The 131,388-nt window shown below is 49.3% G+C and overlaps 2 protein-coding genes and 2 pseudogenes across 4 annotated transcripts; 2 read left to right on the plus strand and 2 right to left on the minus strand.

Annotated features, from left to right (window-relative positions):
• On the plus strand, positions 27,159 to 40,224 carry C10H15orf59 (chromosome 10 C15orf59 homolog). Of its 2 annotated transcripts, none has more exons than XM_018054657.1 (3): positions 27,159 to 27,925; positions 28,356 to 29,063; positions 39,406 to 40,224. In XM_018054657.1, the coding sequence occupies exons 2-3, from the start codon at positions 28,908 to 28,910 to the stop codon at positions 40,126 to 40,128; spliced, it is 879 nt and encodes a 292-aa protein (XP_017910146.1). In that variant the 5' UTR covers positions 27,159 to 27,925; positions 28,356 to 28,907; the 3' UTR covers positions 40,129 to 40,224. The 2 variants fall into 2 exon arrangements, with proteins under 2 accessions (XP_017910146.1, XP_017910145.1); XM_018054656.1 differs by having other exon boundaries at positions 27,797 to 27,906.
• On the minus strand, positions 64,914 to 99,909 carry CD276 (CD276 molecule). 2 transcript variants are annotated; one of them, XM_018054658.1, is made up of 10 exons: positions 99,609 to 99,909; positions 78,343 to 78,469; positions 76,160 to 76,501; positions 75,672 to 75,986; positions 74,734 to 75,072; positions 74,264 to 74,560; positions 70,359 to 70,493; positions 69,623 to 69,664; positions 68,220 to 68,255; positions 64,914 to 66,322 (listed from the first exon to the last, which is right to left on the minus strand). In XM_018054658.1, exons 2-10 carry the CDS (start codon positions 78,413 to 78,415, stop codon positions 66,300 to 66,302), a joined length of 1,602 nt encoding a protein of 533 aa, XP_017910147.1. In that variant the 5' UTR covers positions 78,416 to 78,469; positions 99,609 to 99,909; the 3' UTR covers positions 64,914 to 66,299. The 2 variants fall into 2 exon arrangements, with proteins under 2 accessions (XP_017910147.1, XP_017910148.1); XM_018054659.1 differs by lacking the exon at positions 99,609 to 99,909 and adding an exon at positions 87,297 to 87,748.
• LOC102176329 lies at positions 109,584 to 119,671 on the plus strand (annotated as a pseudogene).
• LOC102176610 lies at positions 115,593 to 116,039 on the minus strand (annotated as a pseudogene).

Raw genomic sequence — 131,388 nt, forward strand, 5'->3', positions numbered from 1 at the left:
CAAAGATGTGATGCTACCTGTGTATGTTGGCCTCCCTCAGCAGACCAGGTGTCTTTTTACCCTTATATGCCAAGAACATATAGTAGGGGTTCCAGCCATCCAGGGAGCCATGGTTCTTTTGCTCATTCCTCTGTTCAGGGTTTACTGAACAGAGCTCTTTTTATCATCTTGATGCCACATGGAGCAGCTCTGCTGTGCCAAGCTGTCACAGGGCCTAGAACATCCTTGCATAGGGGATCCCTGGGAACAGTCCCCAGAGGGCCAGATTCAGGGATGGGTACTTCCAGCAATAAGCCCAGCTGCTTACAGCTTCACAGAGCAGGGAGGGGATGGAAGCCTGGAGCCAAGAGAGCCAAGTCTGTTCTCATTCTGAGTATTCTGCCCCATCCCCACTCAGCCCTGCAGTTCAGTGGGGAAGGAGAGTGGAGGGCAAAGTGTCAAGGGTGATATGTTGCAGGGCCCCACCTTGCCTAGGTTCTGGAGCTGGAGGAGTGGTCATGGGGTATTTTGCAAGGCCTGCAATTATAATCGCTCCTCTAGGATTCAGATTTAGAAGTTAGGGATCAGGGAGGAGGCAGAGGCAGGGGTTTGCGGTTATAACCATCTGGCCCTGAAAGCTTACTGGACAGGGAAGGCCTTAAAACTCACCTCTCACTCCTCTGGACCAAAAACCTTCTGCACCCCTCCCCCATCTCCTGGTTGCCTCTCTCTCTTCCTATATGTATTACCTGAGTACCTGAGCACCATCAGGCACTCAGCACTTCCAAACCAGAGCTGCTGGGCCCATGGATGTGGAGGTCCTGGGGGCTCTGCTTCCCCTGGCTCCCTGGGGTGGGGGGTGGGGTTGGTCCAAGGCCTTGGACAGCCCCTCCAGCCTCAAGTGCCAGTCTTTCAGGGCCTTCCTGCCCTCATTCAAGTCTCTCTGGCATTTTAGAAGATTTCAGGTCCCACATCCAATGGGGAGGCACTGGCCCCCACCCTGGTCCTCTTAGGCCCTAACGGAGGGAGTGGTAGACAACAGGATGCCCAAGTGCAATGTCAGGAACCCTAATGTGTTCCAGGCCTAGGCGGGCATGCTGCTCAGTTACTATACACAGGGAGTAAGTAACTCAGTCAATATGCCCCAAAATCCTGCCCAGTAGGAATTGTTGTTATCTTCTTAAGGAGAAGGACATTTCTTAAAACTAATATGAGAAGAAATAGAAAATAGAAATGCTTCTGAAATTGTTAAAAACAATGAATTTGTCTTCAAAAACTCTTCTTACAGAGAAAACCCTAAGCCCAGATGATTTTCCTGGTGAATTCTAGCTAATATTAAAAAAAAAAAAAAAAAACCTTATTATACAAAATCTTCTGAATAATAGGAGAAGAGGGAATTCTTTCCAAGTTCATTGTACAAGGCTAGCCTAACCTTGATACCTCAATTCCCACATCTGTAAATTATGTCTATCTCAGAGGTAGAGAGTGGGCTTAGGATTAAAGGAGCTGTATGTACAGCCCTTGGCATGGTCTGGGACACCCAGGACATGTTCAGTGTATGACAGTTGTTTCTACATGGACAAACCAGGATCCAAATCAAGGCCTGGGTCTTCTCTGAGACCCAGTACTGACCCTGTACTGAGACCAGTACAGCATTTCCCTTTGACAAAGAAAGAGAGAAGAGAGTTGGGGAACCACCATGAAGAGAGCCCGTCAGGTGACAGCCACTTAGCAAACTTGATCTCATTCAACTCACAAAAACTCTTCCAGGTAGGTGTATCAATCCCATTTTACAGACAGGAAAGCTGAGGCTCAGAGACTCTAGGACAGACTGTGTAAAGTCTAAGCCAGGTCTGTCTGAAGACAAAGCTCATAATTTTCTGAGCTTTGCTAACCAACCAACTCACAGCTGTGGAGCTCTCTGAACTTGGACTAAGCTCACTCTGAACTTCAGGGTCCCTTCTATAAATGGGGGGTGGGGCAGCTCTCCGATTTGTTGAAAGACAGATGAAGCACAGGGAATCCCCTGTGCTGCCATGTCTGTTTGAAAAGTTCCCATGAACTAGCCCATCTGGGCTATCAGGCTCATGCCTACTAACCACAGCCTCCCCGGCAGGTGACCCCCTGCCCCAGTCCTCACCCCACACCGCTCCTGGCATGAGGAGATGGGTCACCAGAGCAGGAGCATTCCTCCCGTGTACCATGTTTTCACTGCACAAGCAGTACACAGAGACACTGTATATAAGACACTGTCTACTTCTAATAAGAAGCTGAACCAATTCAGAAATATATTGGATGATGAAGGAACAAGCCCCCGTGCCCCATCTCCCCTCCCCTACCCAGAGATGAACATGGTTCAAGCAGCAGCAGAGGTCTCCTCCCAGGCCTACTTCTGTGCATTTCCTCTCATATACGTGTATACACATCGGCACATGTCATTCTGAGGCTGTTTTGCACACAGCTCCAATCATCCTGTGTGTATGGTTCTGCAACTTGCTGTTTTCTCTCCCCAATCCCACGTGCTATTTATATCTTCTCTGCTTCCCAAAGGATTTGAGGAGGTTCACCGGAGTTCCTGAGGGCGGTGTGCAGAGCAGCGAGAGAGCGGGGCCCTGGAGTGCCACTGACCTGAATTGATACCCCAGCTCTGCCACCCACACCTGGGGCACCTTGGGCCAGTCCCAAAATCTTCTGGGCCGCAGTATCCTTCTCTGTGAAATGGGGAGAATGATAGTATTTACCTCCCAGGGTCAGTGTGACTTTGCTCCGGGACAACAAATTAAGCATCTTGGCTCCCCAGCCTCCCTGGGGCTTAAAGAAAAGGACCTACGGGGTCTGGAAGCCAGAAGTGGACCGGACAGTCCTTAGAACTTAGGTTCTAGACCTCTAGTCCTCCTGTTTCCCCACAGGGAAAAGACAGATATGTGGGGTGAGCAACAGAGGGGGAAGGTTGGGACTGACTTTGCTGCCCTGCAGCTGCGGGTCCCTGGGGTCCTTCAGTCACGCTGGATGTTCTGAGGGAAAGGACGGGGCTCCTGCTCCCTTGGAGCCCACAGGAGTGGCCGCTGTGACATCAGCCTAGCCCTGCTTGCCCTAAGCAAGAGGAGACACAAGCTGTGCTTATTCAGTAACTGTCCATGTCCTTTTTAAAAAAGTATTTGTTTACTTACCTATTTTCGGCTGTGTTGGGTCTCAGTTGCGTCACGTAGGAGCCTCCGTTGCAGGTCATGGCCTTTTCTCTAGTTGCAAGTCTCGGGGCTCCAGGACACCTGGGTTCTACAGTTGCAACGTGCTGGCTTAGCTGCCCCATGGCATGTAGGGTCTCAGTTCCCTGACCAGGGATCGAACCCAAGTCCCGTGCATTGGACGGTGGATTCTTAACCATTGGACCACCAGGGAGGTCCCTATCGATGTCCATTGAATGATTCCATGACCCTTTCTTTTGCTTCTGAGATCTGGTGGCAACTTTGTTCTCCCTTTTTGGAAAACGGGGAAAGAGAGGACAGGGAAAATCAGAGCTGTTGGGTCTATGGACATTATCTAGCCCAGCATCTTCATCTGACACCAGGAAACAGACCCTGAAAGGAAGAAAGTTAACTGGCCTATGGACTGTTCTGGTATCTAGTTAGTACAATCAACGTTCACTAGATTGGAGCCAGGTGCTTTCTTTAATTCTCGTCCAGCACAATCAGGTAGGTGTTGCGGTTTCCCATTTTAGGGGCCAGAGAGCTTAGGTCGCTTTCTCAAAGGGAGGCTACTAATAGGAGTTACAGTCAGAGCTCCATGTGTGAGTCTCGGCAACCCACTGGCCAGGGGTGCCCATCTGCACAGAATGTCCTCTCTGCTTCCTGCCAGCACCTCCGCTGCCCGGCCTAATCCTCCTGGCATCACCGCAAGCTGCAGCTCCCAAAGGAAGTCTCTCCTGGCCCCAGGGGTGAGCGGGGGTAGCTCTGCCCATCCTCCTGTGTCCCGCCTCTCCAACCTGACACTCAGGACCCCTCAGCTCAATGACCTGATGCTGAATCTGTCTTCTCCCCCAAGACCGTGGGCCCGCAAGGAGGGTCTGGTTCTGATTCATCTCAGCACAAGGCCTGGCACAGAGTGAGCAAATGTGGATCTTTGTGGAAGGAAAGGAGGAAGGGGGAGGGGCAGAATTACAAAGCCCACATTCTTTCCTCTGACCCACAACTTCTTTTGAGAGGGTCAAGGTCATGAGACAAGTCCCCCAGGTTTTACACCAAATTTTACCTCTTTCCCTGCTGTCAGCATCATTGCCCCTTCCCTGCTCTTCCATAGGCTGGTGCTCCCCACTGCCAAGGACAGCAGCTCCTCCCTGCCGCCCTTGCCATGCTACCCACAGCTCTCAGGAACCATCCTGCCACCCCACTCCCATGAGGGCCCAGGTCTCAGTAAGGGGTCTTCCCACCAGGCCACTCACCTTAAACAGACAACAAAGCCTTGACCACAGACCAGCAGGGGAAGGGCCTGGATGCTTGGCCTTGCCTTGACTCTGAAAGCAACTGAGAAAGTAGCACCTTCTCTGTCAATGGTATCCTCCTGCTCAGTGGGAGCCCTTGTGGTCCATGCTTTTCCTCCAAGGTGGGTGGGGGGCTGGGGAGACTCCCAGTGTTTATCAGCCAGAGTGCTAGAGTGGGGAGGACTGCGTTTCCATGGATACAAGCCATGGGAGCTGCTGGGAGATGGGGCCATGGTGTACACAGACACAGATCCACACGGACCTGCAAGAAAAATAGCAACAGATTTGCTGAGTCATTGGCCCCACATATTTATAGTCTCTGGCAAAGGCAGACCTGCCTATCAGAGGCTAATAATACTGCTGTAGCATGCTAACTGCAAAGACGGAGTCTTCAAGCCTCCATTCAGACACCCGAAACTGCTCCTTGAATAAAGCGTGGGGCCCTCACAATGAGAGCCGGCACGCATGTGAGGGTGTGTTTTCAGGAGTGTGTGTGTGTGCAGGTATGTGGAACCAGGCGCTAGCAGATTAAGAAAGTGCAAATGTCATGACAACTGGTCTGAAACTACCCCACGGCAGTGTCTGTTAAAAAGCACTCTGCAATCCCCTAAGGGAGTCTAGGACTCAGCCCAAGTGGAGGGGTGGACGGGAAGAGGAGAGGAGGCTATCGACTATCTCCCTGGGATGCGGGTGGGGGACAGGACGCTGCCATGCAGACCTGAGTCCTCCATCCCACAGCCCGTAGGGATAGCCCTGCTCCTCCCGCTCTGGGCAGTCGGTCAGTTAGAAGAAAGGGAGAACAAGCCTTCTGGGAGGTCAGCCCCAGGGGGCCACTTGACACACTTGAGATCACACAGGGGCTCAAATATGGGAAGCAGAGTCAGGGATGATGGGTGCCCAGGAGCCTGTGCGCCATCTTGAATAAACACCCAAGGGTTCCAAACTCAACTCAGGAGGAAAGTCTTTGCACCATCACCTCTGGGAACCAGGAAATCAACCCACCTAGCTTTGATTCAGACAAATCAAGCCCTCGCCTCCTACAGCTTCCATCTGGACCTGATGGTTCTGCCCCTGAAGCCTTACTGTGGTGTGAGTTATGTTCCCGTCCACCACCTCTGCCGCTCTGGCAGCTCCATAGAGACTGGGCCACACGTTCTCAGTGCCTGGCAGAGAAGGGCCTTGCTAAAGATTGTGGATGAGAAACCGAATCCCTCCCGTTCTTTGAAGGCGGTTCTCAGATCCCGAGAGTCTTCTGAACTCGAAGCCAAGTAGGCCCCTGGCAAGGGTTCAGGACTCCTCTCTGGCTCTGTTCCTCTGGATTACTACTCCTTACACTGCATGCCCACCACGGAACAAAGAGGGCAGAGGAGGGGGCCCCAAGGGGTCACAGCTACAGACCCCATAAACTCACTCCTGCCCTCAGGACAAAGGGGTCAGGATTGTGGAGCCCAGCATTGGTTTGGCTCCAGCTGGGACATAGCCCCCAGCCTCTGCCCCCTGTTTCAGCCTAGGAGGATGGATGCCATCCATACTCAGGGGTCTGACAGCACGGGGTGTGAGGGGCCTCTGGGGACCCACAGAGGAAAAACAGAGCAAGGCTGTGCAGGGAGGAAGGGTAACTGGGTTCGGTAGGGGCCCTGATTCCTCCTACTTTAATCCCCCAAACAACTCATTCATTCATGACGGCGTCTGCAGTTTTCTGAGGGAGGGAGGGAGGAAGGGGGAAAGAGAAGGGCCATCCTTTCAGTTCTCAAGTCTCTTCAAGAGAAGGTTGACTCAAGAGCTATTATTAATAGTAAATTAAATAGTGTGGTTATTCTGAATAATCAAGAGCTCTCCTGTTCCAAGTTGCCACTGTCCTCTATCCAGGGAAATACCTGCTGTGGCCCGAGATGTGGTGTCCAGTGATGGGCATCTGTAAGTCAATGCTGAGGCTCTGACTGAACCCAGTCACAGGCAGCCAAGTCGGCCAGGAATGCCTCCACCAGCCCAGCTTCAGCTGTAGGGGAAGACATTCCAGGTACTCTCAATGAGTCCACCTTGGAGCCCAAAGTCTCCTCGCCCATGACAGACCTGCTGGCAGAAAGTTAGCCTTCCTGCTTGCTAGCCGTGACCTTGGGCAAGTCACGAACTGTCAGCTCCCTCACCTATGAAATGGGGATAATAATAGTACTACCTCATGTTGGTTGGAAAAATTAAAAAGTTAATAATAATATTGGTATCATATATATAAAGTTAATAGACATAAAGGGCTCATCATTCTACTGGGCACTCAGTAAGCACAATGTAAATAAATTTGTTGATTTTTTTATATAATTAAGAGCCTGCCAGGATGTTCATGTGGGCTTCCCTGGTGGCTTGGATGGTAAAGAATCCACCTGCAATGCGGGAGACGTGGGTTCAAGCCCTGGGTTGGGAAGATCCCCTGGAGGAGGGCATGGCCACCCACTCCAGTATGCTTGATGGAGAGTCCCACAGACAGAGGAACCTGGCGGGCTACAGTCCATGGGGTCGCACAAAGTCAAACATGAACAGGATGTTCACAGCACCGAGGCTGAGAACCAAGACTGCAGGCATCAAGGTCTCTGTGCCTGAAATCATTACTCCTTGCAGCAAGTGTGGGCGCTCAGCCGTGTCCGATTCCTTGCAACCCCATGGACTTTAGTCCACCAGGCTCCTCTTTCACGGGATTTCCCAGGCAATAATACTGGACTCTGGTTGTCTAGATCTTCCCGACCAGACATCGAATCTGCATCTTCTGCACTGGCAAGGTGAATTCTTTGCCAGTGAGCCACCTGGGAAACCCAATATTCCTTGCAGAGAGCTCCTCAACAGACACAAGTTCAGGCTGAGAGGGGCTTCAGCAACCTAACATCTTACGCCTCTCTGGGACCTAGTTTCTCTATCCACCAGTGAGTGAGGTCTCAGCTTATGAGGTCACAGCTACACCCCAGCCTGCTCTGACCTGTAATGTATTGAGTTGGCCAAAAACATTTATTCAGGAATTCCTGGAACATCTTACAAAAACCTGAACAGACTTTTTGACCAACTGAATATAACATCAGCCAACATTAATGGAGCAAGTACCGTGTGTCAGACACTGCATCAGTGCTTTCCAGTCAGTCGCTTTCATTTCATTAATCTACACTATAGCCCTGGAGGTGGGCACTCTGTGCCTCAGATGAAGAAACTGAGGCCCAGAGAGATTAAGCAACATGCCCAAGATCACACAGCTAGCAAAGGGTGGAGTTGGAATTGGAACCCAGTCAGCCACCACCGGACCTGACATCCTTTAAGCCATGTCACCTGACTTTTCATCAGATTCTTGTCCAGGACTCTGTTGTATAACTCAGGATTGCTGGGGAGAGGGTTTGGAGGAAGTTGGGTACAAGAGAGGAGTCAGGTCTGGGCTGCCCCTACCCCACCAGGGGCTTAGTAGCCAAGCAGTTCTCCATTTGATATCAGTTTGTTCCAAGGGATAAAAGCTCCAGCTGGCCACCTGGTGACTGAGGGAAGGAGGAGAGTTGAAAATGAATCCTCCAGAGCAGCGGGCCTCAACCTTTTTGGCACCAGGGACTGATTTCTTGGAAGACAATTTTTCGTGGACCAAGGTGAGGGATGGTTTCCGGATGATCCCAGAGCATTACATTTAGTGTGCATTTCCTTTCTATTATTATTACATCAGCTCCACCTCAGATCATCCGGCATTAGATACTGGAGGCTGGGGACCCCTGCTCTGCAGAATGGACAGAGGAGACCCCAGGAGGACGAGCCTGAGGCCCAGTGGAGAGATAGAGGCAGCACTTTTGCAGATTATGTGCCAGCATCTAGGCTGCGAGGAGACCCAGGGGGGCACAGCCCATCAAAGGCCCTCCTGCCCGTCTATCCCCAGTCATCTGGTTCCTCCTGGGCCCACTTGGCTTCCCCCGCCTGCATCTCCAACAGCAGCAGTTTTGGGTGGGGGTACTCTCCCCTGGGGCCCTGATGCTCCGCTAAGTTGTTGTTTATGAGGAGGAAACAAGGCTGACTGCATTTTCTAAAGAGGCTCCAGGGAGCTGTTGCCACCTGTGAGGCTGGCAACCAGGGCCTCTCATTGTTCACTGCTCTCGGAGCCGGGATAGCCCTGGGACTCACAGGTGGGTTGGGGGGCTCAAGTGGTGTGCATTCCTGAGTGTGAACATATTGAGTGTGTTCCCAGGTGTGCTCACTCTAGGGCTGATGGAGTAACATGTAGTGGGGCTCGGGTCTGGGAAGTGGGACCCTGGGTGGAGCAGGCGGGTCTTTGGATTCCTGGAGCTGCTGGAGGTAGTGGTGCACAGAGAAAATACCTTCCACCTGAAAGAAAGTGAAGTCGCTCAGTCGTGTCCGACTCTTCGTGACCCCGCGGACTGTAGCCTAGTAGGCTCCTCCCTCCATGGGATTCAGGCAAGAGTACTGAAGTGGGTTGCCATTTCCTTCTCCAGGGGATCTTCCGGACCCAGGGATCGAACCGGGGTCTCCCACATTCCAGGCAGATGCTTTAACCTCTGAGCCACCAGGGAAGCCCAACCTGGTGAGCCCCAAAGAGCCAGTGAGCTGAGGACTGTGGCACTGGGGGCGGGGCTCCTAACCCAGCCCTCTAGGGCAGGGCGGCTCCCTGGAGGAACTGGAAGGAAGATGGGAAGGGCACTTCAGGCAAGGGAACAACATGTGAGAAGGCCCAGAGGCCCAGAAGGGCACATGGGTTTGCCATCTGCCAGGATTTCCATGTGATTAGCGGGGAGAAGGTGGGGTTATGGAGGGGTGGTGGGAGAGGGACAGAGGCTAATTGGAAAAGGCCTGAGCAATGTACCTAGAGACCTTGGTTTTCAGCTGAAGGCAGTGAGGAGCCGCTGAAAGGGGTCATCTGGTCTGACTGATGACCGGTGTGGGGGACCAAAGCCTGAGCAGGCTCACAGCCATGGGATTCAGGGCACGCATGCTCAGTCGCTTTAGTCGTGTCCGACTCTTTGTGACCCCGTGGACTGTCGCCCGCCGGGCTCCTCTGTCTGGAGTGGGTTGCCATGCCCTCCTCCAAGGGAGCTTCCTGAGCCAGGGGTTGAACTGGCATCTGCATCTCTGGCACTGTAGGAGGATTCACAGCACAGATCTGCTATTCAACCCAGATTTCTTTCAGGCAGTGGGTCTCCTCCCCATTCTACAAGTGACTAAGTTAGAAATACAAGGGGGCAAAGATGATCATATATCAGAAAATCAGTCCACATAATTAATCATGTCAGTTGCCAGAAGGGGATAAGTTATGCGACAATGTTAATAGACACCGAAAATGCATTTGATAAAACTGAGCATCCGTTCTGATGAAAAGCCTTATAATAAAAATAAAAGAACATCTCCCTGACATAATAAAAAATATTCATCTGCAACCAACAGTCAACATGATTCTTAGCAATAAAATACCAGCAAGAGGTATTCATATTTAAGTCAGAGGGGGACAAGAATGCCTGTTATTACCACAATTAGTTTATATTGTTCTGGAAGTTCTAGCCAACGGAATAGTACTTTAAAAATAAAAAGCATAAGGTTTAGGAAGGAGGGGAAATTGCTATCATTATTTGTTCATGATATGATTGTTTATCCAGAAAACTCAAGAGAATAAACTGAAAAACTAATAAGAGACTATGAGAGAGGTCAGTAAGATGGCCAGAATCAAAATAAATACAGCTAGCAAAATCCAGTTAGAAAATGTAAAAGAAAAGTCCTCAACACAGGTTCTTTTGTAACTTCCCATGTCCTAAGAAAATGGAGTGAGGAAGCAGCCCAAGGGTACTCAAAGGGCCCTGGTGGGGTGGAAGGGAAGGGGGCACACAGGGTGGAGCTGGAGAGGCCGGGGAAGGAGGAGGAGGGAAAGCAACAGTTAGGCTTGAGCTGAGAGCTGCCCAGTCCTTGGGCCTGGTTTTCAGCAGCCCTTGGACAATGAGACCTGGCAGTTCCCAGTGGCTCAGTGAACCTGGACTCTCTTGGGGGCAGGACCTGCCCACTGGTGGCTCCAGGCTGCACTGGATATGGAGTAGGAAGGTGCAGCTCCTGATGGAGAATTTTCAGCCACTACAGGGTACAGACTCCCAGCAAGTGAGATTCTAGCTAAAAGAGTATTTCTGAACATTTGATGGGCTGATTGCAAATTGCTCCTCTGAATTCATTAAAGCATAGTTCTCAGGAAAACCTCTCTGTGGCAAACAGAGAGACCCAGCCAATGTCCAAGCTCCACTCCAATGTCGGGGGTTCGCTCCCAGCTCTCTGCATCCAGCCTCCCAGCCTCGTGGCACTGCCTGGCCTGGGGTGGCATGATTCACCTGGAGGCAGCCACCAACCAGGACTGTTGGTGCGAGGGGACTGGCTACTTTGCTCCCAGGAGCCATCTTCAAAAGGTAAAACTTGTTGATTTCTCCTCCTTTTCCATGGTATGAGTATGTCATGATATGCATATGTGGCTTCTCTCAGATGCTGAATAATCTCTGAATAATGAGTTTTGCATCACTCGCCATGAGGGTAACTCCTCAGCCAGTGGCATGACAGTTGGCAGCATTTCAGGGTAACAAACTCTTGTTCCTACCGCTTACTTTTCTGCCCTCACCCCCTTTCTCTTCTGTCCTCACTCGTAGGCTCTACCTGCACTAAAAAAGAATCACTGCTCCCCCCTCCCAGCACTACTGCCCTTGCCCAGAGATGGAACAGTTACATCCCCAGTGAGATATTATTACTACGTAAAAAGAGGTTTGGTGCAAAGCAGTGGTGCTTCCCTGGGAGGATTTTAGGCACTGGGACAATGTACAGTGGTCTTTAAGCCACCAAGGATGTGAGGATCAAATTATTCAGTGCCTGAAAGCAGGAAATTAATGAGGGGCAGTGTGGTGCTTCAGATCCCTTCAGGAAGCTGTGGTGGCCCCGTGGTGTGGGGGAGGGAAGGGCAGGAGTGAGGAAATAAACACTTTTCGAGCACTCACTACAGGCTTTACCCATGAAAGTGAACGTGAAAGTGTTAATTGTTCAGTCATGTCCGACTCTTTGCGACCCCAAGGACTGTAGCCTGTCCCTAGAATTCTCTAGGCAAGAATACTTGAGTGGGTAGCCATTCCCTTCTCCAGGGTGTCTCCCCAACCCAGGGATCAAACCTGGGTCTCCTGCATTGCAGGTAGACTCTCTGCCATCTGAGCCACAAGGGAACTCCACATGCCTTACCCACGTATCCCATGAAATCTGCAACCATAGGGCACAGGTGTTATTTACACCTGGATTGAAACCCTGGTCACATGGATTCCACAGCCCATGTTCTCAGGCGCTGGTCCCTGGCTGATCCTTAGAACACCAAGCTTTACAAGGCAGATAAGGCCCTGATTCCTCACCAGACGATAATCTCCTTCTCCTTGCAAACTCACCCCTCGGTTCTATTGCCCACCTACCTCCGTCTCCTCACCTGCCTTGGTGCCTAGGGTTAGGAGTTTCCTATCCTTAGGATCAGAACATCTCCCTGTGGGTGCTCTGTGACCGTTTAGGTCTCCCTGTGAGGGGCCACACTCAGCACCATGCCCTTCAGTGAAGGGAGCTTTTCAGGCAGGACAAGGGTTGCGACACAGAAAGGAAAGAGGAGCACAGATTTCTTTTTCAGGGTCCAAAGAGAGCCTGAAAAAGAATCTTCATGCCCCTTTATTTTCTTGGACTCCAAAATAAATGTGGACAGTGATTGCAGCCATGAAATTAAAAGATGCTTGCTCCTTAGAAGAAAAGCAATGACAAACGTAGACAGCATATCAAAATGCAGAGACATTACTTTGCCTACAAAGGTTCATCTAGTCAAAGATATGGTTTTTCCAGTAGTCATGTATAGATGTGAGAGCTGGACAATAAAAAAGGCTGAGGACCGAAGAACTGATGCTTTTGAATTGCGGTGCTGGAAAACACTCTTCAAAGTCCCTTGGACAGCAAGGAGATCAAACCAGTCAATCCTGAAGGAAATCAACTCTAAATATTCATTGGAAGGACTGATGCTAAAGCTGAAGCTCCAATACTTTGGCCAAGAGCCAACACATTGGAAAAGACCCTGATGCTGGAAAAGATTGAAGGCAGGAGGAGAAGGGGATGACAGAGGATGAGATGGTTGGATGGCATCACTGACTTAATAGACATGAGTTTGAGCAAGCCCTGGGAGATGGTAGGGAAGCCTGGTATGGATAGGGAAACCTGGCGTGCTGCAATCCATGGGGCTGCAAAGAGTTGGACGTGATGGAGCTACTGAAGAACCGCGTGTCCCAAACCCCTTCCTTCCCACTTCTATAAACTCATGCGTTATATCCAGGCCCCTCCCGTCCAAGTCCCGGAGATGACTTGGGGGTGGGTTCGTTTGTCCTAATTCACCAAGTCCCCCTGGTTCCTTGGTCTTGTCACCATGGAAATCTTGTGAGGTCACCAGCATCATTAAATAGGGAGAAAAAACCTCCCTTTCCCACAGTGAGTGCCCACTGGGTTCCGGTGGCTTTTGTGCAGTAGTGAGGAAGATGACGGAGGGTAGGAGGGGAGACCTAGCCCCATCCTCAGGGATGGATTAACCCCTGAGGCCCAGGGTGCTGGCTGCTCAGACATAAGTCTTCTGCCTCCCTGAAGTTTCTCACTTTTTCTCTTACCAGGGAAGAGAGAATCCAACAGACTTGAGCACGTGCCCAGCGGGCTTCATGCTACACCAGGAGAAGTGAGAAAGGGCTCTTCGCAGGCAGTGCTACTGAGTAAATGCTCGTCTAGCAGGCTTGAGGAACTGCTGCTGGGGAATAGAGGGAGCCAGAGTTCTGGACCACTGTTCTGGGCCCTTCTCTCTATCAAGGCGAGAGCGGGATTGCCGGCTGGGGCTGACACAGGACCAGAGAGGGTCGGGGTCCATGGGTTCTGAGGTTGGATCACGCGTCACACACCCTTCACACCATCTTCCTCCACGCTGCCAGTAGCCCTCAGATGACTGCTTGCTCTGGGGAGAGCCTACTCTGCCAGCTGCTTGCCTTCGAGGCCAGGAGTGGGGCTGACCCCTCAGCTCCTCACACTCTCCTCTGCAGGCACACTCTGTCCTGCCTGCTCCTCAGCTCCTGCCCATCTTCCTCTCAGGATTCAAAAACATCTCTCTGGGCTGCTGTCCTGGAGTCCACAGTCCTCCGGCCACTCTCAAGACCCTTGGTAGCACCCACGGCCGCTGATTTGCTCTCTGGCCCTGCAGAGGGCCTCCCTGCCATTCTAGGCACTAGATTCATGTTGCTGCCTTTATTCACATTTTTCCTCATCCTAAAGCTAATCTGTCTCTCTCTTCGTACCCATTTAATCCTATGTTACATTCCTCATCATCAGTTACACCATTTTCATCTTCATATTTCCATAGCGCCCAGTACTATCATCAAAAACTTGTCCTATACCCCACCATCACGGCCCTCGCCACCACCAGCACCACTGGGCTCACTTCACCACCAACACCCACTCTCAGCACCACCAGACCACCACCACTGCCCCTTCTGTCATCCAAGCTGCCTCTCAGTGCCATCATCACACCTCATCACCCCACCACTGCCCCACCGTCATCGCCAGCATCACCATCTCCTTCATCAATGCTGTCCTCGCCAGCATTGCCACCATCGCCGTTCTCAGCATCATCCTAAATCATCACCACCACCAACTGTTTCCACTGCCCCCGCCATCCCACTGTCGACACCACCACCCCCGTCTCCATCATCACCATGGTGCTCACCATCATCACCGCTATCTGTCACCACCCTGACCTGGCCACGTGACCACTCATCGTTGCCATCACTACCACTGCACTCATCACCGTCACCCCCATTTGAAGGGAAACGATGTCAGTCTTCAAAAAAACATCAGTCAATCAATGTCAAATCCTTCAGTGGAGGCCTTGGAAGAATCCATATAGGGAGGGGCAGCTGGATCCCATAACCCCATTCTTGCTCCCTGGGAGAGTCTTTATCCTTTGAGGAACCTCTCACCCGTTGCCATTGTTGCCACCAAAGTGTTCACAGGGGCCCTTTCTGTAATACTTCAGGGCATAACTGAAACAAACTATTTCATTTATAGTAAGTAGGACAATAATACAAGCTGCTGATGAAGAGTATAAATTGGCACAAACTTTCTGAAAAGTAGTTTAACAATATGAAAAAGCCTTTGGAAAGTGCATTTTCAGAAATTTTACTTCTAAGAATCTATCCTAAGAAAATAAGTAGATAAATGTGCATGGATGATGTGTGGGTGTTATAATAGCAAAAATTGGAAACAGCCTAAATGCAAAGCAGAAGAAGAGATGGTTTAAAGAAACCATATAGACTAATATGCAGCCACTAAAACAGAAAATGTAGATATATCTGTCGACATAAAAGTATGCTGACTCTGTATCGTTAATGAACACAAGCAGGTTTCACACCAGCATTTGTAGAATAACCCTCATTCCTAAAAATATAAATGTGTTCATGAAACAAGGTGAAAATATTTTATCTTAAAAGCTGGCACCAAAATTATTCTTAGACAGGAAACTGTTTGGAAAAAATATTTGGGGCAACTGTTCTGACCAGTGATGACGGCAACCTGCTCAGTGTGAGACAAGGAGAGGAATTCCTTTTGCTCCTGAGGAAGGTGACAGAGAGGTGCCTTGATTCGGGAGGAAGAGAGAGAAGCAGGGAAGCCAGCCTGAAGGAGAAAAGCCAAGCTGGTGGGCTCATGCCAGGAAACTCCCTATGATGCAGGGGAGTGGAGGAAGGCTTTAAGAGCTAGACCCTGCCCGTTGCCTTTGGTCTGGAGTATGGGCCATTTCTTTTTCTCCCCAACACTGAGTATTTAGTCAAGTCTTCTAAATGCTCAGAGTTTCTGAATAGAATTGGAGAAGGGGCCGAGTCTGCAAAAGGTGGATCAGGTCTGACCTGCCCCAAAGTGATTATAGTGATGATAGTGGTGGCCGTGTAGCACTCTGCTAGTGTGTGTATGCAGCTTTTGTGTGGGTAATTTACTTTCCCAAATTATGAGTGGTATATGTAGTTTTTAGTTTTATTTGCATTTTCTGCTTTTCTACAGTTAAAAAGAAAAGGGAGTTTCAGAAACCACCCATTGGGAATACACCACAGAGTCAGATGAAACTAGCAAACCCAGGTTAAAAAGCACAGCCTATGCCTGCCCACCAGAGACCCCAAGTTTCCTTCACACTGTGAGCACGGTCTTGAGAACCCCCACTTGGGAGCACCCATCTAGATGTCTCAGCACCTTGAGTCTTGGTCCCAAGATTCTCTCCCTGGGGAGACACAGGGAAGCCCCACTCCAGTGCTTTAGACCTGTGTTCTCATTCTGGTCTCTGCTTAGAGGACCTTCATTTCCTACAGGGTTAACAATAGGAATGATCTCTGCTTTGGGGGGATGTCCTGACATTCACAAGGACTTAGACTTATGAACTTTCACAAGATAGTACTTTAAGATAGTGTTAGTCGCTCAGTTGTGACCAGCTCTTTGTGATCCCATGAACAGTACCCCCGTCAGGCTCCTCTGTCCATGGAGTTCTCCAGGAAAAAATACTGGAGTGGGTTGCCATTCCCTTCTCCAGGGGATCTTCCTGACCCAGGGATCAAACCCAGGTTTCCTGCATTGTAAGCAGATTCTTTATTATCTGAGCCACCAGGGAACCCCAGTATCTTAATATCTTAAGATAACACCACAGCAGTTCTAACAACCATACAAAAGACACACACACACATTAGTAGGGTGGTACACAACCACCACCACCATCATCATCACCTTCACCACCACCACCATGATAATCTCCAGCCTCCTTTCTGTCCAAACAGTGTACATTCATCCACTTCCACCTACACTGAGGGTTAGCGTGAGGTGGACCTGTGAGCACACAAAGAAGAAAGTGGGGAGAGGCTGTTTTGTCCTCATGTCCTGACACATCCCTGATCCTCACAAAACCCTGTGCAGTTTATTCACTTGGTATTCAATGGAATAATGTAGCTGGTAATGAATTTGTTTTGCATTCAGTTGGATAACACTGTTAGTTATGAATTTATAATTTGCACAGGGCTAAGGCATTTTTTTTTCCTTTGAGGCGTCAGAGAAGCTGTTGCTTACAAACTTGTAATTTGCCACTGCAGATCCATCTGTAAATGACACTATTGCAAACTGAAAATCTCCCGGGCACAAGGAATACAGCCTTAGAATTAAATTGTGTGCTTGACAAGAAGCTGCTGTCCTGTCCCGCCCCAGCCTGGTTGGCCCCGCCCTTCCTCCAGGTTCAGCCTCAGCTTTTCCCCCATAGCCCTCACACCCCAGCAGCCTGGCACCAAGCCCCTGCTCCTCTCCTTGCACGTCCAGAACGGGGTCAGCGGCCGAGCCAAGGTTGCCTGGCTCTCTGGGAGAAATCGCAGAGTGGCTCAGCCAGCACGGTCGTCACCTGGGTCTGTGGGATGAACATGGAACCCCACGGTCCACTTCTAACAGTCTGGGTCTTTGTTTCCTGTTGTTGTTGGGATCCCAATTCCCTTAGAGATGTTTTCCTGGATTTATCAGCCAGAGTGTGGATACACAGTCTGAGTCTGCTCAGGAAAGCAACCTCTTAACCAGGCTTGAGTCCAGACCAGGGAGGGGAGGTGGGTGGGTGAAGAATTGACCCAAGGCCCCAAGGGGAGAATTGTGTGGGGCTATCTGGGATAGCTCAGTCCACAGACTCTCTGGGGCCAAACCTCTGCCTCAACTATTTCCAGGCTCTTGTATTTTATACTTTTGTCTTATTTATTTTTGTGCTTTCCTCAATTATTGGCTCATTGATTCTTTTTTTTTTTAGTAAAATTTCTTTTAAACTTTTATTCTTCAATTTAGGATGAAAATAAAAAAGAGGCTCAATCCATAGCTGAGCTAAAGAATGAAACTGGTTCTTGGCAGAAAGGCAGAGCTAGAAAAGAATCTGGGGAATTCATCAACAGAGAGTCAAACCAACAAGGGTACACAGTACTCCAGCCCAGCCAAATGTCAGATGCTAAGCAAGAAGGCAGGGGTATAGGAACACGTAAGATAGCATGGCCTCTGCTTCAGAGGCTTAGCAGGGAGAGGGGCCATTGCCCAAACAGCTAGGATAATGTGTCATCTACTGCTCTGATAAAAGGAATGTGTGTGTGTGTGTGTGTGTGTGTGTGTGTGTGTGTGTGTGTGTGTTGGGTCCCCTGGCAGAGGCACCAAAACTAGTTTAAAAGGGTTTAAGATGAGACTACTGATAAGCTGTTTGGCCTTAAGCAAGTTGCTTAGCCACCCTGAACTTCCTCAGTTGTCAGTATTTGCTGAGCACTTATATTATAGTCAATAACAGAGATTTACATTCTAGTAGGGAATGCAGGTATGACATAATTAAAAAAAAACAGGGGGCATGGGCTAGTTTGAAGGAAGGTTCTGGGAAGGGCCTTAAGGGTGAGCAGGAGTAAGCTGGGTGAAGAAAGGCTAATACCTCTGGGGCACAGGGGACATGAACAGCACGTGTGCAAGTCCAGAGGCACTAAAAGGAGGTCTGCATAACTGAAGGGCAGAGGAGAGGTGAGGAGAGAGGGCAGCTGAGAAGTGTAAGTCAGACCACCCAGGGGCTTGCCAATGTGGGGAGAATTTGGACTTTGGGACAATGTGAAATATGTGAGGGATTTCAAGCAGGAGAGTGATATGCCAGACTCAAAGTTTCAAAAAATCCTTCCAGCTGCTGTGCAGCGAATACTTTAGAGAGGACCAGATAGCGGCACATGGTGGAAGGTGGATTTCATTGTCTGATGGAAAGATGACGGTGCTTCAGACAAGGAGGGTAGCAGCAGAGAACATCCAGATAGAAAACACCCAAGAGGCAGAATGGGCAAAGGTGGGCTCAACGTGGAGAGGGAGGAGAAGGTATGAAGGAATATTCCCAGAGTTTCTATAAGAGAAGCTGAGACAGTGGACACATGGGGAAGAACTGTTTAGGAAATATCCTGAGCTTGGTTTTGAATTTGATGACCAACTAATGGCCCAGGAGTCAGGAGGCTCTGCAAGTCTGGAACTTAGAATCGGGCTGGAGATGCTTATTCAGAATGGGAGCCTTACGGGCGGTAACAGCAACCACAAAGGGGCATACAACAGAGCAGGAAGAGAGAGGGGTGAGAATGAAAAGGACACAGAACTGAGCACGGAGCAACTCCAGCATTCGAAGACGGGCAGGGTGGAAAGCAGTCAAAGCAAGCTGAGGGACAGTGGTGAAAATGAAGCCAGCAGAGACCCAGGAAGACAGTGTCCCTGCAGCCCAGGGAACAGGGTGGCTGACAGAAGAGGTTGTGACTGAACCAAGTGCAGTGGGAGGGCAAGTGAGATCAGGATTGTGGACTGAGCATCTTGGAGGTCACTGGCCACCTCAGCATTTAAAGTTTTGTTAGGGGAACAGTGGAGGTGGACCCCTGACTGCAAAGGGAGGGAGAATGAGTAAGCGCTGCAGGAGGAGAGGCGGGAATGGGAACGGCTCTTGGGGCCACTCTGCTTACAGAAAGCAGAAAGACGGACAGCACATGGAGAAGGAAGCGGGATCTTGCTTTTGAGATTTTCGAGTTTAGAGAGCAGGTTCAAATACTAATGTAAAGGAAGCGGGAGAGAGAGGAAGAGAGAGGGAGAGGGAGGGGAGGAGGGAGGGAGGCAGGGAAAGAGAGTGATCTGACCAGAGGGTGGACAGTAAAGAACCCCCACCTGATGTGAAGAGCCAACTCATTGGAACAGAGCCTGATGCTGTGAAAGACTGAGGGCAGGAAAGGAAGGGAGTGACAGAGGATGAGATGGTGGGATGGCATCATTGACTCAGTGGACATGACCTTGAGCAAACTCCTGGAGATAGTGAAGGGCAGGGAAGCCTGGATTGCAGTCCATGGGGTCGCAAAGAGTCAGACACGATTAAGTGACTGAATGACAGCAGCAACAAGAGATCCCAGGAGGCAGGAGGGCTGCTAATGCCACCGTTCCCCCATGCTGTTGGCAGACTGATTGAGGATTCTTCGTGTGAAAGTACTCTGCAAAATATCATCTTCCTGGAATACTCCAACATCCCATTTTTAGAAGAGGAAGCAGAGGCACAGGGAGGATATGTGATTGGTCTAAGTCAACATCGGGGTTTGACTTACAGGCCTTTCTTGAGGAAAGCAATACTGAGTGTTAGAGGTTCATCGGAGGGGAGTGAAGGCTCAGGTTGTGTGTTGGGGCGACTCCTGAACTATGTGCCGTACCCCTTCTCTCCAGCTTTTCCCATCTCAGGTCACCTTAAAATATTAATATTTTGTTTAATAAAAATATAAAACAACTAAGTACTTTTGAGATTTAAATTTTAAAAAACATACCTTGAGAACTGACTATAGAAGACTCAGCTGGGCTTTGAGAGCATGAAGGTGTCTGCTCCCCAGCAGCTCGTGGTCTGATGGGAGAGAGTCAGGCTCACGGTGACAACGTGATGTGGCAGGTGCTGAACTTGCACTTGAGTGGGGACTCTATGGTGGAGAAGAGGAGGGACCTCACACACTAAAGAATATTTCAGGAGGGTCTGGCAGTTGGCCTGGAGGAGAAGGGTGAGAAGGGGAGCATTCCAGGCAAAGAGGACAGGAAGTAGAAAAAGGTAGTAAGGCAGGAGCTGCAAGTTGCTCAGCCTGGCAAAGACATCAGGAGCAAGAGGTGAGAGACAGGAGCTTGGAGAGACAGACGAGGGCAAGAATGCAAAACTGAGGGGACTGGACTTGCCTTGCAGGGATGGGGGATCCACGGAGGGTCATGAGCAGGTAGATCTGAAAGCCGACACCATCAACAGTGAACTCTGAGGGTAAGTCTAAGGGTTGGCAGATCCATTAGTTGACCGTGGGTGCCAGAAAGGGCCTGGTCATCAGGAGAGAGACAAAGAAACCTGTCTACATGAGGTCAAGAGGGTAGAACCCACAGGACTCAGTGGGAGAGTCAGAGTCCAAGGTGATCTCAACTCTGGCTTGCATAGAGGGTTGTGTCATTCTCTGAGATGGGGAAGATAAAAGGGGACACATTTGGGTGGAGAAACAATAGGTTCTGATGTAAGCACATTGAGTTTGACGTGCATGCAGGACTCCCTCACGGAGATGTCCAGTAGGCAGGTGGCAACATGGTCTGAAGGTTTTGAAAGGTCTTGTCTGGAAATAGCAAACTGAAAGGCAAGAACTGTTGAGGATTTGAAAGAGCTCCCTTGGGGAAGGTGAATGGAGTGAGAAAAGAGCCCGAGGAGCCCACAGATCACCCACACTTAAGGGACCAGAGGGAGGAGACACTGAGCCGCATGAGAAGCAAGCCTCAAAGAGGCAGGAAGAGAATCACGAGAAATGAGATGTGATGCCACAGAGGAGAGGGTGCCTGGAAGTAGGATGAGCCTCAGCAGGGCTGAGTACCACAAAGCCATCGCCTTAGCAAGCAGAGGAAAAGTGTTCACTAATCTTAGCAAGATCAGAGTCTTGCTTTGTGAGGGTAATTTCAGCCATGCAGTGCCGATTCAACCAGGTTACAAGGTTTGAGGGTGGTGAGGAGTGAGGAACAGGAAGTAGCCAGTGTAGAAAACTCTTTTGAGAACCTTGCCTGAGCTGAGGAGCTTACAGTGGGCAGGACCAAGACAGAAATCCCCAGACATTGCTTCCCCAACGTGAGCCCCACCACCGTCCAGTCACAGAAGGACATAGGACACCTAGTTGAAATGGCCTTTCCTGGGAGACTCAGATACAGACTCTCCTTGACTTGGGGACATTCTACATGAAAAGTCTGTCTGTAGAGTTAGCCACTCACCCCATCTTTATGTTCAAAAAATTTCCCGAAGCCATAAGTATTCATAATAATAGCTTGGGACTTCCCTGGTGTTCAGGTGGTTAAGACTTCGCCTTCCAACGCAGGGGGTGCAGGTTTGATCCCTGGTAGGGGAACTAAATCCCACAGGCCTCATGCCCAAAGAAACCAAAATATAAAATATATATATATATATTGCAACAAATTCAATAAAGACTTGTAAAAAATAGTCTACATCATTGAACACTATTAAGCCCTGTGCTGAATATGTTACACGGACTGCTTTATTTAGTCCTCAGGATGACTCTCAGAAAGGGATTTCCAGAGCAGGGAAACTGAGGCTTGGAAGATTTAGTGAGTCACACGGATGGTGGAAAAGCTAGCTGATGGGCCAGATCCTTCCAACTCCACTGCCTAAGTGCTGGCTACTCCATTCCTCTCTCTCACCGCCTGAACACACTCACTCTGGCCCTGTCACAGCCTCCCTGGTGCCAGGACTCACTCCTTCTGAGAATCCAGTTTGCAGATTGAAGCCTCATTCCCTCCTGATCTGCATGCCAATCTCATGCATTCGTGCTCCGTTGCTCAGTCAAATCCGACTCATTGCAACCCCATGGGCTATAGCCCGCCAGGCTCCTCTGTCCATGGGATTTCCCAGGCAAGAATACTGGAGTGGATTGCCATTTCCTACTCCAGGGGATCTTCCTGCACAATCCACCACAATGGATTTCAGGCTAACGAAAACAGCTACTCGTTTTCTAGGTCCTGTCTCCCCTGCCCTCACTTTGGGCACTAAGTTTGTTGCTTTCTGTTCCTTTTCTCATTCCATCCTCAAGGCAATCCTGTGCAATCACTATCATTTTGTCTACTTCACAGATAAGGAACTTCAAGTCCAGGGAGGGCAATAACTTGCTTAAGATCACATAGCTGGTGAATGGCAAAGCTGGGACACAAATCCAAGCCTGCCTGATTCTGTGTTGTTCCAAACACCCTCCCTCCCTTCCATAGCCTCAGGGCAGCAACTCCCAACTCTCTAGCTTCAGGAACTTTGGACATCCCATCTCAACTGGGAATCCAGTCATTTAGTCAATCATCTATCCGTTTAGTATTCCCTGAGTTTGTCAAGTTCCTATTGGTTTCATGAGACTAGAACGCAACAAAATGAGCTGGAACAATAAAGGAGCATATTGGCTCTTTTAGACGGAGACAGGTCTGAAAGGACTGCAAGAACCAAGGCCGTGAGAACCCAAGTTGGGACCCTCAGCAATGCTACCAGCATGCTCTCTAAACTCCGCTTCCCTCCGTTGCATTGCTTGGACCCTACATTTAGTGGGAAAGATGACTTGTTCACAGCCTTGGGACTATAGCATCCAACCTTGCGCCTCAGGAGAAAGAAAGCTTCCTCCTCCTGGTATCTACATATCAATCCCAGGGAAAGAGTCTGATTGGCCCTGTTTGGGAATGTGCCCACTCCTTGAACCAATTACTGGTTCTGGAAAATAGAGTTCTATGATTGGTGGAGTCTGGATCACACACCTACCTGCTGGCAATGGGGTGGGGATGGGTGGGAATAGTGGGCACTTTAACAGACATCTCACCAGGACTATGTGGCAACAGGGAGGAATTTCCCAAAAGAAAGGGATACCTGAAGTGGGATGATGGAAAACAGGCCAAAGTAAAAGTCACTAGCTGTCTATTCCACTTCATTCCACTGGTTCATGTGAAAGACAAGGGCAGACAGTGTCTGGGAGTTCACAGCCTCACAAGGAAATAGGCTTATGGACACAAAGCCATTAATAAGAGCTGAGAGCAGCTACAATCTATGGAGTGCCTACTAGGTCCCAGGCATTGGGCCAAGTGCTTCCATGTGCTCACAATGACCCTGAAAAGTAGGTACTATTATCATCTCTATTTTTCTGAGTCAAAGAGACAGCAGAAAATGACCCTTCCCCTGCCCCCTACTTTTGGCAAGAGAGCCAAAACGGGGGAAAAAAAAATAAAAATGTTTATGGGCTCCTTATCCCTGTTCAGAGAGGTTAAGTGACTCTCCAAAGGTCACACAGCTAGCACATTAAGTGAATACCCTGGGAAACATTTGGTGAAGGGCCAAAAGAGTACTTCTGCTTCTCCCTATTGACTGAAGGACTAGGGAAGGCTGTCTGGAGGTAGGGGTGGGGGTAGATCTAAGCAGAGATCTGAAGGATGGGATATCTGGGCAGATGGCCAGGGAGGCTGAGGGGAAGAGAGGATGGATCAGTCTCCAAATACTAGGGAAGGTGAGCCTGAGCATCACCTCTCCCTGTGGCAGTCCTTTGAAGATTTACACCCAGAGCCCCCTGCTCCTGAGACTCCTCCAGCCTTCCCTGACCAGCCTAACTCTTCTTCACAGAGAACTGGAACTCTTCTTCTCCCCATTCCCCACACATACATTCTGCATCCTGGTTGCCCTCCTGTGGACATACCCAGTGAATCCGGGTCCTAGACATAGTTTAACCCACACGGAGGACAAGAAATGTCACCTTCCTTCTCCCAAACACCACACTTCTACTAATGCGCGTGTGTGTGCTCAGTCGCTTCAGCCATGTCCGACTCTTTGCGACCCAATGGACTGTGGCCCACCAGACTCCTCTGTCCATGGGATTCTCCAGCCTAGAATACCAGAGTAGGTGGCCATGCCCTCCTCCAGGCTACAGTGTGACCCAACATCAATTAGCTATTACGTAGTTGCATCCTATCCCTTCAAACTGAGTTCACTGTCTCCTTGCACACCCAAGTTCAAGTACACCTGCCCCAGCCGTGATGTGGGCAGATGGTTCCATGGACCCCAGATAAGAAACTCACTTTATTTCCTCAGGCTCAGCCCATTTTTTACTCTGGCTATCCCTTTGCATCATAGCTGTCATGAAAGTGACTGGTGGGGCTGTACAATTCCACTTACATGAGGTATCTAAAGTAGTCAAACTCAAAGAGACAAACAACAGAATAGTAGTAGGTGCCAGGGGCTGGGAGGAGGGGGATGGAGAGTTAGTTACTGGGTACAGAATTTTGGTTTTGGTTTTGTGAGATGAAGAGAGCTCTGGAGATGGATGGTGGTGATGACTGGATAACAGTGTGAATGCACTTCATGCCGCTGAACTGTACACTTAGATTAAGATGGTACATTTTATGGTATGTGTATTTTACCACAATTTTTAAACAAAGTGATTTGTGAGCCCTCTGGACCCACCTTCCCAGGAGAACATTTCCCCTACCCCAGGGAGCTGGATTCACACTTCCACAGCTTCTGGAGGACCCAGTGCCTCCAAGGGACCCCTCTGAACACACCTCTGAGAGAACCAGGAGAACAAGGGAAACCATTAGTGCTCACAATACATCACTGTCCCTGGAATTCAAGGCCCCTGTGGGCCAGCCTCAAACCACCACCCAGCTCTACCTCCTTTGACCCCTCATCTGCCTCTACTCCCTTATCATCTGAACTTTTGACAATGTCACCTATATTTACTAACTCCTATTTCTCACCGCCCACTCAGCCCTCAATGCCTGACAATCTGCTTCCTCCCACCTCCCCACCATAAAAAAAAAAACAAAAACAAAAACCAACAACAAACAGGATTTCTCTGGTGGTTCAGTGGACTCTGCACTAGCAATGCAGGGGGCCTGGGTTCGATCCCTGGTCAGGGAACTAGATCCCACATGCCGCAACCAAGAGTTTGCACGCTGCAACTAAAGATCCCGCATGCCACAACGAAGGTCAAAGATCCTGTGCGCTGCCGCTAAGACCTGGGGCAGTCAAAAACAAACAAACAAACAAACAAACAAACAAACCCCCTCAAGCCCAGGCATGGACCAGATACTCAACTGTCTTCAGGGTGTCTCCACCCGTCCCAAATCAGACTCCTCATCTTCACCCCAGATCTGTTCTTCTAACTCAGTGGGTGGCACAACTATCTACCTAGTCTCTCAAGCTATAAGCAGAGGCATCCTTGACCACCACTCCCTCTCCAAGTTGAACCATCTTCCAAGTCCTCCCACACTCTCCTGAATGATTTCTTGAAGCATTGCCTCCTCTCCATCCCTACTGCGGTGTAGAGCCCCTCCTCTCTCAGCCTCCTAACTGCTGGTCTCCTGTCAGGGGCCTCGCTCTCAGATCCACCGTCCACAAAGCCCTGGAGGGATCTCCTGAGAGGTGAGCAGGACCAGGTTCCTCACTAAGACCACAGCTTCCCACTTTGTTGCTGTTCAGTCTCCCAGTCACATCTGACTCTTTGCGACCCCATGGACTGCAGCACGCCAGGCCTACCTGTCCCTCACCATCTCCTGAAGTTTGCCCAAGTTCATGTCCACTGCACTGGTGATGCCATCCAGCCATCTCATCCTCTGACATCCTCTACTCCTTCTGCTCTCAATCCTTCCCAGCATCAGGGACTTTTCCAATGAGTCTTCACTCTACCTCAGCATAAAATCCAAGCTTCAAACTATGGCCTCTGACTGAGTTTCTCGGGATCTGGTCTTCCTCTAATCCACTTTCCACAGAGCTGTCAAAATCTCTAAAAGGCCACAGTTGGTTCAAACTCCGCCTCCCCTCACTTCTGCTTTTGAGCCTCTGCTCTTACCCTCCTTCCTGCCTGGAAGGCTCACCCCCACCTCCTCCACACTGACAGTCACCTGGGTAACTCCTACTTCTCCTTTGAGATTCAGCTCAGAGGTTGCCTCAGGGACAGCCTGCCAGCCGCTGGGCTGGGTTGCTCCCACCCCCCCTTATCATCGCTTCTAGAACTTGCCTTTGCTCTGCATTTACCACCTGTGAGTTTACTCGGGAATGCCCCCACAAGCTGTGAGCTTTCTGAAATGCCGCTTTTCCTTCCTGTGACCCCAGAGTCTAGCGTGGGGTCTGGTACAGAGAAGGTGCTGAATAAATGTTGAGTGAATGGATAAGGAACTGAACAAAATGACCTGTGTCTAATGTATCTCTTTCATCCATCTGCGGAATCTCCAACTCCAGCCCCATGCAGCCCAGACACAGCCTGGAGGCATACAGTAGGTGCTCAGCAAATGTCGTCGGTATTGCATTTTCTTAATTAATCTGATTTAAGGCCATGTCTGGGAGTAGTTTGAGGTATGACAGGGAGAAGGAGGAAGGTCTGATGCGGGAAATTTGGCCGAAAGGGAAGCCCGGAGCGCACCGCAGTGGGGGCAGGGGTAATGGGGGCTTACGGAAAGGTAGGAACTGAGTAAGCCCCTAGCCCGCTGCCCCTCCGCACCCCGAGGTCAACAGGAGTGCGCTCGGGGGAGTCCGCCTCCAGCCCCGTCTGCCCTGGACGCTTCCTCTTCCCCCGGGTGGCGAAACCCCCCGGCTCGCGCGCTCGGTGCTCGGCGCTGGGAGGCGTGTGTGTCGCTTTAAAAGCTCCCTCCCGGCGCGCCGGGCCGGCCCCTTCCCTTACAGCGCCGAGGCGAGCGGAGCCGAGCCAGCCGGGCGGCCTTTGAGGGAGCCAGCGCCCGCCCGGGCGGCCAGTCCGGCGAGGGGCGGCGGGGCGGGCCGGGGGCGGCCGGGGCGAGGGCGGCGCGGCCCTCGGGGAGCGGGCCCAGGCCCGCGGAGCCCGGCGGGGCAGGGCGGGGCGAGGCGGCCGAGGGAGGCCCAGCCAGACCCGGCGCCCGGTGCCCCACCGGCAAACCCGGCGCCCGGGGGCTGGCCAGGCGGCGAGCCGAGAGCCAGCGGGCGGGAGGCGGCGGAGCGCAGGCTGCAAGCCCCGTGCGCCCCGGCCCGCCAGGCTCGCCGCGCGCCCCCTCCTCTCGGCTCCCCTCGCCTCGCTCCCTGCTCTCGCTCTTCTCGCCTCCTCCCCTCCGCCCGCCGCCCCTCCCGCCCGCGCCCGGGCCGCCAGACCCAGCCCGGCCGGGTTCCCTGCCCCGCGCGCTCTCGGCCCGGCCCGGAGGAGACCGGGTCCCCACGGCCGACACCGCCCCTCCCCCCGGGACCCGGCGATTCCGGACCGTTCCGACCGCGGACTGAGCCGCGAGAGCGTTGTCGCCCCGGGAGGCCCGCGGGGCTGGGCTGAGCGGACCCTCGCGGCCGCTCCGGACGCCGCAGGTGCCGGAGCGCGGTCGTTCTGGGTCCGGACTGAGCGTGTCCCGGGCGCCCACGGGTGCCAGCTCACTCTCGGCAGGGCAGAGACCACGGAGGAGCCCGGAGCCGGCCGATCTGGACTGGACGGAGCGGATCCCGGACGGTGCCGAGCCCGGGGAATACCGGGCGTGGGCTGAGGGGATCCCGGCGCCCTCCGATCCCTCCGACTTTGGCTCGCGCGCTGGGACCGGCCCGGCGTCGCCTCGGTGGCCCTGTGCCCGAGTCACCTGTGGCCTCGGAGCCCCGGACCCGCTGGAACCTTGCTCATTCCCCCCGACCGGAGCCCGGCGGGGGTTGACGGAGATTTTTCCTGCCCCCTTCCTTGGAGCGTGGAGGCCCCGCCCCCTCCCACCGCCCTGATGTCTCCGGTGGCGGCTCTGAGGACCTCCTTGAGGCCAGGGGCCGAGGGGTCCAGAGAGAGAAGCCCGCCCTAGGGAGCCTTGGGGGCCCCCAACCTCGTCTTGGGACTTGGCCCCCGACGCTGCTGGGAAGGAAGGTCAGTGCCCCTACCCTTGGTGAGTCCGAGAACGGAGTGGGGGTTCTGACGGAAGGCGGGGCTGGGGAAGGGAAGGTCCGGCTGGGAACAAGAGCACCCTCGGGGCGCTAGGAGCGAGCGGGGAAGCCTGGAGGAGCCCTCCAGTGAAGCAGCGGGACCAGGCCTGGGTGGGGGTGGCGGGAGCCAGGGCAGGGTGCCCCATGGCAGGCTGAGGACTTATGCTTTTAAAGCAGGGGCTCCCTCTTTCCCCTCTAGAGGAGGGGCTGTGCTCTAGAGCGTCTGCCTCCACCATGCCTCCCCACAAAGGAAAAAACAAGCAAGCAAACAAAAAAACTCCAATCCCCAGCGAGGAAGGGTGCAGGCTGGGGTGAGGAGGGAGGCAGCGGCATTGCATTGCCGGCTGGTGCTGCAGCCTGGGAAGGCTGACGCCAGGCTCGCTCTCTCTGCAGGGGGCTGCCCTCCTCCAATCCGGCTCCCTTCCCAGAGCCACCCACATCTGGAGCCCCCTTCACATCTGGAAGGCCCTGGCCACCATCCCTCTGCAGGTGTCTGTTGCATCTTGACACCTCGGCCTTTGCAATTGCCTAGGAGTTGTGAGGGGATTACTGCTGCCTTCTGTCCATCCCAAGGGCACCTCTCACCCTTAGTCCCTGCAGAGTCATCCCCCTGCCTCTGTGTCCAGCTCAGCATACCCACAGGCACTTCAAGTTCTGGAAACCACTCCTGAGACCCACGGCCCCTCCCCCTGCCCTCCTGTGTCCTCACCTTGACCCCCCTCTGCCAGACTGTCTCCCTCTGGGTGTCCCATTCTCCACCCAGAGGTGGAGGAGCGGGGTGGTGGCAGGGGGCTGGGGCTGGGTGAGGGCCGCCCAGGGCCAGGGTGGGCTGGGGGGCCGTTAAGATGTGGAGCTCTGCCTGGCTGAGGGGGGCTCCGTGGAGGCAGACGCAGCGTGTGCTTGGCTGGGGGGAGCATGGGCAGGCCTGCGGCCACGTGGTGAAGGATGAACATTCGGGGCACCCCGGACCTCGGGCAGCCCAGTGACGACCCCAGCAGTGGTGGCGAGCGGGAGCGGATTCGACAGCGCATGAAGATGGTCATCGGGCAGCTGGAGGACATCCTGCGAGAGCTTAAGGAGGTGGCCAAGGAACTAAGGGAGGTGAGTGAGGGGCTGGGCAGCCCCTAGGCCAGGTATCCTGGGCCTGGCACCAAAACATACTCACGTGTGTGTGTGTGTGCGTGCACACACATGCACGAGCAAAGCTGTATGCACCTGTGTCCCTCTGCTTGGCACTTCCTTTTTGTTCTCCTTTCCCCACATCTGCTTTGCTAAAGATGTCACTGTACCCCAGGGCTGGAGGGGCCTCCTTGATCCAGGGACTGCTTAGGCAGCATGTGTGTGTGGGCCCATGGCTCAAAGCTGCCATGGTGGCCAATAAAAGACGGAATCCCGCCACAGCCTCTTAGTAGAAGACAGTCTTCTGGGACCCAAGCTGACCTTTGACCCCACCATCTGCCTCCCAGACACTGACTGGCTTATAGAGGGCACTGGGAGAGCGTGGGTGGCTTTACTGAGACAGTTCCTACCACTCAAGTCACAGCTCTGAGCATTCCCTGGAGATCACACAGATACTTAAAACCCTGAACCTGGAAAAATGAAAGCCGGCTTTGCCTTCTGTGCCCCGAAATGGGTCTAGGGGCTGCTAGTGGATATCATCGTTCTTGTATATGTTGGCAGGGGCAGGGAGCTCCTCTGAAGGACGCATTCCTGTCCCATGGTTTCGAATGTTTTTTGGTTTTTTTTTTTTTCCGCCAAGGCTGAAAAGTCACCAAGAGATCCTGGTATGTATATCCCTCTCTGCCTCTCTAAGCGGAGCTGGTTTAATTACAACTTCCCACATCGCCAGGGTAATGAGATTCACATGTCCTCAGCCCTGCCCCCTGGGCTGTGTTCGAGCCTGAAATGCATGACCAGCGTTCTGAGCCGCTGGCCTGAATTTGCCCACTGGGTGCCATTACATCAGCCAGGTGGGCTTTAGGCAAATTTCAACTCCTTGTAACCAGGGTCCCTGCAGAGATGGCAGGGAGAGTGACTGAACTGGAGTTATGGGCTTGAGCTCTCCCCAGCCAGCTGTGTGGGGAAGATGGGGGTTCTCAGAGGGTTTGGAAGAGGAGATGATGGTGGCGGACCCACTCCCAACTGGCAAAGTGGCATTCCAGCCTGGCCTGAGAACCTAGGAGCAGAGGGTGTTTGAAGGGAGTCATGTTCAGAGCAGAGGGGATTGTAGAGATGCTGGAACAGAAGCAGAGGTTGGGCAGGGCAGCCCCTCTACCCAGGGTGAGCCTAATGGAGCATCCTTTCTCAAGAGGTAGGAATGGCTATTGCTGCAGACAGAGAGAAGTGGTGGTGCTTCTTCCCACAGACTGGGCTGGCCGCAGCCTAAGCCAAACATCTTTGAGGAATGTCTGGAGATCAAAGAGCAGGTGTCCCTGAGCAACCCCTGCTCTCCCAACCTCAGTGGTCCAGAGGACTGCAGTTCCCACTTTGACTCGTCCCCCCACCAGCTTTCAGAAGCTCTGTGGTCCCATCAGGGTCATGGGAACTATCCAAAGCCTCAGTCCTCGGCAGGAGGAGCATGGGACCTATGCCCCAGCAAGCCTGCTGAGAAAGAGCCAGGATTGACTCAAAGCCGGGAGGCAGCTTTGACATGCATAGAGCCTCTTCCCAACTGAGCATCTTCCAGGCACCTACCTTCATCTTCCCCTGCTATGTAGCCATCCACAGTTTGAAGGCATCTCACAGGTCATCCAGACTAGCCCTGTTTGTTTGCTGTTGAAGAAACTGAAGCCAGAGAGGGACAGGGGCTTGTGTAAGGTCACATAGCCTACCAGTGGCAGAACTAAGCCTAGAACTCAAGTTTCTGATGCCTATGCTGGGGCTTCAGCAGGTGGACTAATGATTGTCTTTGCATTTTGACAGGGGCCTTCTAGAGGGGGCACCTTATGCTCATGCTGTGATGCTGTGAGGTGTACCCTTTAGGGATGAGGCAGGAAGCTTAGAAGTGCGACAGTTCATTTGCGGATCTTTTAGGTGTTCCTTACCAGCTCACACACTCACCTGCTCCCATGTCTCAAACAGTAGAGTGCCAGATTCCCAGGCTTTGCAGCCCAGAGGCCTGAGCTAGGATGGGGAGAGATGAGTCCCCACCCCCCATACACTCTGTAGGCCATGTGCCTCCACCCAAGACTTTGGCAGGTTGCTATGGCAACCAGAGTCTACCCCGAATGCCATTGCCTGCCCGCTGCCAATGGCACCCAGCTGGGAGAGGGGCCAAGCCTCAGAGCTCCCCCATCCCCCAGGCAGGGTCTGGACATGGGGTGATGGGCAGAGGAAGTAGAAGGCAGGCAAGGCTCTGAGAGGCCCAGACAGAGGAAGAGATGCCATAACCGACTTCCTATAAGGTGGGATTTGTCAGGAATGGGGTTACTGGGTTCGGGCGGGTTTGGAGTAAAGTGTTGCAGTCCCCCTGCTCCCTGGAACCCATGATCTGTCAGCCCCTCCTTGGTAGCTTGGTGTGGCATTTTCCCTTGGGGGTGTGGGTGGGGCCAAGGTCAAAACAGTGGCAGACACTGGCTTCCTCACCTTATCACACCCTACTCCCCAGGCAGTACCAGCTCAGAGCTCACCAATGGGGTTCTCATGTCAGAGGGGGAAAGTACTTAGATGTGAAGACAAGATTCACAAGCAAGACTGCTGGGAGTGGCAGGAGATGCGGGACTAAGGAGCAAGGCCAGCAGACAGAACGGGCTCAGTTGTATCCCCCTCTGTCATCCTCTCTCTGCTGCTCTCTTCCCCAGCCCCGGACACCACCCTTCATGGCAGACTCTCCTCTCCATTTTGACCATACAGCCTGAAGTTCAGCAAAAGACGAGGGACACTAAAGCCCTCCCTCCCCAGGCCCCTGAGCCTCAGTTTGCTCATCTCTGAGATGGGGATGGTGATCATCTGCACCTCAGTGTTATCTTAGCACTTCATCGGGGTTTGGCATGGGGTAAGGGGGCCAACGTGCTTCCCAGATGGCGCTAGTGGTAAAGAACCCACCTGCCAATGCAAGTAGACATTGAGACATGGGTTCAATCCCTGAGTCGGGAAGATCCCCTGGAGGAAGGCATGGCAACCCACTCCAGTATTCTTGCCTGGAGAATCCCAAGAACAGAGGAGCCTGGTGGGCTCGGGTCCCGAGGGTCACAAAGAGTCAGACATGATTGAAGTGACTTAGCACGCACATATGAAAGGGGGCCAACACCTACTCATTTCCCTAAAGGGTTTGGAGTTTCCCATACTATACCTCCCCTACCCTGCCAGACCCCTTCTGCAGCTCTCCCATTGGCCTCCCAGGTGACGAGGAACAAGTTCTGTCCCATGAATGGGAAGAGTAGTTTAATGGACTGGGTGAGGTGAAAGCTAAAATTGTGCTGCAGAGAGATGTGATGGTCAATCATTAATTAGCCCTCAGCTCCCCTAGGTTCCCCAAAACTCCAGCATGCCAGGCCAGTCCCAGCAGGTTCTCTAAGCTCCTCAAAATTCAATGGATCTTACTTAAGAGATAGGGCACAGCCTCAGGGCCAAGATCATGAGCTCTGCAGCCACGTGTCTCTGGTTCAGATCCAACTCTGCCCCCTACCCAGCTGTGTAAGCTTGGGAGAGTTACTTTACCTTGCTGTGCTTCCATTTTCCATGTAAATAAGGAGAATGAACTTTATACTCCCCATCCCACTCCTCAGACTCAGGGTTGTGAGGAGAATTAAATTGTATTATATATAAAGTACTTAGCAGAACGATGGGCACAAAACTTGCTCCGTATTTGTTAGATATTACTAATGAAATATTCAAGCACTGGCCTGCTCCCTATTCCATGTATGGCTTTTAGAATCACATCGCTTCTTAGCTGTCATCAGAGAGGTCAAAGTCAGGACCCTGACCTCCTGGCTGGCACCTTTATTACCTCCGACAGTGGGCAGTCCCACCCTTGTGCAGCAGGGAAAGGGGATAGAGAGTGATAGTGATGGGGCTTGGAAGGGGGTTTCCAATAAGATGGCTGTTGAACTCAGAACCAAAGGAAGTGAGGGTGGTATCTAGGGGATGAGCTTTCCGGGCAGTGGGAACAGCCTGTGCAAAGGTCCTGGGGAAGAAATGTGCTTGGTATTTTCAAGATTAGCAAGGAAGGCAGTGCAGCTGAAGTGGAGTGAACTAGAAGGAGAAAAGCAGAAAGAGGTCAGAGAGGGAGCAGGGAGTCAGGTTACACAGAGCCCTGCAGACCATGTTATGGAATGTGGATTGTGTTCTCAGGGAGAACCCCGCCTGCTCTCCAGGAATCTCCTGGCTGTTTTTCTGGGTGGGAGTCTGCCTCCCCACTGCTCTCCAGGTGCTGTGCTTAGTCACTCAGTTGTGTCCAACTCTGCGACCCCATGGACTGTAGCCCACCAGGCTCCTCTGTCCATGGGGCTCTCCAGGCCAGACTACTGGAGTGGGTTGCCATGCCCTCCTCCAGGGGATCTTCCCAACCCAGGGATCAAACCCAGGTCTCCAGCTTTGCAGGTGGATTCTTTACCAGCTGAGCCACCAGGGAAGCCCCTGCTCTCCGTGATCCCTTGCCAACTGGGAACCCCGAGGCCAGGGGTAAGGGCCTTGCCTTTGGCCTCCTGGGTGCTGAGCTTACCTTGAACAGGTCCCTGGCCTCCTCCTCCTCCTCAGATCCCCCCTCCCCAAGATGTCACTCGGCATATCGGGGTTCAAGGGTGGTTATTGTGTTGATCACTAGTGTCTCTCACATCATCACTGACTCTTGGGTAGGACGCAGCTTAAGGGCACAGTTGCCCGCTTTGGCCCGAACACCTCAGGAGGATGGAGGGGTGGGCACAAACCCTGCACAGCCAGCGGTGATGGAGGATCCCCCATCCAGTGTTCAAGGGGAACAAGCCCGGTGATGATTGTGCAGTCCCGTGGGCAAGGCGCTGCATATGAGGTGGCAGGGAAGCCAAGGGCTGTGCGGGCATGAGATAAATGTGGCCCAGCCAGGAGGCAGCTGGAGCAGGAGAGGCTGGGGACCACAGAGCTGTGCCAAAGTGGGTCAGTTCCATCACCCGCAGCTCAGCAAGAATTGTGTGGATTTTTTCTTATTATTTTTTTTGGTCTCACCTTCCTTTCCTCCCTTTTCCCTTCGAGCTCTCCTCCTCCGGACAGATTCATGAAGCTCCTTAGCCAGTTAGGCCAAATTGCAGGTTGAGAATCATGTATCACGGTCAACTCACTCCCCACCCCTTTTCCCCAACTCCACAACCCCCCAGGAAGACAATAAGTAACATAATCAAGAATTTAAAAAAATCAGTGATCATAAATAATGCAGAATCCCCAGTTATGTAACCAGCTGCCCAGGGAGCTGGGAGGGTGGGAAGGAGTAGCAGCTTGTCAAGAGAGTTGAAGGGACCAGAGGTGAGCAGGGAGGGGATAAACGGGTCCCAGGGCTCCCTGGGTCCTCAACCTGGGGCCTTAGGGAACACATTCATGCTTTCCTTGGAGAGGGGTCTCAACCAGGGGTGGAGGCGGGCTAGGGCAGGCAATGTTGGGATTTCTAAGACTGGAACTTTTTCTCATAAAAGAAGCCCCAAGTGGTTTTTATTAAGTCCTCTCTCTGAACTCATGCACTAGTCAAAAGCTGTGTCTGTAAAGAATGTGCCAATCCCTGTACTAAACTGGGGCTGCAGTGGTGGGCAAGACAGATCTAGTCCTGCCTTTCATGGGGCTTCCTGTCTAGTGAGGTCACAGACGTCAATCACATGTACACATAAAATGGTAGCAGCAAGAACTATTGGAAAATCAGGAGAGGTACGGGGTGCTTTGAGATCCTTTCACAGGGAACCTGTCTTCAGCTGGGGATCAGGGAAGACTTTCTTATGGAAGCAAGAGGGAATGAGTAGGAAAGAAAGGAGACATGCCAGGTGAGGCAAAGAGGCACAAGTGAGCTCTGTGGAGTGAGTCGGGCTGGTGGGCCTGGCAGGGTTGGAGGCTGCTTGCTGGAGAAAACATAACCTGTGATCAGATTTGGTGTTGGACTGTGTTTGGAAGGCTCAGGAGTTTGGGGAGCCAGGAAGAGCTGGAAGCAGGTGGGCGATGTAGTCCTGCTGGCTGACTAGGAAGGTCCTTGGATGGAAAGGGAGCTGGACTAGAAGTCGCTGTCAGTGGGGAGACTGGATGGGTGCCGTGTTCAGGGGGGTAGCTGAGGCTATGATCAGAACGTGGATTGTGGACACCCTTAGGGACAGGGTTTGGGACCCAGCAGGTTTTGTCACAGCCCTTAACCCTGCCCTTCCTATCTAGTGTTTACTCTTGCCTCACATAGAGCAGGTGATTCCTGTTCTGAACTCCCCTCCACTTCCAATCTCAGCTCAACTCCTGGTCTCTGGGTCTCTCAGTTTCTCATCAGCAAGCACAATGAGAAAGGTGGTCTCAATGGTGGCTCCAGGCCCTGTTGGCTTCAAGGGTCTGTGGTTCTGTGATTTCTATTTCTCTCTCCATTCTTTCTCTTCCCCTTTCTTCCCTTCTGTGTATATAATTATTTCCCTGCACTCCAAGACAATCCCAAATTACATGTAGGCAAAATGATTATTAAATCTCAGAGAGAAATCATAGATTTCAAGACAGCCAAAGCAGAGAGGCAGTTAGCCTGGTACCTGCCCCCATTCCTGCCTTCCACACTGGCTCCATGAAATGAGGCACCGGGGATGGGCAGCAGGGGTTGTGAACTGACCCGGGCCCTGCATACCATCTGGGTCCCCACGGCGTGTCACTCCCTTCTGACCCATGCTTATGTCATTCATCTGATGAGTGTGACGTGTCTCACCCAGTGGAGCAGACCAAGAGTTGCCTGTGAGGCTCAACTATTTGACCTGTAGTATCTCTTCTCCTATACTGTCTGTAGACAGCTTTACTTGAGGGAACATAGGTGCCACCCGTGTGCTGCAGTTTGAAAGGTCTAATAATATCCCATTATTCTGCCACAGGCACTGGAAATGTCCCTGTTACAGTGGCATTCCTTTGGTAAAGAGCTGACTCGCGTTTGCTCTTGGACCTGATGCCAGGGCCCTGGCCATATGTTAGCACCCACAGGTACACTGTGGATATTGGGGGTCTATGTTGTTCTATGTGCTCTCTGTGCATCGAGTCATTAACTCCTTACCAGAGCCTTAACAAGTAGATACTACTAGAATTCTCCTTGGATGAAGACATTTAGGCCCAGAGAAGCTGAGTAACTGAGCTAAGGTCACACAGCCTGTAAGTGGTGAGGCTGGACCCTATGTCTGGCTTCAGAGTCCAGGTTCTTAAGTGTCTGTGCGGACTCTGCAGTTTAAAGCACAGTCCTATCTATTGCATCTCTAATAGCTGGTGAATAGAGGCATGTCGTCCTATTTTACAGGGGAGGAAATGGGATATGGAGAAGGAAATCACTTGCCTCTCAAACCTCTTGGCCAAGATGAGGCAGGCTTGGGACCTGAGCCCAGCCCTCCTTCCCTTCCTTCCCTCCACTCTCCCAGAATGGAAGCAGAGAAGGGCATTCTGAAAGAGAAGGGGGAAGGGCCACAACCTGAAGACCTCCTGAGCAGGAGGCTGGCAAGGGCTTCTTGGGCAGGGAGAGGGTCTTGATCTGAGGGTTCTAGGGCTTTTGCTCTGTGGACCCTGCATCTTCCTCACAGGGGATTAGGAACCCAACTTCGGGGCCCGGCTTGGCCTCAGCCAACCCTGTGAGCTCACAGCCGAGTCATTTGATTCCAGATTCCTACCGTCATCCTCGCACCCTCAGGTAGCAGCACTCTCAGCAGCAGTGCTTGATCAGGGAATCTAATTAGAGGGTGCGGCTGTCCCAGAGGCACAGGGCCTTTCCTGAGGGTGGCAGTGCCTGGACTGCTATTTTTCACCAGCTTAAATCCCCAGTCTGCTAGGCCTATTGCATGCATGTTCAGCTGTATCCAACTCTTTGGGAGCCCATGGACTGTAGCCCACCAGGCTCCTCTGTCCATGGGATTCTCCAGGCTAGAATGCTCGAGTGAGTTGCCATTTCCTACTCCAGGGGATCTTCCTAACCCAAGGATCGAACCAGGCATCTTCTGCCACTCCTGCACTGGCAGGCGGGTTCTTTACCACTGTGCCACCTGGGAAATCCAGTCCACCAGGCCAGTAGTCCTCCAAGTCTGTTCCTGCACCAACAGCAGCAGGTGAACCATCTCGAAGCTTGTCAGATATGCAATTCTCGAGCCCCACCAGGACCTCCTGCATGGAACACTGGGAGTTGGCTGATGCATGTCTGGGTTTTTTTTGTCTGTTTTCATTAGAGTATAATTGCCTTACAAGGTTGTGTCATTTTCTGCTGCATGACAAAAATGAATCAGTTATGTGTAAATATACATCCCCTACTTCTGTGCATTTGGGTTTGAGAGCCCCTACCTTTGGGTTTGAGAGCCCCTACTTGAGGCCAGGGCTCCCACTACCCCTCAGATGGGGCTTGGTTTACACAAAGGTTTCAGGGGGATGCAAGCTTCTCTGAGGTATAGGAGTCATTCTGGGCAGCGGAGGGCATAAGAAGGGGTGACCAGACTGGAGGATGGAGTTTATACTCATTGGCTGTCCAGGCCCAGAAATCATGGCAGCACTTCAGCCGTGTGCAGTGTTGCAGGGCTGGTGGGGGTAGGAATCTCAGGTCCCTAGTGACTGGTTGATTGGGCCCGTCATCTATAAATCCAGGCCGTGATGATCTCGTGGGTGGAAAGCCTGACACGTAGTAGGTGCTCAGAGCTGGGAGATGATGTCACTTCTATCACCAGTGCCCCCAGAGAGCCCTAGGGCATTGGGAGCAGTGGCTTCTCACTGCTCCCCAGGAAGCTCTAGTGAGATGGGCAGGGCCGGGATTTTCATACCCCCTTGGTGTGACTGAAGCTGAAGTCCGGAGAGGTTATGTGAGTTACTCAAAGACACATAGAGCATTTGATGCCCAAATCAGGAACTTGGGGGTCTTTATGCCCCCATCTCTCCCATAGGCCTCTGCCAAGAGTTCCTTTCACCCCTAGTCTGGGGCTGTGGGAAGTGGGCATCCCTAGGCACTGACTCCCCCAAAGAGTGTCTCAAGTCCTCTAAGCACAGAGTCCTAGAACCTTAAAGATGGAAGGAAACTTGGAGATAGATAAGCCACCCAACTCCCTGTTCACAGATTGAGAAACTGAGACCCAGAGGGGGAAAGTGACTGAGCAGGTCTCTGGCTCCCGATGAGGCAGACACCCCACCGAGCCGGGCTCCTGGCCGGCCATCTTCACCCTGGCTTTCGTCTTGTACTTTGGAGCACTCACCAACCCCACTCTTTGCCGAACCCCTAGCATATCCCTGGACAGCAGTTGACTTCAGTAAAGGTTTGTTGAATGAGGGACTGCCTTAGTTAATGAACTGACTGACCACTCCGGCCCCAGGGAGAGAGCTCTGAGAGGGCCGGGAGCTGCCTCCGGGGCCTGATGACTCACTGCGTCTGTCTTTGTCCCTGGGTCTCTGGTCCTCCCGCTTTGCTTCTGTTGTTTTTTTGCTGGTTTGGATTCTGGCCTGCATCTCCTCTCCCCGCCTTGCTCTGTCTTCTCCCTGTGTCTCTGCCTGGGTCTCCCTTCCTCCTTCACTGTCTTCATCGCCGGTGTCTGTGCTGACCTGGCCTCGGCGAGGGGTCATCCTGAGGCAGGGCCACCTGTACAGAGCAGGGCCAGGCGGGTGCACTGACCTCTGCAGCCCGAGTGCATTTAACAAGCAGCTCTGGGCCCAGGATGGATGGTTTTCTTACTGCTTACCAAATAATGCTTGCTTTATTCCTTCCCCTACAAGCCAGGATTGATCTCCACTCATCAAGCAGTGGGGAAAGGGAGGAGAGAGGAGGCTCTAGGGCTATCTATGTAGGGGTGGGGTGGTAGAGACCCATGGGGGCCAGTTTCTGACCTGCTGCAGAGTCCGGTCCAGGATGTTTCAGAAAGCCTGGGCAGAGTCTGTTTGCGGTTCTCACATCTAATTTCCTCTCCAAGGGTGGGTGGGCTGCTCATCCCGCCACTGGATGGACTTGTTGGAGTCTCTCAGCCCTGTTTCAAATGGTCCCCAATCAAAGGAAGATCCAACTCTGAGAAATAGGGCTGCCCCCCAGAACAGCAGCTGGCTTTGGGGCAGGAGGGGTTGTGTGTAAATGGACGGGGTGCAGGGCTGGAAGGCACCTTCCCTCTGCCAGAGGCACTGAGTGGTGGAAAACAGGCAGATGGCCCGAACCAGCTGTGCTCACCCTGGTCCAGCTTTGGCCCTCAACAGGGGGAACAAACCTGTGAACTTAAGTCCACCCGTGTCCTGTAGGGTCATTAAGCCAAAGGTGGGACAGGGCACACTCGCACCTTGGTGATGCTGGCCCCTCACTCCTCTCCCCTTGCCCGGCCAGGTGGTGAGCCAGATCGATAAACTAACCTCGGACTTCGACTTTGAACTGGAGCCAGATGACTGGACCACAGCCACTGTGAGCAGCACCTCCAGCAGCGACAAGGCAGGCGTGGGCGGCCCCTTTGACCTGGGCCACCTGGACTTCATGACGGCCGACATCCTCTCGGACAGCTGGGAGTTCTGCTCCTTCCTGGACATCTCCACCCCGTCAGACTCCGTGGACGGCCCCGAGTCGACCCGGCCGGGGGCCGGCCCAGACTACCGGCTCATGAACGGTGGCCTGCCCATCCCCAACGGGCCCCGGGTGGAGACCCCGGACTCCTCCAGTGAGGAGGCCTTCAGCGCCGGCCCTGTGAAGGGCCAGCCGCCCCAGCGGACCCCGGGGACGCGGGAAAGGGTGCGGTTCAGCGACAAAGTGCTCTACCACGCTCTGTGCTGTGACGACGAGGAGGGCGACGGCGAGGAGGAGGCCGCAGAGGAGGAGGGGGGCCTGTCCCCGGAGCCTCCCCACACAGAGGCCCCTGCTGGCCCCCTCAAGCCCTCCTCAGCTCCCTACAAGCCCAGGCGCTCTCCACTGACTGGACGCCGCTCAGGCCCCACCTTGGTCCCTGAGCAGACCCGCAGGGTCACGAGGAATAGCAGTACCCAAACGGTGTCGGACAAGAGCACGCAGACGGTGCTGCCCTACACGGCCACCAGACAGAAAGCCAAGGGGAAGAACTAGGGCTGGGGAGGGGCTGGGGGGCGGTGGGCACATAGAGCTATAAATATATATATATATTTAAACAAATGCAGTCATAATAAAATTTTAAAATGCTAAGGATCCAGCCCACAGGCCCCAAGGCTTTCGCAGAGCTCATCTTAGACGCGAGATGCTGCTCACCTCTTAGTTCCCAGGAATTGTGGCCAGAACCACCCTCCCTTCCTTCTCATGGCAGGACCCCTGAAGAGGGTGTCCAAATATGTAGAAATGAGGAAGGGGAAGTCTGACCTGGGACCCCTACACCCCCACCTGCAGAGCATGGTGGTGGAGGCTGGCTACCAGTCTGGGCCTTGCCCTGAAGAGGGTTCGTGAGCAAGAGGCGAGCTCCCAAGCCACAGGCCTGAGGCCAGGGCTCGTGGTCGGTGATTCGGAAGAGACTGCAGGACCCAGGGTCTGGGGGTGGCGTCACTCCAGCTGGGCCTGGTCACTCACACACCCGTGCCTTTTATGCCTTTTACTCTAAGGTTGACTTTTGCTTCTCCTTCCCAAAGGCAAACTTACCCGGGTACATCTAGGAAAAAGACACTAGCATGATAGGGCCTCCACGCTCAGAAACCTGCAGACCCTGGAGGGCCAGGCTGGGCTGGGCAGAGGTCTGTTTCACGAACCTGGACCACTCTCAATCCTTTCAGCTCCCATGCGCAGCCTTGACCTTTAGAGATGAAAGACTCAAGGAGAGCCTCAGCCAGTCCCTGCTTGGCCCTGAGCAGAGCTGAGGTCCATGTGAGAAAGTGGGCAGCCACCGTCATGGGGCTGTGAACCAGAGCCAGAGACAGACTCCTGGCCCCCTTCCCCAGGCAGGCAGCTTGGAGTGGAATCCTGACTCCCTCCTCTGTCCCTGCTTCTCCACACCGGGATCCTGAGCCCAGCTTAGCAGGTCTTGTGCGACACCAACAGAGACAAGGTGGGAGCCTGGAGGTAACAGGGCTTTAGCTGGGGTGCAGCCTACCCAGGGACAGCATCTGAGTACCCTTGGGATAATAATCACAATCATTGCTCACATTTATGGAGCAGGCCCCCAGGCCACAACTATGCTGAGGTCATTTTGTAGCATTATTTCATTTAATCTTCACAGTAATCTGACAAGAGGAGAAGGCAATGGCACCCCACACCAGTACTCTTGCCTGGAAAATCCCATGGGCGGAGGAGCCTGGAAGGCTGCAGTCCATGGGGTCGCGAAGAGTGACTTCACTTTCACTTTTTGCTTTCGTGCTTTGGAGAAGGAAATGGCAACCCACTCCAGTGTTCTTGCCTGGAGAATCCCAGGGATGGGGGAGCCTGGTGGGCTGCCATCTATGGAGTTGCCATCTACAGGGTCGGACATGACTGAAGTGACTTAGCAGCAGCAGCAGCAGCAATCTGACAAGGTAGGAACTATCACTATCCTCATTTTTCACATGAGAAGACTGAGGTTCAGAGAGGTTAAGTAACTGGCCCAAAGTCACAGAGCCTGTGCCACCCTCCCCACCATCAGCATGTAGGTGATACCCGGCTCTGTCATCTAGCAGCAGTGTGACCTTGAGCAAATCCGTTTGCCTCTCTGAGCCTATCCACCTCATCTATAAAATAGGTCTGATAGTCCTCACCTACCTCATCGTGGGCTATGGGGCTTTGATGAGATGCGGGATGTGAAAGCACTTGGTAAATGCCAGGGTATAGGACATGCACTGTGGTCAGTGCAACCCCCACCCAGATTCCAGGGGTGTCCAGGTGGGGAGCCCTGAGTGGAGTGGGCAGAGAAGCCACTTCCATCGACTGGGAGCTATCCCCGGGTCACTGCTTCACTTTGTCCCCCACAGTACCTTGATTCACTGCCCCTTGTTCAGAGCAGGGGGTAAGGACACCACTCCTTGGGGACCTCCCTCCTGCACATTTTAATTAAGACAGATTCACAACCCACCTGTCAGGAGGGGTCTCTGCTCCTCTTGTGGGGGGCCAGAAGGGCCTGACGAGCAACCTAGCAGCACCTACTGCGCTTGTGCAGTCCCAGCAATGGGGAAGATAGAGATTGTGCAGGCCAGTGTGGAACAGGTGCTGAGGACGCTATCAGGATGAGATGGGCCAGGCCTAGGCTGCCTGCTTTGCAGTATGGGAATCTCCCTTCAGGCCCAGGGTTAAGGTCAGAGCCCTAAGGATCTAGTCTAGGTGCGGCCTCCAGAGTGGCAATCCAGCCAGAGGGGGTTGGAGCGGGGTGGGTGGTGGCTAGCTCTTCCTGGCCCAGGCCTGAGAACCTGGGGTCTAAACTCATTTATCAGACCCAGGAAATGCTCAGGCAGTTGGGGCTGATCAGTGATGGAACCCTGGTTCAGAGGATGAATGCCAATCACCCAGGGCCAGCTGGGTTCTGCCCTGACAGTGAGGAGGGGGCAATCCAGAGCAGCCCCGCCTCACCCCAGGTATGGACACACCTAGCTCTGAAGAAAGACATCCAGTGCTACCTCTAACACTTGATTTTCCTCTCCAGTGGCAAGATTAGTTTCAGACTTACAGTCTCTCGTCTTTACAAGTCAAGGAAAAGAAACCTACATGATAGTACCCATTTCTCCAAGGAAGAAACTGAGACCCAGAGCCAGGGGTCTCTGAAAGAGTCCCGGGGAAGGCATTGACCTTGCCTGGGAGCCCCTTCCCCACCCTCACTCTGGCTTTCTGTGATTGCATGTGGTCCCTGTTAACAGCCCTCAGTTAGCCAGACCTGTTCCTTGGTCCCCCACCTGGCTACTTGCCTCAAATAGGGCAGAGGTATGAGGGTGTCCAGAGAAGGTGATGGCACCGCACTCCAGTACTCTTGCCTGGAAAATCCCATGGATGGAGGAGCCTCGTGGGCTGCAGTCCACGGGGTCACGAAGAGTCGGACACGACTGAGCGACTTCACTTTCACTTTTCACTTTCATGCCTTGGAGAAGGAAATGGCAACCCACTCCAGTGTTCTTGCCTGGAAAATCCCAGGGACAGCGGAGCCTGGTGGGCTGCCGTCTATGGGGTCGCGCAGAGTTGGACACGACTGAAGCGACTTAGCAGCAGCAGCATGAGGGTGTCCTAGAAAAGGTGGGGGGATGGGTATTTGTTCTAGAAGACCCCCCAAATGACTTAACTTCCTTCATAACTATGCCACCTCCAGTCTGGACCTTGCTGCCAGTGGCGTGGGATCCCCATGACTTTCTTATGACTTGAAATGGAGAACGTGGACACTTAGGGAAAGAGCTATACCAGTCAGAGTTGTTGAGCCACAGATCTTGCTGCTTCTGAGTAGTAAGCTCCCTGTCCTTGAGCAGTCACAGTACCCCTAAGACCTCCCCCTCAACCCTCATGCTCCTCCGGGCACAGTCCCTCCCTGTTCTTCCCCACTTCCAAGCCTTTGCTGGTTTCTTTTTTATTTTATTTATTTATTTATTTTTTATTTGTCTGTGGCAACATGTGTGTGCTCAGTTGCTTCTGACTCATTGTGACCCCACGGACTTCAGCCTACCAGGCTCCTCTGTCCATGGGATTCTCCAGGCAAGAGTACTGGTTGCCATTTTGGAAGATCTCCAGGGGATCTTCCCGACCCAGAGATCAAACCAGCCATCTCCTGTGTCTCCTGCATTGTGGGCGGATTCTTTACCGCTGAACCACCGGGGAAGCCCACGTGGGATCTTTAGTTGCAGCATGTGGGATCTAGTTCCCTGACCAGGGATTGAACCCTGGCTTCCTATATTTTGAGTGGGGAGTCTTAGCCACTGGGCCACCAGGAAAGTCCCTTTGCTAGTTTCTGAGTTTCCTTACCCAGAATGTCCCATCAGATCTCCCTGTTAGCAAGAGATCTGATCCCACTGACCACCTCCTGTGTGCTTGGACTTGTGCTGACCCGTGCTGTGGAGGAGGCAGAGAGGGGCAGACCCTTGCGAAACAGCGTAGAGTCGTGATAATAGTTCACATTCATCGAGCATGCATTGTGCACTGAGTGTTGCTCTAAGTATTGTGTTTTGTTAAATCCTCACGGCAAATATGAGATAAGCATTTTTACTTATGCCTGTTTGCCAGATGAGGAAAGTGAGGCTCTGAGAAGTTAAATAATTTTCCTAAGGGCCCAGCATGGGTTACGGCACCAGGATTTGACCCCAAAGTCAGTGACTCAGCACTAAAACATCTACTGCAGTCAAAATCCTTGGTGGAGCCAGCACTCTGGTCTCTGGGAATGAGGGAGGGACCTGGGGCTCTTAGAGCCAGGTGGGTGTGAGTGAGAGCGTTGGGACAGGAAGCTTGTGAATGCCATTCAGTCTTTGGAGAACTTGGCTACTGTTAACCTGAATGTCACAGCTGTCGACACAAAGCCTGGTACCCAGTGGATTATGGGTTCAATAAATGTTTGTTGAATGAATGAATGAGCACCATTAGCAGAGAGGATTTGCTGTGCATTCATGCAATCAGCTTTTATTTCAGACTTCCTCCATGCCAGGTCTCATGTTACTGGTGCTCACACACACATACAACTCTCTGTGAGGGTCTGGTCTGATGAGGGCTGGGCAAAGTCAAAATGGAAGAGTGTGGGCTTTCAGTGCTGAGAAGCCCATAGGCAGTGGGTCCAGCCTGTGGTCCCTGGGAAAGGAGCCTGGAGCATGAGGCAGGAGACCAGCTTAGTGAAGAGATAGCTCTGTCCTTGTGGGGGCAGGGGTCCTCCATCTGATGCTACTTTCATGCGGCAGGCACATTGCAGTACCCGCATGTCTGAGAATCAGACACTGTTTTCGAGGCAAGGGATAGATGATCTGGTCTACAGAAGTGGTCTGATGAAACCAAGGGACGGAAAGTGGGGCCAAATATTCAGAGACCCAGCACAATCCCGTGCCCATCCCCTCTTCCTTGGGCCCTGTCACCTGAAGGGCAAAGAGGAAGCTGGGGGTTTAAGGCAGGCGCAGCCTTCTGCCTGTGCCCCTCCTGAGTTTCCCTTCTATGTTTCGATCTCCCCTCTCCCGCTGCCCCCCACATTGATATCCCATCCTCCAGCTGCAGCTTGCAGAGGAAAACTGACATTTACCGACCACGTAGTATATGCTGGGCATTGTGCTGCATGTCTTAACACATACTAAATGACAGATCTAGTTGTGCCTGGCACATAAGTTACTCGATAATTATTTATTAAATAAATGGATGGACCATAATCTTTATTTTAAAGGTGAGGGAGCTGATGAACAAACAAGGAATTTGTTTGAAGATGCACAGTAGGAAGTTGGTGGAGCTGGGGATTTACCATTGCTGTTATTATTAACACTATGTAAGAGCTACTATTTATGGGATACCTATTATCTGATGCATTAGTCACTTTACATAAATTACCTGCTTTATAGCAACCCTCCAAGTAACTGGGACAATTGGCATTTTACAAATGAGAAAACTGAGACCCAGAGAGGTGTAGTATTCATTCCCAAACAGCCAGCTCCTAAATGCAGTAATAGGATCTGGATCTAGACTTTCCCATGCTCCCCACACTCCCAGCTTCAGGATAACTGGAACCTCTGCAAATAGAAATGTTGTCAAAGTATGGATTTCCCTGGGCAAAACTAACCAGTGCTCACCAAGGATCAGGTCCTACTTTCTTCAACTCAGTCTTTAAGCCTCTGGGAGCAAGACTTCTAGAACATATTCTTGGTTCCCTGTGGGTCTGGGGCCTGGACTAGGGACCAACGGAAAACAGCCCCAGGTCCGAAATGTCCTCTTCTCCTTCTCATGTCTCCAGCAGAGTCAGGAAGACTAGGCTGCCCTCAGCCCAGGAAATGTCCAGCCCCTTTCTGCTATGGGCTGAACTGGCATTAGCTAGGGGCCAGAGTATCTAGGAAAGGCTTCTGGGTGGAGGAGGATTTGAAATGGAATTCATCTGCAATGGAGTAGAACTTGGTCATTTGGAAGTGGGAATGAGAGACTTCTGGGGCAGGTTCAGTTCAGTTCAGTCGCTCAGTTGTGTCCGACTCTTTGCAACCCCATGGACTGCAGCACACCAGGCTTCCCTGTCCATCACCACCTCCCGGAGCTTACTTAAACTCATGTCCATCGAGTCGGTGATGCCATCCAACCATCTCATCCTTTGTTGTCCCCTTCTCCCCCCACCTTCAATCTTTCCTACCATCAAGCTCTTTTCCAGTGAGTCAGTTCTTCGCATCACATGGCCAAAGTATTGGAGTTTCAGCTTCAGCATCAGTCCTCCCAGTGAATATTCAGGACTGATTTCCTTTAGGATTGACTGGTTGGATCTCCTTGCAGTCCAAAGGACTCTCAATAGTCTCCTCCAATACCTCGGTTCAAAAGCACCAATTCTTTGGTGCTCAGCTTTCTTTATAGTCCAATTTTTACATCCATACCTGACTACTGGAAAAACCATAGCTTTGACTAGATGGACCTTTGTTGGCAAAGTAATGTCTCTGCTTTTTAATATGCTGTCTAGGTTGGTCATAACTTTTCTTTCAAGGAGCAAGCATCTTTTAATTTCATGGCTGCAGTCACCATCTGCAGTGATTTTGGAGCCCAAAAGAGTAAATCTCTCACTGTTTCCATTGTTTCCCCATCTATCTGCATGAAGTGATGGGACTGGATACCATGATCTTAGTTTTCTGAATGTTGAGTTTTAAGCCAACTTTTCCACTCTCCTCTTTCACTTTCATCAAGAGGCTCTTTAGTTCTTCTTCACTTTCTGCCATAAGGGTGGTGTCATTTGCATATCTGAGGTTATTGATATTTCTCCCAGCAATCTTGATTCCAGCTTGTGTTTATCCAGAGCCGCATTTCTCATGATGTACTCTGCATATAAGTTAAATAAGCAGGGTGACAATATACAGCCTTGACGCACTCCTTTTCTGATTTGGAACCAGTCTGTTGTTCCATGTCCAGTTCTAACTGTTGCTAAATGACCCGGATACAGATTTCTCAGGAGGCAGGTAAGGTGGTCAGGTGAAACTGTACAAAGATGAGTGGCGTGGTCGTCAGGGGACAGCAGAGAAAGGCCTTGCTGAAGCAGAGTGTGCATGTGCACGCTGGCTCACAATAGAAAAGATGAGAACACATGCAGCAAGGGGATTGAGTCCCACGACCCCCTCAGAGCCACTGCATCCTCTTGACTGCAGGAGGGAGGCACTAGGCATCATTTCCCTGCCTAGTCTGAGACTGGGAGAAGAGAAATCAGGGAGCAAGATAATGTGTTATCTAGGAGAGACTATCATGATAGGGACCCACTGTAATGAATTGGTGAGAACATCACATGATTAGCACAATGGTAAGTAAAATAGTAAAAACACTGACTTAAAATTTAATGTTCAAAAAACTAAGATCATGGCATCTGGTCCCATCACTTCATGGCAAATAGATGGGGAAAAAGTGGAAACAGTGACAGATTTTATTTTCTTGGGCTCCAAAATTACTGTGGACGGTGACTGCAGCCATGAAATTAAAAGATGCTTGCCTCTTGGAAGGAAAGCATGACAAAGCTAGGCATAGTATTAAAAAGCATATACATCACTTTGCCAACAAAGGTCCATATAGTCAAAGCTATGGTTTTTCTAGTAGTCATGTACCAATGTGGGAGTTGGACCATAAAGAAGTCTGAGTGCCAAAGAATTGATGCTTTTGAACTGTGGTGTTAGAGAAGACTCTTGGGAGTCCCTTGGGCAGCAAGGAGATCAAACCAGTCAATCCTAAAGGAAATCAACTCTGAATATTCATTGGAAGGACTGATGCTGAAGCTGAAGCTCCGATACTTTGACCACCTGATGGAAAGAGTCGACTCATCTTCTCCTGATGCTGGGAAAGACTGAGGGCAGGAAAAGAAGAGGGTGACAGAGGATGAGAGTTGGATGGTATCACCGACTCAATGGACATGAGTTTGAGCAAACTCTGAGAGACAGTGAAGGACAGGGAAGCCTGGCGTGCTGCAGTCCGTGGGGTCTCAAAGAGTTGGACATGACTTAGTGACTGAAAAACCACAACAACGTAAAACAGATATGCTAAAGTCCCATTGTATCTCACAAGAAGATTAAACACCCCTCCTGAACACATTCTCCCTGAACCTTTCTTTCCTCTCTGGGGTGGGCGTCGGGATGCAAGAACCTCATTGGCCCCACTACAGGTGAGTTAGCCAAGATCCTGACTGTGCCCACCTGCCTGCCTTGAACACTGACTCCAGAAGTTGGCAAAGCTGCTGTCGCCACCCAGCTCTCCCACTCTGCTGTCTGCAATCATGTCAGCCAAGGAGACCAAGGTGGGTGACCTCAGGCCCATTGCTGTCCACACCTAGGCATGGTGCCTGATCAGATCTGACTCCCTGCCAGGAACGCTCAAGCTCACACACCTGCCTGCGGCTCTCAGTCCCCTGCTCAAGCTGCTCCCTCCCCAGCCCTGCAGAAGGTGCGCGCTCCCTACAGCAGACAACAGTCAGCGGTGCAGACCCAGCAGGGCGTCCTTCCCTTGCCACTGCTGCTGCCACCATCTTAAAATGACCGCAGACACCAGCTCACCTGCCCTTCACTCTACCTGACCCAGCCTCACCCCCAAGAAAGCAGGACAGGGCAAGGGTCGCTCCAAGTCACAGCCTGTAGAGGAAGTGTGGCAAGAGGCGTGGAGGCCCTGACTTTTGCATCGTTTCAACGTGGCCAGTGGTAGGGCCTTTCCAGGAGATCTCTGTAGGGTTGGAGAATTTTCCATGAGTCAAGTAGTAGACTGTGGAGGGTTTCCCAGAGGAGGTAGTGACAGTTACATCCACTTTGGAAAGGTGGGGAAGGAAAAGAATTCACTAGGGACCCCAGAGAACAGAGAGGGGGCAGAACTCTTTGCCTCCAAGGCTGACCACTCCCTTCCGGTACATTGTTAGGGGTGGCACATTTGCCCCAGAGACCCAGGGCAAGTGCAGAGAGTTAAACTCAAGAAAATCAACAAGAGAAGATAAGTCTCGGAAGTGATGAGCCCAGAGTTTGGGGTGAGGATGTTTGAGGGCAGCCTATCATCCCAGGGGTACCAAAGGGAGAGGGCAGAAGGTCCTTAGGAGAGAACAGGCACATGAGGCAAGAGGCCAGCCCGGCAAGGCCCAGGGGGCTCAGTCTAACACCGCCTTCATGGGCAGGGCACTTTGCAGTGTCCCTGGTGCCTGAGAATGAGGTGCCGCCCTCTCAGGATGGATTTCACTCCAGGCCTGCCGTAGGCAAGAGGAAAGGCCATTCAGGTAGCCCCCTAGATGTGGAGTCTAGTCTTGCCCACTCAGCATCTGGGTCTCCCTTGGGGTCCTGTGTCCCTCAAAGAAAGGCCCCATCCAGGCCCTTGCCTCTGGCTTTCCTGTGCTCAGTTCAGAGGCTGAGAGCATGTCTAGAAAGCTGCAGGTGTTTCTCTTTCCGACTTCACTCTGTCTCCAGGTCCCCAGTGAATATATGTTGAATGAACATGCCCCTTGCTCAGACTCTCAGTAGCTCTCCTTTGCCCTCAGGACATAAACTCCTCTCCAGATTCACAGCGTGGAGGCGGGGGTGGGGGTGGGGGGCATAGTTCCAAAGTCTTCCTAGGAGGGAGTGTCATTCTGGGTCTTGGAGGAACAAAGGGGCAAGCAGGGCACGTTGCCTGACTCTGCTCTTTTTCAAGGGGCCCACCTGCTTGAAGCGCTGACACATCCACTCAGTTTTGTTTTGCCTTCTTAGTTTTTTAATTTAGAGTCATCATTGCAAGACCAAGGGATGAATTCATTCTTTTTAATAAAGGAATCTTCAAATCAAATAGCCCTTCTAGCTATTCCATCAACAACCCACTGGAGTGCCAGTCACAGAGACCATTCATTTACCAGGTAATTGCTGTCATTCAAGTGTCAGATGGGACGTTGTAAGATAGCAGTTAAGTGAATTTTTGCTTAGTCAAGTGCCTTTCCCCCATCAGGTTTGTACATTCTGAAAGCGCAGTGGATATCATGAGGGATGGACTTGGCTAGCCTTGCTTTCCAGGTCTCTTTATTCCTCTCCTAACTAAAACCCTGCTGGGATGTGGCTGGGGGAGGGCCTGGAGTCAAAGCGCTCTCCTGGAGGCCAGCAGAGCACACCCAGCCCCAGGTTATTATTACGTGCTCCATCACCCCCATCTGGTTGCCAGGAAGCTCCAGGTTGTAATGAGAGTGCTCTTCATTATGGAAAGGAGAGCTTAATGTTCTAGGACAACTTCCTCTCCTCCCTGCCCTCTACCCCTCCTGGTGCTCCTCTGTTCACAGGTGCAAGGCAAGCATTGTTCAGTCATCCTTCACGAGGAAGCTGACACTCCTCTGCTTTTTAAAGATGTGAGCTCTGGGCTGCGGACTCAGTGACAGAGAACGGCTGTGATGAGTGAATCACTCTTTCACCTGATTGCCCCTGTGATCAGTGGCCTTCCTAGGATGGCTGGATGAGATAAGGGGTCAGCGGCTGGACAGGCTCAGTCTACATTAAGAATTAGAGCTCAGGGAGAAGCAAGGGAGGGGCTCTGTGTGTGACTAGTGGTGGGGAAGAGTTTGCTCCCTGACTCAGCTTCCTGATGTCTTATTTAAACCATCCTTCACATACAAAATGCAAAACAACTTGTCACTCTCCTGCCTTAAAACCTCCTATGAAAGAAAGAAAGAAAGAAAACTTCAGTGGTTCTCTAATGGCCTCTAGGATCACAAAGGACATTTAAGGGAATTCCCTGGCAGTCCAATGGTTAAGACTCCCCATTTCCACTGGAGGGGGCACTGGTTCCATCCCTGGTTGGGAAACTAAGATCTCACATGCCTCATGAACCCCCACCCCTGCCCCCACCCCCAAAAAAACCCACCAACAGCAAAAACGAAGCAGGACATTTAAGACCTTCCTAGCTTGGTGTCTGTCAGTCCCTGTCCTCCTTGCCCCTCCCTCCATGCAGCTTATGTTCAAGGCAGATGAGCTGCTCAAAGTGTCTGAAGCGCCTGCTTCCCTCTTGCCTCTGAGTTCTCACGGCAGTTTCCCATGGTGGGACTGACCTTGCTTCCCCTCGGTATTGTGTAAGGCCTAGAAGCTCCAGCTCTAGAACTGAGCAAAGCTGGGTTGGATCCCTGCTTTATCACTTGCTGACTTGGGAGGAGGGGCAAATAGCTTAGCCTTATCAGAGAACAGAGGACAGACATGGCACCCATGCAAGGGCTGGGGTGTCTTTCAAGGCGTGCCCACCAATAGATTTTCACGCATATGACCCACTTTTATTTATACATTTCTTCGCTGCATGGCGCAGCACGTGGGATCTTAGTTCCCCACCCTGGGATTAAATCTGCCCCCCACCGCACACCCCCCCCCCGCCCCCGCCCTGCATTGGAAGCCCTCAGTCTTAACCACCAGATTGCCAGGGAAGTCCTGCACGTGACTCATTTTGAAAGTGAAAGTGAAAGTCGCTCAGTCCTGTCCATACTAGAGTGGGTAGCCTTTCCCTTCTCCAGGGGATCTTCCCAACCCAGGGATTGAACCCAGATCTCCCGCGCTGCAGGTGGATTCTTTACCAGCTGAGCCACAGGGAATCATTCATTATTCCCTGTTGTGTTTGTGTCTGGTTAACACTTGGCCTTCCATTCCTACCTCTTCCTAGTGGTCTTGTTAGACTGCTGTGATTGGAAAACTGAAAAGGATGCCTCCTTGGCCCTCTTACAGCAGAGGCTGTGTGTGAGCGTGGAGGGTACAGCAATTAGAGGCACCTTGGTGGGTCTGGAGGTTCTCTGTGGCTGCTTTGGACTGTCTGGGGCCGGCAAGCCTGGTCGTGGAAATGCAGCTGCATTTCAGGGTTGAGTCTTCTGACTCGGGGTAAGAGGAGGCGGCAGCACCATCCTGGCTCCCTGGCCCGGCTACGGCAGCAAGGTCCTGAGCCCAGTGCTCCCAGCGATCCCTCCCTACACCCATGTGCTTTTTGCTGCCATAACCAAGTGCCACGGACTAAGAGACATTAAACAACACAGCTTTGTTTTCTTAACACTGAAAGTCAGAAGTCCAAAAACGCACTGGACAAAAAAGTCAAGGTCAGCAGGCCTGTGTTCCACCTGATGCTCTAGTGGAGAATCCATTTCCTTGCCTTTTCCAGTGTCTATAGGGTACCTGCATTCCTTAGGTCATGGCCCCTTCCTCCACACGCAAACCAGCTTGTACTTCTGTCATCCCATTTCTTTCCCTTTCTTTCTTTTTTTCTGACTCTGCTCTCCTGCCTCCCTCTTATATTAATATAACCTCCCTAGTGGTTATGTTGGGACCACCTGGATAATCAAGGATAATCTCCTCATCTCAAGACTTTTTTTTTTTAAGTGACGTAGAGTTGATTTATGGTCTTCCCTGATAGCTCAGTTGGCAAAGACTGCCTGCAATGCAGGAGACCCCCAGTTCGATCCTTGGGTTGGGAAGATCCCCTGGAGAAGGGGAAATAGTTGATTTATAATATCATTAGCTTCAGATGTACAGCACAGTGATTCAGGGTTTTTTTCCAGATTGTTTTTAATTATAGGGTATTACAAGATAGTGAATATAATTCCCTGTGCTGTACAATGAATCTTTGCTGCAGTTATCTATTTCATGAATAGTTGTTTGTATTTGTTAATCCCATACTCCTAATCTGTCCCTCCCTTCTTCCCTCTCCACTTTGGTAACCATAAATTTGTTTCCTATGTCTGTGAGTCTGTTTCCGTTTTGTATATAGATTCTGCTGCTGCTGCTGCTGCTGTTGCTAAGTCACTTCAGTCGTGTCCAACTCTGCAACCCCATAGACGGCAGCCCATCAGGCTCCCCCGTCCCTGGGATTCTCCAGGCAAGAACACTGGAGTGGGTTGCCATTTCCTTCTCCAATGTGTGAAAGTGAAAAGTGAAGTCGCTCAGTCGTGTCCGACTCTTAGCGACCCCATGGACTGCAGCCTTCCAGGCTCCTCTGTCCATGTGATTTTCCAGACAAGAGTACTGGAGCGGGGTGCCATTGCCTTCTCCGGTATATAGATTCTCTGTCACTTATATTATTTTTAGGTTTCACATATAAATGATGTGATATATCATTTGTCTTTCTCTGCTTTACTTCACTAAGTATGATATTCTCATCCAGGTTACTGCAAATTGCAATCTTTCATTCTTCTTATGGCTTATATTTAGGTCTTTAAACCATTTTGAGTTTATTTTGGTATATGCTGTGAGGGAGCGTATTACCTTCGTTGATTTACATGAGGCAGTCCAGCTTTCCCATCACCGCTTGTTGAAGACATTCCCTTCTCTCCATTGTATATTCTTGCCTCCTTTCATAGATTAATTGACCATAGATGCATGTGTTTATTTCTGGGCTCTCTATTCTGTTCCATTGAACCATATGTCTGACTTTGTGCCAAAACCATGCTGTTTTAATTACTGTTGCTTTGTAGTGTAGTCTGAAGTCTAGAAGGGTTATTCCTCTAACTCTGTTCTCTTTTCTTCAGGACTGCTTTGGCAATTCTGGGCCTTTTGTGATTTCCAGTATATATTTTAGGGATATTTGTTCTAGTTCTCTAAAAAATGTCATGGGTATTTTGATAGGGATTGCATTAAATTGGTAAATTGCTTTGGGCAGTATGGCCGTCTGAACAAATATTAATTCTTCAAATCCAAGAACTAGTGGATATCTTTCCATTTCTTTGAGTCATGTTCAGTTTCTTTTATCAATGTTTAATAGTTTTCAAAATATAGGTCTTTTATCTCCTTGTTTAAGTTTATTCCTAGGTATTTTTTAATGCAATTTTAAATGAAATTGTTTCCTTTCTTTCTTTTTACAGTATTTCATTATTAGTGTAAAGAAATGCAAAAGATTTCTGTATATCAACTTTATATCCTGCTGCCTTGCTGAATTCATTTATTCTAATAGTTTTGTGTGCAGACTTGTTTTCTGTATAGAGTATTATGTCATCCATAAACAGTGACAGTTTAACCTCTTCCTTCTGATTTGGATACCTTTTTTTTTTTTATGTTGTCTGATTGCTCTGGCTAGGACTTCCAGTACTATGTGGAATAGAAGTGGTGAGGGTGGGCATCCTTGTCTTGTTCCTGAATTTAATAGGAAGGCTTTCAGGTTTTCACTATTGAGTATCATGTTGGTTGTGGGTTTGTTGTAAATGGCTTTTGTTATGTTTAGATATGTTCCCTCTATACCCGCTGCAAAGTCTCCTTTACCATTATAAGGTAGTATTCAAAGGTTCTAGAAATTAGTATGGGGATACTAAGGGGAGCAGGAGGCATTATTCAGCCTACCATAATGCCTTTCTAAAGTGGTCAAAGTAGCAGGCTCCTGGCTGGTCAGTTCTATAGTATTCTGAGAAGTCATTTCTGGAGACCCAACCTTACACCTCCTCCTTCAGCTCTTCCAGTGATTTGGAAACACCCAGCAAGTACCCTGTATTCAATCCTTTTCTGCTTAAAATACAGTAGCTTCTGTTTCCTTCACCCAACCATGACTAAAATACCAATTATCCTTCAAGTCTCTGTTTATCTTTGGGAAGACTTCCCCAATTCCTCCAAAGTTCCTTCTCTCTACTCTAGACCCCACAAGTCCTCCTAAATCAAATCTCCCTAGTAGACCATGACCCCTCCATGGGATCAAATGAAAAGGAAGTCTGCAAATGAACCAAAGGCCATCAGCTGAGATCAACTTCATAAATATTAAGCCTTGGATGTGGGCTGAGGCAGGCGTGACCTGAGAAGGACTGGGATTAGCCAGGGTGGGGCCATGCTGTCTGGGCAGCTAGCAACACAAGCAGGGAAGCCTGGGATAGGAATGCTGTCTCAACCTTACAAAACTCCTGGGACTCAAAAAAAAAAAAAAAAAAAAAAAGAAGGGTACTTTCAGATACAGAGGGAAGTCGGCATGTGGATACACATGAAACAGTACATTCTTCAGGTCCAGGGCTGCTGTCCAGTCTGGGGTTTCATGGCCCTTAATCCAGAAATGCAGAAACAATGGCACATGACAGAAAGGACAGGCCCTGATCCTCAGGAAAATGTGGAGGGTCAAATCTAGAAAGCAACCAATGAGCAGAAGCTGCATTTCCTTGACAAGGCAGAAAAGGGAACAGGCCAGGTGATGCCCTGTGCCTAGGAGAGGCCCTGCCCCCGCCAGCAGTCTGGCCCAGTACCCAGAAGGGCATGCCCATGCCTGGGTATCAGTGGAGCAAGGACACAAGTGTCAGATGCATCAGTTCAGTTCAGTTCAGTTCAGTCGCTCAGTCAAAGACGACTCTTCATGCCACCTTAGATGACTTGCACCTGAAGATGGGACAATAGGGAAAGAGAGCCCGGCAAAAGGCCACCTCCACTGGCAGGCAAGAACTTAAAAGCCCAAACTAGAAAATACAGAGGTTCCATTCAGCCCGTGGCTATCGTGTGCTGTGGCATCACACAGACCCCATGCCCTCCCCAGGCCTCAGTCTTTCCTGTCTATGCAGGGGAACAGTAGACTCTACGGAAGGATTCAGGGAAATAAGGAAAACAAGAAAGCGCTGTGCAAAGTAGGGGGTTAAGGAAGACAGAGGAGTGGGAGACGCAGATCCTGCACCATGTCAGGAAAGAGGCTCCGGCTGAGGAGGAGGCCTGGGAGGCCTGGGGTGTCACTAATGAGGTCCCAGCAGACAGGGCTGGGCATGAGTGAGCTGAAGGATCCAGCCCTCCTCCATCCCGATGCTCGGCACACTTCAAATTAATAATTAAAATGCTTCCTGTCAGATTCCAGCCTGACACGTAATTAGAGCAGCTCCAGGCTTTAGGCAATGGTGATGAAAACAGTTCTTGTTAGAAAGAGACTTTTCTGGGGGTCAGCTGGATGAGGATAGAATCCTCCTCCCCGGATTTTGCCATCAGGGCCTCCCTCCATCTGCATTCCAGATAGATACAGACAGGGGTTTTCCTTGCAGCCTGGGGAGGGGCAGAGGCATGGAAAGGAGCATCCATTTCCCCTCTACCTGCTCCAGGAGGAGGCTGGACAAAGTTCCATCCTAGCTGACATGAGAGGGCAAAGCAGGGGTCTGCGCAGAAGGAGGGAAGGTGGGGATTCCTTGGACTTTCAAAGTCCAGACAGATAAATCTGGGTCCTGCTGCAGATTCTGAGTGCTGCTCCATCCTGTGCACACAAGATATTGCTATCATAGCCTTTCTTCCCAGTGCTGTTGGGTAGTTGCTGAGCTCAGCCAACTCTTAAGAGGTCGAGGCATCTCAGGCCCCTCCCCACCTATTCCCTGGCATCTACCACTTCCTTCTAGAGCAAAGACCTTCCTATCAACAAAGTGCGGTGTGGACCCCGGAGTTCTAGCTCCCAGCCCCTGGGTTTCCTCAGCCTCTCAGGAGCAAAGCTTGGAGGTGCTGTCCATGGTTCCACAGAAACTTCCAGTTTCGGGCTCTTCTCCTAGTAGTTCTTCCAGAGCCTCAATCAGTCAACCCCTTCCTCTGGAGTCCAGTCCCCAAGCTCTGTCAAACCATCCTAACTGCTCACCTGCCACCCAGGCTGGCCCCCTCAAGAGTGTGAAGGGACCACCACTGCTAAGCTCATTTAGGAGAGTCCCAAGTGCCTACCCAGGGGCTTCGCCCTGCTGGCTCTGCCCTTAGGAGTTTGGCAATCAGCACTCATGCCAAAGCTACCTATTAGAAGAAGAAAATCATTTTAAAGTAATGTTGTGTTTCTTCATTGAAGTTGCCTTCATAAATATTTCAAAGGTGTTTATTAGGAACACCACAGGAACAGAGAAGAGGCCGTGGAGACTGAGAGAAGAGATTCCTCGTGAGGTCTCAGCTGCCTCTGCTGCCACCACCAATGAAGCATCTACTCCCTCGGAGGCCTGGCCCTGTGGGGGCTGCAAAGAGGAGAAGCCCATTTTGTTGGGTTGCCCTCCCCCATCCTGGGGAGGCAGCTACTCCGAAGCCATGTACCTGGCCTCAGATTGAACCAAGCTCAGGAGGTAATATAACAGAGTCCTGTGGACCCAGCGCTGAGCTGGTGCAGGGGCCTCCTAGGTCCTCCTCTGAGTGCTGTTCCCAGCTACTGGACAATTGTTCCCCTCCTCTGACTCAGGCTTCCCTTGTGGCTCAGTTGGTAAAGAATCCACCTGCAATGTGGGAGACCTGGGTTTGATCCCCCGGTTGGGAAGATCCCCTGGAGAAGGGAAAGGCTACCCACTCCAGTATTCTGGCCTGGAGAATTGCCTAGGTCACAAAGAGTCAGACAAGACTGAGTGATTTCCACTTTCACTTTCTGACCCAGTGGTACAGGGGAAAGAGCTGGGAAGCCCCTTTGCGGGCAGGCTGATGTACCCAGATTTGTGGCTGCTGTCCTTCTTCACTCTCCTCTCCCCTCCCCACAGCCTCATTTACTCCCCTCTCCCCAAGCACATACGCATCCAGGACCACATCAGACTAGGGGCAGCAGAGCCAGAGCAGGTGCACAGGGCCAAACAACCAACCCCAGGAGCCCCTCAGCCCAGGCATCTCAGCCTTGTCTTGCCCCACTCCATTGGGCAGGGAGAGCCCAGCCCAGGATCCTGAAGAGGTGGTAAGAATGGTGTCTTCTTTCCCTTCTTCTCTCCGTGGGGGTGGGGCAGGGCTGGAGACACCACGACTGCCTCTGATACAGCTCCTCCCCTTGGGAAAGAGCCTCTTTCTCTTCCCCAAGCCAAAGCCAACAAGTCAATTAAACCCCGAGAAAGCAGATTCGATCTGCAGGCCAAGGGACTATATTGATCTGCAATGCTGGTTCCCTGGGGGCCATGGCTGCCTCCCCTCGAGCCTGGAGCTCCTCTTCTGCCATCTTCAACTGAGACAAAAGCAATCCTCCCACCGCCACCTCCATCCTCCTCCATCCCTCCACCCCCGCCACACCCTGTCTGATTGCCTATCCCCTCTATGTTGGTCTCAGGTCAAATCTCTCTTGTTTGTGCAGGCTGCGCCTGAGGCCATCTGTTTAGACCTATCCATTCACTCAGCTTAAGTGCAGGTGAGGTGCCCCTTGAAACCTCAGTCCTTTGGGCAATCTCTCTTCATCCTCAGTCAACCAGAGAAGGGGGGGACTGTTCTTGACCCCATTTTGCAGAAGTGACCTGCAAGGACACAGAGTAGCCAGCACGCCAAGGGTTAGAAGGTAGCATTCCCCACATAGAATGTGGGGGGTGGGTGAATGGAGCTCAGGGAACCTCCCATGGTAAATAAAAAGGAGAAAGACTTGCAATTACCATATCAATTGTTTCTGGGTAAATAGGGGCTTCTAAGAGATTTTTAAAATAGATTATTCCTTTAAATAGGTTAGGCACCCTTTGACAGCCTCATTTACATTATTCCTTTGCTGGGAAATCCTTTTTTTTTTTTTTTTTCTGGGCATAGTGCAGAAGTCAACTTTAGCCTCAGTGTGAATTCCAGAGACTGGATGAATGTGGTTTGGGTACTTAGTGGAGGACAGGGGCTGCTCTGCACTCCAGGCTGGGCGAGGCAAATTCAGAACTGCTCTGGGGAGAAGGAGATGAACTTCCAGAGAGCAGCAAAGGAGCCAGGGCTTTATTATGGCTGTGAAACATTTGAGGTGCAGTCAGGGATCCAGGGGATTCACAGCAGGGAGTGCGTAGGATTTACACAGGCAGAGAAAAGAGGGGGCAGATTCAGTGAGGCACGAGCTTGAGCAAAGGCTTATAAACAGGACTGAATATGGCCCATCCAACTCCCCCCACCCCATCAGTCATCCGTGGCCCCTTCTCCCTCATCACCCATCCTCCAGACAGAGCAAAATGGACTCCTCTCCCAGCACTAACGAGCCCACTCCACAAATGTCCCACGTCTGGAGTCCCTGGCGCACCTTCTCTTGCGGTGGTGGTGGTGTTGAGTCATGACTCTTTTTGACCCCATGGACTGGAGCCCACCAGGCTCCTTCTGTTCATGAGATTTCCCAGGCAAGAATACTGGAGTGGGTTGCCATTTCCTTCTCCAATGGATCTTCCTGATCCAGGAATTGAACCCAAGTCTCCTGCATTGGCAGGCGGATTCTTTTACTGCCGAACCACCAGGGAAGCCCACATTCTTTTGCAGGGCTGACCCCTATCCTCCCGGCTGCATTAGGTGGGTGGACACTCAGAAGGGCAGTCTGGATGGAGAGACCAAGGAAACCAGCACCCTGGCCATGCTTCCTGTGTCACAAGCCCTTGGTGTGGTCAACCATGGAGGCTAAGCTCCCTCTGCAACTTGGCCAGCTTCAGGTTCTCAGAACGTTTGCTGATGTGCCCGCCAGTGAGCATATAGACTTCAAGCCGTTATGAAAGCTATAGAAATAAGGAGTAGCATATTCATTCATTAGCAACAAGTTATTGTAGTTATTTCGTAAGGCGAAATGTCAGTTCAGTGGCCAGCAGAGATACATGCTGGTCCCTTCCCCAGTGCCCTGAGAGTGAGGGTCACATTCTGCAGGCACTGTTTCAGAGAAGATATTGAAACACAAGGGGGCTTCCCAGGTTGCGCAGCGGTAGAGAAATCACCTGCCAGTGCAGGAGCCTTAGGATACATGAGTTCGATCCCTGGGTTGGAAAGATCCCTGGAAGTAGGAAATGGCAACCCACTCTAGTACTCTTGCCTGGAGAATCCCATGGACAGAGGAGCCTGGCAGGTTACAGTCCGTGGGGTTGCAAAGAGTTCGGACACGACTGAAAGACTGAGCATGCACACTGAAACGCAAGAAGCAGGAAGGGAAGGAGACAGGGTGCAGACTAGCACCCCAGGAGCCTGACAGCCTGAATTATGGGACCAGACAGGTAGACTCCAGATAGCTAAGCTTTGAGACCGAGGGTGGGCTAGAGGCCAAGGACCACTCAGGGGGATGGTGGAAGGCAGTGGTAGAGGAAAGATGCTGTCCTCTGGCCACTTTGGCTGCAGCAGCTCTGCAGAACAGATAGGCCACAGAATATCCTGGGGCAGAAGCAAGTTTGAGGCAGGGAGGAAAGGAAGCAGGGAGAGCGTGAAGGCTGCTTTCTTGAGCCTGGCACACGCGCACAGCCTGCTGGGCTGCAGTGAGCAGGACAGATGGTCCTTCCCTTCGTGGTACTGGAGGGAGGGAGGGAACCAGAACCAGCCGCATGACTGTGCACATCTGGAGGCCTGGGGGCAACAAGGGAAAGAGAGGGAGAAGGGGAGGTAGTTGGAGGAAAAGGAGGGAGCCCCCTGTCTCCTGTCCTCAGGCTGAAGGGGGCTGCACGGTCATCCCTGGAGCCCCCTCTTTTCTCACTTCCCCAGAGCCTGGGTGCCAAGAGTGGGAGCTTAGGGTTCCTGCTCTCCTCTGGGCCCCACAACAGAAGGAACAGGCCCTCTTCTCCACACTAAACAACATCCCTCCGTTAACCTTCCTTGCACCTGTATTTTCTGTTCTTCCTTTAGTGAGAAAACAAACATTCTTTGGTCTGATTCAGTCTCACTGAGAACAGCTGGCTTGTCTCTTGCCCCTGGTCCCAGAAGCCTCTTCTCTGGGCTGTCTCTCTGAATCCTGTTTTGCATTAACTTGTAAGGTAGGCTCAAGCCCCTGGGATACACACATCAGCTATTTAGCAGTGATCTCATCTAGCTGCATCAAAACTTCTAGGGGTGGGGCCCGGGGAACTGCTATTATTAAAACTTCCTTAAGTGACTCTAAGGTGCAGCCAGGGTTAAGAACCAGTGGACTGCTGTGATGTGGAGCAGGAGCGTGGTGCCCAGGATTATCTATTAGGGGCTGAAACATTTTGATCTGTGGGCCTCCATCCAGAAGGGACAATGAGGAAACAGGTCCAGAGGAGGGCAGTGGGGGTGAGGAAATCATATCAGCTGAGGGAGCTTGAGGGGAGGGGGCGATTTTACTGCTCAGGTGCTGCGGAAAGGCTGGGGACATAGGTCACAGACCCTCTGCTTCTGAGGGCTGGGATGTGTGTGCCCCGTGAGGCCAGGGTTCCCTGTGCTCTAACAGGCACCACCTCATTAGTGCTGAGACAGTGTCACCGTAATTACCTGAAACTGGTAGAGCTAAATGGCAGGTCACAAACACCCTCAGAAACAAGTGCAGAAAATTGAATGTGCCCTGAGACACCTGCATATAAGTGAGATGCTGATGAATGTGGCCCCATCCATTGTGGTCATGTGTGCATGCAGGATGCACCTTTCAGCCCAAGGCCCACCCATCCATCAAGAGGCAGACACGCTCACCTCTAAGACTGGGGTCCTAGAACCATGAAGACCTCTAGCACCTGGGGAATTGAGGCGGGGCCCCCGCAAGTTAGGTGCTGAAGGGTAAGGCAGTGCAGGGTAGGTGGGGGAGGAAAAGAGGTCCGCAGGCCTCATCTGCTGCTGGGTCAAGCTCCACTGTGAGTCTGGGTGCCTGGCTGGGGTGGCAATTCCTGGCACCCTTGCTGCCCTGTCTAGAATTGTTTTGCCAGTGGCCCTAAGTGCTCTTCACTAGCACGTTCTTCCTGCCACGAGGACTAGCTGTAAAGGCAGCCCAAACAAGTGGCAACTCTACCAACACTTAATATCTACAGGCCTATGGGCCAGTGATTAGTATGAGGCTCCATACTGTAGCAACTGGAACACAAGGCTGCAGTATTTGTCTCCAAACTGTAGAACCTGCCAAAGTCTATTCTAGAACAGCAGTGCTAGGAGATACTATGTAGCCATTTAGAAAGAAGGAAGGAGGTCTCTGCAAAAAGCTAGACACAGAATAGTATATAAGGTAGGATCCATTTATATTAAGTTCAAGAACAAGCAAAAGGAATCGATGGTGAAAACAGCCAGGGCAGTCTCTCTGGGTGGGGCCATTGACTAGGCAGGGTCAGGAGGGAACTTTCTGGATCCTGAAAATGCTCTATATCTTGATCTGGGTGATATTTACATGGTGATGTAAATACTTCTTTAAAAATTCACAAAGCCATGCACTGAGGACTAGCATCTTTTTTAGACACTAGGTGTATGAGACACCTCAACATAAAAAGTAAAGAGAACTGACCTGAGAAAATGGTAAATAAAACAGGAAAAAAAGGTGTAGAACAGAACTTGTGATTTCATTTTTATAAATGAGTAAGCCTGGGGAAAAGTCTGGAAAGATAGCAAACTGTTCGTAGTACTTTGCCCTGAGTGAGGGGATTGGAGATGAAGACAACCAGTTTCTACATTTCTGCATTATTTGCACTTGTGGTGTTTGAATCCTCTGTCCCTCATACCTCCTCCACGTTCTGGCCGCTCACTTCATGGTGGCTCTGCTCTGGGTCATCTGAGTGTCCTGCACTTGGAGGCCTGGGTTTGGGGCTATTCAGGGCTATCTTTGGCTTCATGTCTCAGCTTAAGACTTGCATTGGCTCTTGCCCCGCTCAGAATGTGCAGGATCTGGGACTTCCCTAACAGTCCAGTAATTAAGACTCTGTGCTTCCGCTGCAGGGGTGCAGGTTCAAGTCCTGGTCAGGGAACTAAGATCCCACATGCCGTGTGGCCAAAAACAATTTTTTACTACTAATAAAAAATAATCTGCCAGGGTCTCTGCTCATTGGGAAGATTCCCTGGGGAAGGAAATGGCAACCCACTCCAGTGTTCCTGCCTGGGAAATTTCTTGGACAAAGGAGCAGCCTGGTGGGTGAGTCCATGCAGTGGCGAAGAGTCAGATACGACCTAGTGACTCAACAACTGTTCTTGACCCACACGTACCAGCATCCCACTAGGTAACCACCTCCTGGGATGAGCCAGGTCAAGTGCCTCTGCCTGAACAGACACCATGGAAGGCACTGTCCATGCTTCTGAGAGAGCGCTCTAAAGAGGAAGAGAGCAGGGAGAGAAAGGCAGGGTGACTTGGGCCCGCCAGCCATTCTGTTTGAACCCCGACACCCAGGCTCCTCCTCCTGAACGGTCAGAGCTACTAATGGGTCTTCACAGCCTTGGTTACAAATGGTCCTGGAGGTGAATTCCGGTCACACCTCAAGCCAGGAAAATGAACCCTGCTCTGTCCCCTCTTTAATATGGATGTGACACCTGCAGGCTACAGCTTGTCGCACTGTGAGAATTATTTCTCCATTAAAATGCAGGAGTTGGAGTTTTGCCCAGGAAGAGCAGCTAAAAATACTGCTCTCTGGGGGCACCAGCTACTGGGGGGGAGTGGGCAGTGAATGGCCACCTTCCTCACCCTGCAGCCCCTAGGGAAGTCCCACACCTGCTGGGTCCCTCCCTCAAGCATCTGATACAGGGTCGTGTTTGGGCCATCTCCCAGCCCTCTCCGAAAGAAAAAGCACCCACTTGCCCTGGGTCACTGTGCTCCATCTACAAAATCGCCGAGGGAGCCAGTGTGTGCAACCCGACTGCAGAGAGGGGAAGATAAGCCATCACATGTGCCCAGCACTTTATAGTTGGTAGTGTCTTCTTCCTACATTGTCCAGCCCTCACAACAATCCTACGAAACATGAACTACTATTGTCCCTACTGTACTGGTGTGGTTGACGCCTGGTGAGGTGAGGTCACGTGCAAGGGTGCAGGGGGAGACATGGGGCAAAAGACAGAGCCTCGGCCAAAGGTTTTTGAATCTAAAACCTACCCACAGCACCAGTGAAGGGGCCTTCTAGTAAGGTGACTGGACTCACTCCTAGGGCCATTGACTTTAGAAGAAGCACCCTTTGGAAAGAATTCCACATACCTTTCCAGAGGACACTCATCACCCCTTCTTTTTAAAAATATTTTGCTGTTTTTAAAATTTTTATTTGGCCACATGGCATGTGGGATTTTAGTTCCTTGACCAGGGTTTGAACCCATGACCCCTACATTCAAAGCACAGCATCTTAACCACTGGACCACCAGGGAAGTCCCTTCATCCCTTCTTAACAGATAAGGAAATGAAGGTTCAGAGGGATGAAGGACTTAGTCACAAGTCAGTAGCAGAGCCAGGAACAAAAGTCAAAAAGGAAGACAAGAAAAAAAATTAAAAAACAAGCGTCCTGAGCCCCAGCCCGAGCTCTTCCTGCTGCCCTCGGGCCTGCAGAGTTTGGGGACTGACTGGCGGGCCAGTTCTGAGACCCTGGCCCCCAAGGGTAAAGGAGCCCAATGCACTCTGCAGGCTCCCACATCCTTGAACCTGGTTCTCTGGAAATAGTTTGCTTGCCGTGTTCACCTCCTCTTCTTAGTCTTCGAAACTGGAAGGTGGTGAAAAATCTCAGGCCTGTTTTTCATATAAGAAAACTAAGGCCCTGGGACTTCCCTGGTGGTCTAATGGTTAAGATTCCAAATGCAGGGGGCAAAGGTTCAATCCCTAATTGAGAAATTAAGATCCTGTATGCTGCAGTGTGGACAAAAAAAAAAAAAATCTAAAAGCCCAGAGAAGTTAAATGCCCAGCTCAGGATCACAGGGCAGTGCTAAATGAGGTCTTAGACCTGGACCTCTGACTCAGGCCCAATGCCCATTCCAGTGTGTCAGCCAAAAAGAGCATGCAGAGTTCCTTTTCTGTGTTAGCGTCTTCTTGGGTCTCAGTTTCCCCATCCATGAAATGGGGGCATTAGGCCTTAAACAAGCCTAGAGTCTGAATCTTCTGAGATAAACATATTAGGTGACACTTCTAGGATTGGGTGGAGCCCCATACAGTGACCAAAGGGCCTGGCTTTCTGGACAGCCAGCATCCTTACCAAGTGGGTAACTGAAGTTAGAAAAGGGGCCATGGAAACCCAGGGACTTCAGGACGGTGAGAGTAAGGAGATCCAGGCACCCCGGGCCTCAAATGTCCAGTAGGGAATTCTTCCAGTCGAGCCCTGCTGCCACACAATTTACAGAGAAAAAGCTTTCTACAAAGGCATTTATTTTTCCCAAAATGCACCCCCGGGTAATAAAATTTCTCAGAGTCCCACATTTAAATTAGAAACCCCCACATCTTTCATTCCTGGTGAAGGGAGGGATGTCAACAGGAGGACATCAGGTCCTCAGAAGTTTACTCCACTGGAGACTGGGGACTGGCTGGAGACATGCCAGAAATTGTCTGCCCAGCTCCGAATAGCACCATGGTGGGGGAGGGGCTGTCCCTGCCCTCAGGCTTCCCCTGCGCTGCAGCTCTCAGCTCCCCGGGGTCTGTCGGGTCCAGGCTGCCTGCTGTGCACGCCTGGAAAGACACTTTGGAAACCATCAGATGCTCCAGTTGTGGCTAGAGGCTCTGTCTCTCTTTCCAGGTTTCTGGGCAAGGATTCGGGGTGGAATGGGAGTGAGGTATCCGGGGAGCTGTGGTCCAGAAGAGGGGTTCAGCAGGAAGCAAGGCAGGAGCCCCTCACGAGTCCCTCTTGCCTCACGGTTTCTCGGCTGAAGGGCGCGCTCCTTAGGGAGGGGCTTGTCTTCTCGCGCAGGGTCCCCAGTACCTAACACAGTGCTGACGCCCAGAGATGCTCAGTGAACGTTACTTGGATCAATGAAAGGAAAAGCAGAGGGACAGCAGCAGATCACAAGGGGGCGCACGCAGCCGCCCAGAGACCTGGTGTGACCAGCACGGACTTCCCGCGGGGAGGGCGGGTGGAGGGTGGGGCTCACAGGGCACAGCCCAGGGCGCCCGGAAGAGGCAGGGCCGGGGCAGGTCCTCACGTGTTCCAGCACGTGCACCTGCTTGTCTGCATGCCTGGGGGAGGGGCCCTGTATCCACTTAGTGGAGGAGGGAAGAGGCTGACGCTGGGGCCAGAGCCCGAGGCGACGCCTCTAGTCTGGAGGAAATACCAAGGCTGCAATGGCCTCGGCTGAAGAGACAGAGTTACGGACAGATGGGGGAGGAGGCTGAGAAGTGATAGCTCGTGTATCTGGACCACCGGAGACAAGCCGAGGGGAGGCTGTGTACCACATCTTTGGGGGAAAATGGCAGCCAGATGGTCCGTGTAGCATATCCGTTGGGGAAATACGGCGGCAGGGAGGTCTGTGCATTGCGTCCGTAAGGAATAAAGCAGCGAGGTGATTTAGGTGTCGTGTCACTGGAGAAATAAGGCAGCAGGATGACTTGGGAATTGTGTCCCTCAGAGAAGTAAGGCTGCAGGGTGGTCGGTGTATCGTGTCCTTTGCAGAATGAGTAGATCCGCCAGAGTGGACGCCATCTGTTGGAGGCAGGGAAGCCCCCAGCCCAGAGCTCACACTGAGGCTCCAGTGCAGCCAGAGGTGGGAGCCCCATGGCAGGGGCAGCAGCCCCCTGAGCCTCGTGGTCAGACTATTTCTGGTCCATCATCTGCATTTCATGACGGGAGGGAAGAAAGAGGGGGGAGCATTAAACGCGGGAGTGTGCCAGACCCCCAGGGATGTGGGCACACACTCGGGGGCTGGGGGGAGTATGTGTGAGGGGGCCGGCAGTCTGACTGGCAACCCCCACACAAAGCACTCACTGCCCTCAAGGCTCAGACAAACACGTACAGCAGCTGGGCATCAGACTGACTATGAGGGTGCCTGGAGGAGACTGCCCAGTCTCTCAATCCCCCTGGGTCCAGCCACCTTGCACCCTTCCCTTCCCTTGGTCTGGCACACTCTTTCCTTCCCCATGCTGCCCCCCACCCTGTCTGTCCCATTTCATCTCCACTCCATACAGTCACACCCATGGCCTCGCTCTCCGCTGTGATCTGAATGGAGAGTTTACTTCCTGACAGGGACAACAGGGCAACCTGAAAGTTACTTAAGGCTCCATAACCTTTGGCCAAAAATTAAGGTCCCCAAACTTCTGACCTTCTAAGTGGAAGCCACTCATATTTAGTGATAAGTCTGCATCGAGAAATAGCTTATTCAAAATACACAGACACACAGAGAGATATACATATGTTTACAAACAAATACACACAGAGAGGTGTAGCACCTGGTCACTTTTAATAAAGAAGAATCTCAAACTAAACTAACCTCCAACCAACTACTTCCTAATGTAACTGCTGATGTTATGGTAATCTGACCAATAACCATCACTAACAATTATTAACCACTGACTAGGTACCAGGAGCGTGCCTGTCCAGCTGAAAACCCCATTTCCTAGCCTCACTTGAGTTGCAGTCATGTGACTAGGTTCTGACAAGTGGATATAAACAGGAGTGACAGGAGCTATTTCTAATGAAGCCCTAGAAAAAAATGTCCCCTCCCTCTCCTCTTTCCCTCTTGTTCTGGAGGGGGTGTGGCAGCTGGAGCAGCCACCTGGACGCGGCAATGGAAGCTGTGAGTAGAAGAAGGCCGAAGCCAGGTAGGAGGAAGCTGGTTCCAGGGTACCAGTGGCCGTAAGACAATCTCGACTCCTGTCTGGGTTAAGCCTCTATCATATTTGCATCCTGTTACCTATCACTTCATGGGAAATAGATGGGGAAACATTGGAAACAGTGTCAGACTTTATTTTTGGGGGCTCTAAAATCACTGCAGATGGTGATTACAGCCATGAAATTAAAAGATGCTTACTCCTTGGAAGAAAAGTTAGCATATTCAAAAGCAGAGACATTACTTTGCCGACTAAGGTCCGTCTAGTCAAGGCTATGGTTTTTCCTGTGGTCATGTATGGATGTGAGAGTTGGACTGTGAAGAAGGCTGAGCGCTGAAGAATTGATGCTTTTGAACTGTGGTGTTGGAGAAGACTCTTGAGAGTCCCTTGGACTGCAAGGAGATCCAACCAGTCCATTCTAAAGGAGATCAGCCCTGGGATTTCTTTGGAAGGAATGATGCTAAAGCTGAAACTCCAGTACTTTGGCCACCTCATGTGAAGAGTTGACTCATTGGAAAAGACTGTGATGCTGGGAGGGATTGGGGGCAGGAGGAGAAGGGGATGACAGAGGATGAGATGGCTGGATGGCATCACTGACTCGATGGACGTGAGTCTGAGTGAACTCCAGTAGTTGGTGATGGACAGGGAGGCCTGACATGCTGCGATTCATGGGGTCGCAAAGAGTTGGACACGACTGAGCAACTGAACTGAACTGAACTGAAGAGCAATGGGGACCTTGATTTCTCCGCCTGCTGCCATTTCAACAGGGAGGAGTCGAGGCCGTTCTTCTGGGGGAGGGAGCCTTGGGGCAGCAGCAACCCCATCACCAATGACCAGCCCCTAGCCTCCTACATACAAGGGCACACACACACACAGATGCACAAACACCACATGTCTTTACCTTCTTTGTTTTCAGAGTGTTTCAGGGGCCTCAGGGCTGCAAAAAAGGAAGGAGTACACAGTGAAGGGGGAACTGTGGAAAGTGGTGGTAAGGAAGAAATAAAGTCTAGAAGAAGGACTGGGAGGAGGAGGCAGGAGGGAGAAGTTGAGAGGGTGAGGGAAACATCACAGTGCTGGAAAAGGGTCTCAGCTGCTCCCCCAAGTTCCTGTACTGCACTGTGACTTGTCACTCCTCCCCCAGGCCTCAGTTTTTTGTACCTCTATAATGGGAACAACTTCCCAGCCCTCCTGTGAGTGAGGGATGTGAGAGTACCCTGAGCCTGCTCTACAAATAGGGTTAAGAGAGGCGCTAAGAGAGGCTGCAGGTGTCGCCAGCTAGGCCCAGGATCTTGCAGAACTGAGACTAAGCATGTCTCTAAGCACCCCTCTTCTCCCCACTCCCTCCCTTCTGCCAACTGCACCTGCCTCTGAACAAGAAAAATGAGGCCTGATCCCAGGCTGTGTCTACACCTGCCGCACCCGGACACCAAAGGCAGAGAGTGAATTGGCACAGTTTACAACAGTCCCCAGAGGTCAATCTTCTGCCCCTCCTTCTTCAGGGTTGGGAGGTAACCCGTGTCAACTGGCACCATCACAGAGGGCTCAGCAAGAACCTGCTCCCCCAACACATGGGCCCTGGGGAGGGAAGGCAGTGAGGCCTCCAGTGGCCGTGGGGGGAACCAGGGCCTCGGCGCCTCCTCTCCAGGCTCCAGGCTTGTGTCCCCACAGTGCCAGGCCCTTCACAAAGTCACTCAAGAGAGGTTCAAAACGGCCCTCTGGTGCCATCAGGGAAGGCCAGGAGGCCAGTTTTTACAGATGGGGAAACTGAAGCCCAGAGGAACAAAATGCTGACCAAAGTCCTTCAGCCTCTTAGCAGAGTGGAACTGTGTCAGGCTGAGAATCACAGTGCTAGTAACAGGACTGAAAACCACGGAGCCCTTGCAGGCCCCCAGCACAAAACAGGCCCTTAATATACATGATCTCATTTAATTTAACTCACACCACCCATGGAAGGAGCAGCTAGGGGGAAACTGAGGCCCAGAGAGGCAAAGTGACTTGCTCAAGGCCACTCAGCTTATATGAGCTGGGGCTGGAATCCAGCCTGCCCTGCTTGCCGAGCCAGGTCCTTCAGGGTGGAGTGGCCCTGGTAGGTGGTAAAGGTTGACAGGAGAAACGAAGCAGCAGCTGGGAGACCTGCCTCCAGGTCTACTGCTGAGCAAAGACCAGACTCAACTAGGCTGGGAGGCTCAGTCACAGGACACACTTCATTCAAACCTTCAAGTAAATGGGGCCCCTCCAGATCCTTGGGTCCCCGCCCCCTGCATCCGTCCTCAGCCAACAGTGTCCCTCTGGGTTCAGACTTACCCGTCTTGGATCCTTCTCCATCCCCATCGTGGTCCTCGGCTCCTAGGAACAGAAACTTCTTCAGCCCTACCCACCTTCATCACTGACCTTCTGCTCCTGGGAGTGCAGGAGGCAGGTCGATGGAGCTGAGCAGGCCTGGCCTGTGGCAGGATGAGAGGGAGCCCAGGCAGGAGGCCACCACTCACCTGGCCAAGGACTATCCACTCACTCACCCACCCACCACTCACCAGAGTCGACTTCCCTACCGGGGCAAACCACCTACCTATCAATGTCAACCTACCACCTGCCAATCACCAAGTCACCCACACTGACCCCAGCAAACAGCAGCTGCTTCAGACACTGTCCACTCTAAGGGTGACGCATCCTCTCACGGTGACACACAAACCCACAAAGCAGTCACGCCCGCAGGGCTCGGTTTCCACGTGCTCTCACTCACAGACACACTCATGTGACTTACGCTCTCAAAGTCACACACAGACACACTCATCCCTTTGTTACACATCCACCACTCGCTCCTAGTCACACTCACATCCACCCTGCATTTCTGCACACTCACGGGCAGGCTCTCACTTGTTTAAACACACGAGGTCTGTTCAGCCTCCAGATCACACACATACACACGCGATGTAGCTGCGTTTGCACACACATTCATTCTGTCACTGGAAAGTGACACTCCTGTTGATGTCATGGGCACACCAACATCCCCGGAGACACGTGCACACGCCCTCTCACTTACCTGCGTTCTCCTCCTCGCAGCTCTGTTTGATCTTCCTCCAGCACACGAAGGCCAGGGCCACCAGCAGTGCGACAAGGCAGATGGAGAGCCCCACAGTCACCCACAGGGCCTCGGGGGGGAACGTCATGGGCTGTCCTGGGAGGGGAGGAGGGGAGAACGGGGAGAGACTGTCATGCCTGACCCCCAGTGGCCCTGAGGACAACCCCCCTGACACCAGACTGTGAACAGGGGGCTCCTACCCTCATGGGGCCCCCACACCATGAACTGAGCTTACATAAGATCCGTGCCCCTTCCCTCCACATCCACAAACCCTCCAAAGCCTGACACAGCTGGGATTGCCATGGGCAGGCCTCAGCCTGGGAGGGTTGAAGAATCTGTGGCCCACGATGCTCAAGAACCTTTTATGGCTCCCTACCAACATGAAAATAGTGCTTCAGGCCTCTTTGCAATTCCATTCTCTGTAGAGATGACTGACTGCTCCCAGCCCCTGCACCACTGCTGTCGGTTTCCTCTACCGGAAAAGTGCTCCCTCACTCTCCACCTGGCGTATGATTCCTCCTCAGGAAGCCCCCTTTCTCCCCCAGCCCCACCTGGTAATAGTCTCCATCTTACAGACCAGGAGTTGGCAAACCACAGTCCATGGGCCAAATCTGGCCTGTGGCCTGTTTTTGTACAACCCAAGAGCTAATAATAGTTTTACATTTGTAAAGGGTTACCAAAAAAAGGAAAGACAGCAGCAGCAGCAACAGAGATGGTATGTGGCCCACAAAACCTAAAATACATATACATCCAGCCTTTGACAGAAAATGTGTGCAGATTCCCGCAGAAAGATGAGGGTGGACACAGAGGGCACCTGAGTACAGGTTTACCCCTGAGAAGGAGACTTGCCAGGGGAATAGTGGTGTGAAACGCTGAGGGCCCTCCTGTTGGCTGTCTCAGGGCAGAGGGAAGGAGCTGAGCTGCCCTCGGCTGGGTAAGGACCCGCAGCTGTGCCGAGTGCACTATCCTCCAGCCCAGCCCCAGGATCCACAGCAAATCTAACAAAAGCTCCTGCGGAAGATGCCATCAGAGCAGAGAGCAGTGCCTTCAACCCTCGGGCAGTGGAGGCCTTAACACGGATATGGGGATTTGCGGCCAGGGTCACTTCCAACAGGCATAGCCGGTTACACTGCTGCTCTGGATATCAGCAGCAAAGGGACCCATCACCCTGGGGAACAGGAGCAGAAGAGAAAGACAGCAGCTGACACAAGAGGACAGGCCAGCCAGTCCATGAAGCACATGGAAGGGACCCCTGGGAATCCAAAGCGGGGGAGGCTCCTGCAGGAAAGCATGGAGCAGACCACAGAAACACCCAGCAGGTGGGGCTCCTGCCCTGTCCAGCCCTGGGCTCGTGTTGGTACCTGGAGCACAGGTCTGACTTGCCTTCATCCCACTACCCAAGGACAGAACGGGGCTCAGACCTGCATCTTCAGACTCCACATCCAGGGCTTGCTCCACAAAGCCCCCTCCACATACAGCACATGCAACTAACCTCCAGCAGGTGCAGAGGGACCAGGCTGGAGGACTCAAAGTCTGAGTCCCAGAACGTTTTCCAAGGCACAAAGCTGCCCAAAGCGAAATACAGGCCAAGGGCTCCAAAGTAGGGCAGACCTGCTCTCAGAAAAACAGGAGGCTGGGTGGTGGGGAGGAGAGGAAATTAGGCTGAGAGGCTAAAAGTTGGATTCTGGTTTATCTGCTCACTGCAGGATGCTGGAGCCAAGGTCCACAGACCCCCATGGATGAGTGCAGCGGCGCCACAAGCCCTCAAAACTGACATGCAAATGACTGCATTTATCATGTATCCAGTTTTCAGAGAGGTGGCTAACCCCAGAGTCAGAGCCACTGTGCTAGGCTGTGGCCTAGGGAAAGTTCTCTCTTCTCTCTGGCCTTCAGCTTCCTCATCTGTGAAATGAACGCACTTTAAATGCCAGCTACTACAATTTTTAATATTTTTCTCTCAGGTGGAGAAATGTCCCCACTGAGCAGCGGCAGGAAAGGAGCACGGTACCAGGAAGCACACGGAAGAAACCCCTGGGGATCCCAGGGTGGGGCTCCTGCAGAAAAGCAAGGAGCAGAGCCACAGAAACACCCAGGCGGAGGGGCTCCCACTGTGCCCACCCCTAGGCTGGTGTTGGTGCCCGCAGCACAGGTCAGGCTTGTCCTCATTCTGCCAGTCAAGGACAGAGTGGGGTTTCAGACCTGCATCTTCAGGTATACAAATATAATCGCATACTCACAAGCCCTTTCTATACAGGGTGGCGAATAGCCAATTCAGTTCAGTGTGCAAATTATCATGAAGATCACCAATTCTTCAAGGTCCCCTCAATCCCACCTGTCCCTAGAGACTTCTGAAACTGCAGCCCATTCTGATCACTCCCCGCTCCTCTGAAAACTTCACATTCTCTGTCAATCCTGCTGTAGCTAATATTTCTGATTCTCTCCTGTGGCTACATCAGACCATATGCTGATGTATCTAAAAGGTCAGGGAGACCCCATGGGACATCCAACAGCCCAGAGCAGTAACTACCCCACAGAAAGTACAGGCCTAGGGGTCTCCAGAAAGAGGGTGAAGTCATTCTTGGGAAGGGGGTGGGCAAAGGGAACAAAGCTTTGCCAGAAGAAAAACCGTGAAAGAGAAGGAGGAGGAATGAGCCTCAATTCCTAGAAGGCAAATGTGATGGACACTTGCAGAAGTGAAGGCCACTCAAGGTCCATGCAAATGGGGCGCAGGAAGACAGGAGTGAGTCAGTGAAGCCTGAGGCTTGCACAGAAACTGGTTATCAGGGGGATCAGGTCTTCTGTGGGCTGCAGGTCAGGTGGAAGTCATGGGAAAGAAATAGGAGAACCGAATGGACAGAACCTGCTGTCCTGATCCCAGAGAATGCAGGGAGGTCCCTAGGAAAGGTTAGCTGTCCCAAGGGGAGGTACAGAGGAGCCAGAATGAGATCCAAATAAGGATGAAGACTGCCTCCCCCTGGCCTGAGTGTAGGTCTGAGCCCTCTTCACACCTCCAGGCACAAGGGGTACACACTGAGGTGGGCACTAAAGGAAGGGAAGTGTGGGCTAGGAGCCCAAAACTGTTGAGATTGAGGGAATTGCCAAAGGGGCAGCATTGATCTGGTGTTTGACCACATGGGGGCAGCAGAGAGAGCCCAGCCATTCCAAAGGCTGCCTGTGCTGTATGCTGTGGTTAGCTGCAACCCCAGGGACTGTAGCCTGCCAGGCACCTCTGTTCATGGGGATTCTCCAGGAGGGAATACTGGAGTGGGTTGTCATGCCCTCCTTCAAGGGATCTTCTCAACCCAGGAATCGAACCCAGGTCTCCTGCCTTGCAGGTGGATTCTTTACCAGTTGAGGTACCAGGGAAGTCCAAAGACTGGCTGGGTCCAATTTAATTCCATCAGGAGAACTGACAATGACGGGGTGAGGGGTCTGACCACCTGGAGACAGCCCAGCTGTCTCGCAGGGGCTCACAGTCAGATGGTGCCCAGCAGCAGATGGTGACGTAGCAACACCTTCTCAGCACTTGGAGAGGTTCCCGTAGGAAAGCACTCCAGACAGAGCTATGCCTTGTGGCTGCTCCAGAATTCCCTCCTGGAACGCCTCCAGATTCCAGGCAGGTATTCAGTCCCCAGGTACCAACTAAGATACTATCTTAGGAGGGCAGATACTACAAATGATTCTTATTGCACAATATAGCAAGTCCCTTAAGGACTGCTTGGGGGAGAATTTGAGACACGTGAAATGTAAGAAAAAAAATTTTTGGTTAAGTTTCCTGACCACCAAAGCCTATCTGAATTCTGACTCAGTCTAGGTAAAAAGCCATGGTTCCTTCTATCCTTCACCTGCTGCTCGTCGGCCCCTACCTGTGATGGTGACCGAGCCGTGAGCGTCCTGCTGCAGCACGGGGTTGCGCACCAGGCAGCTGTAGGTACCATTAGCGCCCAGCACCACCCTCAGAACGCTGTGCACGTCGAACAAGCCCTGTTCGTTGGCCATCTGCGACGTGGTCACGTTGCCGGTCAAGGGCGCACCCTGCCCATCCTGCCACAACACTTCGGCCTCGGGGTAGCCCCGGTAGCTGGAGCACGTGATGGTTACCGTGTCCCCAGGCCTCAGGTCCTTGTTGGGCTCCAGGGTCATGCTGGGTTTTGAGTAGGGGGCTGGAGGGGAGCAGAGGGTAGAGAGCAGAGGTCAGGTAAGGCAAAGGCAGTGGGACACAGTGGAGGGAAAGAGCGCCCGGGGCTGTGAGGACAAGGGTCAGCACTGGGGCAGTGGGTAAGGGGAAGTAGGAGGGGCGTGCCAAGGGGAGGGCGCCCCCTTTCGCGGCTCTCACCTGCCACCTGCAGGCTGACCGCGGCGCTGCCGAAGTCCCGGATGCTCACGAAGCAGGTGAAGCTGCCCTCATCAGCCACGCGCACGCGCTGTAGCCTCAGGGACGCGTTGCCCTGAGCCAGCAGGTCTGGGAAGAGCGCTGTGCGGTTGGCATAGGCGCTGCCCTGGTCTCGGCCCTCGGTGAAGCTGTGCACCAGCTGTTTGGTGTCTGTCAGCTGCCAGATGAGGTTGAGCTGTGTCAGGCTGAAGCCGGGCTCGGTCGAGAAGGAGCAGCGCAGGGTGGCGTCGGTGCCCACGAGGGCCACCACGGGGTCTTCCGGAACCTGGACTTCCACTGCACCTGAGGGCGAGGTTGGAGCGGCACGGCAGTGAGGAGGGGTGGGGACACTCGGCTACCACCACACTGCCTCCCGTATCTCCTCCATCGACCCCCAAGTCCCATGCCATCTACCCATTTCTCCCCAGACCTAAAAACAGATTGAGTCTCAACACTTCCAGAAGTGTCCCTAATCGTCTGACAAGAATCACAGCAGCTTGGCCTTGGCCTGACAAGGTCCATCGCTCTGGGGGACCTGGCCTGGGGCAGCCTGCAGCCCTAGCAAAACTCCCCTCTCCGCCAGGACCCATTTCCCTCTCCTATCTTCCGACTCTCTTCTGAGATCTGAATGCTTCTCCACTCTTTCCACAGGTTTCCAGAGCCCTGGAGTCAGGAGGCCTAGAGAGCTGAGAGGACCTGTGATCATCACCCTCACCTCCTGCCACAGTAAGCTCTCCCTGTATGCAACCTGTTTCATTTCTCTTATTATTATTAGGCGTCTCACTGTTCTGGGAGACTGAAAGTAAGGAGCTAGATTCAGACACCATGACCGCTGGAGATTGGACCAACTCCCCGCCCCTGTCCCCCACCCCAAGGGACATTTAAGAAAACAAAAGAAAAACCTGTGGGGTTTCTATGGGGCGTGATGGTGATCGAGCCGTGAGCATCCTGCTGCAGCACGGGGTTGCGCACCAGGCAGCTGTAGGTACCATTAGCGCCCAGCACCACCCTCAGAACGCTGTGCACGTCGAACAAGCCCTGTTCGTTGGCCGTCTGCGACGTGGTCACGTTGCCGGTCAAGGGCGCACCCTGCCCATCCTGCCACAACACTTCGGCTTTGGGGTAGCCCTGGTAGCTGGAGCACGTGATGGTCACCGTGTCCCCAGGCCTCAGGTCCTTGTTGGGCTCCAGGGTCATGCTGGGTTTTGAGTAGGGGGCTGGAGGGGAGCAGAGGGTAGAGAGCAGAGGTCAGGTAAGGCAAAGGCAGTGGGACACAGTGGAGGGAAAGAGCGCCCGGGGCTGTGAGGACAAGGGTCAGCACTGGGGCAGTGGGTAAGGGGAAGTAGGAGGGGCGTGCCAAGGGGAGGGCGCCCCCTTTCGCGGCTCTCACCTGCCACCTGCAGGCTGACCGCGGCGCTGCCGAAGTCCCGGATGCTCACGAAGCAGGTGAAGCTGCCCTCATCAGCCACGCGCACGCGCTGTAGCCTCAGGGACGCGTTGCCCTGAGCCAGCAGGTCTGGAAAGAGCGCTGTGCGGTTGGCATAGGCGCTGCCCTGGTCTCGGCCCTCGGTGAAGCTGTGCACCAGCTGTTTGGTGTCTGTCAGCTGCCAGATGAGGTTGAGCTGTGCCAGGCTGAAGCCGGGCTCGGTCGAGAAGGAGCAGCGCAGGGTGGCGTCGGTGCCCACGAGGGCCACCACGGGGTCTTCCGGAACCTGGACTTCCACCGCGGCCCCTGAGGGTGGGGTTGGTGAGGTGGAACGGTGAGAAGAGGGTGAGACACTTGTGACCTTCCTAGTTCCCCTCCTCTTCCAAGTTAACTTCCGGCCCTGTCCACTCCTTTTTTAAGGGCTGAGGAGAGTTTATTACTCGTGGTTCTAGTTCAGCCAACGTGAATATAGTAAGTACATACTATGCCAAGGGTAAGAGTTAGGAATGCCACAGGGAACACCAAGGTCACAGCTCTGAAGAGCTTAAATTTTAGTGGGAGATGAGACGAACTAGCACACAAATTCTTGGTAGCATGTGATTAGGACTATGAAGGAAGAAAGAAGCCAATGGGTAGAAAGTAAAGAAGCTGTTTTAAAAAGTATCTGGCAGGTGCATCACACCTGTCTGTGCTGGCTGCATTTCCCAAGTATACTCTATTTTTATAAATGGTGAAAAGAAAATCTAAACAATAATATGCATCAAAATGTCATTAGTGGTTTTCTCTGGATGAGAAAGAATCACAAGTGCTTTTTCTTTTCCTCAACAAACATGATTAGTTTTATGCAAGAAAGAAAGATTACCCATACATTTAAATATCGGGTGAACCACATTCTCCATAAAGAGATATTAAGCTGAGATTGAAAGGGAATGAAAAAAGAGTCTGATATAGTCAGAGAAAAGCCCCCTAGGGCAGGTTGCCCTGTTCCCACCCTGACCTCTTTCCTGTGGGTTTACTCTGCAGCTTCCCACCCAGTCACCTCTGCCTCCAGTCCAGCTCTTCTTTTAGAGCCCTGGGAAGTTAGGTAGGGGTTCCTGACAGCTTTTCTTTTAGTGATATGTGCCCCCTAGCCTGGCACTGCCATTCTTGGGCAATGGTTACGTTAAGTGTGTGCTCTGGGCACCAGCAAAGCAGGCACACTCAGAAAGTGTGAAGACCAGTCTTGAAACAAAGCTAGCTGAATACAGCACTCATGTGTACCTGACCCAGCCACGAAGGGGGGCATTTGGGGGATGAAACCTGAGGAGTCACCCAAAGCAATTTCTCTAGAGAAATCAATGTACCACCGGGTAAAGTGGTGCTTCCTTCTTTTGACCACCAGATGGCACCAGACATTCGGCTTTGTCTTCCCCCTTGGAGGAGGATGTTTCCCTCTGAGCAGATTAAGATTTGAAATATGATGGTGTTGTCATTAAAGTAGGTGCCATTATTGAAAGCCAACTCTGTGCCAAGAACTGTGTGGGAAGACTTATATCCTTTATTCAGGATGGTTATTGAGCACCTGCTATGTGGCTGGCATTAATCCTGGCCCTGGGGATACATTATGCTCCTTGAGCAGAGCAGGCAATAAGCAAGTAAACATATAATATGTCAGGTGGAGCTTAGTGTTGGGAAGAAGCATAAAGTAAGGCCAGTGAAAGGGAGGGAAGAGGTGTTATTCTATACCCAGTAGCCTGGGCGAGGTGACATTTGAGCAATGGCTTGAATGAAATATGGGATCAAGTCATGCAGATGTGTGGGGGCAGAAAGTTTTAGGCAGATGCAACAGTGTGTGCAAAGGCCCTCGGAAGGGAGCACACGTGTGGTTGGGAAACAGCCTTATCGCATTTAGAGCTCACATTACCATTTTACAGAAGAGAAAACAGAGGCTAAGAAATGTCAAGTAAGGTGGATCCCAAGGTAGGAATGAGGTGGACAGGGCACAGAGGAGATTTGGAGGCAGTTAGCCAAAACCTTCCCAGCCCTGCCAGACAGAGAGGCCCCAAGGCCCCAAGGCCCCAAGGCCCCTCAAGGCCCCAAGGCACCTCAAGGCCCCAATGCACCTCAAGGCCCCAAGGCCCCTCAAGGCCCCAGACTGCTCCCCTCACCTGTGAGGCAGAACCACAGCACTCCCAGGGCGGGGGCCACACTCACACCCGTGCTGCCCGGTCCACACAGCATCTTCTCGCGAGGCAGCTGGCCGCTGGGCTCTCCGTGATGGAAGGCTGCCTCTGCCTGTGAGGAAGTGAAGCTTCTGTCTCAAAAGGTCCTTACCAAGCCCTCTCTCTCACCTCATCTCCCCTGGACCAGCCTGGTGGAGGCTGCAACAGCCCACTGGGAGGTCCTCCTTCCCACACCCTACAAGGCTCCCGGCTGAGGGATATTTTGAGAGATGCTGGCAGGAGGAAATTGAGTCACTGGGGAGGCTGGATCAGGGGAGGCAGGGCAGCAGGCAGATAGGATCCACCCCTTCTAAGATATTGATGTGCAAACAAAAGATAGGAGGGGCAAGGCCAAGAATAGTCAAGCCTGGCCCACTCAGGGCAACGCAAGTAGGTACACAGATCAGTTTGGCTCAGCTGGTAGAGGAAAACAAGGCTTAGAGATTAGCCAAGACATTATTTTGCTGACAAAGCATAGTCAAAGCTATGGTTTTTCTAGTAGTCATGTACAGATGTGAGAGTTGGACTATAAAGAAGGCTGAGCACCGAAGAATTGATGCTTTTGAATTATGGTGCTGGAGAAGACTCTTGAGAGTCCCGTGGACTGCAAGGAGATCAAACCAGTCAATCCCAAAGGAAGTTAGTCCTGAATATTCATTGGAAGGACTGATGCTCAAACTCCAATACTTTGGCTGCCTGATGTGAACAGCTGACTCATTGGAAAAGACCCTGACACTGGGAAAGATGGGGGAGGGGCAGGAGGAGAAGGGGGCAACAGAGGATGAGATGGTTGGATGGCATCACTGACTCAATGGACGTGAGTTTGAGCAAACTCCAGAAGATAGTGAAAGACAAGAAAGCCTGGCATGCTATAGTCCACAGGGTCGCAAAGAGTTGGACACAACTTAGCGACTGAACAACATGACGAGAGGTCAGAAGCTTATCCTGAAGGCAGCTGGGAGCCGCTGAAGGTTCTGGAATATAAGAATGGGTATGGTCAGAGCTGTGCTTCATAAAGATTACACTGACAGCATCTGCAGGATAAATGGGAAGAGCTGGACAGAAGAGACAAAGCAGGTCTGGGGGAAAGCGACAGCATGGAGGACAGGGCAGCGAGGGACGGAGCAGTCGGGGTGGCCGTGGTCTGAGCCTAGGGCACAGGTGCAGCATTCGTGGGGACAGAGAGCAGGGAAGGGTCTAGTGTAGGCTATATGCAGTGAAAGGTATTTGTGCAGGAACTTCTTGGCGAGACTTCTGAAGGCGACCCGGTGAATGAGTGTGGGGCTCAAGGGAAAGGACATGGGCTAGTTTAACACGCATAGACTGAGTGCCCAAGACCAGTGAGAAGCGGAAGTGGCCTGTCCTGAGACTGGCCCCCGCCCACAGACTGGAATCAGGATTGAGTGGGGTATTTCTGCAACCTCCCGGGTCCAGCCCTACTCCCAGTCTCTGGCTTCCTCCCACCCCACCCCCATTGCTGTCTGCCTTTTCCCCAGGTCTCACAGCTGCTGACTGTCACATCCTGACCAAGCCATGTGTCAACAGGGTCACTTTATGCTATTCAATACAATTTGACAAAAATAGAAAAGGTTTCACATTCCTCAGACCACCCAGGGAGCCAGGCTGCCTGACTTGGTCCCATTTTGCAAGAGGAAAAACAAAAAAAATTAAAGCCCAGATAAGTGAGAGGACTTCATATTTTGCACAAAGTTGAGAAAGGTTTGTATTCTCCACCTCCTGCCGCACCTCTCTGCCCTTCCAGGGAGCGAATGGCGAGTCATGAGCGTCAGTTTCAGTCCCATCCCTCCCGCCTCTCCCCCCTCCCGTACACCCAGCAGCTGAGCTGAGGGAGTCCTTTAGCCAAGTTGGGTGCATCCTGCGCTCCCCCCACTACCACCTCCCAGCTGTCCACAGTGGGGAAGCCCTGAGCAGCCACTTCCTTCCGAGACAGTTCCGGTGCAAACCTGGAGGCCTCAAAGCCTTTCCGCCTGCTGAGTCAGTAGCCTTCAAGGTCCATTCATAAAGGCACCCTTGGCAGGCACCACATCATGCCTACAAGGGCCACCACAGACCAAAGGGAAATGCTGGCAGGCAGCGGCCGGCCATGCCTGCCCATCTGCTGAAGGAATCACGGAGACTAAGGATTAAGGAGCTCTCCTTTACCCCAAGACAGAACCAAGGCCTGTCCTTACTGGATCTCCCTCACTCTTCCCACTGCTGCCCATGCCTACCATCTCCCATCCTGACCTTGGCAGCCAGCACTCCTGTGATCTCCCGTGACTCTCCACTCCGCCCCCGCCCACCCCACACTCTGCGTGTCTCCTCTTAGGACCTGATGCAGGAATCTGCTCACATCTTTCCTCTACAAGGCCCTCCCAGGGTTCCCCATTTACCACCAGAATAAACGCACACCACTCTGCCTGGCTCTCAAGCCTTTTCTGATGACTGTTTCCTCCATTCATCAAGCTAATTCCTGCTGCTGCTGCTGGGTTTACTTGCCAGGGTTGCTTGGACTGGCTGCCACCTCCCTGAATGTGGGGCGGTCTCCCGATCTAATCAGGTTCCCAAAGGGCCGAGCTGTCCTTCCCTCCTGAGGGAAGGTGAGGATTCTGGGGGGTAGGGGGGCTGGTCATCAGTTCAGTCTCTCAGTCATGTCCGACTCTTTGTGACTCCATGGACTACAGCACACCAGGCTTCCCTGTCACATCGAGTCGGTGACGCCAGCCAACCATCTCATCCTCTGTCCTCCCCTTCTCCTCCTGCCTTCAGTCTTTCCAGATTTGCTCCCTTCAACTCCTTTCCCAGACTCTGGACTCAGGGAAGTTCCTGTCTCAGGCATTCCCTGGGGAGAAGCCTTGAGAGCCCAGAACCGAGGACGGGGAGAGGCTCCCTCCCCGATAGCTGGGCTCCTAGAGCTGAGGGCAGGAGAGGGGAACACATCTCAGAGAGGGTCTTGCTAGGCAACAGAAGCATGACCTGTGGCCACTGGGACAGACCGGCTGCCCAGCACACAGAGCATCGTGGAGACGCACAGGCCTCTGGCTGCATTCACACCGCCCTGCCCACCTTTCCTACAAAGGGGAATTCTCACCCCCAGGCAGGATGGCCCTGGAGTCAGCATGTGCCACCCCTCCCGCTGAGTCACCAGCCAGTCTTCCCTCCTCCACTTCCTCCATCCTCATCTAGCCCCGTCCCAGCCAAATGTGGGAATTCCAAGGGGCCCTGGCAGGAAAGAGCACAGGCTGCCTTGGCTTTCACAGAGAAGCAGGAGGGAGGGGCCGGGGCCACCCGAGGCCTGAGGTACAGTAAGTGCATCCAACCCCAGAAGAGGTGGAGCCACAAGAAACCTCCCCAGAGATGACCTCCATAAAGCCAAAACCAAAAATCAAGGGCTGAGGTGGGCCCTATACCATGATGCCCTGGATCTGGGGATGTCTGAGGGGAACGCCTTGCCCCTACCATGGCCACCAGCAGCACCCCATTTTCTCTTAACCCTCCTGCCTTTCCCCAATCCCTGCAGGGGCTGCTTGGACAACACGTCCCCCAGAAGGCAAGAAGGATCAAGTCACAGAACTAGTGTCAATCTTTGCTAACCAGCACTGGATAGAAGCATAGCTTTGAAAACAGCAGTTAAGTCCCTGGATCCAGCTCTGCCTGAAGCAAGCTGTATACCTAGATTGCCCAGATACTTATGCCAATCTTTTTTTTTTTTCCCTCAAGCTAGTTTGAGCTAAATTTCTCTTACCTGCAACTGAAGGTTGTTCTTGTCATTGTTTAGTCACTAAGCCGTGTCCAACTCTTTGTGACCCTACATACTATAGCCGGCCAGGCTCCTCTGTCCATGGGATTCTCTAGTCAAGAATACTAGAGTGGGTGGCCATTTCCTTCTCCAGGGGATCTTCCCAACCCAGGGATCGAACGCATATCTTCTGTTTGGCAGGCAGATCCTTTACCACTGAGCCACCTGGGACCCACCTTGAATATATATTCCTGTATTTAGTTATTCACTGAGTGCCTGGTAGGCAGGCACTGGGGACAGAGAGAGGACTAAGCTGTGTCTGTCCTCAAGGAACCTGAGTTAAATGCATAGAAATTACTGCAGTTCAGTACAGAGTACTATTTAAGTTCATTGAGAGCTATTTGGAGGCACATGATAACCCTAAGGGTGAGTCCTGACAAGTGATGAGCAGCTTCACAGGTAATTCAGTTCAGTTGCTCAGTCATGTCCGATTCTTTGAGACTCCGTGGACTGCAGCACACCAGGCCTCCCTGTGCATCACCAACTCCCAGACTTTACTCAAACTCATGTCCATTGAGTCAGTGATGTCATCCAACCATCTCATCATCCCCTACTCCTCCCGCCTTCAATCTTTCCCAGCATCAGGGGCCAAAGTCCTGGAGTTTCAGCTTCAGCATCATTCCTTCAAAAGAAATCCCATGGCTGAGCTCCTTCAGAGTGGACTGGTTGGATCTCCTTGCAGTCCAAGGGACTCTCAAGAGTCTTCTCCAACACCACAGTTCAAAAGCATCAATTCTTCGGTGCTCAGGCTTTCCTCCATACTAACGTGTATGGATGTTAGTCCATCTCTAACATCCATACATGACTACTGGAAATTCCATAGCTTTGACTAGACGGACCTTTCTTGGCAAAGTAATGTCTCTGCTTTTTAATATGCTATCTAGGTTGGTCATAACTTTTCTTCCAAGGAGTAAGTGTCTTTTAATTTCATGGCTGCAGTCACCATCTGCAGTGATTTGGGAGCCCAAAAAAATAAAGTCTGCCACTGTTTCCACTGTTTCTTCACCTATTTGCCATGAAGTGATGGGACCAGATGCCATGATCTTCGTTTTCTGAATGTTGATCTTTAAGACAACTTTTTCACTCTCACTTCATCAAGAGGCTCTTTAGTTCTTCATTTTCTGCCATGAGGGTGGTGTCATCTGTATATCTGAGGTTATTGATATTTCTCCCAGCAATCTTGATTCTAGCTTGTGCTTCTTCCAGCCCAGCGTTTCTCATGATGTACTCTGCATATAAGGTAAATAAGCAGGGTGACAATATACAGCCTTGATATACTCCTTTTCCTATTTGGAACCAGTCTGTTGTTCTATGTCCAGTTCTAACTGTTGCTTCCTGACCTGCATACAGATTTCTCAGGAGGCAGGTCAGGTGGTCTGGTATTTCCATCTCTTTCAAAATTTTCCAGAGTTTATTGTGATCCACACAGTCAAAGGCTTTGGCATAGTCAATAAAGCAGAAATAGATGTTTTTCTGGAACTCTCTTGCTTTTTTGATGATCCATCAGATGTTGGCAATTTGATCTCTGGTTCCTCTGTCTTTTCTAAATCCAGCTTGAATATCTACAAGTTTACAGTTCACGTATTGTTGAAGCCTGGCTTGGAGAATTCTGAGCATTACTTTACTAGCGTGTGAGATGAGTGCAATTGTGCGGTAGGTTGAACATTCTTTGACATGCCTTTCTTAGGGATTGGAATGAAAACTGACCTTTTCCAGTCCCGTGGCCACTGCTGAGTTTTCCAAATTTGTTGGCATATTGCGTGCAGCAGTTTCACAACATCATCTTTTAGGATTTGAAATAGCTCAACTGGAATTCCATCACCTCCACTACCTTTGTTCATAGTGATGCTTCCTAAGGCCTACTTGACTTCACATTCCAGGATGTCTGGCTCTAGGTGAGTGATCACACCATCATGATTATCTGGGTCATGAAGATCGTTTTTGTATGCTGCTGCTGCTAAGTCGCATCAGTCGTGTTCGACTCTGTGTGACCCCATAGACGGCAGCCCACCAGGCTCCGCCGTCCCTGGGATTCTCCAGGCAAGAGTACTGGAGTGGGTTGCCATTGCCTTCTCCAGTGCATGAAAGTGAAAAGTGACAGTGAAGTCACTCAGTCATGTCCGACTCTTCGTGACCACATGAACTGCAGCCTACCAGGCTCCTCCGTCCATGAGATTGTCCAGGCAAGAGTACTGGAGTGGGTGGCCATTGCCTTCTCTTTTTTGTATAGTTCTGTGTATTCTTGCCACGATATCTGCTTCTGTTAGGTCCATACCATTTCTGTCCTTTTTGAGCCCATGTTTGCATGAAATGTTCCCTTGGTATCTCTAATTTTCTTGAAGAGATCTCTAGTCTTTCTCATTCTATTGTTATCCTCTATTTCTTTGCACATCACTGAGAAAGGCTTTCTTTTCTTTCTTTGCTATCCTTTGGAACTCTGCATTCAAATGGGTATATCTTTCCTTTTCCCCTTTGCTTTTTGCTTCTCTTCTTTTCACAGCTATTTATGAGGCCTCCTCAGACAGCCATTTTGCTTTTTTGCATTTCTTTTTCTTGGGGATGGTCTTGCTTCCTGTCTCCTGTACAGTGTCATGAATCTCTGTCCATAGTTCATCAGGCACTCTGTCTATCAGATCTAGTCCATTAAATCTTATTTCTCACTTTTACTGCATAATCATTAGGGATTTGATTTAGGTCATACCTGAATGGTCTAGTGGTTTTCCCTACTTTCTTCAATTTAAGTCTGAGTTTGGCCTGTCCTAGCCTGTCCCCAGGTAGACAGGCTAGGAAAGGTGGTCTCTCCCTAGCCCCAAGAGTCCTGGCCTCCTGGCACTGCTTTCCTGCCTGTCAGCCAGATCTCTTTGAAATAGTAAATAGTGAGCCCAAAGTTTGGTTCTAGTTCCAGTCTTGGCACTTTGCTGGGCAATCTTTATAGGTGACTTCCCCTCTCTGAGATCAGTGTTGCCATCTATGAAAAAAGGGCTTTGAAAAAAAGTGAAAGTCCCTCAGTCATATCCAACTCTTTGGGACCCCATGGACTATAGCCCACCAGGTTCCTCTGTCCATGGAATTCTCCAGGCAAGAATAGTAGAGTGGGTTGCCATTCCCTTCTCCAGGGGATCTTCCTGACCCAGGGATCAAACCTGGGTATCCTGCATTGTAGGCAGTTTCTTTACAGTCTGAGCCACCAGGAAAGCCTGAAAGAAGAGCTTTGCTGGCTGCTGATGGAACTTCTTTAGTATGTTAAGCCTTCACGTACTATATCCTTAAGGTGTAGCCAGTTAGCTGCCATGTAGGTCACACTGAAATGTATAAAATGAGTTTGGCAGAAACCACTAGTGTTCCCCGTACATCTAGTTTCCTCCTCTTCTGTGGAATATTAATATTTTGTTAGGCACAGAGCCACTTAGCTAAAGACTACAGATACCAGCCTGCCTTGCAGCAGGGAATGGCCATGTGACCATTTTCTGGCTAATAGGATGTAGGAGGAACTGATGTATAACTTCTGGGTCGTGCCTTTAAAGAGGCGCATGCCCGCTCTCTTCTCCTCCCCCTTCCCACTGTCTAGAACACAGATGTGGTGAGCCATCGAGGACCATGCTGCCAAAGGCAACACCCTGGGGACTGCAGAGCAGTAAGACAGAAGGCTCCCGGGGGGCTGTAGCATCAGCCCTGGACATACCCGGATTGTCCCACAGCTGAGAATAAGCATCTCTTCTAGCGACACCGTTATTTCGGGTCTTTCTCACAGCATCCAAAGTGACTAATTTAGGGACCCATCCCTTCCTTCCTCTCCCGCCTTCTCTTCTCCCGCTTCCCACCCCATGAAAATTGCTACTGCTCAGAACAGCAAAAGGAAACCACATCTAAAATAGGTGTTTCAAAATGTGAACTGAACACTCTCTCATTAGATTCATGTAATGATACCCGGACCCAGCTTAGGAGATATTTCAAGGGTAGTCAAGACTTGTCGTGGTGATTGTATGTATGGTAGGGGGTGAAAGAGCCAAGGATGTACTGAAGGTTTCAACCAATGAGCGTGTGTGTCACACATAGAAGATGGAGAGACCTGGAAATGATGGGGGAGAAGAATTCCAACTGGGCTTAAGCCATGGATGGATCATCCATGAGAAAATGTATGATAGATTTCTAGACACACAGAGCTAGAGCTCATAACAGGATGTGGGAGCTACTCTTGGAAGCCAGAGTTGGGAATCACTGAGTAGATAATGGAATGAGAAGAGGCCCCCCGAACAAATTCTGAAGAAGCTGCAGAAGTTAAGAACAGAACAGGGAAGCTTTATCTGGCCACTCCCACAACTTCCCCCCAGAGATGGGTACCCACTACCTCCCAAGAAGTCCACCACCTTTTAGGCAGCTCTCATTGATGTAAAGCTCTACCTTTTATTGAGATAAAATCTGTCAGCCTATATAATTCCTCATTTGACCCCTTGGACCACAGAGAACATGTCTGCCCCCTCCCTTATATCAGCCCTGCAAGTCTTGGGTCTTCCTCCCCCTGGTAGAAGTCATATTGGGCAGCCAGCCACTAACCCAAAACAATAGACTGTCAAATCTGTGGCCAGTGACCAGAGTCATTTGCTCACATTACTGTGGGTCCATGTCTCTCCCATCCTCCTCTGAAAGATTTAGGGAAGGGGTGGAGATTTATAGGATGTTTCATTTGTTACTATTATATTTCATCCAGTTAAGCTAAGTATCCAACTGCCATGATCTTTTTTTTTTTTAATTATGGTAAAATACACGTAACATGAAGTTTACCATTTTGTCATTTTTAAAAAATTTTGCCACACCCCTCAACTCATAGGATTAGTTCCCCAACCAGGGATTGAACCTGGGACCTTAGGAGTGAAAGCGTATAGTCCTAACCACTGGACCTACAGAGAATTCCCATTTTATTAATTTTTAAGTGTACAATTTGGTGGCGTTAAGTGCAGACACAGTGTTTTGTGACCATGCCATGATCTTTTGAATTACTGTTTTGGCAGTACCTGGTACACAGGGGTGCTCAGTAATTTTTTGGTGGATGACGAAAAGAACAAATGGGTGTTACCTAAAAAGGTCACCCTCTTCTCCTTACCTTATTTCTTGTGTCATCAAGGTCCTCTGGGAGAGGACAGAATCAGGAGAGCCCTGTAGCACTAGGGTCTGCCCCTGGATGTCTGTCCACTATTCAAGGTTTTGGGGTCCCAAGTCTTCCTACTTGTGCTGCCGCTCACCCAGCTTCCCATTTATCTCACCCCCAAAGTACCACTGCTTCTGGTGGGGGACCAATCACATGGAGAAAAAACAGAAAAAAAGTCTCAATTGAAGAAGTAGACTCTTCCTCAAGTGCTCAATTGATTATTAGTTCCAGGGTTTTGTCAAGATTAAGTCACCGATCTGTTCTTCCTGTAATCTACTTTAGTCCCCATAAATCTGGTTATTTGCCCATCGTAGGTCTTTGAGCCAGAGAAGGCACTGGCGACCCACTCCAGTCCTCTTGCCTGGAAACTCCCATGGATGGTGGAGCCTGGTAGGCTGCAATCCATGGGGTCGCTAAGAGTTGAACATGACTGAGAGATTTCACTTTCACTTTTCACTTTCATGCATTGGAGAAGGCAATGGCAACCCATTCCAGTGTTCTTGCCTGGAAAATCCCAGGGACAGAGGAGCCTGGTGGGCTGCCATCTATGGGGTCACACAGAGTTGGACACGGCTGAAGTGACTTAGCAGCAGCAGCAGCAGCAGGTCTTTGAGCAGTCACTTATCCATTTATACAACAAACAGATGCAGGTTTATAGCAGGTATTACGGGAATGGAGGGCCAAGCAGTTCATGGAGGAATGGGGAGGCTTAGTTGAGACCTCATAAAGGAGGAAACATTCCAGCTATCTGGGGAAGGAGGCAGCACCAGCCAAGTCATGGAAGAGCGGGCAACCCCCGTAGACTCTGGGAAGATGGGACTCTGAGGAGAGGCTGTCAAGAGATGAGGCAAGGGAGGTGGCTAGGGGTTGGTTGTTGTTCAGTCATGGACTGCAGCACCCCAGGCTTCCCTGCCCTTCACTATGTTCCAGAGTTTGCTCAAACTCATGTCCATTGAATCGATGATGCCATCCAACCATCTCATCCTCTGTTACCCTCTTCTTCTCCTGCCCTCAATCTCTGAAGGAAGGAAGAGGGGGAAAAGACCAGTGAGTGGGCTGGGGACCCATTTTGGAAGCTTAAATGATTGCAAAATCCAACCATCTCATCCTCTGTCATCCCTTTCTCCTCCTGCCCTCAATCTTTTCCAGCATCAGGGTCTTTTCTAATGAGTCAGCTCTTCATATCAGGTGGCCAAAGTATTGGATTAGCATCAGTACTTCCAATGAATATTCAGGCTTGATTTTCTTTAGGATTGACTGGTTTGATCTCCTTGCAATCCAAAGGACTCTCAAGAGTCTTCTCCAACACCACAGTTCAAAAGCATCAATTCTTGGGTGCTCAGCCTTCTTTATGGTCAATTAGGGGTCCTGGATTGATTCTGTACACAGCAGGAAACTGTGAAATGCTGCAACCCACACCTTCTCCACCTCCATCCAATCTCTGCTGTCTTTCCCAGTTGTCCTGAAATATCCCTGATAGCTTCTCTGAGATCTCATCTCCAGGTTCACTCAGCACCAGGACAGGCAATCTCAGGAGCCAGAAGACAAACCCATTAAAGCAGATTATCATCTCCCCTCCTGGCCTGAACTCTGGTTCCTTCCTAACAGCTTCTCTTCCTTTCCTTGATACAGAAGAAAAATAGATGCTGGGCAGACCTTCTCTGCCTTCACTAGACATTTTGCTCCACATCCTTTATTCTAGAGTGCCCCTCTCTCATTCTAGGCTGGATCATTCTGATAACAGGGCTCCAATTTCCTGAGGGGAACCCACTCCATATGGTACTGGTAGGGCTGACTCCCAGCCTCAGGCCTCAGCTGGGGACCAGATCTGGCTCCTTGGAGAACTCCTGCCCTGCCCCCACTCAGTGACAGGCTTGGAAATGAGCCTGTGAGCCAAGCCACACCCAATCAGAGAATTCCCAGGGCTTTGCTGTTGGCACTCTCAGAAAGCACTCTTTCTTGCTGAGGTTGCTAAGGAGGATGTGGTCTGGGGCTGTTGGCAATGAATCTGTCAATTAGCGACAATCTAAAGAATTGATCCAAACAAATACACAGAGGCAAAGGTGAACACAGGAGGGATACAAAGCCCAGAACACAACATGTACGTCCCTAGGCCTGAAGCAAGCTGCACACCTATACTGCCCAGATACATGAGTAATCTTTTTTCCCTCTTGAGCCAGTTTGAGCTAGATTTCTACTATCTACAACTGAAGGAGTCCTTGACTATACATTGGTTTGTGTATTTAGTGATTCACTGAACTATTCATGGAGTGCCTGGTAGGCAGGCACTGGGGGCAGAGAGAGGACTAAGTTATGTCTGTCTCCAGGAGCCTGAGTTCCAATAGGGAAATGCATAGAAATCACTGCAGTTCAGTACAGAGTACTGTTTTAAGATACAGTGAGGACCACCTGGTGGTACCTTAGAGACACGACAACCCGCTAAAGTGAACCCTGAACACTGACCTGACGCTCCCCGGTGGTCAGGGCTAGAACAGGAGGTCATGTTTGGATTTTGTGCATGATGAGAAAGGGTTTTGAGTAGAGAAGTAACATTGCTGCCATAGGTGGGGGCCACCTTTGATTAATTGATCCATATGTAATGTTAACCTTGCTGAGGATGTTTGAATTTTAAAGGATGACATTTTAAAAGGGCAATGGTTTACTCAAAATACGAGCTAATGGTAGAATTTCAGGCATCAGAGTTTTTTTTTTTTGCTAGATTGTGTCCTCCTGGAGATGCTCAAAATACCCTGCTCCGACTGTGTGTGGACCTACTGCTGGTTCTGGATGTAGAATCGAGTCAGGCAGGGGTCAGCAGATTTCTTCTGTGATGGTCCAGATAGTGAGCATTTGAGGCTGTGCAGGCCTTCCCATATCTGTCCGAATGGCTCAGCTCTGCCTTTACCCCAGGAAAGCAGCCAGGGACAGTATATAAATGAATGAGCGAGCTGTGTTCCAATAGAAGTGTTTTTATGGACACTCGGAATTGAATTGAATACAATTTTCAGGAATCACATGATTTTTTTGGCCAATCATTCTTAGCTTCTAGATGATACAAAAAAAGCAGCAGAAGATTTGCCCCAGTATGGGGCTAGTCAGTATGGACTGGTTTACAGAAACACTAGTTCCATTCTCAAACACATCAGCAGCAAAAATGGAAAACAATTGGGAATGGGTACATTAATTATGGCACATCTGTATAAAGGAATAGCATACAGCCTTTCAAAAGAACTTGTACTAACATGGAAATTAGTCCACGTGGGTCACTGAATAAAGTATATTATATATTGGGAGTAATGTGACCTAATTTCTGTGTTAATGCATGGTCCCATGGTCCCAGATCTACCTCTCTCTCCATCTCCTATATTTCAGTGCAGGTCCTTCCGTCTCTGGCACTGAACCCCCAGGGGCTTGCTCCTAGACCCTCCCCTTAATTCTCTCTACTACTTTTTTTCCTAGATGATTTCATCCACTCCTGTGGCTTTAAATATCATTTATATGCTGATAACTCCCAAATTTACTTCTCCAAGTCCACACCTCTCATCCGAGCTCCAAACTTAAGCCCAACTGTCTCCCAAACATCTCTCTTCCAAAGATTCACAGGCACATCTCTCTTAACACGTCCCTCTTCAATCTCTTGATTCCTCCCCCAAACCTGTTCCTCCCCAGCCCTTCCCACTTCGTAAAGGCATCATCCTCCACCACCTCTGATCAAGTCAGAACCCTGATTTCTCTTATCCTTATAGTTCATCACAAAGAACAGCCATCCCCAACACCCAAATATATCTCAGGGATCTGCAGACTACAGCCTCACCCCCAATTCCACTCACCACCTGCTTTTGTTCAGTTCACCAGTTAAGACAGGGTTTACCTTTTTACATGGTTAGAAAATTAAAAGAAGAATTCTTCATAACACATGAAAATCATATGAAATTCAAATTTCAGTGTCTGTAAATCAAAGAAAGGCAATGCCAAAGAATGCTTAAACTACTGCACAATTGCACTCATCTCACATGCTAGTAAAGTAATGCTCAAAATTCTCCAAGCCAGGCTTCAGCAATACGTGAACTGTGAACTTCGTGATGTTCAAGCTGGTTTTAGAAAAGGTAGAGGAGCCAGAGATCAAATTGCCGACATCTGCTGGATCATGGAAAAAGCAAGAGAGTTCCAGAAAAATATCTATTTCTGCTTTATTGACTATGCCAAAGCCTTTGACTGTGTGGATCACAATAAACTGTGGAAAATTCTGAAAGAGATGGGCATACCTGACCACCTGACCTGCCTCTTGAGAAATCTGTATGCAGGTCAGGAAGCAACAGTTAGAACTGGACATGGAACAACAGACTGGTTCCAAATAGGAAAAGGAGTACGTCAAGGCTGTATATTGTCACCCTGCTTATTTAACTTCTATGCAAAGTACATCATGAGAAACGCTGGACTGGAAGAAACACAAGCTGAAATCAAGATTGCTGGGAGAAATATCAATAACCTCAGATATGCAGATGACACCACCCTTATGGCAGAAAGTGAAGAGGAACTAAAGAGCCTCTTGATTAAAGTGAAAGAGGAGAGTGAAAAAGTTGGCTTAAAGCTCAACATTCAGAAAACTAAGATCATGGCATCTGGTCCCATCACTTTATGGGAAGTAGATGGGGAAACAGTGGAAACAGTGTCTGACTTCATTTTTGGGGGCTCCAAAATCACTGCAGATGGTGATTGCAGCCATGAAATTAAAAGACACTTACTCCTTGGAAGAAAAGTTATGACCAACCTAGATAGCATATTCAAAAGCAGAGACATTCCTTTGCCGACTAAGGTCCGTCTAGTCAAGGCTATGGTTTTTCCTGTGGTCATGTATGGATGTGAGAGTTGGACTGCGAAGGATGAGCACCGAAGAATTGATGCTTTTGAACTGTGGTGTTGGAGAAGACTCTTGAGAGTCCCTTGGACTGCAAGGAGATCCAACCAGTCCATTCTGAAGGAGATCAGCCCTGGGTGTTCTTTGGCAGGAATGATGCTAAAGCTGAAACTCCAATAGTTTGGCCACCTCATGCGAAGAGTTGACTCATTGGAAAAGACTCTGATGCCAGGAGGGATTGGGGACAGGAGGAGAAGGGGACGACAGAGGATGAGATGGCTGGATGGCATCACTGACTAGATGGACTTGAGTCTGAGTGAGCTCCGGGAGTTGGTGATGGACAGGGAGGCCTGGCATGCTGTGATTCATGGGGTCGCAAAGAGTCATACACGACTGAGCGACTGAACTGAACTGAACTGAACTGAAATCAAGTTTCATCAGCACACAGCCACCCTCCATTCATTTACACATTACCTGTGACTACTTTTCCATCTTAGCAGTAGAACTGAGTAGTTGCAATAATCACAAAGCCGAAACAATTTACATTCTGATCCTTTAACAGAAAAAGCTTGTCAACCCAATGTATTTTTACTCTCTCTCTTCCCCTCTACCTCGGCTTCTCTCTCTGGTCTGCCAAGCTGCCATCATCTCTTGCCTGCATGACTACAAAAGGCTCCTTACCAGTCTCTCCACTTTCTCTCTTGTCCCCCAACCCAGCTCTATACGCCCATCCAGACTTCTACACAGCAACCAGAAAAACAGCTATAAAAACAAAAGTGCATCACGTCATCACTTTCAATATCTAATCAGCCTACAGGGTCTTGCCTGGTTCAGCCCTGCCCACCTCCCCAGCCTCACCTCCTCCCATTCGCCCCTCATCAGAGCTCTTACGATGAGACCCTGTTCCCTACCTCACAGGGTCTCTGCAAGCACACTTCCTTCTTCCCAGATGACAGCTTGAGGTTCACCTTGGCAGGAAAGCTGGGTTGGGGGTCTGCCACTCTATGGATGCCCCTGTATGCATTGCTGTTTACCTTGTGTCACACTGAGACCTCCCTGAGCAGGAACCATGTCTGCTTTATTTATTAGATCCTTTATCCTACTGGATCCTTAGTTTTAGCTAAGGTTTGGCACATAATGAGTGTTCAAAGCACTGCTCAATGAATGAATGAATGCCTGTGTATTTAGATAGATAGAGAGAGAGATGGATGGATGAATGTTTGTCTAGAAAAACAGCCTGGAAGCGTGATAGTGAACCCAACCCTGGAGCATGGGAATGAAGGTAAGCATCTACTTCCACCTTCTAGTTACTTTGATACACTTCCGCTGCTTTGACAACAAGCATCTAATTCTTTTGTTCATTAACAAATTAAAAAGGAAAACAGCAACATCGAAGATTTATGTTTATGTGGGCTTTAGACCAGGCTCTATCACCCACTTGCTCTACCCCATTGCCTCTCAGGGTCTTCATTTCCCTAACCCTCAAAGGAAGGTGCTGGCCCCCTTCCTGCACTATGACCACCATCACACGCTGGGCTGCTGTAGCACAAGAAGCCTCATGGACAGAGTGAGCCCTGCCATTTTAGAAGATGTCTCTGGAGCTGGAGACACAGCTTCAAATCCAGACTCTGCCACTTCCTAGACATGTGACTTTGGGAAAACATCCTCTCTGAGTCTCAGCTGGCTCATGTGTGAAATAGGAATCTAAACTCTGCCTTCATAAGATGGTTATGGGACTCCACTGAGAAAAATTATCTAAAAAAAAACCTGACCTAATATTAATAGTATAGGTGTTCCACAGCAGGGTGGGAGCCTGTGAAAGAGTTTAGGGGGTCTCCAGAGTTGCCTAGGAACCCTTGACGGCCTTCCTTTTTCCTGATAATGAGTTAGTTTGGGCCTTTGGTGTTCAAGGCTGTCTGCTGGGCAGTGCTCCCCATCCCCGTGATCCTACCCAAGAGAAGAAATCAATTCTTCCTCTCAAAGTGATTTCTGTGTGAGTCAAAACAGCAGTGTGTCATCAGCGCCAGCCCAGCAGAGTGGGGCCAAGCTTTTCTTGGCATCGGCAATCTGCTTCCTTTATGGATTTAGGAAGAACAAGGAAGAGGGAAAACAGGACAGAGCAGAGCCCCCAGCTTCCCCAAGCCAAACCATCCCCATCGAGGCACCCTCTCCACACTGAAGTCAAGGCCTGAGACCCGGAGGAGGCGAAACCAGAGAGAAGGAAGACGGCTCAGTGGATTCAAGAATATGGTGACTTTTGCCACAACAGCTGGCCTGCTTCTCACACCCTCTTCTGGCTAAGGAGCCACCACAAAACGAGTTTGCGTCTTCCAGAGTTCAACAGCCACTTGACAAGGCAGCATGAACTAGAAGTGTGTGCAGAGGCTACAATCATACACACACACACACCCCCCATCAGAAACATGGAACCTTGGAATAAAGTGACGGCTGCACTTAGCTCAGAAGAGGTCTGGCCAGAAGGAAGGAGTTGAAGGAGGAGAGTGGAGAGAGGACGGGAAGGCATGAGAGAACATAAGACCAAGGTGCAGGGCGGATCCCAGGTCATGTCCTGGCAGGCCCCTGCCACACACATCTGCATTCACCCAACCTCTGCTGAGTCCTGCTGAGTGCCCACCCAGATGTGTCTGGAAATTTCATCCCTCCCAGAAACCTTTCTAGACTTCACTCATGGAAGGGCTCACTTACTCCAGATGTGTTCTACCTAAACACTCCCTGCCCTGACATTCTTCAGGTTTCTACCCTGAAAGAGGTTTGCCCTGGCAGAAAAATGCTGCAGACCCCTCTCCACCTAAGCACCAGCCTCTCTGGATCTCCAGGGGTTCCTCTGGAGTGTAGCAGGCTCCACCTAGCCTCAGAGCTGGAAGGCCTCTTGGAGCTGACCTGTCCAGCGCCCACTTCCATGCCCACCATACAAAGGGGCATCTGAGCCTAGGAAACAGGGTTCAGACTGCCGAGGGGCCCATGCTCAGTCATCAGTCACATCAGAGGTGACTAAGAGCCAGCTAGGTGCCCCTGGGCTTGAATTCCTCACCTGTTAAACACCATCATCAGGCTCTCTTGCCTGCCTCACCATACAGCTTAGACTCAGGTACAGCAGACACGCCTAGGCTCAAACTCTGACTCCGAAGGCTGGCTAGACATATGATCAAGTATAAATGACTTAACCTCTTTGAGATTTGATTCCATATCGTTGAAAGGGGGGAAGCAATCCCTACCCCACAGAGCTGCTGTAAGGATAAAATAAGAGGACATACAGAAAGGGTTTAAAGCACCCAAACAGTGGTAAGGATCATGACTACTTTTGTTATTATTGCCATGGGCACGGGGAGAAGACCTCCTGGATCCTCTGCACTGAGCCTCCACTGTCAGGCTATATGTACAGATCCCTGGGAACATTATTCTTTCTCTGGCCCCTCTTTGCACCTAGGACTCCACCAGCACCCCAACTCCAAAGCAGCAAATCACAATTCGGCTCCATCTCTGTGTCTGGCTCATCCCTGTTGGTCCTCTCCCCCTTCCTCCTCCAGGACACAGCCCCCATGCTGCTACATACCCCTTTGTACAAGGCCTCCACATATTTCAGTATCTCTCCCATGAGACATCCAGTTCTGGGGAGCCTACATTGACTTTAGGTTACCTGGAAGTCCTGCCTCCCAGAGGCCTGCTCCAAGGCTCCCCCAAAAAATGTTTCTCAATCCCCACTCCGAGCAGTTCCCTCCAACATGCCCTCCCTAAGTGTTGGGAAGACCAAAGGCCCAAAGGCATTAGGGGTGTGGAGGAAGCATCCATTCTTGGGAGAATGAGGGATAATGGGGGCAGCTGGCCGGAAGCACTGGCCGGAACTGAGAGGGGCTCCTGAAAGGCACTAGTGTGCTGAGGCCTCTGGAACATTAAGAACTCGTCACAGTGGTTCCAACTGCGCTGCAAGGACACTAGTCTGGGACACCCAGGTCAGGTCTGCCATCTCCCCAGTTCCCCAGATGAATCCTCTCTGCCTTGCACATCTTACTAGGGACCCTTAGCACATCTTACCAGGTTCCAGCTGAGTGTGCCTCCAGAGTGGCAGAAAGAGCCAGCTCCTGGAGGAGACAGCAACCGAGCCTCAGCATTTGCCAGCTGCATGTTTTGGGGCATGTGATTTCCCTTTCTTGGGCCTCAGTTTACCCATATGTACAATGGAGCTAACGACTCCCTACCTCACAGGACAGCTATGATGATGAAACAAGATGATTCCTATTAAGCATCCAGCACACCCCCACAGCCCAAAACCTGAAAACCCACTGCTCCTATCTGGAACCTTATTCCACAGGGGTGGCAGAACTGGGGGTGGCAGGCGAAGGTTACATAAAAAGGGGGGAAGCAATGCCTACCCCACAGAGCTGCTGTAAGGATAAAATAAGAGGACATACAGAAAGCATTTAAAGCACGCCAGCAGTGGTAAGGATCATGACTACTTTTGTTATTATTGCCATGGGCATGGGGAGAAGGCCTCCTGGATCCTCTGCACTGAGCCTCCTCTGTCAGGCGATATGTACAGATGTGTGATCCATTCTGACCAACGAGACCAAAGGAAATTTCTCCAAGATCACCAGTTCCCACACTCTTGTCCTCTTTTGGCCCTGACTTTGCCTTCCCTCTTTTGCCAGTGGACCTCCCTGTCATTCCTGCCCTAGGGGTGTGGGAAATGGACAGGAGTGGAAATGGCCAACCCACTCAGAGGATAAGCTCATGGGCAGTGACATCATCCTGCCTGCCCTTCCTCCTCCTCCCCTGACCCCATGACTCAGGGCCACTGCTCAGGCCCTGGGTGGTGTTCATCTCAGGGGCCGCTTGGACTTGGGTCATTTTTCCTCACATAGCACAAACCCAACCAAGAAGTGGCAAGCAACAGGCCAGACACTTGTCTATAATACTTTCTGAGTACTGTGGCATCTCAGCTTCTGGCTCTATGATCATACTCAGTCTCTGATCCTGAACTATATTGCTCATCTCAGTGTCAAGCCCAAATCCTACACCAAAGAATGAAGACTGATGACTCCAGAGCAGGTTAAAGATTAAGGATAGAGGAATTCCCACAGGACAGTTCAAAAATCAACTTCAAAAGAGTAAGGACACAGCCTCCACAGAAGGGACAACACTTCTATAACTGTCCTTTCCACAGACATTCCAGCTTCTGACCCAGCTATCTGAGAATCTCAGTCAGCCAGTCAACCTGCTTCCATCAGGTGCCCGGGCAGAGGTGCAGAGGGCCAAGGACAGGGAGGAAAATCGGTCCTCAATTCCCAAAGCCTCTTCTCATCCTCAGTCCTGTTTTAAGGTAGGCTTCCTATCTCTTGGGCTTCCCTGGTAGCTCAGTTGGTAAAGAGTCTTCCTGTAGTGCAGGAGACCCCACTTCGATCTCTGGGTCAGGAAGATTCCCTGAAGAAGGAAATGGCAAACCATTCTAGTATCCTTGCCTGGAAAATCCCATGGACAGAGGAGCCTGGTGGGCTGTGGTTCATGGGGTTGCAAAGAGTCAGGCACAACTGAGCAACTAACACTCCTATCTCTAACAAGCTGGATGGTCCAATTTCTTGCAACACAGGAGTCTGGAATACATTGGAAAGCTCACTGAGAGCAGGCAGGAGAAACCACCAGTGATGTCACGGAAGAGAGAAAAGAACTCCAAGATCAGTCATGGGACCAATACAAGCATCTCTGAAGCCACTTAATGCAAATCTCACTCCCCTGAGAGTCCCCTTAGTGCAAAAATGGATGTTCACAGCGCTGATCTCAAGTCCTGAAGGAAAATGTCACTAACATCAAGAGGTCAGACTGTGATGTGCATAACACAGGGGAGAAAGATTTCCATGATCAATGATTAACATAAGTATTCATTTAATCTCAGGAACTCTAAATATCAGAAAAATACACTCACCCAAATTATTCCCATTTCCAAAAGAGCTGGAAATATAAGCCACCACTCATACCCACAGCCTCAGAGCTCTGCCACTCAGATCAGACCAACCAACTGGACATGTTTAGAGTTCAAGTTTAGACTTCAGTTTCCCTCAGTCTCCAAAAGCACCCACCTGTGTGCAGACCTCGAAATTACAGAAGGCTGCACAGCCTCAGATTTCCTAGGAACTTCTGGGAGGCAAGAGGGAGTCACAGAAGAGGCTGAACTAAATAAAGAACTCTCTTAAAAACAGAACAGCTTCATTACTTTCTAATATAGAAGCAAATTGCTAAAGACAGGCATGTAAGAAAAAGACCTAGGGCCTTCATTTAATGATGAAATCAGACTCATTTATAATTATCTACATCCAATTTCAACCTAAGTAGTTTTTCTCAATTAAGTCAAACAAACCCTCTTAACTCTCCAATGGGTTTTGCTTTCCTATTTGCTTACTGTTTTCCTCAATGATAGATCCCATATCTGAGTCATCCATCACGCATTTCTCATTAGGCTAGGTTTGGCTTAGAAATAAATCCCCTTTTCTGGCAGTTCACTGCCTTAGGCCCCCGAACCTGCCAATTCGCTAGCTAAGCAGCAACAGAGGACTTGGGCCTCCACCCTGGGTCCCCACCTTCCCTCCACCACGTCTTCCACCTCCTCTCCCTCCCACCCCACCCATCATCTCTCTGAGATTTCCCAAGCCCCAAATGTCCCATCCCTGCTCCCTGTGCTCTGCCCCCTACCCACACACCTATTCATCTCTTCACCCAGGCCAGACGTCCCTGTCTGTCCTTCTCTGAATCTGTCTCCCGCATGCCCACTGCTACCCATGGAAGTCTCCAGTCGCCCACTCCATTTCTCTGGGCCAAGCAGAATGGGGCCCCCCTCCCCTATCCAACCCTTGGCCCTCCTCTCCCTGGTAGCTCCCCCTCCTCAGAGCTGGTGATCAGGTCACGGTGTGTTCCTCTACAGGGCCCCGGGGAGACTCCGCTTCACTCCTAGCTCCAGATAGCGGCTTTCCAGATAGTGAAGCTTTCCAGAATCATCAACACAATGACAGATGTGCTTCTGTTCCCGTGCACACCCAGGGCCTCCGCGGTCACAATCACCCGCCCAGGCTCCTCCTCGAGCGGATTCCCGGGTGAGGGCAGGTCCCACAGTGCTCAGGCCCCGCCGGCCAGGGGAAGGGGAGGCAGGGCTGGGGGCGGGATTGGATTCTGGCAGCCCCAGCCGCCTCCGGGCCCCAGATCCGGGGTCCAACGTGCTCCCGGCGCCGCGGCCAGCCCCGACAGGGGGAGAGGGCTGGGGCGGGGGCGCCCTGCGAGGGCGGGGGCTCACCGCCCGCTCCAGCAGTCCTGCAGCAGGCCCGCTGCCCGGCGGCCCGGGCCCGGGCTCGGCCGCAGACAAAGGCCGCCCCGACCAGCGCCGGGCCCGCCACGCAAGCACTCACCGCGCCGCGCCGACTCCCGGGACTCGGGGACGCGGCGGAGCGCTGCCGAGTTGCCGCCGCCGCCGCCGCGAGGCCGGGCCCGAATGGGGGCCGGGGGCGGCCTCGGGAGTCCGAGGGGCGGGGCGGGCTGGAGGAAGCCGCGGGCCCGGAAAGGCGGCCCGGGTGCGCCCCAGAGGCCGGATTGGCCCCGCGGCCGCGGTTTAGGGCCGAGGCCGGAGCCCGCCTGCTGGGCAGGGCACCGGCCGGGACCCGCCCCTGCCCCGGGTCCAGACCCACGCGGGCGCGCGGGTAAAGGGGTGCTAGTCTGATCCCCGCCCACCCCCCACCGTGCCCCACCCTCCCAAGATCCGGAGTTTATTTTCTGCTAGGGGATAGCTGGACGGTCATCGGCCCCCCGGGGTCCTGCTCCAGGCCGCTGGCAGCAGAGCCAGAGCTCGGATGTGGCTGGCTGACTCCCCAGTCCAGTGTTCTCCTCTGGCACCAGGCTGGTACCGCGGCCTGGAAAGGGTTAATTCGACTGTGAGGCATTAAGAGCGGCAGGGAGCTCTCTATAAATACAGTGTGTCGTGGGCGCCTGAGCCAACCGCAGGGTAATTTCCACTGAGCTGGTTTTCCTTTTTTCCTTCCACCCACAGCCACCAGGCTGGCCCTGCCCCCAGCCCCATGCCAGGCTAGTGGCCACCCCAGGCTCCCAAAGATGGGACAGCTCTGACCACCTCCGACCCTGATCTGAGGCTCTGTCTTTCCAGGATTCAACTCCAGCCTGGCAGGAGATAGCGCTGGATCAGGCTTGGACCTCCAGCCTGCAGGGTGATGGGGGTCAGGCCTTTGCCTTGGCACATCCTGCCCCTGCACCTGTTCTCTGACCTGTTCTCCATCAGTTAGACAGTAATAGTTAAGGTGCAGCAGACTTCTGTGGGCCAGAGAGGAGGCTAGGAGTTTTCCACCTTGGGCCTGTTTAGATCCTCAAAGCAGCTGGACCAGGAAGGTAATATTATTCCTGTGTTACAGGTGGGAAAATTGAGCCTCAGAGAGATAAAAGAACCCCTGCGTTGTTTTACAGCTAGGTCCACCACCAAGTGGCAGCCACAAAATGGGAGAGGGCTTAGGAAATGTGTGTGAATACATACGCATCTCTGTCAGCCACTGTTTTAAGCACTTTACCACTTTATCTAATTTCATCTTCACAACCCAGTGCTATGCTTAGTTGCTCAGTCATGTCCGACTCTTTGTGACCCCAGGGACTGTAGCCTGCCGGACTCCTCTGTCCATGGGATTCTTCAGGCAAGAATAATGGAGTGGGTTGTCGTGCCCTCCTCCAGGGGATCTTCCCAACCCAGGAATCGAACCCAGGTCTCCAGCATTGCAGGTAGATCTTTACCATCTGAGCCACCAGGAAAGCCCACAACTCAGTGAGGTAAATGCTATTATTAATATTATCCTCATGTTCACAAATATGGAAATTAAGGCACAAGGAGAGAGGTAACTTACTTAAGGATATCCAACCATTAAGTGGAGGAACTAAGATTTGCCCTCCTTGAATCTAAATGTTGAATTCAAACTTAATTGTAGTATGTGTGTGTGTGTGTGTGTGTGTGTGTGTGTGTGTGTGAGTGAGTGATGCATGGGTGTGTCTATTTGTGAAAATGTGTAACTCTGCATCTAAGTGCACATGTGATCTGAAAGTAAGTTTGAGAGTGGCTGTGTCTGTGTTGGTGTCTGTGTGATTGCTCCTAGGGATGGGGCAGAGATTGGGGGTTCAAGGCAGGCCATCTGGTCCAGAGTGCTTGAAGGTCATCAGCCTCCCTTCCCTGCTGCTCCCTGCCCTGTCAGGTCCTGTATAGCCTGGGCCTGACTTCATGGTTCTTCTCAAGATGAGTGGCCCTTATTAGGCCCCAAAATCTAGGGGAGAAGCATCCCATGGAGAGGTGCTCCTGAGCTGCGAGATCCGGGAGCCCTGCTGCAGGACTTAGAGCTGGTCTAGAGGAATTCGCTCTCTGTCCCTCCACCAGGAGTCAGCCCTGTGCTTTGTGCCCCAAGGTGGTAACACCGGTCCTGTCCCAGAGGATTTATAGTCCGGCAGGGAAGGCACGACTTAGCTGTGATGGACAGTGAAGGAACAGCACAGGGCAGTTTACACTTGGTAGGGGTTGGTGGGAAGACTTTAATTGTTGCTTGAGAGAACAGCTCAGGAGGGATGGAAACAAGTAGTGGCTGACATTCCTGCAGCAGTGCCTTAAGAGGGTGTTGATTTCCCCCAGAAAGGGCAAACACTGTGGGCAGGGGATAGGTGGAGTGTCTCTAGGACAGGCTCAGCTGTGACTCAGACACCTGCTCCTGGACATAAACACCTGGACCATCCCAGCACACAGGAATCTCCTCAGGTCAGGGAATGTGTGTTCTATGCCGAATTAAAAATACATCCTTTCTCAGACTCCCTTGCAGCTAGAGGTGGTCACATGATCTAAGATGGCCAATGAGATGGAAGTGAAACTCACTGGTTGGAGCTTCAGGGAAAGCCCTTTGTTAAAGGGCTGGTACTATGGAAGACAGCATGGTGGTTCCTCAAAAAACTAAAGATAGAATTACCATAGAAGCCAACAGTTTTAATTCTGGGTATAGATTCATGAAGAATTGAAATTAGGGTCTCAGAGATATTTGCATCCCCGTGTTCATAGCAACATTATTCATAATAGCCAAAGGGTAGAAGCAATGCAAGTGTCCTTTGATAGATGAATGGATAAATAAAATGTGGTAATGTGTATTTAGTGAAAGTTGCTCTTTCACTAAATTACACTAAAGTGAAAATCACAGAGTTGTGTTCAACTCTTTGGGACCCCATAGACTGTAGCCTGGCAGGATCCTCTGTTCATGGAATTCTCCAGGCCAGAATACTGGAGTGGGTAGCCATTCCCTTCATCCACTGGATCATCCCAACCCAGGGATTGAACCAAGGTCTCCTGCATTGCAGGTGGATTCTTTACCAGCTGAGCTACCAGGAGAGCCTGGTAATGTGTATAATGGAATATTATTCAGCCTTAAAAAGGAAGGAAATTCTGACATATGATACAACATGGATGAACCTTGAGAATATTGTACTAAGTGAAAAAGGCCAGGCACAGAAAGACAAATATTGTATAAGTCTGCTTATATGAGGTATTAATGTGGTCCAATTCATAGAAACAAAGCAGAATGGTGGTTGAGACTGGGAAAGGGAAAATGGGGAGTTATCATTTAATGGGTACAGAGTTTCAGTTTTCCAAGACAAAAAAAGACTGGAGATTTTAAAAAATATTTATTTATTTGACTGTATCAGGTCTTAGTCGCAGGATGCAGGATCTTTAGTTATAGCATTCGAACTTAGTTGCTGCATATGGGATCTAGTTCCCTGACGAGGGATCAAACTCTGACTCCCTGCATTGGGAGTGGAGAGTCTTAGCCACAGGGCCACCAGGGAGGTTCTGAGACTGGAGATTGACTGCACAACAATGTGAATGTACTTACTACTGAACTATACACTTCAGAGTGGCTAAGATAATTTTTATGAATATTTTCCCACAATTAACAAAATAGAAAAGAGCAGTTTTAGCTGGCATGGACCTTGCCTTTTGCCTTTAATTACTCTTCTTTCTCTCCTGTGCCTGAAATGCAGACACAAAACCAAAACAGTAAAGCAACCATTTTGCAACGATGCAGACAGAAGCTAAATAAGGGAGGCACAGGAGAAAGGCAGAAGGAGCCTGGCTCCTGAAGGCATTGCAGAGCAGCCACCCTGACCCCAGATTGCTCCAGCCCTTGGCCTGGTCCTTGAGTTGTCACTGCTTACTCTGCAATGATGAGGGAGGAATGGTCAGTCAGTTCAGTTCAGTCACGTCCGACTCTTTGCGACTCTATGGACTGCAGCACGCTAGGCCTCCCTGTCCATCACCACCTCCAGGAGTTTACTCAAACTCATGTCCATCGAGTCAGTGATGCCATCCAACCATCTCATCTCTGTCGTCCCCTTCTCCTCCCGCCTTCAATCTTTCCCAGCTTCAGGGTCTTTACCAAGGAGTCAGTTCTTTGCATCAGGTGGCCAAAGTATTGAGGTTTCAACTTCAGTATTAGTTCTTTCAATGAATTTTCAGGATTGATTTCCTTTAGGATTGACTGGTTGGATCTCCTTGCAGTCCAAGGGACTCTCAAGAGTCTTCTCCAACACCACAGTTCAAAAGCATCATTTCTTCAGCACTCAGCTTTCTTGATAGTCCAACTCTCACATCCATACATGACTACTGGAAAAACCATACCTTTGACTAGACGGACCTTTGTTGGTAAAGCAATGTCTCTGTTTTTTAATATGCTGTCTAGGTTGTTCATAACTTTTCTTCCAAGGAGCAAGCGCCTTTTAATTGCATGGCTGCAGTCACCTTCTACAGTGATTTTGGAGTTAAAATAAAATTGTCACTGTTTCCATTGTTTCCCCATCTATTTGCCATGAGGTTATGGGACCGAATGCCATGATCTTAGTTTTCTGAATGTTGAGCTTTAAGCCAACTTTTTCACTCTCCTCTTTCACTTTCATCAAGAGGCTCTTTAGTTCTTCTTCACTTTCTGCCACAAAGGTGGTGTCACCTGCAAATCTGAGGTTATTGATATTTCTGTTGGCGATCTTGATTCCAGCTTGTGCTTCTTCCAGCCCAGCATTTCTCATGATGTACTCTGTATGTAAGTTAAATAAGCAGGGTGACAATATACAGCCTGGACGTACTCCTTTCTTGATTTGGAACCAGTCTGTTTTTCCATGTCCAGTTCTAACTGTTGCTTCTTGACCTACAGATTTCTCAGGGGGCAGGTCAGGTGATCTGGTATTCCCATCTCTTGAAGAATTTTCCACAGTTTGTTGTGATCCACACAGTCAAAGGCTTTGATATAGTTAAGAAAGCATAAGTAGATATTTTTCTGGAACTCTGTTTCTTTTTCAATGATCCAACAGATGTTGGCAATTTGATCTCTGGTTTCTCTGCCTTTTCTAAATCCAGCTTGAACATCTGCAAGTTCATGGTTCACGTACTATTGAAGCCTGGCTTGAAGAATTTTGAGCATTACTTTAATAGCGTGTGAGATGAGTGCAATTGTGTGGTAGTTGAACATTCTTTGGCATTGCCTTTCTTAGGGATTGGAATGAAAACTGACCTTTTCCAGTCCTGTGGCCATTGCTGAGTTTTCCAAATTTGTTGGCATATTGAGTGCAGCACTTTCACAGCATCATCTTCTAGGATTTGAAATAGGTCAACTGGAATTCCATCACCTCCAGTAGCTTTGTTCATAGTGATGCTTCCTAAGGCCCACTTGACTTCGCATGCCAGGATGTCTGGCTGTAGATGAGTGATCACACCATCATGGTTATCTGGGTCATGAAGATCTTTTTTTGTATAGTTCTGTGTATTCTTGCCACCTCTTCTTAATATCTTCTGCTTTTGTTAGGTTATACCGTTTCTGTCCTTTACTGTGCCCATCTTTGCATGAAATGTTCCCTTGGTATCTCTAATTTTCTTGAGGAGATCTCTAGTCTTTCCCATTCTATTGTTTTCCTCTATTTCTTTGATTGATCACTGAGGAAGGCTTTCTTATCCCTCCTTGCTATTCTTTGGAACTCTGCATTCAAATGGGTATATCTTTCCTTTTCTCCTTTGCCTTTCATTTCTCTTCTTTTCTCATCTGTTTGTAAGGCCTCCTCAGACAACCATTTTGCCTTTTTGCATTTCTTTTTCTTGGAGATGGTCTTGATCACTGCCTCCTGCACTATGTCAGAAAACTCTGTCCATAGTTCTTCAGGCACTCTGTCTATCACATCTAATCTATTTGTCACTTCCACTGTATAATCGTAAGGGATTTGATTTAGGTCATGCCTGAATGGTCCAGTGGTTTTCCCTACTTATTTCAATTTCAGTCTGAATTTTGCAATAAGGAGTTCATGATCTGAGCCACAGTCAGTTCCTGGTCTTGTTTTTGCTGACTGTATAGAGCTTCTCCATCTTTGGCTGCAAATAAAATCAAGCTGATTTCGGTATTGACCATCTGGTGGTGTCCATGTGTAGAGTCTTCTCTTGTGTTGTTGGAAGAGGGTGTTTCCTGTGACCAGTGCATTCTCTTGGCAAAACTCTTTTAGCCTTTGACCTGCTTTGTTTTGTACTCCAAGGCCAAATTTACCTGTTACTCCCGGTATCTCTTGACTTCCTACTTTTGCATTCCAGTCCCCTATAATGAAAAGGACATCTTTTTTGGGTATTAGTTCTAAAAAGTTTTGTAGGTCTTCATAGAACCTTTCAAATTCAGCTTCTTCAGCATTACTGGTCAGGGCATAGACTTGGATTACTGTGATATTGAATGGCTTGCTTTGGAGACGAACAGAGATCATTCTGTCATTTTTGAGATTGCATCCAAGTACTGCATTTCGGACTCTTGTTTACTCTGATGGCTACTCTATTTCTTCTAAGGGATTCTTGCCCACAGTAGTAGATATAATGGTCACCTGAGTTAAATTCACCCATTCCAGTCCATTTTATATTACTGATTCCTAAAATGTTGACATTCACTCTTGCCATCTCTTGTTTGACCACTTCCAATTTGCCTTGATTCATGGACCTAACATTCCATGTTCCTATGCAATATTGCTCTTTAGAGTATCAGACTTTACTTCCATCAGCAGTCATATCCACAACTGGGTTTTATTTTTGCTTTAGCTCCATCTCTTCATTCTTCCTGGAGTTATATCTCCACTGAACTGTAGCATACTGGGCACCTACTGACCTGGGGAGTTAATCTTTCAGCGTCCTATCTTTCTGCCTTTTCATGCTGTTCTTGGGGTTCTCAAGGCAAGAATACTGAAGTGATTTGCCATACCCTTCTCCAGGGGACCACGTTTGTCACAACTCTTCACCATGACTGGTCCATCTTGGGTGGCCATACATGGCATGGCTCATAGTTTCACTGAGTTGATCAGTTTGGTTAGTTTTCTGTGACTGTGGTTTTCATTCTGTCTGCCCTCTGACGGATAAGGATAAGAGGCTTATGGAAGCTTCCTGATAGGAGACTGACCGAGGGAGAAACTGGGTCTTATTCTGATGGGTGGGGCCATGCTCATAACAGAGGAATGGTGACCTTCCATAATCTTGTCCTCCCCAGGATACCTGTAAAGAACATCAGACCACCATTTTGGCAAAGGGAGGGGGTGTTCTGACCCTCTTATTAGTTTCCCCAGGACAGAAATTCTGAGTTCATGGTGAAACTCAAAGACAACTTCCTTTTGCCTCCTTTGACATACAAAAGGACAGAGGTCTCCCGCATCTGTCTGAATACTCTTAAGTTCAGCAGTTGGATTCCTTAACCTGGCTTTGAAGTGGGGGTTTAAGGCCCCATTTAGCATTTTTTCCCTGAGGGTCCCTGTGACACCAGTGTCTTGGCATTGGCCTCCCTCACTCTGGCTGATTGTTGCACATCATCCCCTGAGTTGTCTGTGTTTTCAGGCCTCAAGTCCTTGATATCTTGGCAAAGGCCACAACTCCCAACCCGCCCTACCCACTCATTTAGGGTTCCCAGGGCTGCCATCTGGAGCAGGCCAGCCAGCCCAGACTAAGTCAACTCCTGTTCCCTGAATGAGCAGATCCAGTATGGGGCTGAACATGGTACACTGCAGGTTCCTGCTAGAAAGTTTCTTATTTCTGGCACTTGGGTATTAGAGTAGACTTCAGGTGCCTGGGCTTCACTGGTGACTCAGACAGTAAAGAATCTGCTGGCAATGCAGGAGACCTGGGTTAGATCCCTGGGTTGGGAAAATCCCCTGGAGAAGGGAATGACAACCCACTCCAGTATTCTTGCCTGGAGAATGCCATGGACTGGGGAACCTGGTGGGCTATAATACATGGGGTCACAAAGAGTCAGACATAACTGAGCTACTAACACTTTCACTTTTCGGGTGTCTAGATTCAAATACTTCCAGCTGGAAGCTTCTGGCCAGCAAAGTAACAGGAACAGCCTAAAAAAACAGAGGAACCGATCCTCGCTGGAGGATCATCCAGGAACACTTCTCCCCCAACACACACATGCGCGCGCGCACACACACACACACACACACACACACATACCCTAACCAGGCTTGTATAACCATCTGCCTTCACCCAACCCACCATCCCTTCTTCATTATCTGTCCTAGGTGGAGCCATTCAGCTCCCCCTTCCTTCTCTGTAGCCCAGGCTTACAGTGTTCCCAGTCCTAGGAATCTATCTCAGATTCTGTGTCCTGCTGCTGGAGGGTCAGGGTTGTCCTCCCAACAGGAGGTTTGGGCCAGAATTAAAGAACAAAACAAGAACATTAAAAACTGCACCATAATGCCAGGGGAAATCTGTCATCACATTGGGAGTTGTTTTGTTCTAATAACTTCAAATCACTTAGCCCTTGCACGACCCTGAGAGCCAGCACCTCCTTCAAGTTGCGTCATAAGTGCCTCATATAGGGCGCCCTCACCCTGGCCCCGCTGTTAGGTTTGACCTATGACATTCAGAGAAGAGAGCACAGAAGAGGAAGAGGAAGATTTCCAGCTGGATGAATAAGGCACAGAGAACAAAGGGCCCAGCATCCAAAGTCAGCAGTGGAGATCCTTGCAAGGAAGACGGTGGATAAACCTCTTGAAATCCAGCAGTCCTTATCTCAATCCAGGTGTTAAATCGTAGGTATTAACATTGCTGTTTGGTTTTAGTTGGGCTTGAAACAGTGTGCCTGGGCGTCTTCAGGACATCTTATCATAGTCCCAGTCCTGGTGGGGACACAAGGAAAAGTGTCACTGCCCCAGTGATGAGAACGATTCATCCAATCCTCCTTGATGAGTCCTTCCTTTAAAAATTTTTTAAATTTATTTAATTTTGGTTGTGGTGGGTCTTCGTTGCTTTCTCTAGTTGTGGTGAGCAGGGCTGCTCTCTGGCTGCAGTGCACAGGGTTTCTCACTGTGGTGCCTCTCCGGTTGCAGAGCATAGACTCTAGGAGCACGGGCTCCCATAGTTGTGGCTTGTGGGCCTCGTTGCTCTGTGGCATATGGACTCTTCCCAGATCAGGAATGGGAACTGCGTCCCCTGCATTGGCAAGCAGAGTCCCATCCATTGTACCCCCAGGGAAGTCCTGTTTGTTTATTTTGACTGCACTGGATCGTAGTTGTGGCAACAGGGGATCTTGGATGCGGCATGTGAGATTCCTAGTTTTGGTGTGTGGGATCTAGTTCCCTGACTGTGGATGGAACCCGGACTCCCTGCTTACTCCCTGGACCACCAGGAAAGTCACCCTGATGGGTCATTCTTAACCTGCCAGTTCTTGATGTCCATCCCTAATTTCTGGGTCACAATTGCCCCCCTTCCCCTCCCTGCCTTCTCTCAGTCCCAGTGGCCCTCTCTTTGGGAGAAATACAGTGTGTGATGGAAGTGACCACTCTTGGACCATGTCTTGGGAACTGCTAGGTCTCCACTGGGTCCCTGCTCCTGGGAAAACAACTGAGACAGACTATGTGAGCTGCAACAGCTCCAGCCAGTGACCAAGGCTCAGTCCTTGTACAGGGCCCCTGCCTCCCCAGTCACACCGCTGATGGAAACCAGGCTTTCCTCCCGCCTCACCCAAGATTCCCACATCAAATGTGGGGCATTACTCCTCATTGGCTTAACTGCTTTTTCCACGTTTGTGGCTGGCAGTGGCGAATGCATTCAATCTTGCATTTGTTTTCTTAAAACAGGACTTTCAGCACAATAACGTATTTGGCATCTCTTCTCCTTTCCTCATTTCCCAAGATGAGATCATCACAAACACAACTTCTAAAGAAATCTCTACAACCAGACTTTTCGAGGAAACCCGACACCTCCACAGACAAGTGGTGATCAGCCTCAGGTTTTCAATAAGGAGCTTTAGCAGCAGCAAGGACTGTCCATTCAGGGAGAGGGGTGATACCTCTGAGGAATGGCACCAGCCAACAAGTTGCTCCCCTCACCCTAGAAGTTTCCCCACCAGCCCTTCATCATTCTGATGGGGTCAGCATTGTTGTCAAAATGTGTTCCTCTCCATCACTCCACACCCTCCACCCTAAGTACTCCCTCCCCTCAGGGAAAGGAAGTCTATCAGAAAAGGTTCTCTCAAACTGGACAGACGGGTTACTTCCTCCCATAAGTCGCCCTCAGGATGCAGGTGCCAACTTCAACCCTGATTGGATCTGACATGCCTTGTCCACAGTGTTCTCTGCTTGTCTCATGCTTTATCTCCATAAGCATTTGAGAGCTCCCTCGGGGCAGGGACCCAGGCTTATTCACCTCCAGGTTCCTCGCCCCTGCTCCTCCTGTACCCGCCCTACATCTTGTAGCTGAAAGAATAATTGAACTCTGGAGCAAATGCCTTAACCCTGGCTGGCAGGACTGAGGTGTAGACAGTACAATAGGCTGGAAGCCAGGACACCAAGGCTCACCTCCCAGCCCTGCCAGGGACTGGCCATGTGGTGGCAGGGGTGGGGGAAGAGTGGGTCATCTGTTCAGGGTCTCTGTCTCTTTTTCCTCCAAAAGAATCCACCTCAGGCTCCCCTGCAGCCAGCCACTTCTGAGAGCATCAGGAGAATTTCCCCCTTAGCCCTGTAGCAGGCAGGACTAATGAAGCTATTGCCACAAACAAATGGTCTGCAAAGCCAAGAAGGGGCTAATGGTGGTGGTGGTGAAGTCGCGTCAGACTCTTGCAACCCCATGGACTGTAGCCTGCAGGTTGCTTTGTCCATGGGATTCTCCAGGCGAGAATACTGGCGTGGGTTGCCATTTCTTCCTTCAGGGGAATTTTCCCTATCCAGGAATCAAATCCTGGTCTCCTGAATTGCAGGCAGATTCTTTACCAACAGAGCTTCGAGGGAAGCCCTAATAAGGAACTAAGTTTGCCTCCAAATTCCCTGCTTCCCCCCTCAACTCCAAGTTTTTCCCTCCATGGTTGACATAGCATTTGCTACCCTGCGCCCCCTTCTGGTGATAAGTGGAAAGATCCCACGCACCCCCACCCCCACCCCGCCCCCGCTCCACCCATCCCCCGCTCCACCACCCTCCCCCGCGCCCCGCCCACGCCAACCCCCGCCCTAGGTCCACGAGGATAGTCCTCAATACTTGGAGCTGGAGGAGGGAGTGGGAGGAGAGACGAGGGGAAAGCAGTGTGGACTGGGGCTGTGGAGGTCAGGGGAGGGTCCAGAGTAATCCTTTTAAACACAGGCAAATTAAGTCATTCCTCTGCTCAGAATTCTCCAGGGTAAAAGCTGAGTCTGACCCGGGGTTCCTGAGTCTTTGACTAGGCTCTCTCTAGTTTCAGGGAGGGGGTCTATTCTCTGTTGTGGTGCATGGGCTTCTCACTGTAGTGGCTTCTCTTGTTGTGGAGCATAAGCTGTAGGTGCATCAGCTCAACAGTTGTGGCACACTTGAGCTCAGTTGCTCCCCTGCAGCATGTGGACTCTTTCTGGATCGAACCCATGTTCCCTGCATTGGCAGGCAGATTCCTAATCACTGGGCCACCAGGAAGTCCAGTCTGGTTTTTAAACAGGGACGAAAGATGAAAGTTTGGAACAGCAATAATCGCATATACTCTTCCCCTCCCTTATCTATTTAGGGGTTTGCAGGCAAGATTACAGCAGGGCAGATGGCTGCTAGGGGGAGGCAGGACTCCAGATCTCCAGGTTCAGAGTCTGTGCCTTACCTCCTGACCCATCTTGTTTCAGCTGCTCCCCTGACATGACTGAAGCCACCTGACCTCAGTCCTTCTCAAGATCTGGCTTCTTGATTATGATTGTAATTCAACCCAAGTGTGGCAGGACAGATTCCTGGGAAGCAGACTCTAATATGGAGATTAGCACCCAGGAAGTTCATTAGGGATGCTTTTGTGCTCAACGCCTGAAGAAGAAAAGAACTGGGCAGAGAGAGATGTTGGGCCACAATATAGGCTCAAGAATGGCCTCAGCCAGCCCCAAGGGGCACTCTGAAGCTGGGATGACCTCTTTACCATTATCTTGTGTTAGGGTCAGGGCTGGTCTTTTGTACCCAAGCACTGTTCAACCATTGGATGTGGGTCTCCTGGGAAGGGGGAATGGCCTGATCCAGGTTACTGTCTTCGGCAAAAACAATTCCCAAAGAAGACACAACTGAGAGCTATCTTCCTGCAGAGATACTATGAGTGTTGGGAACAGGCTCTTCAGTCATGAATGAGGATTCCTGCAGCCCAGCACAGCATCCATGTAGTAATAGTGATACATGTTTAATTAGCCCTTGTTCTAGGCCTGACTCAGGGTCTCCCTCAAACTCAGTGGGGTCTTAGAAACTTCAGGAACTTACCTAAGGCACCTAGGTACAGGCATCAGACTCCTGAATGGGAGTAAGAGGCCTTGGGTTCTAAGTCAGCTACTGACTCTCTTTGTGACATCAGGCAAGTCCCTGACCTCTCTTAGCCTCAGTTTCCCCATATGTATATGAGGGTTGAGCTGAGGTCCTTGGTCAATAGTTTGTGGCCTTATGATACCTAAAATCATGGATGGCAAGGAGTGAAGCCTGCTTGTGCCTCATTCTTGGACCTCAGAGCCCACACCACCACCCCAGCCCTCTCACTTTCTGAACTGTCAGACTCATGTCTTAATGGGCATGAGTCTGGGTATGGGACTCATGGGACTACAGGTTGAATAACCAAATACAAGTCAAAATTAGATCTAAGAGACAGTGAGCTCTTCCCAACTCCCCCAAACCTTCCCAGAATGGATTTCAGTTCTTCCCAATATTCATGGTTTCTGCCCTTACAAAGGGACACCACTGCGTATTTGACAGGCGAGATACTTGGAGGTCATTCAAGTTACCACCCTGTTTTCTGACATCACAGGTCACACAGAGACATCTATCTCCTAGGGAGTTATGATCTCACATTAGTTATTAGCAGCTCCTGGGGGCTGTCAGTGGGGCTTTTGGAAAAAAAGATAAAAGGTAATTTGGAAGTCTGCTTTTGCTTTGGGAATAATAAATCCTTAAATTATCTCCTTGCCACCAGTTTTACATTTCTCAGGATAGTCCTCTGTTCATCTAGCCTGGTGGTTCATTTTGGAATTGTTTTTGTAGATGGTTCATGCTCTTCTTCTAAGAGGAAACTGCCTTCGTTTCTCAGCTCTCCATTTTGACTTCTTATGACCAGAGTGAGATCAGGGAGAATGTGATGCCCCCACCCACATTTCTAAACGAATGTGGAGTGTAAAGAAGGAAACAAGCCAAACAATATCCGGGCGTAATCCTTGAAGTCATAGCACAAGAGAAGGGGAAGGCCCGCAAATACCACCTAGTCCATTTGCTCCCATGTTACAGATGGGAAAGCTAGGGAGAGGCAAGATGAGACCCCAGCTTCTTAACAAGTAGGAGATCCTTCAAAATAAGAGGAGGAAGACTTTCAGAATATGGCCTTGCATTTGAAATGACAGAGCAGATTTACAATCAACTTTTAAAGTAACCAATATATAATAGAAATAGAAAATAAGATGAAGAGCCATTGGGAGACCAAAACTATTGGGAAATTTCTAGAAAATGGAAAGCAGGAGGTTTCAGATTTCCATCTTGATGCTGAATTAAGTAAACTGAGGATTTCCTCCCCCGAATTCAGCCCTGAAGACAGTCTAATGAAAGAGGAGTGATGTATCCCAGAATCAAACTTGGAGAAATAGAAGTCAAGACAGGTCTCAGTCTGCGTGGATATGCAAATTAGAGGTGGAGAAAGTCAGATATCATGGATGGATGAGAATCTAGGGGAAGACTCTCTAGTTGTAGATTTTTTTCTCCTCCACAATAATCTGCCTTTCCACTTCTATGGGCAGAAAACACCAATATTACACCAATATAATACCAGCTGCAAATGGCAAGGTAACCTCAAAGGCAGTTTTGGAGCCAGCTAGGGTGAGAAATGGGCTTCCCTGGCAGCTCAGTGGTAAAGAATCCACCTGCCAACGCAAGGGATGGAGGTTCCATGTCTGGGTCAGGAAGATCCCCTGGAGAAGGGAATGGCAACCCACTCCAGTACTCTTGCCTAGAAAATCCCATGGACAGAGGAGCCTGGCAGGCTACAGTCAATGGGGTTCCAAAGAGTTGGACACAACTTAGTGCCTAAACAACAACAGGGGTGAGAAATAGATTCAACAAACAAAGGCTGGCAGGCAGCCACTGAACAGTCTCGCCTTCTTCCCCCACACCTTGATTGGGAAAAATGACTACACAGAGAGGCAACTCTTAGGAAAGAGGAGTGACTAGGGCAGAGTTCAAACACGTTCTTTGAAAGGCAGGGTTCTCTGGTCTTTGACAAACAGGAAACAGATGCTCAGAGGCTCTGCACCCTGAGGCGCTCCCCTCATAACTTCAGCAGGAGGAGTCGAAGCAGGAATCTGGTCTTTAATCACACTCCTCCTTCCAAAGTACACATTATTGGCTGAGAGAGCTGACACTTCCAAGGAGACAAGAGCTCTGAGCCGAAAACAACCAACAAAGGAATGACTATCACAGAAGTGAAATGAACAGACTGGGTAGAAGAAGAATTTACATTAAGAACAATACATATATCCTTTCAAGGCATAAGAGAAGCATTGTAAATATAAAGCAAGAAGAGCAATTATTAAAAAAATAACTAGCAATACTGGGAATGACAAGTGTAATCATTGAAGGAAATAACTGGGGTAAGCAGCAGAATGTATTTGGCCAAAGAACAGACGAGAGTGTTGCAAGATTAGGCAGATGACAAAAGTCAACATAAAATATATCACAGAGGATACAGAGAAGTTAAGAGGTATGGATGCCAAAAGGGGAGTGGATGACATGCATTCAACTGGAGTCTCAGAAAAACAAGCAAGATAAATTATTTTAAGACACAATGTCAAATTATTTTCCTTAATTAAAAATATGGAGCCTTTGATTGAAATGCACCTTTGCAGCATAGCCAGTCTTCTTTCACAGAACATTTGCTGAAGGAGACCCGGGCTAGATCCCTGGGTCAGGAAGATCCCCTGGAGAAGGGAATGGCTATCCATGCCAGTATTCTTGCCTGGAAACTCCAGGGACAGAGGAGCCTTGCGGGCTACAGTCCATGGGGTCGCAAAGAGTCAGACGTGACTGAGCGACTAACATTTTCACTTTTCAATGAGTGACACAGGAGGCTGGGGGAACTGTGTAGTAGGAAGGGTGTAGAATAAGAAAGTGAAATTTCCCCACAGATTCACAGTGCTTAGGAGACAAAGTCCTGCTAGAGGAAGGCAGTGGTTGTGTCACACAGCCAGTCTCGATATTTGCCAAATTTTGAAGCTGTATTGATTTGGAGGCTAATCAAATCTCTTAAAGGCATAAACAAATTCCCCACGGTGTCTTATGACGATGGAAATAAAGACGTGACTAGTTCTCAATCAAACCAGAGGGAGACTGAGTCAAAAAGAACTAGAACCCAACCTCGATCTAGTTTATTTTCTAATCACACTGTTGTGATTGGCACCATATCTTATCTAGGTAATATATAGAAAGGGTAAAACCTATTCAGGGAAAATTCTTCCGTCTTAGTTCATATGTGTAAGATCTCTGCATGCATGCTAAGTTGCTACCGTCCTGTCCAACTCTTTGCAACTGTATGGGATTCTTCAGGCAAGAATACTGGAATGGGTTGCCATGCCCTCCTCCAGGGGATCTTCCCCATCCAGGAACTGAACCCGCGTCTTTTAGGTCTTCTGCATTGGCATGTGGGTTCTTTACCACTAGTGCCACCTGGCAGATCTCTAGTGTACAATAAAGAATTATAAGGCATGTGAAAAGACAGGAAAAAGTGATCATATGTGCTCAGGAGAAAAAAAGATAATAGAAGAAGACCCGCAGTTGACCCATATTTTCCAGTTACACAAGATTTTTATGATTTTTTTTCTTTGAGAACAACGCCCTTTATTCAACACTAGTGAGGCAATGCATACAGCACTAAGGGTCTCCTGATTCACTCCATCACTGAAGTACCCCCGTGTATCCCCCTAGTGATGGTGCTGTCTGCACCACAGTTCACAGTAGCTACATGTTGCCACCTTTGTTTCTTTGTCCAAGTTTATGTACACCGTGGCTGGCCTTGGATCCCTTCATTCCTGTCACAAGATACCACCTGCCTTCTGACTTCACTCACAGGCTGCTCTGCTATCAGATCAATAGTAGAGTTTTCATTTACTTCTCTCTGACAACCTACAAATGAAAGTTGCCTATAGTTGGTAGGGTCATAAAACTGGCCAGTGTGTGTGACCTCCTCACCAGCTAGTGAGGACTGCACACTGAAGCACCTGGTGCCCCAGGGCAGGCTCCATGCCACCAGGCTGCCCTGGTCTAGCAGCCAGAGGAAGGTCACTGCTGCCACCACCTTGCCAGACATTGGGATACAGAGTCCCAGCCACTGGACCACCAGGGAAGTTGCTGCCCATTTTTTGCTTGTTTTTTTTTTTTTGTTTGTTTGTTACTGAAATGTATGAGGTGCTTGTATGTTTTGGAAATTAAGCATTTATTGGTTTCATCATTAGCAAATATTTTCTCCCAGTCTGTAGGTCATCTTTTCATTTTGTTTCTGGTTTCCTTTGTTGTACAAAAGCGTGTAAGTTTGATTAGGTTCTATTTGTTTATTTTTGCATGTATTTCAATTGCCTCAGACAAGGCATTTTTAAAGAACTATTTCAAATATGTTGAAGGGGAAAATGGAAAGTATGACAAAATTGTTAAAAAGAATACTTTAGCAGAGAATTGTAATCTGTAAAAAATATCAAATGGATTTTTTCTGGAGCTGCAAAGTATAATTTCTGAAATTACAAACTCACTGATGGATTTAACAGCAACAAACAGAATTGGTAAACCCAAAGGTCAATATGAATTATCCAAACTGAAGCCCACAGAGAAAAAACAATGGAAAGAAGAGACATGCAAGACACAATCAAAGGTTCACACATAGTGAAACTGGAATCCAAGCAGAGAGGATGGAAAGAATGAGTTAGAAGCAAAGTTGGAAGAGAGAAAGATCAAGAACTTTCCAAAACTGATCAAAGATATCAATGTATAGATTCAAGATACTTGGTAAAACCCAAGTAGGAGAGATACAAAGAAAATAATGCCTAAATACTTAGTCAAATGGCTGAAAACCAAAGTAAGTAACCAGTAGCCAGAGAATAAGTAAGTAGCCAAGTAGCTAAGTAAACCCGTAGCTAAGTAAAAAGAAGCCAGAGAATAAAGACGCGTTATGCACTCATCTCACACGCTAGTAAAGTAATGCTCAAAATTCTCCAAGCCAGGCTTCAGCAGTACGTGAACCGTGACCTTCCAGATGTTCAAGCTGGTTTTAGAAAAAGGCAGAGGAACCAGAGATCAAATTGCCAACATCCGCTCGATCATCAAAAAAGCAAGAGAGTTCCAGAAAAACATCTATTTCTGCTTTATTGACTATGCCAAAGCCTTTGACTGTGTGGATCACAATAAACTGTGGAAAATTCTGAAAGAGATGGGAATACCTGACCACCTGACCTACCTCTTGAGAAATCTGTATGCAGGTCAGGAAGCAATGGTTAGAACTGGACATGGAACAACAGACTGGTTCCAAATAGGAAAAGGAGTACGTCAAGGCTGTATATTGTCACCCTGCTTATTTAACTTACATGCAGAGTATATCATGAGAAACGCTGGGCTGGAGGAAGCACAAGCTGGAATCAAGATTGCCAAGAGAAATATCAATAACCTCGGATATGCAGATTACACCACCCTTATGGCAGAAAGTGAAGAGGAACTAAAAAAGCCTCTTGATGAAAGTGAAAGAGGAGAGTGAAAAAGTTGGCTTAAAGCTCAACATTCAGAAAACAAAGATTATGGCATCTGGTCCCATCACTTCATGGGAAGTAGATGGGGAAAAAGTGGAAACAGTGTCAAACTTTATTTTCTGGGGCTCCAAAATCACTGCAGGTGGTGATTGCAGCCATGAAATTAAAAGATGCTTACTCCTTGGAAGGAAAGTTATGACCAACCTAGACAGCATATTCAAAAGCAGAGACATTACTTTGCCAACAAAAGTCCGTCTAGTCAAGGCTATGGTTTTTCCTGTGGTCATGTATGGATGTGAGAGTTGGGCTGTGAAGAAAGCTGAGCACCAAAGAATTGATGCTTTTGAACTGTGGTGTTGGAGAAGACTCTTGAGAGTCCCTTGGACTGCAAGGAGATCCAACCAGTCCATTCTGAAGGAGATCAGCCCTGGGTGTTCTTTGGCAGGAATGATGCTAAAGCTGAAACTCCAGTACTTTGGCCACCTCATGGGAAGAGTTGACTCATTGGAAAAGACTCTGATGCTGGGAGGGATTGGGGGCAGGAGGAGAAGGGGATGACAGAGGATGAGATGGCTGGATGGCATCACCGAATCGATGGTCATAAGTTTGAGTAAACTCCGGGAGTTGGTAATGGATAGGGAGGCCTGGCATGCTGCGATTCATGGGGTCGCAAAGAGTCAGACATGACTGAGTGACTGAACTGAAATGAACTGAACTGAACTGATGTACTTTCAAAGGAGCAACAGTAAGATTTGATCATTTTGCATCAAAATTTTGGAAGCTGCAGAAATTGAATGACCTTTCTTAAGGTGCTGAAAGAAAAAGAAAACCTGCAAATGTAATTCTAAATCCAACAAAAATACATAAAATATGAAAGCAGGGAGGGTAAATTGGGAGACTGGGATTGACGTATACACACTGTTATATATAAAATAGATAATTAATGAGATCCTACTGTATAACACAGGGAACTCTACTCAAAACTTTGTAATGGCCTATATGGGAAAAGAATCTTAAAATGAATGGATATATGTATATGTATAACTGATTCACTTTGCTCTACACCCAAAACTAACACAACATTGTAAATCAACTATACCCCAGTAAAAACTTAAAAATATGAAAGCAAAATAATGACATTTTTCAGACAAAAAAGAAAAAAAGAAAAACCCAAAGTGTGGCCAAAATAATATGCTACTGGAGAATGGATGGTCAAATAAACTAATGGAATCAAATAAGAGAGTCCAGATATAGATCCACATATATACAAACAAATGATTTTTTATTAAAATGACAAAGCAAATTCAATAGGGAAAGGAAAATATCCTGAATAAATGATGCTAGAAAAATTGGATATCCATATGAGAAGTAAAGGACCTCAACCTATACACAAAACAATTTGAGTCGGAGTATAGGCTGAAACATAAGAGTTAAAATAATAAATAATAAAGCTACTAGAGGTGCTGGGGGAATGTTTTTGTGACCTCTGGGTAGGCAGAGAATTCTTAGGAAGGATCCAGAAAGTATAAACCATAAAAGATTGATTAACTGGACTTCATCAAAATTTAAAATTTCTATTCATCAGAAAGCACCATCAAGAAAGTAGGCAAGGGACTTCCATGGTGGTGCAGTGACTAGGACTCCACGATCCCAATGCAGGGGGCCTGAGTTCGATTCCCTGGACAGGGAACTGGGTCCCACATGCTGAAACTAAGAGTCCACATGCCACAGTGAAGATTGAAGATCCTTCATGCTGCAGCTAAAACCTGATCCAGCCAAATAAAATAAAACAAATATTAGGGAAAGAAAGCCAAGGGGAGATCAAGAGGCCAGTCTCTAAGATGGTACTGAAGAAAGACAAGAAGCCCAAGAAAGTCAACCTGGAAATTTAATTTGAACCTTACTCACAGAGTCAAAAGATAGGACTTTTGACTCTGGAAATTTTGAGTGGTTTCTATAGAAGGTTAAAGTGAATGAAAAGACTAGAGATCTTGGGAATGTTACTCACATTGAATCCTTCAAGAATAAAATCACAGTTGTTTCTCAGAAACAGTTCTCTAAAAGGTACTTATAATACTTTACCAAGAAATACCTTAAAAAGAACAATCTTTGTGACTGGCTTCATGTGGTTGCATCTGAGAAGGAGACTTACGAACTTTGTTACTTCCAGATTAGTCAAGATGAAACTGAGTCTGACTATGAGGAATAGATAAAGCCATCCTTAATAGGACTTTGCTTGCTAAAAAACAAATGAAGCATACAAGAGAAGCATCTTGAAATGGACCTTTAGTTTATCAGTGAATAAAAAAGCATGACTCTGTATGTGAAGCATTCAGCTCCTTAAGTGTATGCTGTTTATATGGTGCTGGCTTTCCTTTAATACTTTTTTTTTTTCAACATTTATTTATTTAGCTGCACTAGGTCTTAGTTGCAGCACGCGGGATCTTTAGTTGAGACACATGAACCCATAGCGGCAGCATATGGGATCCAGTTCCCCAACCAGAGATCAATCCCCGGCCCCTGGCATTGGGAGGGCAGAGTCTCAGCCACTGGGCCACCAGGGAAGTCCCCCTTTAATACTTTTAAAATTTTTATTGGAGTATATTTGATTTACAGTGTTGTGTTAGCTTCAGATGTACAGCAAAGTGAATCAGTTATATATATGTCCACTTTTTTTAATTTTAAAGATTCTTTTCCCAAAAGGCAGAGTATTGAGTGGTGTTCTCTGTGCTATATAGCAGGTTCTTATTAGTTATCTATTTTATATATAGTAATGTGTATATATCAGTCCCAACCTCCCAATTTATCCCTTCCCCCTTATCACCTGGTAACCATAAGTCTGTTTTCCACATCTATAACTCTACTTTTGTTTTGTAAACTTTTGTAGCACCCCCACCCCTGTTTAAATACTTTCTGTAAGCAATATTTAAATAGCTTATAGCTACTGGAATTTTTCAGGATTTCTGAAATGTACTGATTTTACAGATTTCCTTAAGTTAAAGTATATAGTGAAAAAATGAAGCACAATTTTGGGTACAACTTTGTATAATGAAATATTTAAATATCTTGACAGTCTCAAAAAAAAGCTGGGGGGTGGATAACAAAAATTAAAGAAAAAATAGGCAAGCCAAATTGGGAGTAATATTCACAATACATATATATGATGAAGGGCTTTTTTATCCACAGTATACAAAAAATTCTTACAACACAAGGATAAAAATAAAAGCAGCAGCACATTTTTTTTTTAATGGGTAAAAAATTCAAAACATTTCACCAAAGATAGGGAAATACAGCTAGTCAACTTAGATTTAAAAAGTGCTCAAAAGCATTAGTCATCATGGAAATGCTAATTAAAGCAATTAGGCACCACTACAATAAGGGAAATCATATATACCTGATATAATAGGTGAAACGAAATAGATTTACAATAGTTTACAATACTAAATGTTGTATAAGATGTGGGTCAACTAGGTCTCTCACACATTGCTGCTGGAAGTCTAAAATGTAGCAATAACATTGGAAAACTGATGGTTTCCTAAAAAGTTAAGGATACAATTACCTTATGACTAACAATTCTACTAGAAAAATAAAAGAGCCTGTGTCCACAAAAAGTCTAGTATAAGAATGTTCATAGCAGTTTTATTAATAGTCCCAAACTGAAAATAACCCAGATGCCCATCAAAAAGAGAATAAACAAATTGTGGTATAGTCATACTATGAAACACTATTAAACACTAAAAAGGATACAAGTGATAACACAGAAGAATCTCAAAAATATTATTCTGATTGAAAAAAGCCAGGTGCATAAAAATACATTCTATTATTATTCCTGGAATGTCAGGTGCATGAATCAAGGCAAACTGGAAGTGGTCAAACAAGAGATGGCAAGAGTGAACTTCGACATTCTAGGAATCAGCGAACTAAAATGGACTGGAATGGGTGAATTTAACTCAGATGACCATTATATCTACTACTGCAGGCAGGAATCCCTCAGAAGAAATGGAGTAGCCATCATGGTCAACAAAAGAGTCCAAAATGCAGTACTTGGATGCAATCTCAAAAACGACAGAATGATCTCTGTTCATTTCCAAGGCAAACCATTCAATATCACAGTAATCCAAGTCTATGCCCCAACCAGTAACACTGAAGAAGCTGAAGTTGAACGGTTCTATGAAGACCTACAAGACCTTTTAGAACTAGCACCCAAAAAAGATGTCGTTTTTATTATAGAGGACTGGAATGCAAAAGTAGGAAGTCAAGAAACACCTGGAGTAACAGGCAAATTTGGCCTTGGAATGCAGAATGAAGCAGGGCAAAGACTAATAGAGTTTTGCCAAGAAAACGCACTGGTCATAGCAAACACACTCTTCCAACAACACAAGAGAAGACTCTACACATGAACATCACCAGATGGTCAACACCAAAATCAGATTGATTATATTCTATGCAGCCAAAGATGGAGAAGCTCTATACAGTCAACAAAAACAAGACCAGGAGCTGACTGTGGCTCAGATCATGAACTCCTTATTACAAAATTCAGACTTAAATTGAAGAAAGTAGGGAAAACTGCTAGACCATTCAGGTATGACCTAAATCAAATCCCTTATGATTATACAGTGGAAGTGAGAAATAGATTTAAGGGCCTAGATCTGATAGATAGAGTGCCTGATGAACTATGGAATGAGGTTCGTGACATTGTACAGGAGACAGGGATCAAGACCATCCCCATGGAAAAGAAATGCAAAAAAGCAAAATGGCTGTCTGCGGAGGCCTTACAAATAGCTGTGAAAAGAAGAGAAGCAAAAAGTAAAGGAGAAAAGGAAAGATATAAGCATCTGAATGCAGAGTTCCAAAGAATAGCAAGAAGAGATAAGAAAGCCTTCTTCAGCGATCAATGCAAAGAAATAGAAGAAAAGAGCAGAATGGGAAAGACTAGAGATCTCGTCAAGAATATTAGAGATACCAACAGAACATTTCATGCAAAGATGGGCTCGATAAAGGGCAGAAATGGTATGGACCTAACAGAACCAGAAGATATTAAGAAGAGGTGGCAAGAATACACAGAAGAACTGTACAAAAAAGATCTTCATGACCCGGATAATCACGATGGTGTGATCACTCACCTAGAGCCAGATATCCTGGAATGTGAAGTCAAGTGGGCCTTAGAAAGCATCACTATGAACAAAGCTAGTGGAGGTGATGGAATTCCAGTTGAGCTATTTCAAATCCTGAAAGATAATGCTGTGAAAGTGCTGCATTCAATATGCCAGCAAATTTGGAAAACTCAGCAGTGGCCACAGGCCTGGAAAAGGTCAGTTTTCATTCCAATCCCAAAGAAAGGCAATGCCAAAGAATGCTCAAACTACCGCACACTTGCACTCATCTCACATGCTAGTAAAGTAATGCTCAAAATTCTCCAAGCCAGGCTTCAGCAATACGTGAACCGTGAACTTCCTGATGTTCAAGCTGGTTTTAGAAAAGGCAGAGGAACCAGAGATCAAATTGCCAACATCCACTGGATCATGGAAAAAGCAAGAGAGTTCCAGAAAAACATCTATTTCTGCTTTATTGACTATGCCAAAGCCTTTGACTGTGTGGATCACAATAAACTGTGGATAATTCTGAAAGAGATGGAAATACCTGACCACCTGACCTGCCTCTTGAGAAATCTGTATGCAGGTCAGGAAGCAACAGTTAGAACTGGACATGGAACAACAGACTGGTTCCAAATAGGAAAAGGAGTACGTCAAGGCTGTATATTGTCACCCTGCTTATTTAACTTCTATGCAGAGTACTTCATGAGAAACACTGGGCTGGAAGAAGCACAAGCTGGAATCAAGATTGCCGGGAGAAATATCAATAACCTCAGATATGCAGATTATACCACCCTTATGGCAGAAAGTGAAGAGGAACTAAAAAACCTCTTGATGAAAGTGAAAGAGGAGAGTGAAAAAGTTGTCTTAAAGCTCAACATTCAGAAAACTAAGATCATAGCATCCAGTCCCATCACTTCATGGGAAGTAGATGGGGAAACAGTGGAAACAGTGTCAGACTTTATTTTTGGGGGCTCCAAAATCACTGCAGATGGTGACTGCAGCCATGAAATTAAAAGACGCTTACTCCTTGGAAGAAAAGTTATGACCAACCTAGATAGCATATTCAAAAGCAGAGACATTCCTTTGCCGACTAAGGTCCGTCTAGTCAAGGCTATGGTTTTTCCAGTGGTCATGTATGGATGTGAGAGTTGGACTGTGAAGAAGGCTGAGTGCCGAAGAATTGATGCTTTTGAACTGTGGTGTTGGAGAAGACTCTTGAGAGTCCCTTGGACTGCAAGGAGATCCAACCAGTCCATTCTGAAGATCAGCCCTGGGTGTTCTTTGGCAGGAATGATGCTAAAGCTGAAACTCCAATACTTTGGCCACCTCATGAGAAGAGTTGACTCATTGGAAAAGACTCTGATGCTGAGAGGGATTGGGGACAGGAGGAGAAGGGGACGACAGAGGATGAGATGGCTGGATGGCATCACTGACTCGATGGATGTGAGTGTGAATGAACTCCGGGGGTTGGTGTTGGACAGGGAGGCCTGGCGTGCTTCGATTCATGGAGTCGCAAAGAGTCAGACACGACTGAGCGACTGAACTGATTATTATTTCATTCACATGAAATTCTAGAATAGACAAAATTGCCATAATTATAAAAATTGGAATAGTTGCTTCTGGAAAGGCGAGAGATTGTGAAAGAGCACAAGGGGACATTCTGAGGTGAACAAATGTCTGTTTCCAACAAAACTGATTAAAGAGTCCATTGAAGATCTATGATTTTCACTAAATATAATTTACACCTCAAAAAACATGCTTATTGAAGGCATTTTAAATTATGAACAAGCCAAGGATGAATAATATCCCCACCTCTGTTCAACCTTAGCATTAGAATAACACAAATTAAAAAGTGAAGAAAGAGATTTAAGGTTTGGAGAAGAGAAAAAATATAATTATTTTCAAAGGATAAATGTGATCATATGCATAGAAAACTCAACAGAATATCCGATAATTTTTTACATTAGTAAACCCAGTTGCAACAGTAACAAAATTTTAAAGTCAGTAGCATTCCTCAATGGCAACCCACTCCAGTACTCTTGCCTGGAAAATCCCATGGACGGAGGAGCCTGGTTGGTTGCGGTCCACGGGGTCGCTATGAGTCGGGCACAACTTAGCGACTTCACTTTCACTTTTCACTTTCATGCATTGGAGAAGGAAATGGCAACCCACTCCAGTGTTCTTGCCTAGAGAGTCCCAGGGACGGAGGAGCCTGGTGGGTTTCCGTCTATCGGGTCTCACAGAGTTGGACATGACCGAAGTGACTTAGCAGGAGCAGCAGCAGCATTCCTCTATATCATTTGTTAACAATCTGACTATGTAATAGAAACTCAGATCACATTCACAATAGCAATAAGCACTATATAATATTCATAGAAACTAATCTATCAAAGAACATACAAGAAAAGCTTTAAATCTCTAATGAAAGACATAAATGAAGACCAGGATGTTTGGAAAGATATACCATGTTAAAGAGTGGGATATTTTAACACCACAAAGATGTAAATTATCCTTCAAATTAACAATACTTTGAGTAGAATTTCTATCAGAAATAATCTAGAAACTTAACAAATTGATTCTGAAATGTATAGGAAAGAATAGAAGATCATAGATAACTAAAAACTTTGAGGAAAAGCACAAATTCTCCCTAATGTGTATTTACATATTATACAAAACTATAGTACCTTTGTAGAACTGGAGTGGAAGCAAATAAATAGTTCAATGGAACAGAAACAGATATCAATAAGTTTTAAATATGACAAAGATGGAATCAGAAATCAGTGAAAAAATAATGAATTTTGAGAATATTAACTCATTTTGTGGATTATGGTAAAAGATCTCTATACTTTTAAAAATGAATTATTTAGATATATATAAAATCTAAGTGTGGAAAGTATATATATCACATCTTGTGACCTTGGGATGGGAAACGATTTCTTAAACAAGATCTCCAATGCAGAAAATTTAATCTGGGAAAAATTGATGACTTATCTACATTAGCATAATGGATTTCTGCTCAGTGAAGGACACCATCGACAAAGTTAACAGTTGAGCAGTGGAGAGAAGATCATTTCAACATTTAAAACTGATGAGGTAGCAGTATCTTCTAGACCCTACGGACCTCTAACAAGTAACAAGAAAATAATAGGAACCAGAATAAAAATGGAAAAAGTATATGAGATTGGTAGTCATTAGTTCCACTCACCAAATATTTTTCTTTTTCTGTTGTTTGTTTATTTTTAATTAATTTTTATTGGTGTATAGTTGATTTACATTGTTGCATTAGTTTCTGCTATACAGCAAAGTGAATCAGTTATACACATACATATATCCACTCTATTTAGACACTTTTCCCATATAGGTCATTACAGAGTACCGAGCTCCCTATGCTATACAGTGGGCTCTTATTCAGTTCAGTCAGCTCAGTCACTCAGTCATGTCTGACTCTTTGAGACCCCATGGACTGCAGCACGCCAGGCTTCCCTGTCCATCATAACTCCCAGAGCTTGCTCAAACTCATGTCCATCGAGTTGGTGATGCCATCCAACCATCTCATCCTCTGTTGTCCCCTTCTCCTGCCTTCAATCTTTCCCAGCATCAGGGTCTTTTCCAATGAGTCAGTTCTTTGCATCAGACGACCAAAGTATTTTTATAAGTTATCTATTTTTTATATATAGTAGTTTATGTGTATCAGTCACAATACATTTCTGTCAACTTTTACAAAAAACTTCATCTCTTCCTGAACCAATGGGCCCTTAAAAAAAAAAAACTTTCTAATTATTGAAGCAATAGTCATGTGAAGGAGAAGGCAATGGCACCCCACTCCAGTACTCTTGCCTGGAAAATCCCATGGGTGGAGGAGCCTGGTGGGCTGCAGTCCATGGGGTCGCTAAGAGTCGGACATGACTGAGCGATTTCACTTTCACTTTTCACTTTCATGCACTGGAGAAGGAAATGGCAACCCATTCCAGTGTTCTTGCTTGGAGAATCCCAGGGACGGGGGAGCCTGGTGGGCTGCCATCTATGGGGTTGCACAGAGTCGGACACGACTGAAGTGACCTAGTAGCAGTAGCAGTTATGTGAAAAAAGTTGGAGGATGAAAAACAGATGCAAAGGAGGAAATGACTTCTCAGAGATAAGTCTGGTGAACAGTTTGTCACCAAATATTTCTCATTTTCCTCCTGGGTTTGTGGTACGATTACACTTTCTTGTCTCCATGAAGTTAGGTGTGACATGTAACTTGCTTAATTTCGGTAAAATTTCTTTGGAAGTGACGAGTGTCACTTCTAAGCAGAAACTTAAAGTCCTTAAATGGTTCTGCAGAAGCAGAGCCGTTGTGCAGTTTACATTTTTCCTCCCTTTGGTGTCCTGATCGGCAGTATTAGTGATGGTGGTGATTCCGTTAGCCTGGGTTTCTGAGCGGCTCTGATAAGTAGAGACTCCTGCTGACTCGCAGTGACCCAGAAATACTGCTTTGTAGCTTTGAACTGTTAAGATTTCATGGTTGTCTGTCATATTAGCGTAATTTAGTTTATCCTGACTGATACAGAAGTGGGGTCCTACCAAACAATATTAGCTAAAATTTGTGCAATGACTTAAAACTGGTCAGCAGATGGTGAGGACATTGTGAGCACGTGTTTGAAGATAGCAGTTCGTGTTATTTTGTGGCAAACTATTGGGTAAAATTGCCACCTGCAATAACTTGGAAGGTAGGTCCTTACACCTTATACACTTTTAACCTGAGGGGAAAAGAAGATAGTAGCAAGCATTAGTTTCTGTTGACTGTGTTTGAAATAATCTCAGAAAATAACTGACATGTTTCCAAGCAGGAATGGAAGGAAATTGAGAGGGGCCAGAAAATTGGGCTCTTGTGAAGTTGGAAGTGATAACTGCTTCTCAACCCTAACAAGTAAAAGGAAAATGAGAAGGACTTGAAAGGTCAAAAGCCAATTAACAACTCAGCGTTGGGACTTTCCTGGCAGTCCAGTGGCTAAGACTCTGAGCTTCCAACGTAGGGCACCCAGATTTGATCCCTGGTCAGGAAACTAGATCCTAAATACTGCACTTAAAAAAAAAAAAAAAAAAAAGGCTCAGCTTTTGGTTAAGGATCAAGTCAAGTTTATGACCATTTTATCCAGTCATAAAAACTTTTGAATGGTTGAAGATGTCTCAATTTGAGGGTCCAACTAAAGGTGAGGTATCCGGTAATTCCTTTTGATTGGACGAAAGAGCTCCCAGGAAAGAGTCTAAATGTGCAGCTCTTCCACAAAAGCTGAATACCTTATTTGCAATTAAGTGAAAGGGAAGAGGTGGGAACTGGATGAGAAAGAAATAATGTAGCAAATCCAAGTTCATTTAGAAAATAACTGTGGATGAGCTCTGTCATATGGAACTGACTGGAATCAAATAAATAACAAGGCTACTGTGTTTTACAGAGCATTGTATTACCAAAAAAATTTAAGTGTTAACTTTAAAAGTCTGTGACCCTTTGAAACTTAAAATGACCCTAGGGCCTGCAACCATCAATGGACAGGAAATGTGTTGATGCCTACATCAGATAAGGCCAAAGAAGATGATAGAGAGGGAAGAATCTTCCAGAAGGTAGAACCAGGGGTTGCAAAGAATAAAGGACAAGGTAGCTACCCCCATGGAAGGAAATCTGGGTCAAAGCAAGGAACATATGCATCCCCCAAGGAACATATGAATAGAAGGTGGGTATGACTGTACGGAATATACAGTAAACCAAAATATGTTACCCCAACATGCCACTTTGGCAAAAGGACTGAATTGAGCTGAAGTCAGTGGAAAAGAAGCAAATACAAAAATAGTTCCCTGCCCTCTTCCTACTTGCCTTAAAGCAGGATATAAATTTTCAATGGTGTCCCCTCTCCCTTCTTTTTTTTTTTTTTTAGTTTTTTATTTTTTAAATTTTAAAATCTTTAATTCTTACATGTGTTCCCAAACATGAACCCCCCTCCCACCTCCCTCCCCATAACATCTCTCTGGGTTATCCCCATGCACCAGCCCCAAGCATGCTGTATCCTGCGTCAGACATAGACTGGCGATTCAATTCTTACATGATGGTATACATGTTAGAATGCCATTCTCCCAAATCATCCCACCCTCTCCCTCTCCCTCTGAGTCCAAAAGTCCGTTATACACATCTGTGTCTTTTTTGCTGTCTTGCATACAGGGTCGTCATTGCCATCTTTCTAAATTCCATATATATGTGTTAGTATACTGTATTGGTGTTTTTCTTTCTGGCTTACTTCACTCTGTATAATCAGCTCCAGTTTCATCCATCTCATCAGAACTGATTCAAATGAATTCTTTTTAACGGCTGAGTAATACTCCATTGTGTATATGTACCACAGCTTTCTTATCCATTCATCTGCTGATGGGCATCTAGGTTGTTTCCATGTCCTGGCTATTATAAACAGTGCTGCGATGAACATTGGGGTACATGTGTCTCTTTCAATTCTGGTTTCCTTGGTGTGTATGCCCAACAGTGGGATTGCTGGGTCATAAGGTAGTTCTATTTGCAATTTTTTAAGGAATCTCCACACTGTTCTCCATAGTGGCTGTACTAGTTTGCATTCCCACCAACAGTGTAGGAGGGTTCCCTTTTCTCCACACCCTCTCCAGCATTTATTGCTTGCAGATTTTTGGATCACAGCCATTCTGACTGGTGTGAAGTGGTACCTCATTGTGGTTTTGATTTGCATTTCTCTAATAATGAGTGATGTTGAGCATCTTTTCATGTGTTTGTTAGCCATCCGTATGTCTTCTTTGGAGAAATGTCTATTTAGTTCTTTGGCCCATTTTTTGATTGGGTCGTTTATTTTTCTGGAATTGAGCTGCATAAGTTGCTTGTATATTTTTGAGATTAGTTGTTTGTCAGTTGCTTCATTTGCTATTATTTTCTCCCATTCAGAAGGCTGTCTTTTCACCTTGCTTATATTTTCCTTTGTTGTGCAGAAGCTTTTAATTTTAATTAGATCCCATTTGTTTATTTTTGCTTTTATTTCCAGAATTCCCTCTCCCTTCTTTATGAATAAGAAACAAAAATTAATCACCAGAGGTAACTTTGGACCCTATCAGTCGGGAAACACCAGAGGAATCTACATAATAAATTTACTAACTAGCCTCTGCCTACCATTAATTCCCTGTATATTTATCTTCCTGCAGTTTGCCCTAGGAAGCCTAAGAAATTTTCTTTGTTCTGTCATTTTTCTATGAATTTATTTTTCTTTGTTGAAGATGCTATATAAGCTGAAGTTCTAAGCCCCCTCTCTGAGTTACTCTACCTTGAGTTTCTCGCATGTATATATATGAAATATTTATGGGAATAACCTTCTGTTTGTTTTTCTCTTGTTAATCCGTCTTTTGTTACAGGGGCCCCAGCGAGAACCTAAAAGAGTAGAAGGAAAAAATTTCCCTACTTAACAATGTTTAGACAATTCTCTTAGGTAGGGAAGGGTGTATCTTATGAAGGGGGAAAAAAAAAACCTGAATATTTGTTGACTAGAAGGACAGATGATGCTTGGTTACCAAATATTTTCAGTTCTCCTTCTGGACAGTAGGATTGTACTTTCCCATATTCTTGAGGTTAAATGTGGTCATGTAACTAGTCATGGCCAAGAAATGTGAGTGGAAATGATTTGTATCACTTCCGGGTGGAAGCTCCAGAGCCAATGCATGATTCATCATGTTCTCTTTTCCTCTGGGATAATGACTGGCAGTGTCCAAGATTATGGCTGCTTCAACACCCCTGGTCCCTGAGTGGCTAAGGACTAGAGCTCCCCTGACAATCACTATGGACATGTAGCAAAAACAGAAAATAAAACATTTCTTTTTTAAGCCAAAAAGTTTTTTTGAGTAGCATAATCTAGGATATCCTGACTAACAGGCAGTTTGCAGATGGGAAAATCCAAATGGTTAACCTGTAGATGGGAAGAGATGCTCAAGAAACATAAATTAAAGCAGCAATGAAATACTACTTCATGTCCCTCCGATGGGCAAAAATTAGAAAGCATAAAAATAGCAAATATTGAAATATATGGGGAAATAAGAATCCCTATGAAGTATTTGTGGAAGTAGAGAGTTGTAGGTAACCTAGGTATTCAAATGGAGTGGAGGATTATGATGGGCCGCTAGATTGCACTCTAAAGCATTAATTGTATATTTATAGAATATGGTGGGTATATATTTAACAGTGTTGACTGAAAAAAGAAACAAATCTTTTTAGTACCATTTATGTAAGTTAAAAATACATAAATGCTTAGTCATTCGTGTCTGACTCGTTGAGACCCTTTGGACTGTAGCCTGCCAGGCTCCTCTGTCTGTGGAATTTTTCAGGTAAGATTTCTGGAGTGGGTTGCCATTTTCCTCCTCTAGGGGAATCTTCCTGACCCAGGGATTGAACCCATGTCTTCTGGGTCCCCTAAATTGCAGGTGGTTTCTTTACTCCCTGAGCCATCAGAGAAGCCCTAAAAATACATGAAGTAAAAATAAATTCTTCCTATAAGGAAGAATAGAAAAAAAATAAAAAGAATGGGGTTGATGGGACTTCCCTGGTGTTGCAGTGGTTAAGACTCTCTTCTTCCACCGCAGAGGGTGTGGGTTTGACCCCTGGCAGAGGAACTAAGGTCTCGCATGCTGCCTGGCATGACCAAAAAATTAAAAAAGAAAAAAAGTTGGAATATTGCATGAAGACCAAAATAAATAATAGTAATAGTACCAATAGCAGTACCAATAGATGATGATGATGGAATATTGTAGACTGATGATAACTGGTTACTGTGAACTGAGGATTTATTCAGTTCGATGC

Source organism: Capra hircus, chromosome 10, assembly GCF_001704415.2.
Source record: "Capra hircus breed San Clemente chromosome 10, ASM170441v1, whole genome shotgun sequence".
NCBI lineage: Eukaryota > Metazoa > Chordata > Mammalia > Artiodactyla > Bovidae > Capra > Capra hircus.

Coding starts and splice junctions, on each gene's coding strand:
- C10H15orf59 (XM_018054657.1), top strand. CDS start 28,908: ATGAACATTCGGGGCACCCCGGACCTCGGGCAGCCCAGTGACGACCCC. Junction 29,064..39,405: donor TGGCCAAGGAACTAAGGGAG/GTGAGTGAGGGG, acceptor TTGCCCGGCCAG/GTGGTGAGCCAGATCGATAA.
- CD276 (XM_018054658.1), bottom strand. CDS start 78,415: ATGCTGTGTGGACCGGGCAGCACGGGTGTGAGTGTGGCCCCCGCCCTG. Junction 75,073..75,671: donor GCCCCATAGAAACCCCACAG/GTTTTTCTTTTG, acceptor CCTCGCCCTCAG/GTGCAGTGGAAGTCCAGGTT. Junction 69,665..70,358: donor CTGCGAGGAGGAGAACGCAG/GTAAGTGAGAGG, acceptor TTCTGTTCCTAG/GAGCCGAGGACCACGATGGG.